The 144,059-nt window shown below is 32.2% G+C and overlaps 2 protein-coding genes and 1 long non-coding RNA gene across 3 annotated transcripts; 2 read left to right on the top strand and 1 right to left on the bottom strand.

Annotated features, from left to right (window-relative positions):
- Nucleotides 1–28,480: 28,480 nt before the first annotated feature.
- On the bottom strand, nt 28,481–31,151 carry LOC134698954 (uncharacterized). Its single transcript, XR_010103509.1, has 4 exons — nt 31,080–31,151; nt 30,534–30,615; nt 29,733–29,871; nt 28,481–29,064 (listed from the first exon to the last, which is right to left on the bottom strand). It is a non-coding gene; the product is annotated as an uncharacterized LOC134698954 (long non-coding RNA).
- A 6,683-nt stretch (nt 31,152–37,834) lies between these two features.
- LOC134699022 (fibrocystin-L-like) lies at nt 37,835–123,380 on the top strand. Its single transcript, XM_063560714.1, has 56 exons — nt 37,835–37,907; nt 38,458–38,656; nt 42,310–42,418; nt 43,362–43,416; nt 44,856–44,955; nt 45,900–45,950; nt 48,002–48,078; nt 48,911–48,953; nt 49,624–49,796; nt 50,086–50,172; nt 50,676–50,956; nt 51,586–51,665; nt 52,470–52,756; nt 54,850–55,002; nt 56,039–56,211; nt 56,738–56,974; nt 57,659–57,786; nt 58,433–58,614; nt 59,061–59,312; nt 59,784–59,938; nt 60,783–60,905; nt 64,785–64,890; nt 74,154–74,420; nt 77,942–78,066; nt 79,272–79,401; nt 79,974–80,160; nt 80,959–81,206; nt 84,465–84,647; nt 84,961–85,140; nt 86,764–88,251; nt 88,827–88,976; nt 89,384–89,567; nt 90,583–90,742; nt 91,696–91,861; nt 92,745–92,824; nt 93,129–93,258; nt 93,703–94,086; nt 96,691–97,624; nt 98,338–98,908; nt 99,357–99,522; nt 100,379–100,618; nt 103,471–103,746; nt 104,242–104,496; nt 104,870–105,025; nt 106,376–106,609; nt 107,674–108,381; nt 108,856–109,018; nt 110,821–111,050; nt 112,032–112,292; nt 112,849–113,400; nt 114,103–114,407; nt 115,454–115,822; nt 117,441–117,831; nt 119,694–119,875; nt 122,296–122,431; nt 123,109–123,380. The coding sequence occupies exons 1-56, from the start codon at nt 37,835–37,837 to the stop codon at nt 123,279–123,281; spliced, it is 13,488 nt and encodes a 4,495-aa protein (XP_063416784.1). The 3' UTR covers nt 123,282–123,380.
- Nucleotides 123,381–131,060: 7,680 nt separating this feature from the next.
- Nucleotides 131,061–139,216, top strand: LOC134699021 (receptor-type tyrosine-protein phosphatase F-like). The gene is made up of 10 exons (XM_063560712.1): nt 131,061–131,272; nt 131,569–131,637; nt 132,354–132,576; nt 133,932–133,976; nt 134,835–134,908; nt 135,738–135,960; nt 136,486–136,524; nt 137,047–137,120; nt 138,278–138,503; nt 139,152–139,216. Exons 2-10 carry the CDS (start codon nt 131,569–131,571, stop codon nt 139,214–139,216), a joined length of 1,038 nt encoding a protein of 345 aa, XP_063416782.1. The 5' UTR covers nt 131,061–131,272.
- The last annotated feature ends 4,843 nt before the right edge of the window (nt 139,217–144,059 follow it).

Below are 144,059 nucleotides of genomic sequence, written 5' to 3'. Positions count from 1 at the left end.
ATTTATTTGGTTGATATATATTCTTAAACTATATAGTCAAAACAGTATAAAACCGCCAATCCAATATGTTACGTAATGATAATCATGATGGATTTTGTCTTTGAGACGACCCATCCATTTTACCTGTAAACTGTAGGTGTCATTAGTCGGTGTCGAGAGATGTTGAAAAGGTCTATTAGGGAATTGTGATTAAGTACCTACTGGACAAACTTTCTTTCTAGTTTATCCTGCACAATGACAATCACTAAGACGCTTGATGAGCGTTTATAGTGCAGGGATACAGGCGAACCCCTTTATCTGGTAAATGACGTCACAAAGGCGCTTATAATTGACGAGTTTTTTTCCGGGGACGGATGAACTTGAAAGTGGTCTATTGAAGAAACATATATCATTGACTCTATATTTATGATATTTTCACTAGGATTGAAATATTATTTATGAAAAGATAATGATAATAATAGTTGTAAAAGGATGTGCCAAATTTCAAATGTGTTCAAATAGTTAAATGTTCTGTTGTACCTTTTCTTTTAGTTGTTGTTCATTCGTTTGATGTGGTCATTTTATTAAGGACTTTCCGTTTTAAACTTTCCTCGGTGTTCAGTATTTTTGTGATTTTACATTTTACTTTTATTTGTTTTCGATTAGATCACAATGAAAACCTTGGCGAAGCGATATATTTATGATAATTCCATAATACACGCAATTAACTTTTGATCAAGCACATATCATTTTCATCTGAAGCATATCATTTTAATATGTAATTTATCATCGTTAATACAAATACAAATATATGAAGATATGTAGTTTGAGATATAATCAAACTCATCAAAAGTACTGGGTTTATAAGGAATTTTAAACAGTATTTGTTATATATATATTTATGTGTAATAATAATATAAATTGTTTTACAGTAAAGAAAATGGAGTACATATCAAACGCTTTACTTGACATAAAAAAAAATGATCAGTAATTGCTAATGTCATAAATAAGTTCAGAATTGAAACTGCATGTACCAATATTTTACAGTTTACACTTGATTAGAATAATAAATCACTACAGCAAAGTATAATTTTGTTATTTGTTATTTGGATGGAGAGTTGTCTCATTGGCACTCACACCAAATCTTACTATATCTATTCAACACTTTTATGATATTGAATTAGACAATTCGCTTTCAAATAGTGTTTGTGTTCTTTGCACGTGTCCGCATCCACCACTTGCTCATTTTCATCCTGATGTTTTTGAGTTGGCAGCATTTTCATTGGCTAATACACTCCATCGCCTTCATAATTTTTACATTCTCAATCGTCAACCTTATGTTAAATTTGTGTAAATCACCATCTCAATGTGTCCATTAGAATTGAATTAAACACGTCAAAGTAATCTGTAATATCCTGGTACTACCAGTTCACAATCACTTTATTAAGGGCGAATTATGAAAGTAATATAAAATATCCGATATGCAATAGTTATTTTACTTATATATATATATAGATAGATATTTCAGAAAAATCCAGATTGTAACCATTGATATGAAACAAATAATCAATTATTCATAACTGTGGTGTTGAAATCAGTACTTTGGTTTAATATATTTTACTTCAATTATATAAACTAAGGCGCACCTTGTAAAAAATTTCATAACTTTTATGTCCTGTTTTCAAATAATGTTATGTGGAGTTAAATTTAACTGGTCTTTTTTCGTTTTTCTTTTCTTTTAATTATTCTCAAATTTGAAATAATGACAGTTATCCGTACACTGATAATTTTCTATGCCACAACCATGTAATGTTAATGTTGGTATAATCATCAAACATTTTATTCAAACGTAGCACAAATATGCAATTATATCCTTACGTGCGGTTGAATATTAAAACTATGCATGTGCAAACATTAATATAAAGTTTTGCCTTAATTCATTGTTACATAACAAGTGTGAATCGTATCAGTCACTGATTAGTTTTAATCGTAAGAGAAGATGCAACACACATACTACTAATTTATGACAAGATGGTACACATTCTATGGTCGATATGCTCAATACCAATAAATTCCCATTTGGTTTTTTTATAGCGTAGCCGTAGGAATATATTTTTCTGATTTTATAAAAACTTCCATATTTTTGGAGTACAGTTTTTTGCCCTTTATTCATGATTCCACTCTGAATTTCATGTTGGATTAGGAAGCTTCATTGCACAAGACCATTTAAGCAATCGTCTCTTCCGAACCCCTACAAGGACTCGCACTATGAAATGTACAAAAGTTATTTTAAACATATTCAAAGACAAAAAGGTCAGAAGTTTACTGAAGAAGATGAGTGATCAGTGCCAATGAGACAACTCTCCGTCCAAGTCACAATTCGTAAAAGTTAACCATAATAGGTCAAAGTACGGTCTTCAGCACGGAGTAATGGCGCACAGCTAACATCCAGCTAATGAGGGTACCAAAAATGACTGGTGTTAAACCATTTTAACAGGAAACCAACTGTCAAATCTATATAAAAAACGGGAAACGAGGAAAACTTATGAACCACATCAACAAACGCTGTCAATGTTTCCTTGCAATACATTATTTCTATACGTTTTTGTCGTATTGTCATAGAAATTACAAATAAAAATAAAATCTGAAATTTGGTAACCAGTATATGTAATTATTTTAAATATATTTTGTGCACTAATTTCTAATTTTCTTAAGGTTTTCGTTATCAAATAAAAATTTATCTAAACCATTAAAAGTTTTTCTTATATTATTCCTCCATATTAGTCAAGTAGTTCAAATCCTTATTTTTTCAAATTTTTAATCTTGATTTATTTTAGCATTTTATACAGTGTGATGCGTTTCAAATTAATAGCTCATTTACGTTCAGGTTGTTTTTTTTGGCGCATTGGTGGAGGATGTTGACATGAAATGTTCACAACGAGGCATCGTTCATTATACAATACAATCGAATTGACAAAAAATAGACACAAACAATAACAGGAGACAGAAAATTACTATGCAATATTAATATACCCAATATCCTCAGCTCGGTAATGTGGTAAATCGCCTCTCTAGAAAGGCAACCCTCTAACAAAATCCACCAAACATCTCAAACATCAAAGACTGAAATTAAAACAATGTAAATAGTTCGATCATTAAATATGTAAACATTTTCACTTTTTCACAAAGACTCAGTTCATTTAATTGCCTTTGCTTTCTGACTTTATACAAATCAGTAAACTGAGTTTAACTGTGCATATTGTTGTGTGTATGTTTTATTCTGCATTGGTTAGAGGTGTAGGGTGAGGGTTGAGATCTCAGGAAAAAATTAACCGCGCCGTATTTTTGCTCCGTCCTAAGTCAGAAGTATCTAGCCTTTTTAAGTTTTGCATGATTTTTAATTTTAGTTTCTTGTGTATAATTCGGAGTATAGTATAACGTCCATTATTACTGTACTAGTATACATATTTGTTTAGGGAGTAGCTGAAGAACTCTCCCGCAACGGTCATTCTCGCTGCATCGAAGACCCATTTGTGTCCTTTGGCGCTGCTTGTGGAGATTTATTTCCCCGAGAGTATTAAAAGCCCAGTAGTCTGCACTTTTTGTGCTGACATGAATTGTAATTGATATGGTTATATTGATAAATTTATTGTTTACAAATTTTTGAATTTTGAAATTTAAGTCTTTTCTACCTCAGGCATAGATTACCTTAGCTGTATTTGGCAAAACTTTAGGAATTTTGGTTCTCAATGCTCTTCAACTTCGTACTTTATTTGGCCTTTTTAACTTTTTTGGATTCGAGCGTCACTGATGAATCTTTTGTAGACGAAACGCGCGTCTGGCGTATATACTAAATTTAGTCCTGGTATCTATGATGAGTTTATTTGGCTGTTGTCTGCTCTACGGTCTGGTTGTTGTCTGTTTGACACATTCCCCATTTCCCTTCTTAATTTTATGCATAACTTCGACCATAAATGTATTTAATGAAGTGAAATTGCACAAACGTCTAATGAAAGAGTTAATTTTACAGAACTTTACTAAATAAGCGATAATAATAGTTATGTCAGACCGTGAAACATATAAGATAAAAAAAATTAACTTCAATTAATGAGCAATGAAACAAAAACATATGTTGCGTGTTTCAAAGCACTATTCTTTTTTATTTGATGTTCCTTTAAATATTTTTGAAACTTCTAAATATTCTTACGATAAACTTTTTATTTTTAAAGCGGATTTGGCAAGGATTTAAGTTCAACGTTTTAGCGAAAGAGAAATATACTTTTATTCTTTCTATGCATTTTGTAAACAAAATAATTGAATCGACCAATCAGAGACTGTCATATTGCTATTGATAGTGATATTGAATTTCATATTGTCAGGAAATGACAATTTTTTGGATTGTTACTAGAACTAAAGATAAAGGATATTATAGATACAGCTAAGTCTGCCTCCTATCTTGACTTACATCTAGAAATTGACAATGAGGGTCGATTGAAAACAAAACTTTAAGTTGCCCATTGTAAACTTTTCTATGTAGCAACATTCCAGCAGCGCCTTCATCCGGAGTATATATCTCCCAATTGATACGATATTCCTGGACTTGTATTTCTTATCATGATTTGCTTGATAGAGGATTGCTACTGACAAGGAAGCCATTACACCTAGAGTTCCGAAAGGTGAAGTTCAAACCATCTATTCGTAAACTTTACGGACGCCATCACGAGCTGGTTGCCTGTTATGAAATAACCGTTTTACAGATGATATCGGATATGCTCCTTATGTTGTTACTTCAATACTCTTCTCTTTTCACGAATGTGACCTAAAGAATTATACTATTTACTTGACTTGTATCAATATAAGCAATACGACGGGTGTCACATGTGCAGCAGGATCTGCTGTACTATTATTTGTCTGTTTGTCTATTCATTTTTAGCCATGGTGTTGTCAGTTTATTTTTTATCTATGAGTTTGACTCTCCCTCTGGTATCTATCGCCCCTCATTTTGGATACTTTTCAAACAGCATTTTCAGACAAATTACATTATCTAACCAACGCATTAAAAACAAAATATATGTTGGTCAATCAGCTCCTTGATCTACAAATAGGCATGGTAATATTTCGTTCAGGGGTTATGCAATCAAATCATAGTACGTCACTTCCGTGTTTATAAAAAAAGTTCGAAAACAAAGATTCTCTCGAATTTGTCGGCTGTGTGAATGTTATGCAATATTTCATTACGTAAAAAATTTCGGAGTCAGAAACATATGTCTTGGGTGTTTCAAAGCATTTTCATTTTTTATTTGGTGTTTCCATAGAATATTTTGAAAACTTGAGGTTCCATGCTAAGCTTGCACACAGGGAAAAGGGCATGTAATTGTATACAACTTCAATCTAAAGTTATTTTCGTATAACCAACGCAATGGTGTGTGACGTTTTGTGTATTGAACTGGCAAAGATAAAGAATAAAACTTATACATGCTAAGTATTTCTATATTTTCATCAAAGATCACAAAGGCTGATAGTAGAAACTCAAATGGTGGAATTGCACGTTCACAAATCTTTTGTTGAAATAATAAACTTCATCAGTTACACTATGGGCCTACATTGAACAACTGAGCCTGTCTCCGGTATTCGATGCTTTAAGGAGTTGCAGTTTTTGGTCCAGTACACCTGCATATTTGAATGAACTGAAAATTTAAAGACCAAAAGTTTCATTAGAATTATGCATTTATCAAAGCACTGTTTAGTGCATACGGGAGGCGGTACGTCTTGTTTGTGAAACCTCGAGTGGTGTGCTAAATAAGTTTCGTACTTGGTTGTTAATCGTTTGGTACTTGTTCTATATCCATGCATATTCTTACTTGAATAAGTATAACCCTGCTTTGTTTTATACTTCTCATTGAAGACGATTTTGTCGTATGATAACATCATGCATTAGAACATGTACATCAACCGGCTTAAATTTGTGTGCTTAGCCTTAAGTTTTATATGTTGTGTCGTGTGTGGTATTATGTGTCTGTTTGCTTTTGCTATTTAAGCCATAGCGTTGTCAGTTTATTTTCGATCAATGCGTTTGAATGTTCCTCTGACATCTTTCAGTGTTTCATAGTATTAAAATAAAGGTAACTGTAGTAAACCGCTGTTCGAAAATAATAAACGATTGAGAGAAAACAAATTCGGGTTACAAACTAAAACTGAGGTTAACATATATCCTTCTAGAATGAAATAAGTACTTCACAAAATTGCACACTTTCTATTTCAAGAACTATATCATGAGAATGACAAGGCGGGATTTTAAATTATGTTTTATTTCATTGCATAAGTCTTGATATAAAGAAATTTCTTTTTCAAAATTATTTTAATAGCAATTGAGATAGATAATTTCACGATATCATTATTAAACTTGTTTTAAATAGAAGGCATCAAGCGTTAACCTAGCTCTAATAAACAAAATACTGTACTATTATCAAAAACGGGTACATTATTGAATCGTAATAAATGTTTAATAAAATATGACAAATGTTTCGTTCAAAAAAGAAAGAAAGATATTAATAGACACTTATATAAAATAAGCATTTACGAAATGTTCAAATTACAGCTATTTAGATATTTAATGTTTAATATCTAGTATATTTAGTTATTTATGATGCCAGCATATTTGAATATGAAACATAGCAGGCTACCAAAGAACAAAATAAGCGCTTAGAAAACAAATTAGAACTATGTTAGAAATCTGTGTGTTTGATTAAGAATGCACTTCTGAATGCATGATCAAAAAATTATATATGCTGATAGAGTATTCAGTTTTGGTTCAAGTGGATTTCTTTTGCCCATATTATGACAATGTACTTCGTCAGATAGTTATTCTTTCAGGTAATGGACTGGGGAATTCGCATAAGGTAACAAGTCTTTAAACAACATTAAGACGATCCAAGTTTATCTTGTTCCATCAAAGAATAAAATGGTTCAAGCTGTTTTTGCGAATTTGATTTTGAGATTACATTTAGTGAAGTTGAGAATTAAAATCGGGAATATGTCAAAGAAACAGCAACCCTACCGAAGTACAAATAAAAACCGATAGCCACCAAACGGTCTTCAACACCGTTAAAAGATCTAACATATGGAGATCGTCTTCAGCTGGCTCCTAAATATAAATGTGTACTAGTTCAGTAAAACCGGACGTCATACTAATCTCAAAATGAACTTAAATTAAAAAAACCATGCAAGACGAACAAAGGCATGGGACTCTGATTTGGACAATGTAGAATACACAGCAATATGCACAGTAAAACGCAGTTTTAAAGAAGTGTTAGTAAATGGGCTGATAATATCTTCGGGGTCTAGCAATATGATGTAATTTGACTGTTTTTCACTTTATTTTTCCCCCTTTTTATCTTTCTATTTTTTAGTAAATGTACATAACTACATAACTAACGAGTTTTATGTTGTTTTTGTGTAGATTGTTTATTTAAAATAAAATGAGGAATTATTTCGAATTTGATTTCCAATTTTACATCAGCTAGCTATTTAATGTATTTAAGACTATACCTAATATAACAATTGTCTTCCATTCCTTTGTTGTGTTTAAGCTTTTGATTTTGCCATTTGATAAATTTATGGAGATTCAGTTTAGAATTTTCCATGGCGTACGATTCTTTTGTTATTTTATTTTTGCAGTCAAAATTGAGTTGTTTCGCTTTTTTTTTTCTTTTCGATTAACAGGAGAACAAAATGTTTTCCTGAAATATTTCATTTTCTTATGAAGATAGTTGTTCACCTGGTGAAGTGTTCTTTCGTCTTTTTATGTTGTTTGATGGTTTTTTTCTATATTCAAAATCAATATGCTATTGAGAAGTTAAGGAATTGATATATTTTTTTAGCATTTTACAAATAAAAAAATTAAACACAAAAATAAAAATATAGCGGCACAAATAATATAACACCTTATGCAAAACTATTTATTCTTTCTTCATTCATACTGAGTTGAGAAATTCATATACTGTGGTGTCAGATGTCGCTTTTCTAAATATTTCATTTTATCGTAAAGTATACTAGTCAGGAAAAGCATAAATATTTAATTCATCTTTATATGTATAAGGTTAAGATAGATACAGTGTCCACTTTGGTATTTTAAAGACGAATATGTTGTATATTGCTAAAATAAATATCCATTATTTACGCCTTGTATCATGCTAACATTTAGATTGTTTTAATAACCCCTTTTCCTGGTATATAAGTTTTCAGAACACACACATTGAGATCTTGAATAAGAGAAGTAATCTAATAGCTCAGTATTCAGTGCTGGCATGTTATAACAAACGATCTAGCGTTTTTAAATTTTGAAATTATAAAGACACAAAGGTTTTAACTCTATCAGGTAAAGTCGGCCTTATATTGAGTTGGCTTTTTTTTAAGTCCTTTTGGTTTCTAACTCTTCAACGTTTTTTCCTTGACACCATTTGCGAGCATAGTTTGAGGAAACGATGAAAGTCCGACGGAAGGGGACGATAAATGGCTGACCCGTGTTAAGAGGGAGCCACATTGCTTCCACGTTAAAGACACCATTGTAGATTTCGAAAAAGAGCAGGATAATGCCGCTACAAGGCAGCACTCGCACTCGCAAAGTAGAAAGGGGTTAATATAAGTTACAAAGCTTGTTTCCTCAATCCACTATAAATATATGTTTTAACTAAACTAACGTTTGTGGTGCTTTTGCATCCTCGCCTTAAAGATAATTTGTATAAATAATTTGTTTATGTAGATGTATACAAGCTTCAGAAAAATTCGTTACGAAACGTTTACTTATATATTTCAGAACTACCTACCCCCTGTTTCCCTTAAAACTATTCCATCTAATACTCACTATATGTTTTTCAAACACAGTTAATAAGATATATTTTTTTTATTATTTTTTGCCGTTAAAAGGTGTAATACATACTTATATTTTTTAACGAGTAAACAATGAAGTGTAACAGATCAATATTTGACTTCCTATTCGTTATCGAGGTTTAAATTTCTGTTGATGACGCAGGTGTTTATATAAGTATATAAGTAACAATTAGTTAAATTTTCTTTCCAGGTGAACAAGGTTTTAAAAGATGGGGAAAAGACGGAAAACAATGAAGAATGTTTTTCTTAGCTGTTTTATTTATTTTTTGACGATATCTTCAGCAGAATCAGGTAGGATAATTCACTAAATTAGTTTTAAATTTTGTAGCAAAATAGAAAAAAAGAAACCGTCTTCTTATGTTGTACTGTTACAGGGGTGTTCGTATCCCGCTAACACATTTAACGTCTCCACATTCTGTATGACCCAAGTCAGGAGACTGTAATTCAGTTGTTGTCGTTTGTTTTTGTTTTACACATTTGTTTTTGTTAAATTTTTGTACATAAATTAGGCCATTAGTTTTCTCGTTTGAAAAGTTTTACATTGTCATTTCGGGGCCTTTTATATCTGACTATGCCGTATGGGCTTTACTCATTGTTGAAGGCCGCCGTACGGTGACCTGCAATTTCTGAGGCATTTGGTCTCTTATGGAGAGTTGTCTCATTGGCAAACATACCACATCTTCTTTTTTATATTCATATATGTGTTTTTCTATATTCAAATTTGTGATATCGGCGTATAAAAAGATAAATCAAACTGTTATAAATGAGCAGTTTTATCTCATAGGAACTCTCGGTGTCAGAGCAGAAATATATCGACGACATAAACTAAAACTATTACTTTATGAAACAACTTTTGATGGATTTTCAGGACTTTTTTTTAAAATAAATTATGTAACAATTATTTAATATACATTTTACTTTCCTATTATTTGTACGGATCAGATATGATTCAGTTAACGAGGCATGTTTGTGGTAGTTAGTTTCATTACATTCAGCATGTTTAAATATCAAATTATCTTTGTGGATTTTTGGTTTCCAAAACTCATTTCCAGATTTGCGTTCTATTAATTCGAGCTTAAATTGAAATAGTTATAAATTACATGCGTATATATTTTATAATACCAGCAATAAAATAAAAGAAAACAATTTTATGTTATATTACAAATCCAGGTAGAAAAGACTTTATATGAAGAAATCATTTTTGGTTGGGTTCGTTTTACTCAGTCTCATGTTTTTTTATCGTGTGTTTTGTCTGCTTCTGTCTGTCTGCTGGTCTCTTTCTGTTTAAACCATGGCGTTGTCCGTTTTTTTCTACCAATGATTTTAAATGTCCGTCTAGTATCTTTCGACTCTCTTATAAAATTGTACATGTAAATAGATTTAGACTGATTTCATACTTCGTTTACCGTGAAGGCAAATCAGTGTCAATTTCTAAAACTGTAAAAATGTACGATTGTTTATAGACTATCTCTAATTTATTTTTAAAGACATTAGCGATAATATTAGTGTTACCCATTTTATTCCTTTGGAAACTAACGTTTCTAATTTCGTCTCTTTGTCAAAAAGAATATGGTAGTTTTGTAATAATTTAGAATGAGTAACTCAATTCGACTACAGACGGTTTAGTCACTTGTTTTATAGAGCGTATGGCATTTGCGCCGATTATGAAAATTTTCATTTTTTCATTTACGCCGATTTTATTTTTTCTCCTAATTGGATTTTCAGGTAAGTTAATACTTGTACATGGGCTGAGCACAGAGTATAAAGACAAATTAAGCAACATTGGTTAATGACTGTCCCGTTTTTTCGGGTAACCATTCCTTCCCCCAAATGAAATCAATGACTGCTTTACGATTGATTATATGTCTAACGCTCCTTCTGATGACAAGTCTTACATTCTTAGCCTCCAGAGTAAGTACATATATATGCACAATATAACGCTATCTTCCTCATTTCTGAGCAGCTGCACCCCAACTTATATGGGTTTTTTTATAGATGTTATCATGAAAATCCAGGCCGTTACGTATGTTAAAATGCGAATTCACTCTAGAAATGCCCGTACCAGTACGTAAGACAAAGAAAAGATGGACCTCGTTATCGACAATTTTTGTCAAATATAGAACAGGGAAAATATAAAAAAAAAGGAATATATTAGATGCGTTGCCTATGCACATTCGACAAGGACAGATTTATGATTTGAATGTTGTAAATAGATTTTCGATTCTTTTTCCTTTAGCATTAACAGAGTGCTTTATTTTTTGTTTTTTTTTACTTCTAAAATTTTAAAGTATAAAAATATATAGATTTTATATTGATTTATTCTGCTCGAAACTCTTCTTTCACCTCCCCCTGGTAGATGATAAATGAAAAATAACAAGACTGGGATAGAGAGTTGTCTAATTGGCACTCATCGACATCTTTTTATATGTTTTCACCTGTAACTTACCTAAAAAAAAAATCGGCGCATATGAAAGAAAAAATCGGCGCAAATGCGAAACGCCGGTTTTATATCCATGCTATCTTATATAAGACTCTTGGTACTATAAAATGATAACGCCATTGCTCAAAATGGAAAAAAAGCAGATACACAATAGTACACATGACACAACATAGAACACTAAAGAATAAGCAAAACGAACCCCACCAAAAATTAGGTTTGATTGCAGGTGCTCCGGAAGGGTAAGCAGATCCTGCTCCACATGTGGAACCTGTCGTGTTGCTCATGTTATAAAAAATCCGGTAAATAGTATAATTGGGTAGGTCACATTCATGAAAGGTAAGGGGATTGTAGTTATTCGATGTCATCTGTTAAACGGTTATTCCCTCAGGCAAAGTTGGCTTTTGACGAATTTGGCTATTAATTTTAGGTATTTTTGACATATAGCTCTTCAACGATTTTCGGTACTTATACATCTTCGGATTTCAAATGTTTGGCTTTGAGCGTTCCTGATGAAGGTAAATCCAGAAAAGCGCTTCGGACGCAATAAATTATAAAACGTGTTGTTTTCCATTTTTTATTCCATAACGGTCAACCAACTTGTGATGGCGAGTGGCACTCTTGGTTTAATAGCTTCCTTGTGAGTAGCAACACTCTATCAAGAAAATCATGACAGGGAATACAAGCACGGGAAAACATGTTTCGAAACTAATATCAACTCTTTCTGATTATTATGTTATTTTGATAATTTAGGGTTGAAGTCCTCAAGATACTACTAATCTTGACTGACACTATTTATATGTCCAATGAGCTTATGGAAAGACATCAGCTATTTTTCTTAAATGAGACTTTTTAAAGAATTATCCTTTTTATGGGGTTTGCATCGTCTGGTCTTTAGTTTTCTATGCAGTATTTTGTGGCCTGACTTTCGGTGTTTTTTTATTGCGTTGACAGTTTCTTTTTTTTATGAATCTTTGATATGTTTTAGTTTTTTAGTGTCTAAAACCTGAAATGTTTTGAAAGTAATCATTTTATTAACATGGGTTTTTATACGCTGAAAAAATGATCTCATTTTAATTATTTAATTTTTAGGTTAACTGTAATGATCGTTCACATTAACTTTTATTCCAAATAATCTATACGTTGAGGAAAATGTTTTTGTCTTTTTTGGTGCTTAAAAGTCATCCACGTGTATCCATACACACCTTACTTAAGAGGGACCTTTATTTACCCACACTTGAAATTGGTTCAAATATTTCTTTATTCAATTCTAGGCCAAAAAGTCAATTTTCTAACAAAAGAATATTTGAATATTTGTAATTAATTATTCCTATTTTATACTGTGGAAATGTGTTTAATTTCATATTAAGTCATTAGTATATAGTTTAATTTGAATAAGATAATCAGATATATGTACTTGGTACTGAGTTCTCATGCACAGATTTCTTCATTTAAGTGTCTTCCTGAGAAAAATATTGAAACATGTACTTCTGATATATGATTTTTTTGTTGGTCAATACGATTAAAGATATTTACATAACATAAAAAAAGAGACCGTTAACATATGATTCCGTCGAAATATTTTAATTGTTTTTACATACAGTCACATTTAACTTATTCTATATTGTATTGAATATGTGAATCTATATAAAATTTGGATTCTCAATGCTCTTTAACTCCTTATAATGAGTCTTTGATGACCGAAACGCGCTTTTTGTGTAAAATTGAAATCCTGAAAGGAGTAGGTCCAGTAAGACCACCTTTTTGGCCCAAAAATATAGCAGTTTTACAAAGTTGTTAAAATGTAAACTTTAAGTTATTCATTGGACAGTAGAATGCTTCTGCTACATAAATATGAGCTGTTTTTGACACAACAATGCACATATATCGGGTTATTACATCATTAAGTCATGCTAGATTACCGAAATATTCACAATTCTATCATTTTAGTTAAATTTTAGACGGTTTTCGTGTAAAACGAAAGTGGCCGCATTCGTGTTCATCCTTAATATTGAAATGTTAGTTGTAGTTTATGATTATACATAATAGTTATCAAAAGTACCAGGATTATAATTTTATACGCCAGACGCGCGTTTCGTCTACATAAGACTCATCAGTGACGCTCAGATCAAAATAGTTAAAAAGCCAAATAAATACAAAGTTGAAGAGCATTGAGGACCCAAAATTCCGAAACGTTGTGCCAAATACGGCTAAAGTAATCTACTCCTGTGGTAAGAAAATCCTTATTTTTTCGAAAAATTCAAAGTTTTGTAAACAGAAAATTTATAAAAATGACCATATAATTGATATTCATGTCAACACCGAAGTGCTGACTACTGGGCTGGTGATACCCTCGGGGACTACATATATAAAGGTTGAGGATGAACACGGATGCGGCCACATTCATTTTTGACAAAACCATCGGAAAAGTGATATTTTTCGGCATATTTGGTAGATTTTTCATATTTGAGGCTGAATCGGATCGTTTTTAATGACTAAATCAGCGAAAATGTTTCACATAGACTAATTGATTCAAACGAAGTAGACACTTAAGTGTTTAAAACGTGGTCAAAATCTTTCGTCAGATGAACCTGAAATTAGAGGCCAATATCGGTCCTTACCTGACCTACTCCTTTATGATGAGCTAATATACGTCCAGCAAAATTGATAATATACTCAAAAGAATATGAAACTTGTATCCAGTATATATACAAAGTGTCACGAACAAACCTACACACACACTGAACCGTAATTTAAAAGAGGGGCAAAAGATACCAAAAGCACAGTCAAACTCACAGATCGGGAACAAACTGACAACGTTGCTCTTGAAAAAGAGAAACTATTCAATAGAGTTAAATCATCATTGAGACAAAGACTTTTACCTTCGTTGGTCTCATCATTGTTTTCAATGCTTCTGTCGTTTTACTGCATTTCTGATTTAGATGGGGAACATTTATAAAAAATGTAAGGAAAAAAAACCAATGCTTTGCAATAAAATATAAACTACTTTTCAACATGATAAGGAACATGTAAGGCACTTGGACGACCAAACTAAACTGAATTAAAACTCTAATACGTATTAACTGTCAAACAATATCTATTAAAATGATTTTTGTAATTTTTAGTGACTACGGAATGGCAAAAACTTTTTTTTAAAAAAGCTAAAGATCAACACAACATAAAAAACTATAAACTGAACAAGACTCATCCCACCACAAAATTGGGGTGATATCAAATGATCCGGAAGGATAAGCAATTCCTTCTCCATATAAGTTGGCCTTTGAAAATTAAAAATTAAGTATTTGAGTTCTCAAATCAAGTTATCACTATTTTAAATTTGGTTGAGGATTTGCTGAAATCTAAGTGTAATAATGGCGTTTTCAACTTTTTAGCTGAATATTTCAAACTTAGTTGCATTGTATTTCTTTGTATTGTTGAAAATGAAATGTGATTTCTTAACTAATCTTATGTAGGAAACTATTTCCTTTTTTTTAATTTGGTTTGTTAAAACAATGTACAACATGGATGTTTTATATGTTTTGCTTAACATATAACAAAGTCGACTTCTCAAACCCTAAGAGAAACTTGCAATATTTAAAAATAACATTAATTTCAGAGTTTATAGATATAAAGCATTCTTAAACTTCAGAAAAAGGTTGCTCACCATATATTTTGTATTATTAGTACTTTCTATATACATACTCACGATAACCTGACGTAAACTTTAACTTGCGTAAGGGTACCCCGAGTGATCATTTAAAAAAAAACCAGTTTATTGCAAAACGGTTGGTGTTTTATTAGTAAAATTACAGTATTACATTTACAAATGGATAAATAATTAACATTTCTAAACCTATTTGAATATTAAGACGTAAAAAATTAATTAACCATGATTTGCTAACGGGTCATACATTAGATTTCAGAAAAACAAAATGTGAAATGTTTTTAGTAATTTAATTATCATACCCAATTCATATTTTCCCTAAACGGAAAAAAAATGGAATGTGTATTTTAAATAGACTATAAAATTAATGACAAGGTGATCTTTCAAAAGTAAATCGCATTTTTTTTAGTTTTTTATGTGCTTTTGCTTTCAATTGTTGTGACTAAATGCAACTGGTGGTTATATATGTAACGCGGTTCCTGGTTACCAAATCACGACGCTGGCATCTGATATGAAATATTTTATAGAAAAATGAAACAAATACTGCAGCAAACAGTAACAGTACTGTGTTGAACAGGATTCAACACGTCTGAACATAATTAATGAAAATAAAAAGTATGAGAAAAAATCTACTAAGTATCAAATAAAAAAGGAAATTACAAAAATACCGAACTCTGAGGAACGTCAAAAACAGAGTCCCTAATCAAATGGCATAATCAAAATCTCGAAAATCAAACGAATGGATAGCAACTGTCCTATTCCTACTTGTAACTGGCATTTTCTAAAGTAGATCATTGTGGATTAAACCTTGTTTTACAGCTAGTAAAAAGTGAAAACACAAAAATACTGAACTCCGAGGAAAATTCAAAAAGGAAAATCAAAAATCAAAAGGCAAAATCAAAAGTCCAAACACATCAAACGAATGGATAACAACTGTCATATTCCTGACTTTGTACAGGCATTTTCTAATGTCGAAAATGGTGGAGTGAAGAATGGTAAACCTCTCACTTAAGTGTATCATATCTTTGAAATTATATTTATGATAAGATTTCAGTGAAGGGACATTTTTTTCAAATTCTAAGTCTTAACTTATTCCCCTTAAATAAAAGAATTATTAGTAATTAAATACATTTTCACTACTTTTCATTTGTATATTGATTTAAAAATTATTTAAATGTTTGGGTTATGGACAATTTCCATTTCGTGTGTGTGAATAATAACATTATAAAGATATTATCTTTAGCATTACTTTTAATAAATTGCATTTGAAGTATCATTCACAAAAGTAAAGACAAATATTAAATACAGTATGAATATAGAACTTCATTTATTTGCATCGTTTTGCAAAAAATTATAAAACAAAAAGTAATCGGTGCCTACATGAAACTTAATAGCGGATTAGAATATACGAATATACATCGCTATACAAATGTACAAAATATAGTTTATAGTGATGTCTTTAACGGACATTTGATTCTTACAAGTCATGATAGTCTTTTGAAGAAATGTTTTAACGGTTTGAGTTCTCAAAACACTCATAATGAATAACTTCAACGAACGTTTAATCCAATGTCTTTCTTTCTTTTTGAGAACGCTATTTGGTGTGTGTTGTATTCTTTGAAATCTTCTTTTTAACTCACATTACTTATACTCAAAATACTTCCATATTGTAATGTTTTATAACGTTTGAACAATTAGAAAAAGATCTAAAATCTTTTGAATTGATACCGGTAACTTAATTTACCGAAAATATAGATTTAATAGTATGGTCAAGTTTTGATCTGAGCGTCATTGGTGAGTCTTGTGTAGATTAAATGCACGTCTTGTGTTTTAAATGATAAGCCTGGTACCTTTCATAACTATCAGAATGTCGAAACGTCTTATTGTAATGTTTATTTGTGTATTTATTGTCCTGAATGTTCTTGAATTTATTTGTACTGTAGTCCTATCTTTAAATGTTGTTATTTTAATGTTATATTTATCATTGTCAATAAAGCGCGAGGTTTGGTTAGCCGCAAAACCAGGTTCAACCCACTATTTGTTGTTTAATTGTCCTGTACCAAGTCAGAAAAATGGCATTTGTTATAGTTCGTTTCTGTGTGTGTTGCATTTTAGCACTTCTGTTGTGTCGTTGCTCTCCTCTAATGTTTTATGTGTTTCGTTCAGTTTTATTTTGTAATCCGGTTTTGTTTTCTCTTTATAGATTTATGAATTTTGAACAGCGATATACTGCTGATGCATTTATTAAAAGGGACACTAGTTACGAGATATAAAAAAATCTATCGTAAGATTTTTATTTTTTTTTTGTTAAATCATTAGTAAAAATTTGACTAAGTGAAAGGACAAGTGAAAGGACAATTTGCTTTTAGCCGCCAATATGGTTCAATTTTGTGAAATTAAGCTAAGAAACATTGAATCCGTATTCATGTGAACTTCAATTTCACCCCTTAGCTAGAGATGGATAACGCATGATTGTGTGTGTTCTGTTATTTAAAGGAACATAATGCCAACATTTAAAGTGAAACAAATGTCAATCATTTACTTGACTGATTCGATTCACAAAAAAGGCATTCTTATACAGGTAAAAACGATAATTAACATATATTTTTAATTTATAATATGAAATTAAACAGACTTTAAAAAATGAAATTGCACGACTTCTCTTTCTATTTATATAGATATATATATATTTATTTATGGTGATATCGTTTATATGATCATCAGAGGTTTTCGGATGTCAACTCGAAAGTTAATTAGATGGTGACTGAAATACACTAGAAACAAAATTAAGTATTATCAATTCCATGTCCTGTAAATTGTTCATTTTAGACTTTTTTGATTTTGGATAAATGTTAAACAGTATTATAAATGAAATAGGATAATTGGAGTCTAATCGGTGAACATCATTTGGGAATTTAGTGCCCCTTTAAAAGGGTGTCGTATAATTATATTATACTTGTTATCCCTCGACTAATACATTTTAGCAGTAAATCGGTGGAGCTACAATATAACCAAACTTCTATCTGCCTAGAGCTTGTTGTGGAAAGAAACACTTGTTAGATAGTGCATAACAACCATTCTTTTATATTACTTTTTTTACAAATCTAAGTTTTGAACGGACTTTTGAAAATTCTAGAATTAGGTTTGACGTCACAAATATTCATACCAGTTTTGTGTTACCTTTGTTTATTATGCAAATTACACCCCTCAAGATTCATTTTTGTAAATTCATGAATTACTGATAATTAACAAATTCGTGACCCCCCCCCCCCCCCCCCCACCCCATCCCCCTGGAAGTCTTCTAAAGAACAATGTAAGTTTGAATCATCGAAATAATTTATAAATGTAATTTCCTTTCAACATATTTTCTTAAACAAAGAGTGAATTTGCTGCATTTAATTTGTAAATATACGTTTTACTTGTACTTCATACCCGCACTTGAGTGAGTAATTCTCTAGAAAGATGATAAAACAAAACGTTTACAATAAAAACTTTAATCTCATATTCTAAATGATAAAAACAAAATCGTCAAACAAAGAATTCATTCATTTTGTCACAAATAAAATCATTTAAAATTAAATTCATGACCTTACGAGTCGTTAACTTTGCACACAGTTTTAAGTATTAAGGAGGTTAAAATCCTTCACAGGTGTGCGTGTACTTCAATTTGCATATATAATGACGTTACATTATTTTATATCCGGGTATATGGACTGATTTTAATAGAAACTTCAAAGATGAAATACAAGACCAAAAAACGATATTATTTTTAAGTGAAAAAAGAGACGTTTATCCAAGTGTCATATTTGCGTCTTCAAAAGATAAAACATGTGTTTAGTACATTGTCGTTTAAAAGCAACAAATATAATTAAATGGAGTTATATTTGAAGTTAGTTATATTTGAAGTTTAAACACTTGCAATATTAAGGTTTAACTTAAGTTGTGAATTGTTTTTTGAAACGTGTTTACTCAGAAGATGGTTTTTTTTCTTTCTTTTTTATGAAATACAGAAATAAGGAACAATATGTAGTGCATAAAAAACTGTTCTTGTAAATAGTTATCAAAGGTACCAGTATTATAATTTAGAACGCCAGACGCGCGTTTCGTCTAAATAAGACTCATCAGTGACGCTCATATCAAAATATTTATAAAGTCAAACAAGTACAAAGTTGAAGAGCACTGACAAATATTAGTGACTCCTTTTGTATATGTTATTTTATTGGATTAAACTATACTCAGTACACATAGAGGACTTCACAGTTTTTCAATCAGCAATTTTGTTAAAATTGCAAAATAGATATTTGTCCAGCGTTCTTTTTAAATCAAATTTCCCACGTCTTATTTTTATTCTAAATGTGCTTACTTTACCAAAGAAATAAATTTTTCTTTAATGTATAAAAAGATCTCATATAAAATTTTGTAAATGTAAGATTTAATATATTTTTAAGTCTTCGTCAATTTTTACATTATGCAGTAAAAAAAAAATCGTTTTTTTTTTCATCATTTAAATCAACTTTGAAGTTTTATTTGTATAATCCATGGCTCACTGAATGGAAACATGAGGGTTTTTTAATTACTCCAATTACAATGAGACAAATGTAATATATGTATATATTTTAACTATTAATAACAAATAAAAAAAATAATGTTTAAAAAAAGGAAAAAAAATAATCTATAAAGTATCATGCATAATTAAGTCTAAAATAATAGTAAAATGAGTTGCATTCTTAACAACCTATGCTTTCAATTGATAACAAATAAAACATGACATCATTATAACGTTCCGAAAGTAATAAACTGTTATTTTGTTTTGGTTAAATCGCTTATAAAAAGTGTTATGATTAACTTTCTTTCTTTAAAGTTGAAAGATGGCCAACTATTCACTTAATGATTATCCTGTTTCACCAAAAACTTAACAGTAAAATTACAACCAAAGCCTTACAATGCTATTTAAACCAATAACTTCTTTCCAGCAAACTTCTATGATACTATTTCAACCTAAATCTTACATGGTCTTTTTAACCAAACTACTTTTGTGATGTCTCTGAAATACTAAGGTTGTTCTACTTCAGGAATAGTTTTTCTTAGATATAAGAAGATGTGGTGTGAGTGCCAATGAGACAACTCTCCATTCAAATAACAATTTAAAAAGTAAACCATTATAGGTTAAAGTACATCTTAACTGTTTTTGGCAAAACTTGTAGGAATTTCTGGTGCTCAATGCTCTTTAACTTTTAACTTTATTTGGCATTTTCAACTTTTTTATTCGAGCGTCTCTAATGAGTCTTTTTTAGTTCTGTTTCTTGTGTTCAAGCTGTCCAACCCTTTTTAATCAAATCTGTACTGCTCTGTAACAATCAAACATTTACAGTTTTATTGAAATCGAGTCAATCCTGTACAGCCCTTTTTCAGGTTATAATAAAGATATTATGAAATCATGAAACAGCTGGCGTCATCACTTTATGCATATTGTTGATATTGTTTGCAACATGCCATATATGTATACACTTTTGGAATACATCTTTACAGTTCAATTTCTAATAAATCTATTTAAGTCTATTTTATTTAAATCTGTACAGCTCTACTTCTATCAAATCTGTTAAATCCATTGCAATCAAATCTGAACAGTCCAATTTCAGTTAAATCTGTAAAACTCTATTTCAATCAAATCTGTACATCTCTATTCTCATCACATCTGTACATTTCTATTTCAATAACACATGTACAGCCCTACTTTAATCTGATCTAAACAGTTATATTTCAATCAAATCTGTACAGCTCTTATACTATTTCAATAAAATCTGTACAGCTCTTAGACTATTTCAATAAAATCTGTACAGGTCTTAGACTAGTTCAATAAAATCTGTACAGCTCTTAGACTATTTCAATCAAATCTTTACAACTTGTTTCTATCAAATCTGCACAGTCATATTTTAAACAGATCTTTACAGCTATGTTTCAATCAAATATGTACAGCTCTGTTTTAATTAAATTTTACAGTCCTATTTCAATTCAATCTCTACCGTTCTATTCAAATCAAATCTTTATATATTTGTTTTAATTTCAAGCAAATCTCTATAGCTTTGTTTTAATTGGATCATTAAACCTCCATATTACAATCTTATCTGTAAACATTTATAAAAAAAAAAAAAAGAAAGACAAAATATCATTAATACAGAATGACAATTGCACAACACATTCTTCAACTCCAACTGATCCTATAAGCAGTAAATTAACAGACAATGTACATGTTCCATTTTGCGTTGCCTCCAGGACTGGTAATATAAATAGCAAGTGTGTTGACCCTGTGGAAATTAACCAAAAGTTTCTTATACAATGTACGTACTGACAGATAAAATTGAGAATGGAAATGGGGAATGTATCAAAGAGACAACAACCCGAAAAGTCATTTGAATGGGAGATCGTCAGGGTCATTTCCTCAACAGGAAACATTTACTGAATAAAGGTAGTTGGGTGTTTAAAATTTCGAAAATACATTGCAATTTAATTTACGAATTCACAGTTAGTTTTAGTCTTATAGTAAACGATGTAATTGGTTTAATTTCATGAAATATTTGAGTTTCGTAAATACTTTCGAAATATCAAATCAAATTAAAATAAACTATGATTCATAGCATTCAATAAGCAGTAAATTTAGAGGAAATGTACATGTTCCATGTTGCGTTGCTTCCTGGACTGGTAATATCAACAGTATAGCTTTAATGAACACGTAATAATTTACAAAAGGTTAATAGTTATTGCTTTCCTTGGTAACGCACGTTGTTCACAGCTTAAACTCTAATGACCTGTTATACATTTGATACTAATTGCTTAAAATGTTAATGGAAACTTGTGGAGTGTTAATTCAATTTTTGACAATTTGCCGAATTGTTCCGGATGTCACTTTCAGTGTAATGTGGTTTCGACTGTTGTATGTGTATTCAATAACTCAGTTAATTCTGATATAAAAAGAAATGAAAAGTCCCAGGTTATGGGAGGTGTGGCGTCTTCATTCATGGTTAACACGGCCATATCATGTATGTGCCTGTTTCACGCCATGCATCTGTAGTGCAGAGGTTGTCGTCGGTTCATCTCTGTCATGTTCGTTTCTTTTAGATTGTTTTTTTATAAGCTTCTTATATATCATGTCGTTTGTTTTCTCGATTGAATTGTTTCTATTTTTATTTTTATTTTATTCAATTTCACATTTGAATATTGCCGTGGATATTTGTCTCATTGGAAATCTCATTGTATCTCCTTGTTTTATATCCATATTAAGTTAACAGATATATGTTTGTTCACTATAAGTGTGTATGCTGTTTGTATGTTTGTTTTTCTGGGTAAGAAAAACTTACCGATTATGTCTGTTAGTTTTGTTCACACATCGTTGTCAATATGATGGAATTTTATACGACTGTCATACAAGTGAGATATTTAGCTATCTATAAAACCAGGTGTAATCTATCATTTTCTACATAAGAAAATGCCTGTACCATGTCAGGAATATCTCATGTCTATTTCAACCAAATATGTAAAACTCTATATTAATTTGTTCTTTACAAGTTTGTCTTTCAATCAAATATGTACAGCTTTATTCAATCAAATAACTTCTTATGACATCTTATGATTTTTATAATACACATTAGTTACAAGTTATAAAACCACCACCCTTTAGTATTAGATTAACAGGGATCTATGCAAAAATTAATGTCAAAACTAGAATCAAAGCAAAATGACAACCAATATGTGCACAAGTGTCCTTTACTTTAACGGTCGTACCCTTATACTTAAAGCTAGTTGACAGTTTTATTCGACAGAAGATCTTAACATTGTTCAATAAGATCATAACCGTTTCCACACAATCTCAACCTGGCATACTTAATAACATATTCACCTTCATGAAATTATATTTGTAAAGAAAAAGGAGGAAAAAAAACTGTTATTATATAAAAAAAAATCTATATTGATTGAGAAGAATAACAATATACTTATATGTATACGTAAGCCTTATTAATTAACTCGCTGTCATTTTGTCAAAACTGACTGTGCTGGCCGCATTTACCAGCGGGAGAAAAAGTATTCCGATGTCAAAAAGTTATGATGATGTCATTTTTGGGATTCGAGCGTCACTGATGAGTCTTTTGTAGACGAAACGCGCGTCTGCCGTATATACTAAATTTAGTCCTGGTATCTATGATGATTTTATTTTCAACCATATTGGTCCGACTTATAAACGCGTCAATTCTCATCTATATAGAGTTATGTCATGACATTCTCATATTTAACCAAAAAGAATCACAGAATGACATTTAATTGATGAAAAGTCGATCTGTCATATCTATATTTTTGGCATGTCATGACTGGCCAAAACAATGTAAAAAGAGTCCCAGTATTTGTTATCTCGTTTTTAACAATTCGGTTGTGATTTGATGGTTTACCAGAAGTGTAAACAAGGGAATCATCCTAAAAACAGGTGAATAAAAAAGTTACAAAATTTCATTTAAATAGAATGACGATTACACAAAATATTCTTCACCACCAACTGAGGAAATTAATAGTTTTCGCTGTTAAAACTTATTAAACATGGCAGGCTTATAAATTGAAATTTGGTATTATCAACTGCACTTGTATCAATCTAGTGGTAAATAACTAAAATTAAAAATTAAAAAAAGTTCTAGGTTAGGGTGTGTTGGCACCTTCAGACACGTTTAATCCCGCTTCTTTCTGCATGTGTATGGGGCTGCCGTGCAGCGGTTGTCGTTGTTTCACGTTTGTCAGTTTTGTTTCTCGTAGATTGTTAATATCTATTATGTCGTTAGTTTTCTCAATTGAAGTGTTTCATATGCCGGGGCTTTTTATAGCCGACTTTACGGTAAAGGTTTTTCTAATATCCCATTTGAATATTGATGGATAAAAGTCTCACTGGTAATCATATCAGATCTCCTTGTTTTATATTCATATTAAGTTAACGTTTGAAAGTCCTTCTGGCATCGTTCTCCCCTCTCTATTTATGCATTTTTGTTTATACTCAATTTATTAAAATTGTATGCTGTTTGTATGTGTGTTTTGTTATAAGAATAATATGTTGTATGTGTGTGTATATAAAGTGTGTTTGGCAGAGCCAATTGGCTGATACAAATTTCTGCATATCAGCTGTTATTAAAGTCTTAAGAATTTAAAACTCTTTATTCTAGATACCAGTCAGTGTTCTGGTATTGTTTTAAAGTTCAAAACGTTTTTGTGCCATTTACTGATACGAATTTCATTACCCTACTTACATGAGTATGTCTACAGACCTCGAAATGTTTGACCGTATAAATTAGCAATTTGGACTTTTGATATGATTTTTTTTTTTTTGGGGGGGGCATCTTTAAAGATTGTGCCTTATTTCTCCTTTTTAACTTTAATCTAGTGTCACTAGCGATACTTGTGTCCGTCGTATGAATACAATGTTAAGCCTGGTATCTATGATGAGTTAATGTTTAAAGTTAATTTTATCTGTATAATTCTCAATGAAAGTTTAAAAGGCAATCACACATGATTTTATCATATTAAACAGATATCACGGGTGTCATTCGGTTTATCGAGAGAAATGGGCGTGAAAGAATATCTAACGGCGGTCAAGTATTGAGAGACGATCGTGAAAGTTCTGGTAACGGATCGTGAAAGACATTTAATCGAGAAGACATATGAAAGATCAGTAAATATTCTTATTTAATTAATTACACAGACACATTTACGACAGAATAAAACTGTCTGTCAAAATGGTTCAACATTATGATCAGTATGTCAGAATATCCAGTTTCAAAAGTACACAGTTTTTACAAAACGACAAAAGGCAGATTGCTTCTCGACATTTCAATGACATAAAAAATGTAAACAAACACGATTTTTTCACAAATTCTACTAAATAAACTACGTTTATCAAAATAAGGGCATTGTATTTGAATTAATTAAACGGTTCTCATAGTTATTTTGTATAAATATAATCTGAAACTTGGTAAATAAAGAACGATTTTTTGGATCGTGAAAGATCACGTACCGCATTTTTGAAGATCGTGAAAAGGATCGTGAAAGATCTGATGCTACGAAGACGTTCATGTTGCTGACAGTGCGTGTTTCAGAATGAAGCGCGAAATATAAATCAAACGTTTAATATTTTTTTATGGCTAGCATTATTCCATACAATAGTTTATTTTCTTATCTAAAGACCATCAGAATTGGCTCAATTTTATATTTTGAAATGATATAGTTAATGTAATGTTGATTTGGTGCCACGCAACTTCCGATGTCAATGTTGGACTTAATGCAGTCGCCAAAAAAGTAAATTTTATATTATCCACCAATGTATGTTAGTGTATACTCTAAGTTGTTACACCCGGCACTTGAAACTTTTGTTTAGATCTCAAAGAGGAGCTAAAATGAACTGCTGCACATAAAAACAATCCATATCATCGCTTTCTCGGGATATAAGCGGGGTAACAGGAAATTTTAATTTGTATAAGTACAAATAGTTAGCAAAGGTACCAGGATTATAATTCAGTACGCCAGACGTACGTTTCATCTACACAAGACTCATCAGTGACGCTCATATCAAAATATTTATTAAGACAAACAAGTAAAAAGTTGAAGAGCATGGAGGATCCAAAATTCCTAAAAGTTGTACCAAATACGACTTTGGTAATCCTTTAGTTTTTCGAAAAATTCAAAGTTTTGTAATCAAGAAATTTGTATCACATTATTGATATTCATGTCATCACCGAAGTGTTGAATACGGGGCTGGTGATGCCCTCGGGGACGAAACGTCCACCAGCAATGGCATCGACCTAGTTGCGTAAATAGTTATTAAAGGTACTAGAATTATAATTTAGTACGCAAGACGCGCAAATACATTAAAATTATTATTTGGGCATTCGTGAACATGTTGTTTGTAAAATAGTTGGATGATTGTAGGATGAAGTTTGTTTTATCGTCATGTGAAGTACTCACTTATCATGTGTTATAGGATACCCATATTTTGTATATTGAATCCTTTTAACTAAATGTCCGTCAAACAGGATTCGCCTGACTCGGAATTTGCCTCATTTCATGGATGAAGATTCATTTTAGTGGTCAAGTCCGTATCGAGGATTCGTTAAGCTTTAGGATAACTGTCTGTTGTTATGATTGTAAGGTGTATATTTTCGACTTGTGCAAGGTTTCAACTTACATTGAACCCATTATCATGCATCATTCGGCAATGTTTGTTTTATGTTGTTTGGCCTATTGAATATATACATGTATGCAATAGCGACAAGGTGTTTCGTGTATGGTGTACATGTCTGTCTGCATGTTTCTTATATGACCATGATGATTCAATTGTGTTTGATTTATTAAATGATAGAAAGATGTCTATGTCTGGCTGTCGGTCAGGGTTCATATACTTTTGAACTTATGTTTCGAATTAATTGGCCAAGCATAACTTTTACATTTGTCAGTTTCTAAGGCACTGCAAGGATCGGAACACATTTATTTGGTGTACGGGATATTTGTAGAGATCTGTATGGCATGGATCATCTAACCATGGCCTTTTTTTTTTATGAACCATTGATAATCTCAAGCGCATTTGACACTTCTAGTAAAATCCTTGATATTTTAGACGTTCAACACATATACTATCATAAGTAAAGAAAACAAGACATTACAGCATTTGCGCTTTGGTATTCTATAATATGTAAGTATATAGTTAAATAAATCCTTATCTGCGTTGTCTATAAAGAACCTAAAAAGTTCTGTTGCACACAATGTTGGTTATCGTTCAATCCAAAACTACACATGAAATGTGCTGTTTTTGCTATGATTTTTTGTTTGATGGATAACATTTTGGTTTAAGGTATCCGGCCCATAATAGGCCAATATACAACAAGCAAAATAATTTACATTTTTATCAAGGATTGTAAGTAGGGGGGTCTAAGAGTTCTTACTATGAAAAAAAAATCCGCAAAATATTTCCGGTTAACAGCAGAGCTGGGTTACAGTGCCCCCCCTTTTTTGTCCTAAAATGCCAAATAAGGGGTTTAAAGAGTATGTCATTTAAAAAAATCTATATAGTATAATTTACTAATCTATCTTTTAAAAGGAACCTTACATATAACCTTGTAAAATTGAACATAAAAAATAATTATTTTTTTTGCTATTCTATTTTTAGAACTGTGTTATTGTTACTAATAATAGAAAAAGGAGAAAAGTCGAAAAATTGTCAATTGTATATCTTCACTAGTTCAAAAGTTAATATTTTAGCAGAGCATTAAAAAATGACATTTAAATTAATTTTACATATTGTTCCATCCTAAAAAAAAAATTTGGAAACTTTTACCGTACCATTTTCGAGAAATTTTGATTTAGAATGTCAAGGTCACAGTTCGTAAATGGAGACTTGGTATCCCTGTTCTGATGTTTTTTGGTATAATTTGTGAAAATCTTTAGCAAAACTAACCATACTTCATATATAATCTTATAATAAGAATAAACTATGATATTTATGACATATAAAGTTCTAAAGGTCAAAGGTCAAGGTCATTTCTTGGAGCTAAAATGAACAAAAATCTTCTTTTTTGCTAAATTTTCAAAAGTGTATCTACCTATTGGTCCCATAATCTTCACAACCTTTATTAATAAAGACCATTTGATGATATTCAAAAGATCATGGTTTGGTTTCAACATTAAGGGGTCAACAGGTCAAAAGGTCAAGTAATTTTAGGAGCTAAAATTAGACAATGACCTCTTTTCTTGCTCAATTTTCTATAGTAAACTTACCTTTATGTACTATAATCTTTCATTTCATTTGTAAATTATGATAACTTTATGATATGCATTAGATAAAAGATTAACTTCAACCTTGAGGTGAAAAGGTCAAAGGTCAAGGTAATTTTAGGACATGAAATATGAAAATTCTCTCCTTTTTGATCATATTTCAAAAGTATATAATAAAAAGAAGATGTGGTATGATTACCAATGAGGCAACTCTCTACAAGAGACCAATATGACACAGAAATTAACAGTTATAGGTTACTGTACCGCCTTCAACAATGAGCAAAACCTACACCGCATAGTCAGCTATAAAAGGCCCAAGATGACAATGTAAAACAATTCAAATGAGAAAACTCACGTCCTTATTTAAATATTTTTTTTTCTTTCAAAAAACAAATATTTTACACACAAACAAACCACAACCACTGAATAACAGGCTCCTGACTTGGGACAGACAAATACATACATAATGTAGAGGGTTTAAAAATGATGGACAATATTTATAGTTTTGCTACATGTTTTCGATTTTGTCCAATGTGCAACACCAGACATCACATGACAGAATTAGGGCTCAGACTGAGGATGCATTGTCTTATATTTCACACCAGCATTTTAAAAAAATACTAGAGCTTATTAAAAAAAACCAATCATTCCTGTCCAACATTGATCTTGGTTAATAGAAATAATCTTCTTCAATGATATAAATAAACTCTATACATGTTACATTTCAATATTTATTTGTACATTATCATGAAAGTATAACATGGTCATGATGGTTCAAAAGATACAAATAAGTATTATCATATCTATATATACAATGTATAATCAATATTAAATCTTTTGAATACATGTATTAACATTAATTAATAAACCATGACAATGAGATCAGGATCAATCATAAGTATATAAAATTAAGCAGACCTATTGCTATTTGAATCTGATACATGGACTTGACCATGGGTACATAACTTTTTTTTACAGATCCATGAAATGTGGTCAATGTCAAGGGAAAACAGTTTTACAGACATGAGGAACTCTCAATTCATGCTCATTGCAACAATAAATATAATATTATTCACAAGGGAGATAATTAACATTAAAAACATTAATAAAAAAATGCTGAGTTCAAAATATTTGTAATGCAGCAACACTTTTCTCTTTAGTCTAAGGTTGGTCAAATCCCACACAATTCCTGTTATGTCTTCAATCCCTCATGGCATTGGAGCTTTTAGTACCACAATATATCAATACTGGCTGCCAATTTCATATTCTATCTCTTTGTTATGAGAGATAACCTCTTGCTGAACTGGAAGTAAAAAAGAAAATTCATCACAAATTAATTAAAACTTTCAAATTTAGCATTTTGAAGAAGAAAATTATCACTATAGTATATGGTTGAAAGCAATCTACTACTAAATTTTTTTATGTGTTACAACACTGAGGGATGTTCCAGAAATAAATGAAGGGGGAGAGGAGGTCAGAATACACTTTTTATTTCACCACCACCATGCATATTCTTTCATTTGCCATTTCAGAGCCTTTTATAGCTGAATATGCGGTATGGGCTTTGCTCATTGTTGAACCTTTGGCAATCATATGACATCTTCTTTTGTATATAAATAGGGGTATTAAAAACAAGATTGTAAAGTTTTTTTTTTAATAGAAGTCATTGACTTTCAAATATATACACTACAGCTCAGGTGGATTTTGCTTTGTCCACCTGTCCCCAGTGGGAGTGGGCAAACTTTCTAGCTTGTCAACTCTGCCCACCCATAGGAGTGGGCATGCAATATCTTTTGTCTAATCAAAAGACTTGAAAGTACAATCAATTGAAAAAAGCAGAAAAGTGTAAGATATTAATATTATAACAAAAAAGAGATTATAGCTGGAGTGGGCCGGTGAAAAAAGCAAAATCCACCCAGGCTGTAGTGTAGCACTGTTCAAACATAATTGATTAAATATTAGCTAACATACTCAATTAGTTGTTTCAAAGTCCATTACAATGAAGGATGTAGATGTATTCATAGGTCCCTCAACATTTGAAAATGTCTGCTTTGGTGTGGTATTTGGTATCTGGTGAATATATCTGCATCTTGATCTCACAGGCTAATTTCTACAAGAAGCAGATTATAGTTTAACAAATATGTAAACAGCAGAGTAATCTGAGTTCACTTAGTAATAGGCATTTTTAGTTTGATAATGGGTAAATTTTTAATAAAGTTCAATCTAGTTTATCCCTGCCACATTCTGTATGTGCCTGTCCCAAGTCAGGAACTAGTAATTCAGTTGTTGTATTTACTTTAGTCCTCTCCTTTGAATTGTTTAAATTTATAGCTGATTATGTAGTATGGGTTTGTCTTTTTGTGTAAGGTTGTATGGAGACTTAAAGTGGCTCCTTTATATGTCATGTCAAGTACATGAATTGGGGAGAGTTTTCATATTGGCAATCATACCCCATCTTCTTATTTTCAAAATGGCTTTGTACCAATGCAAGCATTAGGAATATTTTATATAACTTTATAGATTTAATTTTCAACTCTATCCATTATAAGATAAATCATGGACAAATAGAGAAACAAATAGACTAAAATTCTGATAGTTCTAAGTAGTTATCAGATTTTAAACAGGTTAGATAACTCTCTAATACATGTAAACATGGAACATGAACATAATGTGTTCATGTTTCATATCTAATTTTTTTAAAGACAAGGCATAATATACATGATATAACAATTAACATGAACATGTATCTTAGAAAACTGCTCTATTTATTACCTTTGCCCATCTGTGTTTGTCTGTGTATTAGGTAAGTGTAGCATAAGTTCTCCACAGTCATTAACAAGGTTAACTAGCATCTCTGAAATTTATAAAGTTCCTTGTCACCATTGATACATTGATCATGATCATGTACATGTATATAGATATACAAATGTAAATAAATTAAAGTTAAGTTCAGACATGTTTCAAATAATTTTAGGTACAACCATTTATTTCATTCATTTTTCAATGACACTACAACAATTGACAACAAAATTGCTATCAATCTGAACACAAAAAAAAACCTGTGTATTAGTTAATGAAAATACACATGATTAGTCTTTATACATGTATCATGTTTTGATTAATTACATACCCATAATGTACATTTAAATTAACAGTGACAGATGGCAGAAATACATATACATGATATATACAACTGTACAAATTACAAGGTGCATGCATATGTATCTTCATGATCATATAAATGAAAGAAGAGTAATACATGTATGCTACATTTCTTGGGATGATAATCAAAAATATCTCAGATAATCTGCAACTTACCTAATCAATTGTGTTTTGTAGGTTTGGGGGATTAATGTCACATCTTTAACAAGGAAGGTTTCTCTAAAAAATAAAATATAAATTATTGCAAACTATCCATATTAGTAACTAACTAGTGTCGGTGTGCCTGAAGTGCACTAGACTGATTCACAGAGCTGAATCTTTCACACTTATTTAGACACGTTATTAGTTGGTTTTTTTTTTAACTTTTGAGGTAAAGTGTTGAATAGAAAAAAAAGGTAATAGCTTTAATGTTCATCCTTATCATGCTTATCAAACTAGTTACAGGCTTCAACCACTTGCAGATTTATCAAATGGTAATAGAAAAACTGATTTCTGATTACTAGTATTAAGTCTGGTCACGCATTTTCTTTCACGATCGAAAAAAATACGTTGCCTCATCTTTCACGATCAAGTTTGATGGAAATTCAACAAATTCGAGGTTTTCATAAACAAATTAACGCTTTTAATGGAAGCACATACTTTAATTTTACTGTACTATCAGAGACACCAAAAATTAAATTTCAAATATATCATGATATTCTGAAATATGACCATTATAGGTACACAAAGCGTGTTATTTTTAATTAATTTCATAGACACGCATTGCGCCTTTTGTGCTTTTTCAAAAAGTACTTCATATTTTCTTTATCTTCTTTCACAGTTATGTTGAGGAAGTTAACCATTTTGACAGACATGTTTTTTTGTTCGGATTTGTTCCGCGTTTTGAAAATTAAGCGATTTTTTCAAAGATTCTGAACTAGAATGTACATTAAATGCCTTTCACGATCCGTTACCAGAACTTTCACGATCGTCTCTCAATACTTGACCGCCGTTAGATATTCTTTCACGCCCATTTCTCTCGATAAACCGAATGACACCCGTGGATATAGGCAGAATTTATTTGCATGGAAAATCGTCAGGGTTTTTTCCTCAACACGAGATATCTTTCTTAATTAAGGTATTTGGGCGTAAAAAAAATTCGAAGATATATTTTCTTAGACTTCTTTTAAAGACTCTGGGTCAATATACTTTCAAATTTCAATATAAAGATTAGGGGTAACCTGACTTTGTTGTTTTCGCCGTTAAAATACATTGAAATTTATAATCTTATACAGGGTAAGCGTTTTTCTTTTATTGAGGAAACATTAAACGATAGAATTGGTTTAATTTATGAAATATTTGGTTTTCGTAAGTACTTTCGAAATATCAAATAAAAATAGAGAGATTTGATATTATTTTGGTTCAAAAATATTTTCTTAGAAAATGAATTAAAACCAGGTAAATATCTCTGATAAAACAATGTATTTTTTTGTGTTCTTGAATTACTAAAAGGTTTTTAATTTTTTTATGTGTTAAATACACTTACTGACATTTAATTTTTTAATAATTTAATGTTTAATGTTCATCTTTAGATGTTTCTACTGTTACATTATATTTGGTTCAATACTTTAAATCCACAAAAGCAGACTGTTGTGTAGCATGCGCAGTAGAGATGTATAAGAAAAGACACCCAATCTACTAACATAAAAATAGGAATTAGAAAATTGATAAATTTATACATTGATTTGATTAGAAAGTCGTTTATATTTAATTATCACGCTCAAAGCATGTCGTGACCTTGCGCAATAACAAAGCTACCTTTATTATGTTGAAACTCAGTGCGGGAAATTAATACCTACTTTGATAAAAAAAAAAAAAAAAAAAAAAAAAATTGTATGGCCATCTTTGTGACAAAACAATATAGTGTTAGAGTTTTTATACGACCGCAAAATTTGAAAAAATTTTCGTCGTATATTGCTATCATACTGGCGTCGTCGTCGTCGTCGTCGTCGTCGTCCGAATACTTTTATTTTTCGCACTCTAACTTTAGTAAAAGTGAATAGAAATCTATGAAATTTTAACACAAGGTTTATGACCACAAAAGGAAGGTTGGTATTGATTTTGGGAGTTTTGGTCCCAACATTTTAGGAATTAGGGGCCAAAAAGGGCCCAAATAAGCATTTTCTTGGTTTTCGCACTATAACTTTAGTTTAAGCTAATAGAAATCTATGAAATTTTGACACAAGGTTTATGACCACAAAAGAAAGGTTGGGATTGATTTTGGGAGTTTTGGTTTCAACAGTTTAGGAATTAGGGGCCAAAAAAGGGCCCAAATAAGCATTTTTCTTGGTTTTTGCACCATAACGTTAGTATAAGTAAATAGAAATCTATGAAATTTGAACACAAGGTTTATGACCATAAAAGGAAGGTTGGTATTGATTTTGGAAGATTTGGTCCCAACAGTTTAGAAATAAGGGGCCCAAAGGGTCCAAAATTAAACTTTGTTTGATTTCATCAAAATTGAATAATTGGGGTTCTTTGATATGCTGAATCTAACTGTGTATGTAAATTCTTTACTTTTGGTCCCGTTTTCAAATTGGTTTACATTTAGGTCCAAAGGGTCCAAAATTAAACTTAGTTTGATTTTGACAAAAAATGAATCGGTTGGGTTCTTTGATATGCTGAATCTAAAAATGTACTTAGATTCTTGATTATTGGCCCCGTTTTCAAGTTGGTCCAAATCGGGGTCCAAAATTAAACTTTGTTTGATTTCATCAAAAATTGAATATATGGGGTTCTTTGATATGCCAAATCTAACTGTGTATGTAGATTCTTCATTTTTGGTCCTGTTTTCAAATTGGTTTACATTAAAGTCCAAAGGGTCCAAAATTAAACTTAGTTTGATTTTAACAAAAATTGAAATCTTGGGGTTCTTTGATATGCTGAATCCAAACATGTTCTTAGATTTTTGATTATGGGCCCAGTTTTCAAGTTGGTCCAAATCAGGATCTAAAATTATTATATTAAGTATTGTGCAATAGCAAGTCTTTTCAATTGCACAGTATTGCGCAACGGCAAGAAATATCTAATTGCACAATATTGTGAAATAGCAATTTTTTTTTAATTAGAGTTATCTTTCTTTGTCCAAAAGTTTGCAAGAAATATCTAATTTCACAATATTGTGCAATAGCAAGAATTTTTTTTAATTGGAGTTATCTTTCTTTGTCCAGAATCAACAAGAAATATCTAATTTCACAATATTGTGCAATAGCAAGAATTTTTTTTAATTGGAGTTATCTTTCTTTGTCCAGAATCAACAAGAAATATCTAATTTCACAATATTGTGCAATAGCAAGAATGTTTTTTAATTGGAGTTATCTTTCTTTGTCCAGAATCAACTTGTGTCTTTGTTATATACAATATACAATATATATTCACTTTTTACTACCAACTGATAAATTAAAATAATCTTTACCATTCAGTGATAACAAGCAGTTTTTTTTACATCTTAATATATTATGATGTATTTAAATGAGTAGTTATTGTTGCAAACTCCATTAGAAATTTTAATTGAGATAAGTTTTGGAATAAGGGAAAGGGGGATGTGATTAAAAAAATTGGGTTCAATTTTTCTCATTTGAAATTTCATAAATAAAAAGAAAATTTCTTCAAACATTTTTTTGAGAGGATTAATATTCAACAGCATAGTGAATTGCTCTAAGAGAAAACAAAAATTTTAAGTTCATTAGAACACATTCATTCTTTGTCAGAAACCTATGCTGTGTCAACTATTTAATCACAATCCAAATTTAGAGCTGAATCCAGCTTGAATGTTGTGTCCATACTTGCCCCAACCGTTCAGGGTTCAACCTCTGCGGTCGTATAAAGCTACGCCCTGCGGAGCATCTGGTTAAATATTATATTGTTTGAATTTTTCAGATTGTGTCACCTTTCATTTGACAGTATGAATCAATGTTCACTATTGATGTTATTAGCCTATATAATTCATTGTTGGCCCTCTAAAATGTGTATCACTTCAGCACTTTAAAAGGCAATAACACATGATAATATCATGAGTCTATCATATTACACAGTTTATAGGCAGATTTCATTTGCATGAAAAATCGACAGGGTCATTTCCTCAACACGAGATATCTTTCTAAATTAAGGTATTTGGGCGTCTTAACTTTCGAAAATATATTTTCTTATACTTCTTTTAAAGACTCTGGGTCAGTATACTTTCAAATTTCAATATAAAGATTTGGGGTTACCTAGCTGGCCTTGTTGTTTTCACCGTTAAAATTAAACGATAGAATTGGTTAAATTTGATGAAATATTTGGTTTTCGTAAGTACTTTCGAAATATTAAATTAAAATAGGGAGATTTGATCTTATTTTGGTTGAAAAATATTTTCTTAGAAATGAATTAAAACCAGGGAAATGTCTCTGGTAAAACAATGTATTTTTTTGTGTCCTTATATTACTAAAAAGATTTAATTTTATGTGTTAAATACACTTACTGACATTTAATTTGTTAATAGTTTAATGTTTAAGATTCATCTTTAGACGTTTCTACTGTTACATTATATGAATGATATCTGTTTCAATACTTTAAATCCATAGAAGCTGTTAAACTGTTGTGTAGCATGCGCAGTAGAGATGCTCAGAAAAAGACACCCAATCTACTAACATAAAAATAGGAATTAGAAAATTGATAAATTTATACATTGATTTGATTAGAAAGTCGTTTATATTTATTTATCACGCTCAAAGCATGTCGTGACCTTGCGCAATAACAAAGCTACCTTTAAGTTATGTGGGAACTCAGTGCGGGAAATTAATACCTACTTTGAAAAAAAAAACACCTTTGTATGGCCATCTTTGTGATAAAACAATATTGTTTGAGTTTTTAAATATCATATTGTTTAAAATTACATTTAATTTTTCAGATTGTATCACCTTTCATTTGACAGTATGTAGCAATGTTAACTATTGATGTTATTAGCCTATATATAATTCATTGTTGGCCCTCCAAAATGTGTATCACTTTGGAGAAGGTAGCCGAGCTACGGTTTACTCCTTTTTATCAGTAGAAAAATGATATATAAGGAAATGTTTGTACATTGCCAGGAATATGACAGTTGTTCTACATTCGTTTGGTGTGCTTACTCTTTTGAATTTGCAATCTGATATTAAAAATTTCTTCATTTTTTTTAATTTTCCTTAGACTGCGGTAGTTTTGTTCTTTTACTTTTTTCTATACACTTTACTTCGCAAGATGATTTTTAGAAAAATGAATAAAGTTTATCGAAAGGCTGTGGATACTCCTATGGGAACCAATTGCACCCTGTTTAGAGAATACGATACAGTTTTGCATGTTTGATCCCAGATCCCATGATGATTTTTTTTTACATTTGTATTCTTTTTGATAGACATACTTAACCTCTTTGTCTCATAAGATGCTCACAAGCGGATTTTTGAAAATACATTTGGATAATCTTCTTTAAATAAGTATGCTCTACGTTTGTTAAAAAATTCTTTGGAAACAATATTTTTTCCCCAAGTTTTAGGATTTTAGAAAAAAGCGTAATTTTTGCAAAAAAATGTTCAAAAGTAAAAACACAAAAAGACTGAACTCCGAGGAAAATTCAAAAAGGAAAGTCCAAAATCAAAAGGCAAAATCGTATTTTAGCGTATTTTAATTTTTCAATCTAACTGAAACAAAGATTATCAATTTAACATAAGATATTGGAATATCGGTACTTACATTATTTTAATAAGTTAAAAATAACGAGATTGTACGTATTCAAAGTACACCGTTATGAACCGGTTATGTCCACATCCTATCAATACTTATACTTTTGGATTGCATGCAGTGTCAAGTTTTATAGACTGTTACTGATGGCTTTACACTAAATCTATTGGATATGTACTGATTGGTATTTCAATATGTAGCCTGTGTAAAAATGATTTGTTTTACTACCTTTCTGTACCTCCGAGTACTAAAGGGGGAGGACTTTTTTCGGGACGTCGGGATTAGGTGTTTTTTTAAACTCGGGATTTCGGGATTAACCCTTTCGGGGTCAAGGAATTCTTTTTTTCGAATTTTGAAATGTCGGGATATAATTTGTTATAAATTCGGGACCTCGGGATTTTTGTTTTCAAGCCCGGAATTTCGGGATCAGGATTCCTCCGACCCCCTTAAGTACTCTTAGCTCTGTACTGTTTGTCTTTGGTCCTTTGGTCCTTTGGTTATTTGTTTTTGGTATTTTTCGATTTGATGAGTCAAGCCTCTTCAAACAGATTTGTACAATTTGTGTTTATGTTATGCTATTACATCACTGTTTTGTTAAGGGAGGGTCTAGCATTAGCAAACATGTTCAACCTGGCCAGATTCTATATACATGTATGGCTGTCCCATATCAGTCGTATGAGATTCATGGGTTGAAGTCGATTATATTTGTTTACATTTTAGCATGCCGGTACCATCTATAGCTGACTACACATATAAAAAAGAAAATGTGTTATGATTGCCAATGAGAGGTCTCTCCACAAGAGACCAACTGACACACAAAGCCCAACTATAGGTCAACGTACGCGGCCTTCAATAATGAGCAAATCCCATACCGCATAATCAGCTATAAAAGAACCCGAAATGACAATGTAAAACAATTCAAACAAGAAAACTAACGGCTTAATTTATGTATACAAAAAAACAAAACTAAAAACGAATATGTAACCCATAAACAACTGACATCCACTGATTTACAGGCTCCTGACTTGGAACAGGCACATGACATAAAGAATGTGGCGGGTTTAAACATGTTAGCGGGCTCCAACTCTCCACTAACCTGGGACAGTGGATCACAGTGGCGTAACAGTACAACATAAGAACGAACTATAAAAATCAGTTGAAAAGACTTAACTCATCAGATGGATAAAAATACAAATATTACAAGTACAAGTAGACGTGGCTGGGTACATCCTAACAACAAAAAGACACTAAGTACAGATCTGAGAGTACTCGCAGTTATAGACCGCTAGTTCAAAGCCACTAACAACTAATAAAAAAAATCATGTATCTTAGATAAAATTTATTTGTCGTTGTAGGCGGCACGGTGAACTAGAATAGTTCCTTTCATTAACGTCGTGGGTAGTTGTCTTAATGACAAGCATATCACATCTTATTTTTGTATTAATTATTTATTTCCATGAAAAATTGACTTTTTGTTCTCCAAAATTCTTTCCAGTATCATTTACATTAATTTCAATTATATGCATTACATTGAGTAATTTATACTGAACCCAAAATTTATCCACATAGCGCTAGTTACTGCATTTAGTCATAAAGAATAACTAATTGTATAAGTTGTCTAAACTTGAATACCTGACTTCTCTATTAACATAGCTATTTTCCAACTATTGTACAAACTAAGATGGAAACATATATTCCATGTCTTCATAAATGAAAGGAAAGTAACAACGGTATAGGATACTTCGGCAATGTTTAGGTTAGATTAATGCTAAATATATTTAAACTGAGTTTTATTTTTCAGCCGTTCGGTCAGTATTAAAAGTAAATACTATAGCAGGAAGTTTAAATGGAGGAACAAAGATTACAATTGACGGAACTGGATTTGCCACAAACCAATACGATGGTGGCAACACAGTATTCTTGACATCAGATACAGAGGTAGTGGAATGTAAAGTACAGAAGGATGGAACAACAGAAGTACAAATTTTATGTGTAACAGAGTAAGTTACATGGATAGAGAGAAAAGAGGGAAAAAAGGGGGGGGGGCCAAAACCAATGATTATTTTCTAGTATTTTAAAATTGCATAAAAAGTCACTGAAATGCAGTAATTAAGGTGTATTGAGATCCCTTAATAATTTTTCAGAAATGAGTGTTGATTATGAATTATTGAGATGTATATTACCTGAGACTAATGTTATAGTATAGTAGTCCATAGATATTACCAGAGATGTCTATGATATTACAATATAATTTTACTATGTGTATTTGCTGTGTAAACGGTTAAACTAGACTATTTGAGAGATTTGAACTTAGAGTGGATTTTTTTTTATTTGGAAAAACTCCGAGGCTCTCACAGCGTAAGAAGCTTAACTTTTAGTTAGGCTAGCGATGAATAGTAACAATACATGATACGCCGGGGACAAATGTCGATTGTTGTTTTGTCAGTTTTAATTAAAAACAACATGTAATTTGTAACGTAACGCACAAAGTTCTACTCAAAGCCTTACATTCATCAGTAAACTTGAAAAATAGTTAAACATATTGTACTTTGACATAGATATAACCTGAGAGTCAGACTACTATAACACAGAGCAAACGAAATACTTAACGATTGTTATGTCCGGATTTGTTAATACCGACTTTGATGTGAATTTTAGAATCGTGCATATTTGGCTGCACGTGCATCAATGGAGCAGGATCCGAATTAGTCCAAATAATTATGACGTCTGGCAAGGCTATTTTAATTTTTTTCTGGGACGCCTTCCTACGACGTTGTAGGAAGGCGTCCCAGAAAAAAAATAAAAATAGCCTTGCCAAACGTCATAATTATTTGGACTAGATCCGAATAGGCGCTTCCATCCTTAGTTGGAAGGGTTGGCATAGCTGATATTAGTCACTACTTTACCCTTTTTACATATTTAGTATAACAGAAATATATACCATATCACATATTTTTGTAAACAAAGTTATGTATGCCAGTATGGACTTAAATTAGTTTTACTTCCAGTGTCTTCCAGTTAAAATTTATCATAACGATAGTTTTCAAATATTTATGAGATCCGTAAAGTAAGTGAGACACTTGGTTACTTGGAACCCTTTTATTATTGAGCTTAAAGATCCATCAGCAAGGCCGTAGGGCATGTTCATTTAAAGTGAGGCAATTCGGGTGGTTCGGGTACCTCTAACGGTAGAAGCTTTTTCCAGCATTACCATCTATAATAAAAAAATAAAAAATATAACAGAAATGCGGTTTTTATTATTAACTAGCCTAGTAAGTAACAAATCAAGTTTCAATATTAAAGTTAATCTCTGTTGGTCAACTTAAATTTTCCGATTCTCTTGTGACCTGTACTATCGAAAAGCTTCAACACACGTTCTTATGTATATATATATATATATGTATGTCCAACAGCAAGTTATAAGCTTTTAAAAGATAAGCATCAATAAGAATATATTTATTATACATAATCATTAACCATAAGAATAGGTACAGAGAAAAATAGACCAACATTGTTACTTAACCCTTTCCTCCATAGAAATATTTTTTTTGCATACTTTATTCGCATAGGATTTTTTTAATAAAATGCTGAACATATGCTTTCAAGTATTAATGCATTGTGAAAAACAACTATTTCATCAAATAAATCTAAGTTGGATATTCCTATGATATTCCTTTTCATATTGGATACAAATTTCATTTAGTCTACTGCAGACACTTTGTAGTCAAAGTGTTTCAACTAAGGTACTACACAGGCGGCAAAAGGCGTCATTATGGAGTAAGGGGGGTGGCGTCAAAAGCGTCATTATGGAGGAAAGGGTTAACCGGATTTTTGACGTTCGTATGTCACAAGTGATCACAAGTTATCTTTCACATTATTCTTTCAATTTTCAAGTCATTGGTATGACCTACGGGGGTTCGAACCCACAACCTACTGCACTAGAATCAATGGAACACGCTTGCAAACAACCAGACAATGCTGATCATTAACAGAAAAAGAACACGAAAAAAATATTTTCAAACAATACCAAAAATGTATTTCATACTTTATCAAAGATAAATAAAAATCAAGAATTGCCTTATACATTAAACTGAGACTTCCATAGAAAAGGCGGTTCGTGATTTTGTTTAAATTAATTATGAATAATTATTATATTTTTGGCCAATGAATTATTTTAGTGTAAAGATTAATAACTATAGCGTTATCGATTTAAAAATAAACCAAGGAAAGTAATAAGCCAGCATACTTATAGGGGGTCTTTATACTCATGAGTTACCTTTTTCATATTTTTTCTCTTTAAAGAACCCATCTTCAATCAGTTTTGTAATGACATTAAGATTTGTATCATTTTTTTATTTTGATTTGTATTCGGAACACTTATTTTTTTACTGTCATCGCTATGGTAAAAGCTGCAATCGCTGCTGCAGATTGGTCATATTGTATGTAGTAGTGTGCTTGTAGATAATGTGAATCGTGAAACTCGCATATTGATAATGTAAAATATATAATTAAACAAAAATGACACTTTAAAAGTTCGGTCGTCGTTTCAAAAGTGAGGCATTTGCCTCATTTGCCTCCATTACGCTACGGCCCTGATCAGTAATGTCATTGTAAAAATCATGTAAATCATCTCATGTTTCAGTGGTGGATCCAGGAATTTTCATAAGTGGGGGCCCACTGACTGACCTAAGAGGGGGCCCACTTAAGTCACGCTTCAGTGATTCCCTATATAAGCAACCAAATTTTTTCCCAAAAAGGGGGGGGGGCTAGCCCCCCCCCCCCTAAATCTGCCTCTGTGTTTTTACAAAAAGTTGTTTCACGTAGTGAGGGGGGATAGGACCTTTATACGGACTCCAGGATCGGGTGTATTTAATTAAGCTGGGGGTTTTGTGATTGACCCTTTTGAGATCAAGAAATTCTTTTTTTCGAATCTCAGGACCTCGTGATTTCTTGTTTTTCAAAGCCCAAGATTTAGGGATTTCGTATTTTTAAGCACAGGATTTCCGGATCAGGACCCCTCCTACCCTCCCTCTTAAGTGTAAGTGAATAAAAATCTATATAATTTAAACACAGGGTTTATACCACGAAAGGTATGTTGTGATTGATTTTGGGGGTTATGGTCAGACAGGTCCTTACAGGAATTAAGGGCCAAAAAAAGGCACAAAAACTCAATTTTCTAGTTTCGATACAGAAACTTGTGGAACGGTGTATGAATGTCTCCACAAGATTCCATACAACAAAGAGATAATGTTAAGGATTTGCTTTGAGGGGTAAAGGCTCACACAGTTTGGGAATTGGAGGCAAGAAAGGCAGGGAAAATAAGAAATTCCTGATTAATGGACAATTTAAACGCATTGTAAGGGAGATAATCTTATTTCAAATCATATAACCAATTCTAAGTTCTTTGACTGCAGTTATTCTGTGTCAGAAACCTATTATGTGTCAAATATTTAATTACAATTCAGAGTCAGACCTGTATCAAGTGTGTGAATATTGTGTCCATTTTTGCCCTGACTGTTCAGGGTTTTATCCAGTCTTATCCAACTGCGCTCAAAGAAACATTTTATTTTGAAAGTGTTTTATAACCAAAAAAATGAAAGCAGTAGTTTCTACAATAAATGACAAATAATTATGATATATTTTTATTTTACAGACCAGCAAAAGAAGGATATTATTTTGTAAAAGTTAATGTGGATGGTGAGGACATTCCACCAGAATTCCTCTGTAAGGGTAATCCAAAACACTCAAGCTGCAGATTTAGAGTAAGTATTTAAAATCTAATACTGAAAACCAACTATATTTTTGCGACCTATTTGCCTTTGCTCATCACAAGTAGAAAAATAATGTGAATAAAAATCATAGTGAAAATTTGAAACTCAGGATCTTTCCTTTTCTAACATGTCTAACACAGGCACTTGTCTCAGAATTTTTTGTCTATATATACCTTTATATATAACACTTTCTCTTAAGGTATAGAAAAACAATTCTGATAGAACTATGTACATGATGTATGAAGTGATTTTGAAAATCGCAAAATGAAATTGCCGTGATATGGGCTAGTAAGGGTTAAATGTGAAATAAAGTATCTGCAAAAAAAAGTTGGCTTACAGTAGTCCTTTGGTTTTGGCCTCTTTGTATTGCTGCTTTATAGGCCTATATATAAGTAATGCCTGTGTTCCTGCTAGCATGCTGAAAAAAAGGGTAGGTAGGCAAATGATTTTTTTTTAATTCAACTAGTTGAAACAGTTTATTAATAATTAAAAATGCTTGTTAAAAATTAAAAATAACAAATAGAAAAAAAGGGTAACCAATAAAAGTCACACTTTATGATCAAAATGTATTTGTATTGAATCTACATAAGATCTAGCAAACTGTCGCTGTGAATTCATTATTTTACCATTATTTGTGAATATTTGATAAAGCATTTATTCTATTTGGATACTAACTCAAAACTCATTCTACTATATTTAAAATCACACCCAGCAGTTCCAGCATTATAAGCCTAATGGTGGCACTATTTCTATATTTGTTCTAAGACCCCAACTACCTATTTTATTTTAATTTTATTTTTGTTTGTTTGAAGAAAATGTTTATTTATAGTAATCATAGCTATCATATTTACAGTTAAAAAAGTACTTAAAAAGTTTGTAAAACCTTAAAGAAGATTTGATTTTTTCTTACTCTTTTTAAACTTTTAATTTTAAGTATACCATTAACAACACTCCAACAATAACAGAGATGCAGCAGTCAGCACCACCTGGTGAGTATACAATAACTGGCATGCAAATGCACATGCACACATGTGGGTTAAATAATGTCTTTACCATAGAGATATGTTTGATTTTTCCAATTATTTAATTTACCACGACCATTATCCAATATCTTTGAGAATGGAAATGGGGAATGTATCAAAGAGACAACAACCAACAACAGCAGAAGGTCACCAACAGATTTTCAATGTAACGAGAAATTCCCGCACCTGGAGGCGTCCTTAAGTTTAATAACTGATAACATTGAAAATGGAAACAGAGAATGTCAAAGAGACAACATACAGACCAAAGATCAGAAAAGAGCATAAGGCCACCACTGGGTATTATACACTGTGAGTGAGAAAATCCTGACCCCAGAAGCATGCTTGGCCCCTAAACAAAAATGTGAACTCATTTTAAATAACAATAATATGCAGCCATGTGTCTCTTTAAAATTTATTTATTAATAAGTAGTTTTTATTACTTTTGCTCACATGACCATGATAATGTCATCATCAAAGTTATAGCCCCAACTGCTAACTGTGCCTTACCTTTCTCATATCAGTTGTATATTCAGGTTCAAATTTTTTTCTATATAAAAAACAGTCTGTTGGAGAATTTTGAAATTAACAAATCTTAAACATTTGTTAAATTCATTAGGGTTGGGAACAGGAATTTTGACAGGAAAAATAATTCATTAAAGGTTATAATTTGGGACTATTTTATGCCAAAAAATCATATGAGATATATAGTTTTTTGGGGGCAATCAAAGAGGGGCCACCCTGGTTTCGTTACTGATGAAGCATGGTAATTACTTTAAGAATGGAAATAGGGAATGTGTTAAAGCTACAACAACCCAACCAAAGAGCAGAATCCAGACCAAAGCGCACTAACAGGTCTTCCAACACTGCAAGGAAATTAATCCTGAAGGCTGGCTGTAGCTGTTCATTCAACAATAAGTGTAAAAGTTTAACATGTTTAAGGAAAATGATCGTCACACTTAACTAAGAAACATATAAATTAACCAGATTTAAAAAAAAACATACAAAGCTAAACAAAAACCAGGCCTTGTGGTCATAAAACTTTTGAGCACGATTTTTGTACTGACTCAAGAATCAACCAATCAAAATACTGGATTTTATGTTTCGAGCACTTATTTTGTACTTGGAGTACTGAGTAAAGTTTTATGACCCAGTGCCCAGGGCATTTTGACTTGAAAATGTGGCAAGTTTTAACATGTTTTGTGAGATTTTAAACCTCCCCTATACCTCTAGACATTACATACCTTATTCACTTGTTCACAATTCAGAGTTCAGTATTTTTGTGATTTTACTTTTTACTGAAATTCAGAATAGTCTGCATAAAGTACACACAAGTCAAGTTTTGTTCATTTTATTAACAAAAAACATAACTTTTGGTACAACTTTTAGGGATTATAATGTGATTTCAGGTGAAGTTATTGAAATGAAAGGTAAAATCATGTCAGCAGTATATGGCAGTAACATAATCAGTACAGCAATAACAAATAGTATCAGTGATCCTATACTAAGGTAAATACACCAACATTATTTATATTTAAACTGAGTTTTAACAAACAATGAAAATTAAATTAATTTACTTGTGGGCTGTTTCATATAGAGCATCTATGTAGTACATTGGACCCTGGGGAAGCCTAGTCATGTACTAGGTAAGCTTTTCGTTTGGCAAATAAGGGAGGGTTAAGATTCAAGAGCTACGAATAGGGCAATTAAAAAAATATTTATAAATCAAAAGAATAAGAAACAATACCATACAATATTTGAAAATTTTGTTAAAACTGATACCTTTCAGGAAAGCTGGGAAACAGAAAAAGTATTATTACGACCAAAGCAAAAAAGAATCTAATTTAGGCATAAGACATGTAAGACAGGAAAATATTGAAATGACATTGTTATAAAACAGTCATGTAAAGTTCATTTTTACATTGTTATAAAACAGTCATGTAAAGTTCATTTTTACATTGTTATAAAACTGTCATGTAAAGTTCATTTTTACATTGTTATAAAACTGTCATGTAAAGTTCATTTTTACATAGTTATAAAACTGTCATGTAAAGTTCATTTTTACATTGTTATAAAACAGTCATGTAAAGTGCATTTTTGCATTGTTATAAAACTGTCATGTAAAGTTCATTTTTACATTGCTATAAAACTGTCATGTAAAGTTCATTTTTACATTGTTATAAAACTGTCATGTAAAGTTCATTTTTACATTGTTATAAAACAGTCATGTAAAGTTCATTTTTACATTGTCATAAAACTGTCATGTAAAGTTCATTTTTACATTGTTATAAAACTGTCATGTAAAGTTCATTTTTACATTGCTATAAAACTGTCATGTAAAGTTCATTTTTACATTGCTATAAAACTGTCATGTAAAGTTCATTTTTATAAAAAAAAAAAAGTTTTTTTTTTTTTACATTAATTGAGTTTTAAGATCTGTATTTTTTTTTTAGAGTTTATGCTGCCTTCCAGTTGTGTGAATTAAAGATGCCAAATGATGTGTTGTAAGTAACCATGCAAACAGTTGTGCAGGATTTATTATTAAGATATAATACTTGGCTCTTTTGAAATATTAGAAATTTATTGAAATGATCTGACAGCTGATGATTGATAAAAAGTGAGAGTAAGAGGGGAAACAATGTAGTTTCTGAGCAACCTAGGCAATTGGAATCTTTTGTCCATTTTGTAATCTAAGAGAAGGAATTAAAAATTGTCTTTTTGAAGGATTTAATATTCTTATATCATGTTAATATTTTTCATTCTGTAAATCAAACAAAATATTCAGAAAAAGGTCAAACACAATATATGTCATTGAATTTTTAACACAATTAGAAATTCATGCTAAATATTATACAACCAAAGTATGAAACCAATTTGAATTGTACTATATTAAAAATAGAGCAGGCTTTTTGTAGTTTAAAATTTGACTTTAAATGATTTAAGTGTGATAATGTAATTAAAGTGTCCTAATGGTAACCTAAACCAAAATTAGTAAGCTCACCTGGCCCAAGGTCCATGTGCACTTTTGACTTCACTTTGAGTCTGTTTATCCTAAACTAACTTTGCTATAAATGTATTCTACTTGGAAACTGCTCAATGGATAGAAACCATAGTTAGCTAATTTTCATCAATTGTTCATGATTTTCTATACAGGTTGATATACCAACATGGTGGCTGTAGGTGAAACTCAGCCGAAGTTCATAACAATTACATGTCAATCTAGAGTATTAGCATATATTTAAAACTATAAAAAATAAAGAAAAATTGACAGTGAAATTGTCACAGTTTATGACTTATCTTTAAAACTTCAAGAGCAAGGTCAAGAGAATATATTTCTAAAGTGATCAAAAAGCACAACAGTATTCACCTTGAAAAAGCAGAAAGAAATATATTACTGATTTGAAGTTGTTGCTCCTCAAATCTGACCCTTAAATTGGCCATACTCTGTCATTCTACAGTGGTAGGACCGTAATAATGTATTGGTCGTTTATTAATGCTATAATGTTGTTGTCGTCTGCGTCGTGCGAAGACACATTTAGTTTCCAGACAATAACTTTAATTTAAGTTAATGGATCTCTATAAATTTTTACCAGAAAGCTCAATACCACTAAAGGAAGGTTGGAATTGTTTTTGTGGGTTATGGTCCCAATAGTTTAGGAATTAGGGGCCATAAACGGGGGCTCAAATAAGCATTTTTGTAGTTTTCATACAATAATTTGTGTTTAAGTGTTTGAATATCTTTGAAATTATACCACAAGTTTCCATACTATGGAGGGATGGTTAATATTGACTTTGATGGGTAATGGCTAAATATTTTGTGGAATAAGAGCAAAAAAAGGGGGAAACTAGGTTTTTCTGGTCTATGGACAAGTAAGACAATTTAAAAGTAGTCTAAGGGAGGTAATTCAAAAACATTTAAAATACAATGTTTAGTTTGTTCAAATGTTCATCCTTTTCACTTCTTGTAAAGTATGTATAAAGAAATTTCGGGTTTTGGACCAATCCCATAAAAAAGGGGGTGGTAGTAATTTTCATTTTTTTTCCTCTAAATTTCTAAAATTCCAAATTTTTGAAAAACCTAAAGAAGAAGTCTTTAATTGCACAATATTGTGCATTAGATTTGTAAGATCTTGACATTTGTTTTGTGTCAGAAACTTATTTAATGTCAAAAATTTGATCACAATCCAAAACCAGACCGGTATCAAGCTTGAATGTTGTGTCCATTCTTGCCCCGATTGATTAGGGTTCTACTTCTGCAGTCGTATAAATCTGTGCCCTGCGGAGCACCTGTTTTTTTACACTGAAATATCATTTTTGTGCATTTTTTCTGTTATTTTGAAATCTACAAGTTATTAAAGAAAAAGTAGTCCGTATGACAAGATCTTTTTACTTACTAATTTACTATGAAAATTAGTTTGTGCCTAACAGTCCATGGTACAATTTTTTTCACCAGATGGGAGATACAGGCACAGGTATCATTAATGCATTGCACAGCTTATAGAAAAAGTTTTATTGAAAAAAATCATACATATCATTAACGCTTTACTATTTACAGTTATGGTATAACATTAGATGATGACGGACTAGCCAAAACAGGCACCTTGAAATGTAAAATGACTGGAACCTTCATAGGTAAGTAGTATAGATATATAGGACATCATAGGGGAGCTTGCACTGTTAGGGTCAAATACTTAGTTAGATAATGATAAACAAGTTCTAATAGGATACAGCATCACAGGGGAGCTGGGACAGGGTCATATCATACATATGAACTTAATAGTCAACTTTCAAGTTTGATGCATTTCCTTCAAAAACTCTGGTTTTAGTGAACATCATTTGTGCGTTTTGGGGCATCTTCACTTCCATTTTAATATTGAGCCTGCAGTGGTTGGAAAACTGTAAATCTATATTGTACAAATTATCATGCATGATTATACGGCAAATTGAATTCTCAAAATTGACAATCAGCACTGCTGTCATTAAGGAATTGTCATTAAGTACCTACAGAACAACCATTATTTCTAGTTTACCCTGCACAATGATGATCCCTTAGACGCTTGACGAACGTAAATAATGTAGGGATACAGGCGATCCTCTCTATCTGGTAAATAACGTCATAAAGGCAAACATAATTGAAGGAAAAACTCGAAAGTGGTCTATTGGACAATTTTGTGCTCACAGTGCTGCTGTAGGTAATCTTCACCAAAAATGCACAAAGCATTTTACCAATTAGAAAAAAGGTATAACAAAAATCATGTTTTAAAAAGGTTATGTAATGGCTTTTAAATAGACTGTTATCCAATTGTGTGGGTACACCAAGTCTCTGATAGAAGTATACTAAAGTTTATCAGTTGTACTGTTAAGATGATGGTTGCTATAATTATTCACCATTGATATCAATTTATATTTCTTGGTTTTCTTGACAGCTTTCTCAATAACATACATTGTGTGTTTTATATTTTAGGTAACAGTAATGCCAGTATTATAGTTGATGGTCCATATGGAAGGCAAGTTCCTTTTGGTTTATATATCATAGTCCTTTAGTCTCCTCTGGAAAGTTGTCTCCTGGCAAACATGCCCCATCTCCTTATATATATATGTACTAATAAAATTGAGAAAGGAAATGGGGAATGTGTCAAAGCGACAATAACCTGACCATAAAGCAGCCAAAGTCCACAATGGGTTGCTTTGAGATTTTTAAGAAAATCAACCAAAAGATTTCCTTTTTAAACTACGTCCTGACACACGGTCTCAAGAGGACATCATCAAATTTTAAAAACTACTTTTTTTCTTCTTTAAAAACTATGTTCCAAGGATATATATTTATTTGACCAGTTTTTGTTAGATTTTTCTATTTTCTATATATACAGGAAATAAAATTTGTTAGCAACACTATTATTTAAAAAAATAATGATTTTAAACCAGTTTCAAAATCAAGCCCAAATGGAACTTATTAATTGAGGTGTAACGAACTGCTCCTCTTAATCAATATTATGAATCTGAGAGATAAGATGTCTTGTATTTGCTGTTTTTATTTAATTTACAGCTTAATTTAAGATCATACAATTTATTTACAAAATATTCTACAAATACAAATAATGTTATAAAGTCAGCATTGTTTGTATGATGTTTCCAGACCAGATTTTCTATGTTATACTCCAATGTATATTATTACAGAACGTTACCAGACCTTGATCTGCTTCGTGTATCAGGTAATGGTGAGATCTACATGATCCAGACGTACGCTGAGGTAACTGGTATATCTCCACCATTAGGGAGTACGGAAGGAGGACTCAGGTTAACTGTTACAGGGAACAATTTCGATACAAATGTTAAAGTTACAATTGGAGGTAGGTTTGTGCTGATTATTTAAACTTTTAAATTGATACATTAGATATTTATTTTTAAAATTGCTGAAAATTTTCAAAGTGTTATCTTGTTAAATGCAAATGAAAATGTACAGAATTATTTCTATTTTATTTTGTCTCATTCAAGCACAAAATACCTAGACGGACATTTATTAACATCCGCCTTTCATAATAGCTGTATGAACATATATGTTACTTGTTTCAGTCTAATTTGTAAAATAAGACCCTTGTCAGTCATTTTAGTCTTCGACAATTTTGTTTATATTTGTAGATACAATGTGTGAAATAGAAGGGAAGGTTACTCCTTCCAGCTTTGTGTGTGTAACAGCCAAACAATCTTCATCCTCAGCTTATCCTGGTAAGAACCTATAACATGATATATTTTTGTTTTGAAATGTTTAGTTTTATTTTATTCACTCTATCATTACCATGATTTGATAGGTGGAATTTTCTACATTAAATTTTGATCGCTTTTTAACATTTTATGAGGTCAAATCAATAAAGGCTTAAGTTTTATAAATTTTGAATCTAATTCAATGATTTCCACGGAAAAAATATCTTACGGCAATCAAATGATTATAAAGAAAAACCGAAAAAATATATTGAAAAAAATAAAAATAGATTAAATAACTTTCTTCCGGAGACCTACATATATATTTTTATCTTTGTCCTTCTTTGGTTATAATGAATAGTTGGCAATCATACCACAACTCCTTACTTTTATATATATACAAAAATGAAATTGATGCATACATGTATGAATGAATATGATTTCTGACATTTCCTCACGTTCAGTATTTGAGAACAAAAGTGACATAACAGTATCTCTGGAGCCTCAAATTTATTAATATTTTTTTAAAGGTAATCGAGGACTCATTTGGGAAAGATGGAATGAAACAACCTCCTCATTTGCTAATTTGGTAACCACTATAGCAGGATTATCTGGAGCAGAGCTTGATTATAGTACTAGTCATATTGATGATTTCTTTTTTGAGGATCAGGGCAATGGTTTTGTATCCAGAGTGAAGGGATTTTTTGTACCTCCTTCAAGTGGAAAGTACACATTTCATATCCTTGGAAACGGTGGAGCCAGACTTTATTTGACTACAAATGCTGCAGACACACAAAATCCTGCATCAAAGGTTAATAGATGTAAGAAGATGTGGTATGAGTGCCAATGACACAATCTCCATCCAAGTCACAATGTGAAAAAAGTGAGAGGTCGAAGTAATGCCTCAAAAGAGCAAGGAGCCTTGGCATACACTGTACAAAAGGTCCCAAAATGACTAGTGTAAAATAATTTAAAGGGAAAACCAACAGTCTATCTATGTAAGAAGGTAGTAATGCCCTTTACTGTCTGGCATCAATTGGTTATTTTCTGCTACCGTTAGCGTCAAATTGGTTCAAATTTTACCTCAATTTGTCAAAATCTCCTTATCCTGTTTTGTCAGAGGTTCCAACTATTTATCATTACCAAAACAATTTAACATGATTCATCAAAATCAATTAATTTTTTTTATCGTCTAAAAGAAAGTGTATATTTTATCATCATCCACCAAAAATTAACATTAACATCATTTGGCAAGAATATTTACAGTTATTAGTTGTGAAGCTAACCCCATTCTGACAATCATCATAGCATAAATGAGAAACTCTTCAAAACTACATCAATAAACGTCAAACACTGAACAACAGGTTTCCTGACTTAGAACAGGTGCAAATAAATGCAGCAGATTTAAACATTTTAACAAGCACATTGTTTGTTTTCCAGGTTGAGGTAGTAATCAGTTCCAGCAGTACTACAAGTTATAGAAACTCAGCTAACAGCTATCAATTGACTAAAGGAATGCTGTAAGATACACTTTTAAGCTCACCTGGCCTGAAGGGCCAAGTGAGCTTTTCCCATCACTTTGCATCCGGCGTCCTTCGTCGTCCGTCGTCGTTAACTATTACAAAAATCTTCTCCTCTGAAACTACTGGGCCAAATTAAACCAAACTTGGCCACAATCATCATTGGGGTATTTAGTTTAAAAAATGTGTGGTGTGACTCGGCCAACCAACCAAGATGGCTGCCACAGCTTAAAATAGAACATAGGGGTAAAATGCAGTTTTTGGCTTATAACTCAAAAACCAAAGCATTAAGAGGAAATCTGACAAGATGTAAAATTGATTATCAGGTCAAGATCTATCTGCCCAGAAATTTTCAGATGAATCAGACAACCTGTTGTTGGGTTGCTGGGTTAACTTGAAAAACACGAAAAATTGGTATTTAACCAATTATTAGGAATCCACAGTAGTTGTGAATGCCTTTCTTTTTTTGGTCAATTGTACAAACATTAGGGATGTACCATGAAAACATAAATGGGACGCATAGATGGCATGATGTACGGAATTGATTTATTGTAATATATTATATTTATGCATTATCATTATATAAGATCAAGCAGATTTAATAAATTGGTCCATACCATCAATGCTTTTGTTTAAAATTTGGAATTGTTTAACCAAAAGATTATCTATCAAATTGAATGTCTTTTTTTGGTTAATTCACACACATTGGTACCAATAAACAAATAATTTTGTGATTTCCACTAAATGTTGTGATTTTGTACTCAATTAATAATAAACTGAAAGCTATTGTTTACTTTTTTTCAGTTATTATATAGAAGCAATTCACCAAGTAACTTCAGGATCAGCCAAATTACAGGTTGCAGCTCGGTTTTTAAACACAGAGTTATTAAACACCCAAACTGGTTTTGCAAAACAGGAAAGAGTTAGATTGAACTTTGGATCAACTGTAGTAAAAGCAGTTCAGACCATGACCATAACTGGATTCTCTTCCATGAACCAAACTAATGCTGCCTACCAAGTACAGGTGACAGAACAAAGTGGTGGCTTTACTGATGCTACATACCAGCTCTGTATATATAGCTCATGTACAGGTGAGTTATGCTACATATCAACTGTATTTATGGCTCATGTACAGGTGAGTGATGCTACATACCAGCTCTGTATATATGGCTCATGTACAGGTGAGTAATGCTACACACCAGCTCTGTATATATGGCTCATGTACAGGTGAGTGATGCTACATACCTACTCTGTATATATGGCTCATGTACAGGTGAGTAATGCTACATACCAGCTCTGTATTTATGGCTCATGTACAGGTGAGTGATGCTACATACCTACTCTGTATATATGGCTCATGTACAGGTTAGTAATGCTACATACCTACTCTGTATATATGGCTCATGTACAGGTGAGTAATGCTACATACCAGCTCTGTATATATGGCTCATGTACACAGTGATTTTGCTAGCGCTCGTCACTTTCGTATTTTACGAAAAGGTTTTCGAAATGACGAAAAATTTTCATATCAATTTCGTCACTTAAATTTGGAAAGTGTAAAAATATTTACACATCAAATTACTTGAATTCTACCTGTCTTTATGTTTCTGACAAGTTTATGACCCTCAGGTAATTAACGTTTACCAAAGGTGTTAAAAGTTGTGATGACAAGTAATCCGCCTATCGCCAATCAGATGGGTCACTTATCCCTTAATTATTATTATAAAACCTCATAAATGACCATCATAATAATCTATTAAAGTTGAATCAGTCAGTCAGCATTTCATTTTAATCATTTCTCACAATTCTGTCGTATTTTCGTCATTTAAACAAAATTGATAAATATCTTCACTCAACTTTATTTTAATTTCAAAATTTCCCTTACGATCATAATTTGCAGTTTGCTTGTAGTAGTTTCGTCATTTTAATGTTTTTCATCATACTTTACATAAATATTCATCAAAAACTTTCGACAACTTCGATTAAAAAGAATGAACTTTATTCAAAACCTAAATATTTTCACTTGCAAACAGGTGCTTCCTGTTCTATGTATTGCGCATGCGTAAAAGTTTGTAGATGAATCCGGTTTTATTCTGAAATTATTATTCAATTGTCACTTCCCGTTTTCATTTCATTTTGTTTAAAAATCGAAAGTAAATGTGATCTACAGTCATTAGAATCGTCACATTAAGTATAGATGCAGATCCTTCAATCCAATATTAAAGAAATTGATTCCAAATAGATATTTAAACGTATTTTCAAGGATATAAATGATTGTGAAGTGAAAAAGTCGTTACAAGTACATTTGTGCAGTGGTTTAAAATATAGACTGAGGCACCCAACTTTTGTTGATCAGGGGTGTGCTCTGAAAATAACTGAAGTGAAGTTTTGACCATATTACCAGATCCCTGTTCTTAGCATCACATTAGTCAATTCATTTAATATTGTCAATAACTGACTACATTAGCAATCCTAAAGTCTTCAAAGATCCTAAACTAGTCCTTGAAGGACTTGGACATATATGTATAGCTAGTTTGATAAACATCATAGACCCCTTGCTATTATAAAAAATAAGGCTGATTTTTATCACGCGCAAAAGTGACTAAAGCCCTCAAAATCCTAGCTGAAACCCTGTGTACAGGTGAGCAATGCTACATACATACTCTGTATATATGGCTCATGTACAGGTGAGTTAATATATTGACTAATGGGTATTAAATGCCACTTTCAGCAGGGCTGGCTATTTTGTAGGGACTAGTTTTTATTTTTATTGAAGTCAGAGAAAACTATAAACCTTTTGTAGGAATAATTATCAAAGGTACAAGGATTATAATTTAGTTTGCCAAATGCGAGTTTTGTCTACATAAGACTCATCAGTGAGGCTCATATCAATATTTATAAAACTGACAATCATTGTCAATATAATCATTGGAGTCAAATACACAAAAAATAATTCACTTTTTATGGATTTTTTTTATAATTTTGATTCATAATTATTTCATTTCAAAATTCTTGAAGACAACAATTAGTTTACACCTTTCAAATCAAGATTGTTAATTTGTAAAAACTTTTTGCATTGATCATATTTTCTTCAATTTAACATGATCACAGAATACAAATTGAGCCAGAAATTTTCACATTTATGGAACATAGAAATTCAATTTAGTATATATTTTGTTTTCAGAACCCTTGACGACTTCAGCTGATAATACAGAAGTTGAGGCTTCTATGAATGATCTTGCTTTCTTAGAGACATCTGAGTCCTTCACAGTAGCAGCTGCACCCACCACTCCACAACCAGGGACTCTACTAACAATTACCTTCAACTCAGAACGAGGTATACTCAGTTATAAATGTTCATTATAATGATAATCTTAAAATGAACAACAAAAGTGTTTGTGTCATAATTTAACAGGGAACAGGGTAATCCAATTTATCATTACACTTGATTAGATATACTTTTGCAAGTTTATATGTCTATTTGTAATAACACTGATTAGTTGATTGTTGAATTCTTTACGCCACATCAGTGCAAAAAGGCTGTATACAAGCTGTAATTGTATTGACCACAAGGTTATACTTGTTTTTACCGCAAAAAAGTACATAGCTAAGCTAACTTTTCTTACTGACTCTTTGTGCTATTACAGTAATTTTTATGCTAGTCTGTCAACCTGTTGTCATTAACATTTTAAAAATTCTTCTCCTCTGAAACTACTGGGATTAATTATACTAAAATAGTCTTTAACAAGTCTTAGGGAATCAAGTTATAAAATTAGATCCAGATATTTGATTCATCAAGAAACTGTTGACTTGTTGAAAATAGAACTTAGGGGTAAAAATGCATTTTTGTTTTGTATCTAAAAATCTACAGCAGTTTCAGTATATGACAACACCTGGTTAAAGGACGTTCACCAACCGTGCAGGGACTGTATAACCAGTTAAGGTTGTTAAAAACTTCCATTTGTTTCTACTCTGTTTGATAAAAACAAGCTTATGAAAGATCGTTATTAATTATTCTATAGCATATAAATGAAGGAACTAAAAAAAAAACAGAAAAAAAATGAAGGGACAATGTGCTTGTTTTTGCTTACAAGTCATTGAAAATAAGGGGGGATTTTTCTCTCTAGATTTGCCTTACATTTAATATTTTTTTTCTTTCAAAAACTATGAAAAAAATTACAAGAATTTTCAAAGATGGCATTCTAAAATATATGAAATCAAATAATGGAAAGAAAAGTTGGGGTTACCGGACAAAATTGCCACATGGATGAAACCAGAGAATACTGATTATCTGTAAAAAAAAGAATTAAAAACAAGAAGAGCCAACATCTTTAAAGCACTAATTGTTTTGTACAAAATACATTTTTTTGTAGGAGGACTTGGTGGAATTCAAATCATGACAACACCAGGCAGTAGTGGGGAAACCCTGGCAGCAACTGGTAGCCAGACCACTTTAGGAAGCCCTAGTGGTGATTTCCTGGCTGTATTACATACTGGTTTAACTGTTCCCTCTCCTCTATTTAGTCCAACTGCTTCAGCTCAACAGGTGAGTATTCTATCAATCTATGACTGAAATAAACCATTCATAGTTTTTGTAGATTGTTTGGATTATTTAAAACTTAAACAGAGATACATCAGCTTCTATTAAAGGTGGGACCTATTAATGAGCAGCTTCAGATAAATACCTGAACTTGCATGTTAGCTCTCATTTGGTTTTGGATGTTTGTCCTAATGTGTAGTAAAATAAACTATTTTTCAGGTACATATCAACTTCAAAAGACTCATCAGTAACTCCTGAATTGAAAATGTTTTAAAAAAGGCTTAGTTGGAGAGCATTGATGACCCATACTTTCAAAAGGTTTTGTCAAATATGAGCCTTATGAACAATAAGTGGACAACTGAATATCATGACTCATCCTAATCATGGCTTTTAATCAGTTTTTTTAACAAAAATTTTGCTGGTCATATTTTTTGACTATTGTGGAATAAAAAAGTAATGAAAAATATGGAAATATAAATTAACCCTTTTTTTTTTTTTAATTATCAATATTTATGAAAAGTATATATTTTAGGTGGAAACTGCATTGAGTATTATGTATGGTACCAGATGCTCCAAAAAGCTGAAAAATCCAGTAGGTAAAAGTCGACATTATACTTTTGAAACATCCATTCCTACTGGTTTTGGTGGAATGTTGACCAATAAAGTGGAACCATTTTGTGGACAAAAGGTTGTAAGGAACCCAAGCTATCTATTTAGAGATATGGTGGCGACTAGCAAAGGACTATTTTTAACAACTAGTGTATTTTTGGTAGGTTTTCTTCAGCCTTAAAACATTTTTTATAAAACCTGTTTTTGGTTTGTTTTTTATAACTACCCTTATTTTTTTTTCGAATTTTTCTCATGATAATTTATTCAAAGATTTTGAATTTTATCAAGATTAAAATAAAAAGCATAAAATAATTGTATCAGAGGAAATGTGTTTTAGCAATGTCTTTCAGATAATCACAAGAAAATAATGAAATACTTCAGAAATGCTTGCAATGTATTCATAATTGTGAAAATAACGAAGACATATGTGTTGCATAAAATAAAAATTTGCATTTTTGTTATCATTTTTTGTATGAAGCATTTATTGAAATCAAAATAATTAAACACACATTTGTGCAGATTGTCAAAAAATTGCAATAATAAATGTACACAATAACTTCTGAATTTACCGTAGTTTTTTTAGACATTGGTAAGATGACAACATCAATGTCACATATTTTTTAGAATTTCAGTAGATTTTACTAAAGTTGCATGCATATTATTAAAATTTCAAAAGTGTCTGTAAGTGCAAAAATTATCTTCTATAATGTTTTAATAAATATGTAGTATGATATATTCTGTCTTTAAATAAACATTGAAATCCTCACCAGAGTTAAACAATCTAGGGGTATCAGTGTTGTAATATGATATTTAAATCTATGCACTTTAAAATTACTAATTTCAGGTCTGCTTTGCTTATCGTGGAAATGAAATTCAGAGCAGAATTCGTCTATCCTACACTTACCAGAATGATATGTTAGAGTACACATACACCTATTATGATGTACCTGTTACGTTAAATACAGACGAAGGGTAGGTTACATAAGGCATTAGTTAGGCCAATATTAGGGTAAGGTAGTTGGCCAATTGAGTTTCTTCACTAACTTAAGTTGTTTCTCCATAAAAACCTGAATTTTCTTAACTGCAATAAAGATGTGAAAAGTATTTAAGAAAATACATGTATGTTAAAATTAAAAATTGTTTCAGTTATAAAATATTTTTGACCAATGATGTCATTAGTGTGTCATAAATGTAGGTGAATTTGTGAATGCCTGACTTTTTGCATAATTTGTGTAAGTTTTCTGAAAAATTGAAATTGGTTCCACCTCTTATGATTAAATTCCCTACTCTGACCAGTCCGGCAGGCGGACCTGACCTGACAATTGGTTGCAGGGTTGACCTGACCTGACAAATGGTTGCAGGCTAATCATGTATAAAACTACATTGTAAACTTAATAATTTCAACTACTCTAAAAATGTTGAGGAAAAAAGATAGAAGTGTAACAAAGTTGTTTTACATACATTGTTCATAGTGTGCTTTTCTACTGGTAAATTATTGATTGAAATCATTGAATTTATAACTTTGATATTAACCAATTGTTTTCATGATGCAATTGCTTAATCAGAATATAACAATTGTGCAATAAGATTGATTTTATATTCCATATTTATTTAACAGATGGCACCTTCACTGCTTAGACATGAAAGCTGCACTAAGTCAACGACATGCCATGCCAAATCAACCAGCTGCTCTTAAATTCTACGTTAAAGAAATTAGAGTGTTTAAACAGGGTATTGTCCAGGAATTCTTTATTGATGATGTGTACATTGGAAGGAAAGCTCCTGTTGATGATTTAGATAGTAAGTTGGAATCATTTCTCAGTTAGCTAATAATAAGTTTGATTGTATTCAATCATTTAATAATAACTATAAAGGTTTTGCTTTCATTGAGGATGTGAATTGTTTGACACTAATGGTGGATAGTTACCTCATTGGCAAACTCCTGATTTTTATATGAAAAAATTATACAATTTTAAAATTTTTAAGTTTATTATATTATATGTATTAGCCATGAAGTTGTTCTTTATTACAGTTTTACTTTAGTTTGCTATGCACATTTTGTCATGCTTTTGTAAAACAATATTTGTATATAAAAGCCACACCTTCCATTTAATAAGTATCTAATTTTCAGGGATCCTGTCCCAACCACCACTTCCAATTAGTTCACATGTATGATATAGATATATATAAGTAACAAAATTTAAATCACACTTTCACTATTGCATACTTTTCTTTCTATTTTTCAGAAGTAAATGAGTATAGAATTTTACCATCAAAACCAAACAATGCCTTGATGGAATCAGTATCTGTTGTTTCACCTTCAATTGGTGTTTATGAAATAACTTTTACACCTCATGATTGTGGCTACAATTTCCCTGCACTAACACCAGTTATTCCCCTTGTTACTGGCGGCCAGGTGGCAGTATCCCGGACAACCGAGGCATCACCACCATTGACAGGAACATACGATGTTGAATTTAATGGTGAAACTGTAACAGGTAACTCTAACTAACAAAAGTAGCATGAGAAATAAAGTAAAAGATCTATGACACAATAAAGTATCTAAATCTTTTTAACCAGTCTATTATTTTCCATCTTTTAACTATTGTATTAATTTAGTATTTTAAATTTATATCTGTAAGACATAAAAAGAACTTAACCTTATAAAGTAATGCCAGTAAAAATCTTGAATGCATAACTGTAAGTTCAGATATTATTACGTAAAATGGGACACGGTTATAATCCAACAATTTTTTTCTCAATATCGCAACAATTAAAAAAAAAAAACACATTTTAGTCCAAAATGAGAAATGTTTGCATTAATTTCTAAATTTGCAGTATTTTTTGTTTTTTCACCAAATCTCATACTGGTAAAAATGACAGGTCACAAGTTTATCTGAAACCTATGTTGTTGTCAATTTTGTTTTGAAAGCATTATTGACTTATTAATAATATTGACCATTTTTCAGGTATTGACTACAGTCTAGAAAATGAATTGTTAGCAGATGAACTGGAAACCATACCAGGAATTGGTAATCTAGGTGTTAAACGGTCAGGAGACTGTGCTAACTTTAAATATGACATCACATTTCTGTCTCGTCCTGGAGATGTCCCACCTTTGAATGTAAGTTGTAATTCAAGATGTCAGTTAAATCAGGAAATCAGGACATTCAAAGCTCAGGGAACTGTGCTAACTTTCATTTAGTTATCACATTTCTGTCACATCCTTGGGGCATCCCTGTACTATGGACACATTCTTGTATAGTCTGTTATTGTCAAACAGGATACTTAGATACTTAATGCCCTCAGAATTCCAATAGTATGGAAACTTTTGCTTAAAACATCAAGAAAATGTTCTGTTTCAAAATTGTAACTGACGATGTAATCTTTCCTATGCTAATGTGACACTACACGTTTCCAAATATTATCAGACCTTTGATTGGTCTTGAATAGGGGAATGTTTTTCATTTATTTAACTGGACAAACAAAAGGAGAGTTATATTTGAATGCTCTCTAAATATCTGCATAAATGAGAGGCAAAATATACAAAAAGCATATCCAAAGTCTAAAATAAACTGACATAGCCATTGCAAAAAAAGACAGAAATGAAGAAAAGGCAAACAACAGTACACAAGCCACCACGTAGAAAACTTAAAACTGAGCAACATTAACCCCAACAAAACATCCTAATTGGTTGATTTGAATATTTCTTGTGTATTTCTAATATTAAAGACACCAATGATAACTTTTTGAGTCTCCTCATGATATTTTTGATTACATGATAATTTAGCCATGATTATATTGATCATTTGATTACCAGAAACTAAATATTTCATGAATATTTGATAACCTGAAACTATTTTTGATTATTTGATTATCTAGTTTAAAATATAATTAATGATTATGTGATACTGTGATTACTTGGACCCCCCATGTGGGGCCTCATTTCTATTCTGTTATAACTTCAGATTGATGGTAGTGGTATAAATGGAGTTGGTGTTGTAGTAACCTCACAGAAAATAGAAGATGGTGGATTGTGGTTTGGTCCAATTTTTGGAGAGTTTTTAAGAACATTCCATTTAAAACCTCAGGTTTGTATGATTGTGTTATAAAATTTTGTCTGTGTGTATGTCCTCCCATTGGTCATGTGAATGTAAGATGGTAATGTTAACAGCATAATTTAATTGGTGTATAACAGTTATGTGACTGAAGCCTGTCTGTCTGTCTGTCAGTGCGCACTCCAATTATTATTTTCACATGTAATCAGCATAGAAATACCATTCTTGAATATTCATTATGCTGTTATGTCAGGATTGGGGAAACTATAAGAAATGTCACCAGAATGCCACATCCTGTTTCATGAGGGGGTCGATGGGTACTGATTCCAACATCCTGGGGTTAAACACATGAAATCCTGAGGTCCCAAATTTAAAGAAAAATAAATCCTGACATTCCGAAATTCCATAAAAGAATTCCTGATCCCAAATAATCAATCCCGAAGTTTTTCAAAACACCCAATCCAAGAAAGGTCTCTGATTTTAAACTTTATCATTTAACTTTCATATAGATCATTGATTTGAGTGGGTACTTCAAAGTCGTTTCTGTAACACAGGTGTTTCAAGCATATAGTTTTACTTATTTATGATGGTCTAGAAAAGAAAACTGTCGTTATGAAGAAATCTATTTAAAAGCCCAAGAGAAAATAAATCTGGAATTCCACTGGAATCCCAGCTGGAATTTTGATGGGATTCCAAGTGGGATCCCACCTAATTCCACCGGGATAAAATTTCGGGAATCCCGCCAAAAGTCCGGGATTTCCGATGTAAATCCCGGTTGAAATATACTGGGATCCCACTGGGATATTGTGGGAATTCAATTGGGATCCCACTGGGATAAAATTTCGGGATTCCTGCTAAATAAGCGGGATCCCGATGTAATGTACTGGGATAAAATTTCGGGATTTCCGTTAAAGAAGCGGGATTCCGATGTTAATCCCAGTGGAAATATACTGGGATTCCCGGTAAAAAAAGCGGGATCCCAAAAATAAATACCAGCACGATATACATGCACCAATTCAAATTGCACTGCCACTGGGATTGAGCTGATTCCTGGGTTATTTATGCAAAAGGATACATGTCATGTTTTCCTTTCTGTTAATTAATTTGCTGTCTGTACATCCAACTAAAGTTGCTGAGTAAATTATGGTAACTTGAATATCTGCATGCAATCTGTTTCGTTGGCAGCTCCATTTAAAAAGATCAGTATATATCCCCTAAAAGTGTGAAAAAAATCCACAAAGAATCATTTGTTCAATACGTTTTGAAGCAACAAATTCAATAGAAATATTATTGCATGTTAATATTTATAGAATACAGTAGATTGGAAGCTAGTCCAAATAATTATGAAGTATCGGAAGGTTATTTTAATCTTTTTGCAAATTAATTACCTTCCCCCCTTTTTTTTATCCCCTGACGATAAATAACTAGCGACTTATTATTTTCACCAAATAAACATAAACACAACTGAATTAAATTTTGACATACCTACTATTTATGCCTGTTATGTGACAAGTTAACAAGTTTATTCATTGTATATATGTTAAAAATAAATACGTCTGAGTCAGAATATATTTTCAGTTTATGCTTTCAAGACTTTCTGATGTTGATTTGCTCAGATAAAAACCATACAAATTATAGTTCCTCAATTATTTATTTTTATATTCATTATATGCACATATACACATGTTTAATTAAATTATTAATGCACTTATCTGAAAACATCATCTTCGTCCTCAATGTCCATAATTCAGCGTAAACAAATTTTGATGACGTTTTTACCAGTACACAAACGTCGACGTGACAATCTCGCCCCAAATTATATCGGCCAAGTTGATCTGTCTCCGTAACGGTATTATAAATAAATTAAAGTTATCGCATAAAAGTATTAATTACTGGCCAGTTTTTACTAAATATAAGAAAGGAATACTTTAGTAATCGGCATCTGGTGCATGCGGATAAGATAGTGGCTCCATTATTTAGGACAGTATTTTCTTGGGTCAAACTGTTCAGTACAATTGAAAACAAAGCACGTGGTCATCATTTTTTTTTTTTACTTTTTACATAAGTTAAGAAGCCAACGTTTTACGACGTCAGTCATTATCTTATCATTGATACCGGACGACAACTAATAGAAACGCACTTATGAGAACTTGGGGAACATTAGAAACGCCGAAGTTTGTCTGGCAAAACACCCGTTGACATTTCCTCGGACGACTTGTCATTATATCGCGAAAATCTCGGCATTTTTCTGACTTATAAATATCTGTCAAACTGGATATTATGTGACACTTAAATGTGATTGGCTTCACCTGACAGCTTTGGTGTCATACACATTGTTAATTAACACCAATAACCTATACTTGATGTTTAATATTCGAGACATATGTATACACAAACAAAACACTTGTATATTTTCAACAACATAAATTAATTATGGTTCATACAATTTCCCGTTTTAACTAGACTGGGATCCCAGCATCAGAAAATTTTCCCGATTGGGATCCCGGCTTTAAACAGTTCCTATTGGGATCCCAGTGTCTGATATTTATCCCGTTTCACCTATACTGGAATCCCGGCTTCAGACAGTTATCCCGAATGGGATCCCAGTTTCAGATATTTATCCCGAATGGGATCCCGCTTCCAGATGCTTATCCTGGCTTATCCCGACAATTTCACCGGGAATGCATTGGGATCCCGATCGATCCCGTTTTCGTTTTCTCTTGGGAGGTTGGCATGAGAGTAACCCTTCAATGTAATGACTACACCTTACACGAGGGATCAATTCCAAGGAGGTGCTTGAAAAAAAGAAAATTTTAAAGGAAAAATATATTTGGCGAAAAAAAATAATAAATTGGCGAAAAATATATTGTCTTGGCGAAAGAGGTGGCGAAAAAAATAATTGACCCAGGGGAAACCCTGATTAGAACAGTATATATTCCTTTTCAGACTTCTGTATCTTTTTTATTATAAGAGATATAGAGAAAGTTATTGAATGAAAAATGCTCAATAGAGTATGAACTGTAATGTTAGGCAGTTATTTCAGTAAATTTTTCATCAGGTTACCTGCATTTTCAGGTAATTAACAGGTAAAAGTTGTAATTTATTACATTTGTGTTGAATTTTGAATAAAAACTACTTTTAGTCTATGTTGTTGTTTTATCTGCCATATAATAAAGAAGACACCAATAGCTTGATTCCGTAGCGTATTGCACCATACACAACGTATTATGTAAACGTGGCACAAATCAGTGGCTCCATCCTTAAAATTTTCAGTCAACCTCCGTTTTCCCACCTTATTCTACGTCTCGTAATGATCGATCAAATCATATTTCCCACAGGAATTGAATGTAATAAACACATTGAGATAACAAGAAACTTTTAACTAATCCTCATTGTCAGTTTTGCCATAGAAATGCTGAAATATTTCCATATTTACAGCTTCGTTTCCGATTTCCGCGATTTGCATTTGTCAAAATATTTGTTGTTATTTTCCTTCTACTGCATGATTTTACAATAAAAATTGCCAAGATTTCAAGCACAAATTCATACAAGGAAAAATTAAAGAGGACCCGAATGAAAACCGAATGGTTTAAAAGTCTCTGAAAAATCTGTTGTCATCGCGGCATATGCTGCAAATAGCAGTTGTGGACTGGGTATGTCATCGGGGCATATGCCGTGTATAGCGTTGAAAGGTTTAACATTACATACAGTCTGCTGTTAAAGATTTTTAAGCATTTATAAGATTCATTTCCTGGATTTTTTCCACACTTGAATGAACAGAAGCTTCTAACAATCAAAAGATAGTATCAAGAGGAATATTTATATTTTTTAATTTATTTTAGCCTGCAATTATAAGTAGGCGAGACGCTGGTTCCGTGGAACCCTTACAATTTTTTCTTTCTATCTTTTCAGGTTTCTGTTGTTGTTAACGATATCCCGTCCCTTTGTGACGGTGACTGTACATTTGAGTGGTCATCAACAAGTACACCTTCATTAACTCCAAGTAGTCTTACTTCAGGTAAGGAATTAATTTGATATTTATCTTTCTGTTATTTGAAATTTGATATTTATATCCCAAGAGAAAATAAATCTGGAATTCCACTGGAATCCCGGCTGGAATTCTGATGGGATTCCAAGTGGGATCCCACCTAATTCCACCGGGATAAAATTTCGGGAATCCCGCCAAAAGTCCAGGATTCCCAAAATTTTATCCCGGTGGAATTAGGTGGGATCCCAATGGGATATTGTGGGATTTTGATTGGGATCCCACTGGGTTAAAGTTTCGGGATTCCCGCTAAATAAGCGGGATCCCGATGTAAATGTATTGGGATAAATTTCGGGATTCCCGTAAAAGAAGTGGGATCCCGATGTAAATCCCAGTGGAAATATACTGGGATTCCCAGAAAAAAAAGCTGGATCCCAAAAATAAATACCAGCAGGATATACATGCACCAATTCAAATTGCACTGCCACTGGGATTCCTGGGTTATTTATGCAAAAGGATACATGTCATGTTTTCCTTTCTGTTAATCAATTTGCTGTCTCTGTACTTCCAACTAGAGTTGCTGAGTAAATTATGGTAACTGGAATATCTGCATGCAATCTGTTTCGTTGGAAGCTCCATTTAAAAAGATCAGTATATCCCCTAAAAGTATCAAAAAAATCCACAAAGAATCATTTGTTCAATACGTTTTGAAGCAACAAATTCAATAGAAATATTATTGCATGTTTAATGTTTATAGAATACAGTAGATTGGAAGCTAGTCCAAATAATTATGAAGTCTTGGAAGGTTATTTTGTTTTTTTTGCAAATTAATTACCTTCCCCCTTTTTTATCCCCGGACGATAAATAACTATAGCGACTTATTTTCACCAAATAAACATACACACAACTGAATTAAATTTTGACATACCTACTATTTATGCCTGTTATGTGACAAGTTAACAAGTTTATTCATTGTATATATGTTAAAAATAAATATGGATATTTCAGTTTATGCTTTCAGACTTTCTGATGTTGATTTGCTCAGATAAAAACCATACAAATCATAGTACCTCAATAAATTATTTTTATAATCATTATATGCACCTATACACATGTTAAATTAAATTATTAATGCACTTATCTGAAAACATCTTCATCTTCGTCCTGTCCATAATTCAGCGTAAACAAATTTTGATGACGTTTTTACCTGTACACAAACGTCGACGTGACAATCTCGCCCCAAATTATATCGGCCAAGTTGATCTGTCTCCGTAACGGTATCATAAATAAATTAAGGGTATCGCATAAAAGTATTAATTACTGGACAGTTTTTACTAAATATAAGAAAAGAATACTTTAGTAATCGACACCTGGTGCATGCGTATAAGATAGTGGCCGCATTTATATTTAGGACAGTATTTTCTTGGGTCGAACTGTTCAGTACAATTGAAAACAAAGCACGTGGTCATGATTTTTTTTTAGCTCACCTGGCCCGAAGGGCTAAGTGAGCTTTTCTCATCACTTGGCGTCCGGCGTCCGTCGTCGTCCGTCGTCGTTAACTTTTACAAAAATCTTCTCCTCTGAAACTACTGGGCCAAATCAAACCACACTTGGCCACAATCATCATTGGGGTATCTAGTTTAAAAAATGTGTGGCGTGACCCGGTCATCCAACCAAGATGGCCGCCACGGCTAAAAAATAGAACATAGGGGTAAAATGCAGTTTTTGGCTTATAACTCAAAAACCAAAGCATTTTGAGGAAATTTGACATGGGATAAAAATGTTTATCAGGTCAATATCTATCTGCCCTGAAATTTTTAGATGAATTGGACAATCGGTTGTTGGCTTGCTGCCCTCCAATTGGTAATTTTTAAAGAAATTTTGCCGTTTTTGGTTATTATCTTGAATACTATTATAGATAGAAATAAACTGTAAACAGCAATAATGTTCAGCAAAGTAAGATCTACAAATAAGTCAACATGACCTAAATGGTCAATTGACCCCTTTAGGAGTTATTGCCCTTTATAGTCAATTTTTAACAATTTTCATTAACTCGGTAAATTTATGTAAATTTTTACCAAATATTTTTCTCTGTTACTAATGGGCAAGGTTCATTATAGATATAATTGTAAGAAGCAAGAACGTTCAGTAAAGTAAGAACTTCAAACACATCACCATCACCAAAATACAATTTTGTCATGAATCCATTTGTGTCCTTTGTTTAATATGCACATAGACCAAGGTGAGCGACACAGGCTCTTTAGAGCCTCTAGTTACATTTTACATAAGTTGGGAAACCAACGTTTTACGACGTCAGTCATTATCTTATCATTGATGCCGGACGACAACTAATAGAAACGCACTTATGAGAACTTGGAGAACATTAGAAACGCCCAAGCTTGTCTGGCAAAACACCCATTGACATTTCCTCGGACGCCCTGTCATTTTTATCGCGAAAATCTCTGCATTTTTCTGACTTATATATATCTGTCAAACTGAATATTAAGTGACACTTAAATGTGATTGGCTTCACCTGACAGCTTTGGTGACATACTCATTGTTAATTAACACCAATAACCTATACTTGATATTATTAGAGACCCCAAATTGCACCTATTTAGAAGAGAATAGCAATAAAAATCTAACAAGATTTCCTAGAGACTAAACAAGTTGTATTTTTATGATTTGATACAATGCCCGTCTTTCAACATAGGTAAACATATTTAGTTATACACAAAACGTTCACAGTATTTATCAACAGATGGACAGTTTACTAAAAAAAACCAAAATGTACGAAAACGTCACCATGCAACGTCATCAAAACGTAATCTTTTTAAAATTGGCAAATACAATATATAATAAGTATCCATTTCGTAAAATATGAATAGTAAGCATGGACAAATATCCAATTGTTCAAAATATTGGAAGAAATTAAACAAAAGCTCGGTTATTAGACTTTTGATGATGTAAATTTAAGCATGGATGCAATTTGGGTAGTCCTCAGTACAGAATCATGGATAGTTTGGAGGTTGATTCAAACCCATTTTTTAATGACTCAATATGGACTAAAAATTAAATTTGTGTACCTATATGACAAAGAAGGATAGGGCTACAAAATAAACACAGTATGGACATTTTTTTCCTGATCATAAAAAAACGTAGGTGAAAAAACTGTCAAAATAGGTGCAATTTGGGTACCGTCACGTTATATGTATACACAAACAAAACACTTGCATATTTTCAACAACATTAATTAATTATGGTTCATACAATTTTCCGTTTTAACCAGCATCAGACAGTTTTCCCGATTGGGATCCCGGCTGTAAACAGTTCCGATTGGGATCCCAGTGTCCGATATTTATCCCGTTTCATCTAGACTAGAATCCCGGCTTCAGACAGTTATCCCGAATGGGATCCCAGTTTCAGATATTTATCCTGAATGGGATCCCGCCTCCAGATGCTTATCCTGGCTTATCCCGACAATTTCACCGGGATTGCATTGGGATCCCGATCGATCCCGTTTTCGTTTTCTCATGGGATATTATCAGTTTTTCAAATATTATCACATTAAACATTTCAGACCCATAAGAAATTTTGGCCAGTGAAGTTCAGAAATGAACAATCCATGAGTAGTTTTTAAATGGTATAAAGAATTAACTTTTAATCAGCCAAAGACTTTATGGATGAAACAATTGCACAAAGTACTGTTATTTTAGATTGTTTGCCTTTTAAGAATGTTTTGCTAGAATACCATCAGTATACAGGTCCACTCATACTCAAATAAACAAAAATGGATTTTTTTATTTTTTAGGATTATTTTGTTTTGAGTTTTTAGCTCAACTAGCCCAAAATAACACAAAAACCAAAGCATTTAGAGCAAATCTGACATGGGGCCCTGAAAATTTCAGATGAATAGATTGCTGCCCCTGAATTGGTAGTTTTAAGGAAATTTTGCTGTTTTGGTTATTATCTTAAATAATATTATAGATAGAGATAAACAGTGAACAGCAATAATGTTCAGCAAAATCAGTTGAACCATTTAGGAGTTATTGCCCTTTATAGTAAATTTTTTTACATTTTTCATAAATTTTTGTAGATTTTTAGAAAATATTTTCCACTATAATTACTGGGCCAAGTTCATTATAGATAGAGATAATTGTAGCAACAAGAATGTTCAGTTAAGTAAGATCTACAAACACATCACCATCATCAAAACACAATTTTGTTATGAATTTATCTGTGTCCATTGTTTAATATGCACATAGACCAAGGTGAGCGACACTGAGGTTCTTGAGAGCCTCTAGTTTTTTAAACTCAGTATCTCTCAAAAAATTTCAGAATTTCTTGTAACTAAAATAAAACATAATACTAGGAAACATGATGTACTATGATTTTTCAGAGAGACATGAGTTTTCAGGTAGAGATTTGTGTGTTTTTGTTGTTTGTGTTCTTTCCTGAAGTATATATAATCAGAAAACTAATTTTTACTTGATTAAAATAGAAGATAAGGGGTTTTCAAATATTTATTCATTATATATATATATAGTTCAAGATAATGGGATCAGCCGTCATACATTGTTTGCTAAAAGTACGTCTGCTTAAGCTACTTTGTCAACTTTGGTACCACTTTACTGAACAGTGGTGTTGAATTATTGGAGTTTTGAGCTTTCTGGTTGGTAGCTGTCTTCATATGTTTGGTCAAGTTATTAGGATCACCATAGTCAGCTTTGCATGAAGTGTTGTAAGCATGGTCTTGAAGTGCCTGCACTGGACTGGCACCATTTGAAATCAGATCTCAAGGCAGAGTTGAATTTGGCTCGATACTTGGTCTTCTTTAATTTGCTGGTGGGGTATTTAGTTATAACATACAGTTTGTATTTTGTGAAATTATAACATTTTAGAATTGTTCAAGACAAACATACTTATATAGGTATTTCATTGGCTTGGAAAGAAAACATGCCATTATACAATTATTGACTTTTGATGAGGTTGAAACAATGATTTATCAACCCCAGAGATGTGATATTCACCAAGGCCAACGGCCGAGGTGAATATCACATATCTGGGGTTGATAAATCATTGTATCAACTGATATCAAAAGTCAACAATTGCTTTATTATATGACTCTTTAGTTCTCAGTGTCATTTTAATATTTTTAGATTGTGAAATATATCCTTGGTTAGATGGTATTCAGGTAGATTTTTCTCTCGTAAATAAGATTTAAATGTCCTCCCGCTAGAATCTGTTGATCGGCGAGTATTTGAAGAATCCTTTTCTATCAAAATCTTCTTAATTTCCTTATTATTTAACGATGGAAAGCGTTTTTCAGTAGCGACTTCTTCTGCTCCAGCCATATTTTTTTGCCGGAAACATGTAACTGTCGTATGTGAGATCGAAACGATTTTATGTCGAGAGCGCTGATTGGTTGATATGCATTCGGTCGTCCAATTAAAAACCATTTTATTAATACATCCCTTAAAAAGCTAACAAGAATTCCCCGTTTCTATATTTAGGTACACGGACGCTGTTCCAAATCTTATATTAACCTCTCGTGATTTTTGCCGCGGTGAATATAATGTTTTATCAAAGAGGATTTCCTATGCTTTTAGCCAATGAGAAAACAGAAAATTTATAGTCATATAATAAACATATATATCAAATTTGTGTTTATTTCATTTGTCTTAAAGGTTCAGTTACTGTTCCATGTTTTCAACAGCATCAAATTAAAGTCCATGTTTATTCATACAACTTAATCCATTGTCAATATTTCACTTTTAATCATCCAGGTGTGTCTTAAAGGTAGCTAGTTGATCACCAGGTAATTGCCAATCATCTTTTATTCTTGTATATAGTCTAATCCTAAACACCTTCATTGATTACTAGACACTATAACATATTCACCTTTTGACACAAAATAAATAAAATGGTGACTTCTGTTTTTCTTGGACTTTTCCCATATTTATTTCGAGTTTCTCAGACTTTTTATCTGTCTGTATCAATTTTATGGACAAATTTTTTTCAAGATTGACATTTTCAATGAGCCAAGATTTTAAAGGGAGGGACTGTAGAGGGTCTGAAAAGGGGGGATTAACCATGTTTTTCGATTTCTAAATTTTTGGTCTTGTCTTTCAAATTGGTCTACATTAAGGTCCAAAGGGTCCAAAATTAAACTTAGTTTGAATTTCTTGAACTCTTGGGGTTCTTTGATATGCTGAATCTAAATATGTACTTAGATTTTTGATGTTAGGCCCAGTTTTCAAGTTGGTCCAAATAGGGGTCCAAAATTAAACTTTGTTTGATTTTAAAAAAAATTGAATATATCTGGGTTCTCCAATATGCTGAATCCAACCATGTATTTAGATTTTTAATATTTGGGTTCAGTTGTCAAATTGGTCCACATTGAGGTTTAAAGGGTCTAAATTGAATATTATTTTATTTCATCAAAAATTGGATTCTTGGGGTTCTATGATATGTTGAATCTTACCATGTATTTAGATTTTGGATATTGGACCATAATAGGTAAATGTCCAATTCAAAAATTTTAAGTTTTTAAGTTTAACTTCTTAGACCACATTCATTCTGTGTCAGAAAACTATGTTTTGTCAACTATTTAATAACAATCCAAATTCAGAGCTGTAGCAAGCTTAAATGTTGTGTCCATACTTGCCCCAACTATTCAGGGTTATACCTCTGCCGTCATATAAAGCTGCGCCCAGCAGGGCATCTAGTTGTAATCTGTTTTAAACAAAATAATTAGTTTAAAATATAAAACTTTGAATTCAAAAGGAAACAAAATTGATTTTCTGTTAATTTATAGACAATTTTTGATTGTTAGACTTAGTATGCATGTTTTGAAACTTACAGCAAAACAAAACCCAAGGGGGTGGGGATATTTAACATGGTTACATTTATCATTAGCAACTTTAGTTCTGAATATTTCTCATTCTTTACCAAAAAAGAGTTATTGTGCTACAAAAAAACTGTTTAATGTAAGAATAGAGAATGTTTCACGCTTAAGGGCATACGATACAGTTTTGATCCTATATTTACAAGTTCATGAAAGTTTGTATATAGGCTATTTGTTACCTGATTAAATCAAATATTTAATAAAAAATATACCTTTATGTGCTACTTTTTGAGTAAAATGAGGTCGAAATTTTGTATATTTGCTCGAAATTCAGATTTATGGCCGTAATTTCTTTTTTCGAAAGAAAGACATAACTTTTTTGTTATAAGAGATAAACACAAGTTGTTTTTTGTTAAATAATCGGTAAATTCTGTATTTTATAAATATCTTAATCAAATATGCAATTTTTTATTCAGAAATAACTCATATTTATCAAAATTTCATGATTTGAGGAAAAAACGTCATTTTTTACTGCATGTTTATTAAAATTAAAACAAATCCTCTATTTACAGTTTTATAAAATTTGGGTCATTTAATCTCCATGCAAAATGGAACAAAATGCCGTTTTGAAAAATAGAGGTCCATGAACTCGTTTTCAAATTAAATCAGTTTGAATGATAAAAATCAGTCGAAAAATGCATCTTTTCCCAATATGTCACAGTTTGACGTCGCGAAAATAACAAATTACGTTAGCAACGTCATTACCTTCCCTGTAACTGTACCGTATGCCCTTAAGGTGGTACCCATCACTTTCACTACAAATAATTCGGCTCGTTTAATTTTCATAAAATTTTGTCAAAGTATATACTTTGACACTTTAACAACAAAAATTTTTTTTTTTAAACCAAACCGTTTTGTCAGAAAAATTACACTGGTTATATAGCAGTTTGACAAACACCAATTTTGACAACATAATTAAAATGTTTAGCTGACTTTACGGAGTTTCTCCCTGTAGTGTTAGGTACCACCTTAAAATACTAGTATATTGCCTAGATTATTTTTGGAAAATCAAAAAAAATATTGTTAAAATTTGAAGATAGGGGTTAAAGTACCGTTACTGGAACTAGGGGTTAAAGTATCGTAACTGCAACTTTTTTTTTAACATAAAGATTGAAGTTTGACAGAGAGGTTTACCGTTATAGAAACATGTTGTTGTACTATAGTGTTTGTTATGCTTTATCCTTATCCTTGTGATTGTTGTAACTTTATGTTATGTAAATACCTACTTTACAAACCTAATTACACATGATTAAATCTACATGCTCAGATAATGTTTAATTATAGCCCTGTTCCAAAGAAGAAGAGTCACTGGTCTTTTTGTCTGTTCCATAATATATTTATCACATTTCTCAGAAACTAAAAATATGAGCTAACTGACATTCTGTAGTGTAAACGGAGGAGGTTGGTGACAGCACCTCCAGGGATGTGTAGTGGTCAGTACTTTCTCCCTATTTGACCATCTCAATACCTGATATCAGATTATGGATTAACAACAGACAATTCATCATATGAAACTATATTTTATTCACAAATGTACAATAAAATTATAAATGCATCAAACAAAGTCGGATAAACAGAACTCAGAAAACTTTCCCAAATGAAGTTAAAAAATAGAGTAATTTCAAATGTATAATAAAAATAAAGTGTTGGCAGAGTTAGTCTTAAATAAAGTAAAATAGCTTTGCGTTGCATGTAACCTCAGCTTAACCCTTCTTGTAAAAAATTTGTGATCGCAATCCCCAGGGATCTGTCATCTGAAACATCTATCATCTGATTGTATATGTTATACACATGCTCATTATTAATGCTTCGTTGTGGATTGTTTATTATAAGTTGACAATCAATAAACTACGGCATTAAAACATGACAATTTTAAACACTTTCACTACTGAATTTATTTTTTTAGCAGGATTCCCTGGACGAAATTTATTTGTCATTTGCCTGACCGGGATTAATTTGACATGTGCTTCAGCAAAAACGACCTCGTAGTTTTGGTCATTGAAAACTCGGGAACCGTAGCTAATTGTGCGGTCAAATTTTGATAAAATGTAGATAAATATGATAGGTTGACCATCTGTAACCTTTTCATAGAGTGAGAAGCAGTTTATCATAAAAACACGTCTCGAAAACGTAGATTGATTGAGTCAGAAGATAATTTTTGTCATTGCCTACTGTATATCACTTTCACTTCATATTTTCACACAATAATAGACATAGAGATAACAAAAAAAGTGACGATTTTACAAAATATTTCTGTAAAAAATGATAAAATCGTGCACAGAAGACTAAGTTTATGATATGTACATGCATTGGTTCAAGAATTGGAAAAAAATAATATTCATCAGTCACTCTTTTCATATGACTTTAATATATGTCATCCATTTTACAGGAGTGTCCGGTACAAATATCACTATAACTGGATCAGGATTTGATACTTCACCGGAAAATAACATTGTAATGATTGGAGATGTTGACTGCTACACATTTGAAGCAAAAGCTGATGGGACAGAAATCCAGTGTACTGCAGGCGAGGGTCCTAGAAATTTAGAATTTATAACAGTGAGAGTGATTGGAAAAGGCTATGCTACTGGAAGGAAGATATTTATTTTCACTATGAGTTTGACTGATTTTTCACCATTAACAGTCAGTTTAGGAGGTAAGACTTATATTTTTAGCTCACCTGGCCCAAAGGGCTAAGTGAGCTTTTTCCATCACTTTGCGTCCGCATAGATGCCAACCATTACGATTTTTGCGTAGTTTTTCCGATTTTGCGATAAAAAGTACGCTATTACGGTCAAAGTCGAATAGTTACGGATTACCAATCATCGCCGTTCAATTTTGTAAAACACGGATTTTTATCATTACTTTTCCGTCCTGGTCCGGTATTTAGAAAACGCCAATGTAATGCTTCCGGTTTCTCGGGAGTTATCAACCTATTGTTGAGTAACTAACTGACTTCCGAAGAGGCAAACTTGCATTTATGAAGTAACTTTCCCCCTTTCTCTACTTCTCCTTGACAAAACGAAAATGTACTAGTCAAGAACATCTGAACAATAAATGAATGGAATACATACTACAGACAACATGTTAAACGACAAATTTCGTGCACATCACTTTGCAACCACTTGTCAGTAATTTTTATTGGTAAATGCACGTTTATGAATGATTACGGTTACTTTTTCAAAAATACGGAAAATTTGATAGTTTGTTACTGATTGTGTCAAAGGGGGTTGGCATCTATGCGTCCGGCGTCTGTCGAAGTCGTCGTCCATCGTCATTAACTTTTACAAAAATATTCTCCTCTGAAACCACTGGGCCAAATTAAACCAAACTTGGCCACAATCATCATTAGGGTATCTTGTTTAAAATTGTGTCCGGTGATCCGGCAACCAACCAAGATGGCTGCCATGGCTAAAAATAGAACATAGGGGTAAAATGCAAAGACCAAAGCATTTAGAGCAAATCTGACATGGGGGTCAAATTGTTAACAAGTCAACAACTATATGCCCTGAAATTTTCAGATGAATCGGACAACCTGTTGTTGGGTGGCTTCCCCTGAATTGGTAATTTTAAGGAAATTTTGCTGTTCTTGGTTATTATCTTGAATATTATTATAGATAGAGATAAACTGTAAACAGCAATAATGTTCAGCAAAGAAAGATCTACAAAAAAGTCAACAAGACCGAAATGGTCAGTTGACCTCTTTAGGAGTTATTGCCCTTTATAGTCAATTTTTAACCATTTTTCGTAAATCTTAGTAGTCATTTACAAAAATCTTCTCTGATGAAAGGACTGGGTCAAATTAACCCAAATTTGGTCACAATCATCTTTGGGATATCTAGTTTAAAAAATGTGTCCGGTGACCTGGCCATCAAATCAAGATGGCTGCCACGGCTAAAAATAGAACATAGGGATAAAATGCAGTTTTTGGCTTATAACTCAAAAACCAAAGCATTTAGTGCAAATCTGACTAAGGATAAATGTTAATCAGGTCAAGATTTGAAAAGGACAACATGTTGTTAGGTTGCTGCCCCTGAATTGGTAATTTTAAGGAAATTTTGCTGTTTTTGGTTATTATCTTGAATATAATTATAGGTAGAGATAAACTGTAAACGGCAATACTGTGCAGCAAAGTAAGATTTACAAATAAGTCACCTTGACGGAAATGGTCAATTGACCCCTTTAGGAGTTATTGCCCTTTATAGTCAATTTAACAATTTCCATAAAATTTGTAAATTTTTACTTACATTTTCAACTGAAACTACTGGGCCAAGTTCATTATAGATAGAGATAATTGTAAGCAGCAAGAATGTTTAGTTAAGTAATATTTAAAAGCGCATCACTATCACCAAAACACAATTTTGTCATGAATCCATCTGCTTCCTTTGTTTAATATTCACATACATGACTTAGACCAAGGTGAGTGACACAGGCTCTTTAGAGCCTCTACTTGGTTATTATCTTGAATAATATTATAGATAGAGATAAACAATAAATGTGAGCCAAAATTTGTTCCTGTGAAAAAAGTTCCAGTGGACTTAATTTCACAAGTAATTTGTTCTGGGAGAACTTTTTACACAGACAATTTCTATATAATTTGTTCCTTCTATATGAAATAAGTTCCACACTTTACCTGGTGAAATAAGTTCTGGGTTGGTGAAATTTGTTCCTTACCTAGTGAAATAAGTTCCATGTTTGTGAGATTTGTTCCTTACCTGGTGAAATAAGTTCTGGATTTGTGAGATTTGTTCCTCACCTGGTGAAATAAGTTCCTTGCATATGAAATATGTTCCACTGGTTAAACAAGTTATCTTATATACTGAGCACTTGTCATGAGTCAGTTTAAAGTCATTATAAAAACATGTATTTAGTCTGTATTATATTGATTATGTAATAAATAAAAAGTTTAAACATCCAATTTGGATCATGTGGAGTTCAGCAAAAATTAAATAACATACTCAATTAATAATACTAAAAATGACAATTATGAACCAGGAAAGAGTAGAAGAGAAAGAGAAAGAAATAATAATAAAAGTTACTCCCCCAAAAAAGGTATCATACTTAAAGAGGAACAATTGTACTTTTAAAAAAGGACAAAGTGACTGATCAATTATTTTAAAAGACAAAGAAACAAAAGACACACTCTTGAAAAACTGTGCAATGACCATAGCTAAGTATATGTATGGTTAGAACACCCATGACAGATCATCAGGAAACAAGGAGGTCGAATAACACATAAAGGATAAAACATAGATACACATTATGATACATTATCATCGCTTTTATTTCTTATCTTCATCCTACAGTCATGCATTCAATTGCAAACGTACCCCATGCAAGCACAGTACTTATTTGCTGTGAAATAGGTTCGAGCAGAACATTTTCATTGATTTCTATAAAATACCTTTGTTCAAAACTAATATCACAGGTTCTTATTTCACCTTTTCTTTTAAATTTTAGTATTGGAACAAACAAAACTCATGGTGCTGTAATTTTTGTTCCAGAACTTATTTCACACTTGTTTAAAAAATTAGTTCCGGAACAAATTTTATAGTGCTGGAACATATTTTCTGTGACATGAGTTCCGGTGGAACATATTTCATATGAAATTTGTTCCGGCGGAACAAATGTCACGCCGGAACAAATATTTTGTTACACACCAGATCCGGATTTCGACAATAAATGTCTCTTCAGTGATGTTAGGGATCGAAACAGTATTTGGAAGGCCATATAAAAAGTACCCTCATTTTTAGAAAAAGTACCCTCATCTTTATATAAACTCTTGAATTTTAAGAGTCAATATAGGATTAAAGGATCATATAAACCAGAGGGAAAATATACTACATGCCCATGCAAAAAAAATAAACAAGTCTAAATTGAAAACTACGTTCAAACCTATGATTGCGTTGGATAAAAACTGCAATTTTTATATCTGTGCATGTCAAACAAATTTCGTTGTAGAAGGGTCTAAAAACAGCACAAACAACATTTTCCAAAAGACCAAAAAAGTGAAAAGTATATTTAAACAAAACGCATTTGACTAACAGGTGGAACAACTGATGTTCTCTAACCCTGCTGACTGCCATTGGTGATTGCCAATTAATATATTTATATATATATATAGTAAAAGTATACATACAAATCTTGACTGTATGATTAATTTTCCTGATTTTTCAGGTGGTACACTACTTGATGTAAATGGAGAGGGATTTGCTGAAAATGTTGCAATTTTTGTCAATGAGGTTCCATGTGTAGTGGTTGAAGGGACAACACGATTAGCTAGATGTATTCTTCCAGCACTGGTAGGTAAAGTTGTTCAGACTGTTCTGTTAGGCTACAACATGTTAAACTAGATGTATCCCTCAAGCATTGGTTAATACCTGCTCAGTCTGTACTGTTTGGCAACAACATGTTAAACTAGATGTATCCCTCAAGCATTGGTTAATACCTGCTCAGTCTGTACTGTTTGGCAACAACATGTTAAAGTAGATGTATCCCTCAAGCATTGGTTAATACCTGCTCAGTCTGTACTGTTCTGCAACAACATGTTAAACTAGATGTATCCCTCAAGCATTGGTTAATACCTGCTCAGACTGTTCTGTTTGGCTACAACATGTTAAACTAGATGTATCCCTCAAGCATTGGTTAATACCTGCTCAGTCTGTACTGTTTGGCAACAACATGTTAAACTAGATGTATCCCTCAAGCATTGGTTAATACCTGCTTAGTCTGTACTGTTTGGCAACAACATGTTAAACTAGATGTATCCCTCAAGCATTGGTTAATACCTGCTCAGTCTGTACTGTTTGGCAACAACATGTTAAACTAGATGTATCCCTCAAGCATTGGTTAATACCTGCTCAGTCTGTACTGTTCGGCAACAACATGTTAAACTAGATGTATCCCTCAAGCATTGGTTAGTACCTGCTCAGTCTGTACTGTTTGGCAACAACATGTTAAACTAGATGTATCCCTCAAGCATTGGTTAATACCTGCTCAGTCTGTACTGTTTGGCAACAACATGTTAAACTAGATGTATCCCTCAAGCATTGGTTAATACCTGCTCAGTCTGTACTGTTTGGCAACAACATGTTAAACTAGATGTATCCCTCATGCATTGGTTAGTACCTGCATAGTCTGTACTGTTCGGCAACAACATGTTAAACTAGATGTATCCCTCAAGCATTGGTTAATACCTGCTCAGTCTGTACTGTTCGGCAACAACAAAGTTGTGAAAGGGTGGATGATAGACTAAAGAGCTATGCTCCTCGGAAATATTAGATATATGGAAACTGGCCTACTTAGTGCTCTCATGGGTACAATTCTTATTAGATTTTTATAAAACTTATACTATAAGTTGATATCAGCAATATCTTGGACAAGTTCTATGATGGTGGAAGAGTTATGCCCCTTGTAAATATAAAATAAGTGCAATGCGGGGGACATTGGAACTCAGTTCTTTTTCATTTTTTATTTACAAAATCTTTTTTCTTCTTCTTCAAAATAGCCAGCAGGAGGTTATTTTGTTAAAGTGATAAGTGGAGGACTGACTATCTTATCTGCTGCATCTATACAGTATGATGCTTCTACTACACCCATGATAACCAACGTTAGTCCTACCACAGAGGGAGTAGTAGGTATGTATATTCCAATGTAATTTTATTTAATTTTAGGTTTATTTATATCAAGTGTAATTGATCATATTATACTGCTGTCCCACCATTTTTATAAAGCATTGTTTTCTTGTAATTGTGTGGCCATTGCATTGTCAGATATATAAATCTTGCTTCTGATAAAATACCTTGAATAAGATCCTTGTTTAAGTGGAAACCCAAATGAACAATTTTGTTGCTATTATCTATTTAATTTTTATGACCAAGAAGTTGTTAATGTACGTATGATTTTGTTTTTATTCAAAGAAGGAAATAATTAATTTGATTGAACAATCCTTAGTTGTTATATTTGAAAATGGATGATTGCTTCCACTGAATTAACATATTTGGAAAAATACCCAGGTCATCCACCATTTGGTAGTTGAAGCTATTTAATGTGTTACATTTGTTTCACTTTTCCTGTAAAGTTCATTTTATTTTTTGCATTATAAAACAATGAACAAACTGTTACTGTAAACTAATTTCATTTCTTCTGGGCATTGTACTTCTAAAAAAATGTATTTTGCATGTTTATTTTTTACATTTTTCATTATTAGGTGGTTCTCAACTGACCATTACTGGTTCTGGGTTTTCTAATAGTGGAACTCTTCGTATTGGAGATACAGAACTACCAGATGCTGTATTTACAGACACTACCATCACTGCTACTCTTCCATCCATGTCACAAGGAGTTAAAAAAGTCTGGGTGTTTGCTAGTACCACTAATGGCGCAGCTGTCAACAGGTATACATATTAAGCAATATTAAAATTGATTTTTGTGGATCTCAATGTTTCATGTAATTACTGGTCTGTTAGTCTATTATAGCACAATATACACCAATTTTCAATTGATTTTGGATATATTTCCCCATTTTTGGGGGGTCAGTGGTCTTGATTTTATGACCATGAGCCATAATTGTCAATTTCATTTAAAATTAATTAGAGGTAATTACTTGTGGTTATTTCTCATTTGCAAAAAAAAGTCCATTCAAAGATTAAATTCATTCTAATTCTACATGAAGCTCAATTGCAAAGCTCAGTAATTTACATAGTTTTCTCTATACAAAATCATTCCTATACAAGAAAAAAAATCTAGTTATTAGCACTTTAGCCTGACAAGTGGCTTTTCAGTCTATTGCATAAACAAAAATTGCCATCTATATTTGCTACACTGAAGTCTGACATTTTATTTACTGGAAATTACAATAAGGTTTTAATTGAATTCTTTCAAATCATCCTTCCCCGTGATAATTAGAAGATGTGGTATGATTGCCAATGAGAACTTGCCACCTGGGACAAAATGACATAGATTAAGTAACAACTGTAAGGTACTGTTGGATTTATTTTTAGAGATTTCTTGGTTAATAAAGAGCTGTACTTTTTTAGGGAGAGATTATGATCAGTCATTTGAACAAATGAAAGATCTTTAAAAGTTACAGAGGTTAACTATAATAATACCTCATTTACCATTTTTTGTAATATATATATATATTATATATATGGAAGATACAAGTTAAAAAATGTTTTCATATATGTCTTCAGTTTGAACAAGGTTCCAGAAATAGAATATCTGCTAAAAGTGACTAATGTATTCCCTAAGTCTGGATCCCTGTTTGGTGGTACCAGAGTAACAATAACAGGTGCTGGGTTCAGTACAAATGGATCACTGGCAGAGGTTAAAGTTGGTGACACTGACTGTAATGTTGACTTCACCAGTGAGACACTGATTGAGTGTACCATACAAGATACAGGAGATGTTGTGGAGATCACCAATCAAGGAATACATAAAGGTATTGAAACTTCAAGGATTTAGAAAAAATATACCACAAACTTGTTTATATTGCAATCTCTTAACTTTACACTTTTATCATCATGATATTAGCATAAGTTGTATTACAAAACTTATCAGAGTTATTATGCCCCACCTATGATAGTAGAGGGGTATTATGTTTTCTGGTCTGTGGCTCCGTTCGATAGTCCGTCCATCCATTAGTTCATCCGCAGGTTAAAGTTTTTGGTCAAGGTAGTTTTTGATGAAGCTGAAGTCCCATCAACTTGAAACTTAGTACACTTGTTGCTTATGATATGATCTTTCTAATTTTACAGCCAAATTAGACTTTTGACCCCAATTTTATGGTCCACTGAACATAAAAAATGAAAGTGTGAGTTTCAGGTTAAAGTTTTTGGTCAAGGTTGTTTTTGATGAAGCTGAAGTCCAATCCACTTGAAACTTAGTACACTTGATGCTTATAATTATGACCTTTTTAATTTTAAAACGAAATTAGATTTTTGACCCAGTTTCACGGTCCATGGAACATGGAAAATGATAGTGCCAGTGGGGCATCCGTGTTCTTTGGACACATTCTTGTTTTAAACTATTTGGTCCGAGACCACCATTGTCGTCCCCTGATTTTCGTTGTTCACAAATATAGTCCCTAGTGTTGACAGTGGGTTACTTGCCATTAATTTGTATACCCCTTCCAAATTTATTTCTCCATGTTCAATGCCTCAAATTGCAAGTAGGGGGATGAAATTACACTGTAAAAAAATTTGGGTCCAGAATTTTAAAGGAAAGTAGTGATTTGGTCCAGCTGAAAAAGGTTGAAAATGAGCACTTCAGAAGCTGTCAAAAGATTTCAAGACGCCCTAAACATAAAATTGTCCATATTTTGAGTTAGAGGCGATGAAGTTTTCTATAAATTTGATATGATTTGTCCCAAAAGTAGTACAACACACTGTAAAAGTTTTTTTGAGAAAGCGCAGGTGGGATTTTTTTCATTTTCATTTATGTTCTAAAAGAAATGCACTACGAATTAATTGTGTTCTCGGACCTAAGAGGTGAAATCTGTAAATATAGAAATTGTACTCTGGCAACTTCCCTAAATGATTTGATGGTGTCAACTTGTCAAATAGCATGAAACTAAAGGATTTAAACTTTTATTTTATAGAATTTCTGCAAAAATGACCAATTTTGGCATTTTATGGTCAAAATAGGCATTTTATAACTTTTCCAATATTGATGCATAAATGGCATACTGACTTTCTATCTGACAGGTTTTTATGTGTCAATATTTGTGTTTCTATTCCTTTATCTGCTTCTTTTACTTATTTATGAACTCTGAATCTACAGAAAAGAAGTTTATCTCAGATAAAATGTGCAAAGTGTGTTGTATAAATGACCCTTGTCTAACGCCTTGTTTGGATGAAGTCAATAGTGGGGAGCTTGGTATATAAAATTTGATGTCCATATTAGAGACCTCACTAAATTTGTATCAAATGCACTTTACAATGTCTATTGTACCTGTTCCATTTCACATAATATATTTCTTTTCTTCTGTAGGATAGCAAGTGGTTTAAATATAAGCCTGTTGAGAATGAATTGCATGCAAGTTTTTCCCTAAAAAGGCAAGAATCTTTGTTTCAGCCCCTACTGCTTGTACGAAAAGTTAATTGTAAGAGTCTTTTTGTGCTCAGATTTGTTGTATCATGTCACATGAGTATAGAAATGATAAAAAAGACACAAATTTTTATTTTTTATAGCCTCAATATGCATTTTTTAATGTAAATATGTGGCACGGCCTAAATTGACCCTAAATTTTTTCCAGTCTTACTTGGCCTAAGACCCTTTTAAACTAATATGATATGTTATTTGTAACTTTTCTTTCCATTTAAAGTACTTTAAATACATATGTAAGGATTATTTATAACCAAAAAGCTTCACAAATTTAAAATTGCTGGAAAATATTACATCTTTATGTAAGGCCCCCCTTCATTGAAAAACCTAAATTTTTAGGCGCGGGCTCATATAAATTGTGACTTTTGAATAATTATGCCAAGTCTGATAAATAAAATGAGTACTCTATTGCTTTTAGTACATGATAAGTTATATATGAAGGCATTTAAAAAGATTTTTTTTGCAATATTTTAATTTTTAAAGCCCCAAATGTTGATAGTTGAAATTTTTCAATTTTAACGTCAAAATTTTACACGCAAAGATGAGTATAGAACTTAACTTAATGTCTATAATATACATCCTATTGTCATGAAACTTTGTAAGCAGTGTTATAATACATTAAACTTTGTTCATACCAAGTTTTTTTAAGATTTGTCAACTCTTTCTACCCTATTAGGTCCGAGACCACCATTGTCGTCCCCTGATTTTCGTTGTTCACAAATATAGTCCCTAGTGTTGACAGTGGGTTACTTGCCATTAATTTGTATACCCCTTCCAAATTTATTTCTCCATGTTCAATGCCTCAAATTGCAAGTAGGGGGATGAAATTACACTGTAAAAAAATTTGGGTCCAGAATTTTAAAGGAAAGTAGTGATTTGGTCCAGCTGAAAAAGGTTGAAAATGAGCACTTCAGAAGCTGTCAAAAGATTTCAAGACGCCCTAAACATAAAATTGTCCATATTTTGAGTTAGAGGCGATGAAGTTTTCTATAAATTTGATATGATTTGTCCCAAAAGTAGTACAACACACTGTAAAAGTTTCTTTGAGAAAGCGCAGGTGGGATTTTTTTCATTTTCATTTATGTTCTAAAAGAAATGCACTACGAATTAATTGTGTTCTCGGACCATTTACTTCATTGTTGTCTTCAAATTTTCAGCAACACTGATCGGAGTTGTAATGTATATGTAACTGTTAGTGATAGGTACTTTACAAAACCTGACAGCTCAACATGTTTCTATTTCAAGCCAGTAGAGGTTTGGGAAAGACAAACATAATACTACTACTCTGAGGGCATTTAAGCTCTGATTTATGACAGTTGTTTCTTTATAATTCTTTTTAACTTGTTAAAATAAAAGTCACATTATTTTTTGTCAGTTTTCATAGCTTAATTTCCCTTTTTGAATATACCTTGGAGTTCAGTGTTTATGTTATATATATATTTTTTTATTGATAAATAATACTATTAATGATTTTTTCTTTTTATGTAGCCTCCACAGAAAAATGTATGAAAACCAGCATTCTATTTATGATTGTTTTATGTAAAATCTATTGGTGTATTTCAATTATTTGATGCAATCAATTCTTGTTTTTCAGTACATGGTAAGGGCTATGCATGGATTCCTAAGAATGCCAACGCAAAAGTAGGTGATACGATAAGATGGACATGGACAACTTATCCCTATATAAATAACTTTAAACCTTGTGTAAGACAGACTGTTAACCTGACATCCATGGTTCTACCAGACGACGGATTTATCAGTGCAGCATCACCAAATGGTACACATTTTATTCTAATAATTATGATGTATATGAAAATTGAAACAAAATATACTTAAAGATAATATAAGATTTTCTTTTTAAAATGGAAATAAAACATGCCCATGAGACATTGCTCTACCAGAAAACAAACGATGTAGATAAATCGATCTAGACAGTAAACTTCATAGCTATAAAGTAGATTCTTATAAGACATCTCAAAGTAGACAAAAAAACTTCTCTTTTCTTTTTTCTTTTTTGTTTTACTATATTTCATAAATTGATACTTTATATTCATAATCATAGAGTATTACTTGAATGTAATTTATTTCAGGTGTGTTTGAATACAGAGTATCAGAAGCCAATGTGACCTATTATTATTCCAGTTGTTGGATAGAGGAGTATGAAATCATCCGTTACGTTGGAACATTGATTGTAGAAGACAAACCTCAGTCTGTAGAGGAGGTCATGGTAAAAGTAGGAGGATATGAGGCCACTTACGACGTTAATTCAGGTACTAGGTTTATGTTTTCACCAATTGGTCTTATATATGTGCGGATAGAAATCTACCCTAATGGAAGTTCACATACACATAAACATGTATAAAGCCTTTTGTGGGATTTTGGAACATTAACATGTGAAATTAAAGGTAACTTTGGGCTTATTTTGTAGGGTTCTTATAACAACTAAATTTTCAAATAGTCATAGACTTTGCATAGAGATTTTGTCAACTGTCAACCTGACATAAGTTAACATATGGGACAACATCCCTAATGCGCCTTGAAATGAGGAACTCAAAAGTCATGTGTAAACAAAAATTATCTGTGTAGTGATATTTGACACTTTTCTATGATAAACAAGTGACTGATCTTATAACCATTTGAGTTAATTTAGAAAGTAGGGGAACACAGAATAAATGTGTTAATAAATCTATGGAGCTATTAAATGTGTTCAAAGTATTAAATTTTCAAAGAACTTGAAAAATGTTTGATTATGGGATTATTTACCCTGAGGAGCTGCATCACAAAAGGATACAAAAGGATACTCCGGGTTTGCTAATTTACGGAAAAAGCAATCTCACTTCGTACCTCGAAAATTTAATACATGTATTGAATTTCATTTGCATAAGATTGATTTCTATCTGAAGCAGCTCATATATAGTAGTGCTGTGGTATGATTAGTTTTACCTGTGTTTATACCTTTAATAGTTTGTGTTTTATAAAAGAGGGACCAAAGATACCAAAGGGACAGTCAAACTCGTAAATCTAAAACAAACTGACAACGCCATGGCTAAAAATGAAAAAGACAAACAGAAAAACAATAGTACACATGACACAACATAGAAAACTAAAGAATAAAGAACACGAACCCCACCAAAACCTAGGGGTGATCTCAGGTGCTTGGGAAGGGTAAGCAGATCCTGCTCCACATGCGGCACCCGTCGTGTTGCTTATGTGATTACAAATTCGGTAAAAAGTCTAATTCGGTAGGTCAAATTCATGAAAGGGAAGGGGATTGTAGTTACAACGTAAGGAACATATCCGATATCATTTGTGAAACGGTTATTCCATAACGGTCAACCAACTCGTGATGGCGTCCGTAAAATTTACGAAGGGATGATTTCAACTTCACCATTTGAAACTCTTGGTTTAATAGCTTCCTTGTGAGCAGTAACCCTCTATCAAGAAAATCATGATAGGAAATGCAAGCACGGGAATATCGTATCAATTGGGAGATATATACCCCGTATGCAGGTGCTGCTGGAATGTTGCTACTTAGAAATGGAAAGTTCACAATTGGAAAGCTGAAATCATCTCTTTTGTCGCAAAGTTTTGTCTTCAACCGACCCTATAAATTTACCCAGTAAAGAGTTGCCAAGGTCATGTGCAGAAAAGGGAAGGTGCACTCAACATTTCCTCCTGTTCATACGTAGTTTATGATATATTAGAATAAACTTATTTTCCACCATTTGATTGTTTTTGCTGGGTTGTTGTTTCTTTACTTATACTTGTGATTTAGGATTCTCTAAAAAAAACACTAACACTCCACAAGTAATTTATTCATATTGAACCATCTGCCATTAAAGATTTGATCAGGAACAGCCATTTTTACATCAAAAATATCTTTTGCATTTCAGGTGTTTCCGACCCAAATGCACCATCAGGGTGTAGTGAAATAAGAACACCTAAAACAGGTTGTACCACAGCCCCACCAACAGGGGGAGCTGCTGACAAGTTTAACTTCCTATTACAGACATGCTTCACACCAGTAGTTAATTCCTTCAGTACAAATGATGGGACAACATCTGATAGTATTACAATCTCAGGTGAAGGTTTCTCCTCTACACCCTGCCAAAATGAAGTTTACGTTGGAGAAAACATGTGTTCGGTCCAGTCATCTACTGATAGTCAGATAGTATGTTCACTGGATGCAGCTAGTTCACCATTGGTATGCAAGCCACAAATGTTCAATGTTCGAGTCGCTAATCGAGGAAATGCCAATATAGAGGTCAGTGGTCAGAATGGTAGGCGATTTGTGTTGTATCCAATGATCAGTGATATCTCTCCATCCTCTGTATCCATCAATGGTCAAGGTTTACTGACTATAACAGGATCTGGTTTCCAAGGTGATGAGAACTCCATTGTTGTTACAGTTGGTTCATTGACTTGTGCAATCCAGTCTGTTTCCTACACTGAGATAACTTGTACAATGCCAGCATTTTCAGCAAGTAACCAGTTGGTAGAGGTTAAGGTCGGTGCCTATGGACATGTGTGTGATGCAAGATGTGAAGTTTCTCCATCCTGTGAAATAAACTATGCTCTGGCTAGCACACCAGAAATGACAAGTGTTGCTCCCATAACATTTGATGGTACATCTACTCCAGTAACAATTACAGGTCAAGGATTTGGTACAGATAGTTCAAATGTAATGGTTACAATTGGCGGGGCTGATTGTACTGTTACCGTTGCAGCTGCTCAGACTGTTGCATGTACAATAACCAATGTACCTGTTGGATCTCAACCTGTAGTTGTATTGCTGAAAGACACTGGATTAGCAACAAACACTAACAATATACAGATAACAAGCCAAGCAGTCATTTCTAGCATAACTCCATCAGAAGGGAGTATCCATGGTGGTACTATGATTGATATTGTTGGAAATGGATTCACAGATGATACAGTTGTTACAATAGATGGAGCCACTTGTCAAATAAGTCTTGTGACCTTGTCCTCTGTCAAGTGCATGACACCACCACATGCTGCACAAATGGGAGTAGCTGTCAACGTCATGGCTAACGGTGTAAATTATCCAGCTAAGCCTTTTGATTACAATACTGCAGCAACCCCACAAGTCAATAGCATCACATTCACAACGCCTCATGCAGGAGAAACTGTATTCATCAATGGTGCTGGATTCTCAAGTGACCAGACTAAAAATAAAGTAACCATAAATTCTGTTGATTGTCCAGTGACCTCTTCGACGTCTACAGGAGTTCAATGTACAGCCCCTGCCCTACCTGATGGAACACACAGTGTCGTTGTTCGTGTAGAAGGGAAAGGATTATCAAATGACGATCAAACAGTTACTTATGTCATTACATTATCAGCAATAAATCCAACTCAAGGTAAGATAACTCAGAAACAGTATTAACTGGATGTCAAGCTTAGTTAAAATCTTATTACTAACTTATAATTAAAAACACTAAAAATATCATTCTTTTAAAAACATAGAAAATCATGGCAAAAGGATTGAGAGGGTTTACATTGTATATATAACCAACTTATAATAATTGAAAATTGATAAATTGGTTGTACATGTCAGCACAACTCTCATTTCTCACTAAATTTCAGTGACACGAACGCAGATACTTCTTCATTACCAATAACAATATACATGTATGTATATCAATAAGATTAAGATCTCCTTGGAATTTATAGAGCTTAAGGAAGTATACCCCAGGGTAAGGAAAATTACTCTTTAAATCACAAGTATTTTTGTTTCAATCATTTTCATAAAGATATTCTATGCTTCTATGTTACATAGATTATTTCCAATCAGTTTAAAGTAAATACTTAAAATACTTTGATGAAACTTTACTTTACAAAAACATAAATGATTTAAAGAGTTATCTCCCTGAACCAAGGTCTATCCCCTTGAATGCATCTAATAATACAAATGATTTCTTTTTATTGACAACAGGTAGTGTTGGTGGTGGACAGAAGGTGACCCTAACAGGATCAGGATTCAGGAATACAACAATAGTTGAAATTTGCAATCAAGAATGTGAGAGAGACATGTCTGAGGTGCAGACAGCAGCACAAATAATATGTTTAGTTCCACCAGCTAGTGGTTAGTTCTATTATTTGTTATACCATTGTCATATATTTATATGGGGATACTGTAAATTCAGAAATTATAAGTTGATAAGGATTTCTAGTTGCATTTTCAAAGGTCAATACAAACAAAAATGTATAAACATATTTTTGTTTTGAATTTCTGTTTCTGTTTATGTTAATGTTTATCCAATGTGTTTAAATGTAGAAAATCTCTAAATCCCCCCAAAATTTGCTCTCAAACTCCAGACATAAAAATTGGCTTCAGCTTTATGATGTCATAGGAAGGCATCCCAGAAAAAAATAAAATAGCCTTGTCAGACGTCATAATTATTTGGACTAGTCTGGCATGTGATGCAGATGTTTAGTCAATCTAAGTTAAACCTGACCAATTCGATTTTCTTGTTCTTTATATATTAACAGGTTCAGTTACAAGTACCTTTGGATGTGATGTAGAAGTCCAAAACTCCCAGTCAGGAAGACGTAAAAGGAATCCAATTACCTTTACCTACATGGCAAGCCTGACTCCATCCATCACTAATGTAACACCACGTCGAGGGGGCACAGGTGGAGGGGTAACAATTACCATTGAAGGATCTGGATTTGGGTAAGTATTATAAAAGGGGAAAGGTTGGGATAGCAAAATACCAGTTTTACATCTGCACATATGTATGTGGTGGTGTCGTATATAAAATCACTACTCATTAAATCCTACATCCTGCTTTGTTTTCTATATAAATCAATATAATGCTAAAACAATCATCTTTATCTATGTTTTTTTTATGTACTACACATCTACTTTCGCATAGGTACTATTTCTGTACTAAAAACATGTAGTAATGGAGATTAGCACTATTTTGTTACTCTAAAATTATTGTAATATTAAGGTACCTGTATTTTACAGTACTTTATTTGTACTTGAAATTTAGGTACTACAGGTTTTTGGTTACTACCGTTACATTTTTAGCATTTTGAAAGTTTTTCTATTTCAAATCTCTTAAAGTTATGATTTTCAAACATGGAATATTGTATTATTTTTGTTCCAAAATATTTAGTACAGATCAAGTACTGTAAAATACAAGTATCTGAATATTACAACAGTTTTAAAGTAAAGAATAGTACTAAATATTAAAAGTAAATTTCCAGTACTGCATTTTTTTAGTACAGAAATAGTACCTATGCAAAAGTAGCTGTGTAGTGTTTTGAAACAATGTATGAAATCTTGCTGTTCCAATATACTTATCCGATCAAAGACATCACAACTTTAGATTAGAAATGTATGTATATTCCTATGAACAAGATTGTGGCTGGGAATCTTCATGTTATCAAACAGGAACTTGTCAGACAGAAGCTTGTAGACATATATTAAGGGCAATTTTATATTTTTAAAGTCTGTTGATTGGGTATTTTAATTTGTATTATAAATGAACAGGAACCTATAAGACCAATTCCTTTGATCACTTTGTTGGTGGATTTGTTGATGTTATGGTAGCATGACTCTTTAAAGCCTTTAACCATCTCTCTCTCCTCTTACATTTCTTTATATAACAGAACGGTTGCATTGTTTGTAGATGTCATGGTAGCATAAACCTATCCCTGTTAAATTTTTTTATATTTTACAGAACTGTTGCCAGTGATATTGATGTTAAGATAGCAGGGACACCATGTACAGTAATTAATACCGTGGTGGATACTCAAGTAACATGTATGACAGGGGAGCACTCACCAGCAGAGGTCACTAGTGTCATGGTCCAAGTCGGTGGAAATGGATATTCTATTGAGGTAGTTTTGAAAAAATCTTTTTAATAAGCAGGAAAAAAGAACCTTCACATGTAAAATAGGTCATCAAGGTGTAACTATTTATTGTTTTCTGTTCTCTGTTATATATATTAATTTCATAAATTTGTTAGTCCATAACTCCCCTCAAGTTATTTTGTCCCCTCAACTTATTTTGACAGAGAGCAACCAAACTGGCACTAACTGTTCTACATATATATAAGTTTTTACACATAAATTCAGGATAAAAGACCACTTTCGAGTGTTCCCATCACCAGAAAAAACTTGTCAGTTATGCGCGCCTTTATGACGTCATTTACCAGATAGAGGAGATCACCTGTATCCCTGCACTGTTATCAATCGTCAAGAGGTACTTAATCATGAATCCCTAATGACAGCAGTGCTGATTGTTAATTATGAGAATTCAATTTGCTGAATAATCCGTTCAATATAGCATCATAGTTTTCCAATCACTCATTCAACATGTCAGTAAAACCAAAGTTTTTGACGGAAATGGATTGAACTCGAAATTTGTCTATTGATTTCATTCAGAAAAAGTTGCAGAAAGTTGCAGACACAACGATTATTTAAAAATACCAGTTGATGTACTAGCCTTTATCAAAATAAGCTGTTATGTAAATCTTTTCATACAATGACTTCCAGGCATCATGTTGGAAATAGAATGTCACAGTTCAAAGATTTGTGAACAATGACATGTACATTTGTATATTTGGGAGCTACAATTTGATTTTTAAGGGGGGGGGGGGGGGGGGGGACAGTAGGACAATATTTTTCATCCTAGTCTCTCATAGGAGACAGTGGGACAATATTTTTCATCCTAGCCTCTCATAGGAGACAGTGGGACAATATTTTCCATCCTAGCCTCTCATAAAAATCAAATGGTGGCTCTCTTAGCTTAATATTGAATATGGAAATATACCTTTTTTTACTACTTACAGGCTAGTCCTGGAGATGCCAAGTTCCAGTATGTTGATCTGTGGTCTTCCCCCTGGACCTGGGGTGGAAACCCCCCACCAGGGGATGGCACTTTGGTGGTTATAAAGAAAGGACAAACTGTTGTATTGGATCAGAATACAGCATCTCTGAAAGCTTTGTTAATAAAAGGTGAGTTGATTGTGTCAACAGTTGGCAAATCAAGTCAACAGTTCACAAAGCATTCACAAGACATCAAGACATACATGTATGTAAGGTAGATTTATAGATTCTTTCAGAAGTTATAAGAATATAAAAAATATTAAAGCAGAAATGAAGTATATCTGCAACCTATCAGCACAAAAAACATTTAGACTGGGATGTACTCTTTCCTGTGTAGACAGCATCAAAACTATCAAAAGTTTATTAGTTTGTTGATAAATCTACACAAAACTCAGTGTAGTAAACAATTATTTTAAATAAGCTTGCTATTGCAATACCAATTTTTATTATCTGGATTATTTAAACTTAAATATAAAAAGAACACTTGGTATGATTGCCAATGAGACAACTCTACATAAGAGACCAAATGTCATAGAAATTAACAGCTATAGACCACTATACTGCCTTCAACAATGACCAAAGTTCATAAATAAATATGTTTTTGGTAATTAATCATTAAGTTTTGTATTACAACTCCCAAGATAATGTTATTTTCCTCAATGAAGCTATTAAACAAAGAGTTTCAATATGACCTACCGAATTAGACTATTTACCAGATTTTTTATCACATAAGCAACACGTGACGGGTGCCACATGTGGAGCAGGATCTGCTTTCCCTTCTGGAGCACCTGAGATCACCCCAGTTTTTTTATGGGGTTCATGTTGCTTTTTCTTTAGTTTTCTATGTTGTGTCATGTGTACTATTGTTTGTCTGCTTGTCTTTTTTTCATTTTTAGCCATGGCGTTGTCAGTTTATATTCGATTTATGAGTTTGACTGTCCCTCTGGTATCTTGTGTCTCTCTTTTATCTCACAAGAAAAATATGATGATATATGATATATTTTGGTTTTAGGTGGTGAGCTAATATTTGATGAGGCAGATGTAGAAATAAAGGCAGACAACATTTTAATCCTAGATGGAGGACTATTACAGGTAATTAATTTAGTATTTGAAGAACTATATAGCAATAAGCTAAATTTGCATTTTTTAAATGTCAAAAGTTGGTGTATTTACAAGATCAAAAATGAAAAAGCATTTAAGTTTAGTAAATCTGTGCTGATTCTTATTTCTTCTAACGATTCATTAACTTTTGACTTAACATAATATTCATTAATTTTATCTAGTTTTATAGTTATTTCACAATTTTTGCTGTTGTGACAAAATGAAAAAAAACACCTTTGAACTGTCTTATAAATGATGTTTCAATAGCACTGTATTTATCTTGTTTTTATTAAAGGTTGGTACAGAGGATAAACCTTTTCAACATAGAGCCATTATCACTGGTACTGGACATGTCAGAACTAAAGAACTGCCTATTTATGGAACTAAGTCAGTTGGTGTTAGAGAAGGCAGACTAGATCTTCATGGTTTGTTTAATTTGATACTGTTTTAAATCTGACTAAACTTAACCCAGAGTAAAAAGGAAAACATGTCTTAATGGAACCCTGTGTAATTTTAAACCTGACTCAAGGGCATACCATACAGGAAATAATTCCTTTGTTGTTTTTTTATTTTTTTAGTATTTCGACACTAGGTCAATTTTTATATACACTATGAAAATTCAACTTTCTGCAATTATTGACATTGTATGACAAGCATATATTTGACCCTAACTGCAATATAACTTGTTTTTTTGTTACAATAATGTGATGATCAATATAAATTTATGACCATTTTAGAAATTACTTGAGATAAGCATCAAGGGTAAAGATTTTTAGCAATAAATTTATAAAAATATTCATTAAATTGTGTCTGTAAATGTGTTACTACTCACATATCTTTATTTTAAGAATGTTCAATCTATTTTAAAGGTCAGGTCATAGATTTTACATGGACAAAGTTAGCCATGACTGCAACTGTAGGGAGTAACACAATAAAGGTTAAAGACTCTGTGGGCAGTGGTACAAGACCATGGAGAACTGGAGATCAAATTGCTATAGCATCTACTGGTCACTTCAACTCTCAAGTACAGAATGAGTTACATACTATTGATTCCGTTGAGTTAGACGGGGTAACTATACATCTGACTGATACCCTGAAATATGAACATCTTGGAACGTCTGAAACAATTGGTGGACACACTCTAGAATACAGAGCAGAAGTAGCTATGTTGACACGTAATATTCTCGTAAGAGGGTTTAGCGACCCCCAATGGGAAGAAGAGATTGAAAAATGTGATGCAGGATTTAATACAGGTTTGTAAAACATATTGAGAATGAAGATTAAATTGAGAATAAAAGTTTGGTCAATTTTACCTTGACGTCTACTACAGTGAACTTTTATCTTACTTGTGTTTTGATGCATAACTTTTGTACTGTAGAACTTATATTTACAAAACTTTGTATGTAGAGGTATCATATTGACCTTCACTTTGACCTTTAATTTATATATTTACAGTTTACTAACCTAAGATGTTGTTCCTTAATCAGTATAATTCTGTCAGATCAACCTTTTTGTAATCATGTTAATAACTAACTAACTCAGAGGCAATGATTAGTACAATGAATGACTGAAACCCAAAATAACATTATGCCATTGTCTTAATATCGAATTTCATATAGTTAAAAATACATTTAAGAGGGGAGGGATTATCTGTCTGCTATGTTGAAGAAAAACTCTGGTAACTTTATTCAACTGAGAATTTTATTCTTTTAGTTTCCATGTGATAAATGAGGGTGGTAAAGGGTTATTTTCGTGTAACGTTATCGCCCTTTTTAGCTCACCTGGCCCAAAGGGCCAAGTGAGCTTTTCTCATCACTTGGTGTCCGGCGTAGTCCTGCCTTAACTTTTACAAAAATCTTCTCCTCTGAAAGTACTGGTCCAAAATAAACCAAACTTGGCCACAATCATCATTGGGGTATCTAGTTTAAAACTTGTGTTTTGTGACCGGGCAAACCAACCAAGATGGATGCTAAGGCTAAAAATAGAACATAGGGGTAAAATGCAGTTTTTGGCTTATAACTCAAAAACCAAAGCATTTAGAGCAAATCTGACATGGGGCCAATTTGTTAATCAGGTCACGATCTATCTGCCCTGAAATTTTCAGTAAATTGGACAACCCGTTGTTAGTTTACTGCCCCTGAGTTGGTAATTTTAAGGAAATTTTGCTGTTTTTGGTTATTATCTTGAATATTATTATAGATAGAGATAAACTGTAAACAGCAATAATGTACAGCAAAGTAAGACCTTAAAGTAAGTCAACTTGACCAAAGTAGTCAATTGACCCCCTAAGGAGTTATTGCCCTTCATAGTCAATTTTTAACAATTTTCACAAAATTTGTAGATTTTCACTAGCATTTTCCACAGAAACTACTGTTATCGATAGAGATAATTGTAAGCAGCAAGAATATTTAGTAAAGTATGATCTACAAACACATCACCATCACCAAAACACAATTTTGTCATGAATCCATCTGTGTCCTTTGTTAAATATTCACATAGACCAAGGAGAGCAACACAGGCTCTTTAGAGCCTCTAGTGCGTAAATCTTAGTATTCTTTTACAAAAATCTTCTACTCTGAAACAACTGGGCCAAATTTCCAAACTTGGCCACAGTCATCATTGAGGTATCTAGTTTAAAAAATGTGTCAGGTGACCTGGTCAATCAACCAAGATGGCCACCATGGCTAAAAATAGAACATAGGGGTAAATTGCAATTTTTGGCTTATAACTCAAAAACCAAAGCATTTAGAGCAAATCTTACATGGGGGGTAAAATTGTTCATCAGTTCAAGATCAATCTGCTTTTGAATTTTCAGATGAATTGGACAACCCTTTGTTGGTTTGCTGTCCCTGAATTGGTAATTTTATGGAAATTTTACTGTTTTTAGCTCACCTGGCCTAAAAGGCCAAGTGAACTTTTCCCATCACTTTGCGTCCGGCGTTGTCCTGCATCGTTTACTTTTACAAAAATCTTCTCCTCTGAAACTTAACTGGGCCAAATTAAACCAAACTTGGCCACAATCATCATTAGGGTATCTAGTTAAAAAAATGTGTCCGGTGACCCGGCCAACAAACCAAGATGGCCGCTATGGCTAAAAATAGAACATAGGGGTAAAATGCAGTTTTTGGCTTATAACTCAAAAACCAAAGCATTTAGAGCAAATCTGACATGTGGTAAAATTGTTTATCAGGTCAAGATCTATCTGCCCTGAAAATTTAAGATGAATCAGACAACCTGTTGTTGGGTTGCTGTCCCTAAATTTTAACAAACATTTTCCACTAAAACTACTGGGCCAAGTACATTATAGATAGAGATAATTGTAAGCAGCAAGAATGTTCAGTAAAGTAAGATGTACAAACACATCACCATCACCAAAACACAATTTTTTCAAACACTTGGCAGGGATCGTCAAGAAATATTTTTTTATAAGCCTTAAACCAAGTATACCATAAATGTGTATACTAAATCAGGAATATAGAGTAAAACAAGTAGTTAATTTAATATATACAAGAAGACAGTGACTCACTCAGTCACAAAAGGTTCACATAAAAGTATTTATTTTTCGTGCAACGTTCATTACAGAAATTATTTTACGTTCAACGTGAAATTATGTCTTATTTCACGTTTTTTTTGTGCAAGCACCCCTCCCCTGTACCACCCCCATAAATGGTACCATTTGACAATATCTAATAAAACTTTGAATAAAGTTTATAATTTCAATTTAAAGTTTGGTTATGGCATTCACAGTTTAAGACTTTTTCTATAAACGGGGATTGGTGATCACTAGATCATATAATTATATGTCTAAACAGTGGAATCTTCAATGTTTTATTATGTTATTTGTTGGGTAATTACAGGTGAATTTGCTGTACAAAGCTGCTTTCTTGGAAGATTTGGTGAAGAACTAGGAAATGATCAGTTTGGTGTTCAAATTATAGTTCATCCACCAGAATATGATAAACATCTAGCCCAGGCATATGTTGAATATGTGGAGTTTACTCATGCAGGACAAGCTTTCCGTCTTGGAAGATATCCAATGCATTACCATTTGAATGGAGATATGACAGGATCTTATGTTAGAGGATGTGCCTTCCACCAAACATTTAATAGAGCTGTCAATATCCATGGTACTCACAATGTATTGGTTCAAAATAATGTGGGATTTAATGTAATGGGTGGAGCTTTCTTTTTGGAAGATGGTATTGAAACAGGAAACATTTTTGATGGCAACCTTCTGATATTTGTACGGGAAAGTTCGAGTTTGCAGAATGATGACATAACACCTGCAGCCTTCTGGATCACTCACCCAAATAATACAGTAACGAACAATGCAGCTGCTGGGGGAACTCATTTTGGTTTTTGGTATCGACTTAAAAGCACTCCAACAGGTCCATCACGTACCGACTCTATCAATCCAAAACATGATATAATGGGTAAATTTGAAGATAATTCATGTCATTCATGTGGATGGTTTGGTTTATGGTTATTTGAAGATTATTTGCCACGAGACAATGGATTATCCAGTGGAGCTCCAACAACTGCTGTATTTAAGAATATGTACACATGGAATTGTGACAAAGGGGCGGAGCTTGTTAATGGAGGGGCAGTACAGTTTGAAAATTTCAAAATGGTCAATAATAGGAAAGCTGGATTTGAGATTAAACAAATTAAGGAAGGTGATTTCTATGCAAACACTGGAGCATTGATTAAAGATGGATTTGTTGTCATGTCTTCACCATTGCTAGGATCTGCCAATAGCCCAGGTGGCATAGTTCTTCCACTCACAAATAGGTAAAAAAATAAACACATTAAATAATTTCATAAGCTGGATTTATCTTAATCAAAAATGCTCAAATCCTAATATTTAAAAGCCAAGGTTGTATATGAAATGAAACAGTTCAGAATGAAAGCTTGAAATATTTGATAGACACTTGTCTCTTATTAACAATATTATAGGTGTTTTAACTGGTTCTAATCGAGGGCATGTACTATCATGGCCATGTATCTACTGTTGTTTATCTATCTACCGCCCATTGATCACTCAAAAACAACAAAATACTTTGAGCAAGTTTCATGAATTTTGTACCAAATATATATAATTTAATTTTGGATGTAACACGTCTCCTGATTGGCTTACGTTATTTTGATATGAGCCCATAGACATAATTCAGTCATGTGACTGTGATGTCATCAATGTTTTTTCATGGTTTTCTACGGTTTAAATGGAATTTAGAATTAAATATTAAGAAATGACTGTAATATTTTTTCTGTCTATACGAAATAGCATAAAAAATGTGGTGCATACTGTTAAATAACCTGCTATGGGCATTATTTAGTGTGTACCAATTTTTTAATGTTATTTCTTCATAGACAGAAAAAATATTACAGTCATTGCTTAAATATTAACAACTATAATAAAAAAAAAAATAGATGGGTGACAGTTATTACTAGAAACTTTACATTTTTTTGGAATATTTTTCATTATGATAAATTGTTTTTCACAGGTTGTTAGTGGATGGAGTAGAGTTTCACGAATGCACCCAGTCAAACTGTGCAGCCTTTAAATATGCATCCATAACAGGTAAAAGTAGTACTTATAGTGGAGGTTGTATGGCTCAAACTAAAAGTCTGGTATTCAATAATGTTGGCCCTAACCATAGAGGTATATTTGACTGGGAATTCCATGGACGTATAAAGGATTTAGATGGATCCTTGATTGATGATGTTTCAAAAGCAGATTGGACTATTGCCACAACAACAGGACTATTACCAGACACTTGTGTGGCCTTCCCAGGATTTTCACAACCTGGAAAAAGCCCAGCCAGTATATGTCCTCCAGATGTCAAATTCCACAGATTTTCTTTCAATAATATAAAACCTGAATCATTAGACTTTAAAGATTTTGAGATAGAAAGTAGCAATGGTAAATCTGTTGGCCCATGGGCAAGGAAAAGGATGACACATCCAAAAGGCTGGATGGTTTATCTGGTCAGCCAGACAACGTACACACTTACATGGAAAGATGCAGATCAAACAACAAACATTAGTTTTACTGGTGTTCTAGATTCAATGACGGTATGACTAATGTTTTTTACATGTTTAGTAAAAAGTTCGGTAAATAGCTAAAAAGAACTAATTGCACAAAGGAAATTATTCTGTTGAGAAATTTTATCATGTTGTCATGAATGCTCCTGGTTTATGCTTTTGTATCATAAAGAGGAATCTTTTTTTAGAAAATTAAGAGAACTGATTAAGACCAATGAGACTACTTGAATTTTCCAACAAAATTAAAGGACGAAGATAATAACAACAACAGGCCACTATCCTATAATCAGCAGGTCACTGTAGGGTTTTCAAAAATGGTCAAGTTTTAATTTAAAAGAAAAGAAAATTTTTGCATGCAGAGTTTCCTCAAAAAGTGTCTTCTCAATCATTTCCAATGATAGAAACAAAAATAATTTAACCCTTTCCTATTTATTTAAAGATCTATGAAAATAATACCAACTATATGTTCTTTTCTTAGGATGGGGACTGGGTCATCTTTAAAATGAATGTAGCACAGAAACCTGATTGTGTGGAAACTGATGGAATCTGTGTCAATGAAACAGATGCTGCATTACTAGATGGCAGCACTCATTTCCATGGAGATTGGATTTATTCTCCAAACGATATGACAGTCACTTATTTAGGTCTGTATATACTGAATGATAATAAGTTTAATAGGTGAAAATTGTTTACTCTTTTACAGTACATTACATGATAGATAAAAATAAATCTGTTATTCAATTCTAGAATTGGCCCAAATCAGTCATGTCAACTGTCTACAATGGCCATCCTCCAAAAACCTGTTGAACTAATTATCCCAAACTTTTCAATCAATTTAATATATAACTGAACACATTCTTGATTTTTACATTTGAAAATATTTTTTTTAATTGATAGGTCTCAGTAGGAGCTTAACACTATATTTATCTTCAATTCTTATCCGTACTGTTTTTATATCAGAAATACATTTCTTTAAAACTTCAGTAATTATTTTACGCAAATGATTTAAAATCAGCTTTGTATGACTACAAAATTGCTCATGTTAAAAGAATATCTTAGTTCAGAGATTTCCAGGAGACAGATTTGTAAAAGCAAATTTGCTTGTTTCTGAATCCAAAATATTATTTTAGTTGTATTACATAGTTTTTTGAGGATTTAATCTGAATAAATATCATTTCAGGTGGTACCTTACACCTTCACGAATATTAATTTGGCTCATTTAATTTTCATAAAATTATGACAAAATGTTTACTTTGACCCTTTGACAAAAATATAAAAATTTCAAAATATTTAAACCAACCACTTTATCAGAAAAAATTTCATTGGTTATTAAACATTTTGACAAACACTAATTTTGATCATTGAGAAGCTTAAATTTCCTTTACAATGCAACCTGATTAAAATGTTTAGCTGATTTTTACAGAGTTATCTCCCTGTAGTGTTAGGTACCACCCTAACTAAGAGATTTCTAAAAAATAATGCAAATTAGTATTTTTGTAGTTTCCCTGACAAAACGAGGTGCTGCAAGACGAAAGAGAGCTACAAATGATCTGTACCAACAAATTAATCTGAAATTCCAGTTATTTAAGTGTGCCTATGCAGATTGCAAGGTACCATTAGATCCGTATGATATAGCTCCTGTAGATGTCAGATCAGCTGATGCTGTATTCTGGTCAGCTAATACATCATGGCCGAATGAAACACTTCCTGTAGACGGAGCTTGTCTCACAATTCCTGAAGGTAAGAGTACGAGGAAATCTCCTTAATGATACACAACCAAATGATTTATTGTTGTCTGGTAAAGTTGTGGTAAACCAGTGTGTGCCTTGCACTTATAGAATATATAAAGAGACATGCAAAGAGTGGTCAAAACTATTGGAATTAATAACAGTAACCTGTTATTAATTTGTTTTTGGGAAGTTTGCAATAGCTTGCTATAGCAATACTTTCCTTAGGCGTCGGCCTCAACTTCCGGTGAGACAGACTATCGCAAATCACATTTGCTCCGAACTAATGTAGTACTAGTGTTCGAATACTATTCTAGTAAGATGCTTTTGAAATTTGAGTTTCTATTCTTTTGAAAAGATTATAGCTTGAATAAAAAAGGAATGAATGTTCACCGACAATTCAGATGAATTTTACTTCATTTAAAAAATGAGTATCACAAACACTGCTTCTCGGATCTGTCATGCGCTGAAGAGAAAATCAAAAGAAATCTACGCGAGACAGCATTTCTTTTATAAATATTTCATGAATGAACATTTTCCTGCGCTTTTATTTACTATGTACGAAGTGATATTGGTTTGATTGATTAATACACAGGTGACAGGGAATATTTAATACCAGATAATCGTATGGCTTTAATTATGTTTCACGCCAAGGATGAGTATAGGCTTTGATATGAAAGTACATTGTTTTTGTCAAAACATTGATTGCCGGATTGGAATGTTTTGATGCAAAAAAAACAACATTGGAAATCTTATAATTCCGTTATTTAAAAACTAGCTGTTTAACATTCCAATTTGGATATCAGGATCTTCACTCGTTCAGCATGCTTAATTGGATCAGGCAAAAATACATTGACTCAACGACAATTTATATCCATATATTATCAACAATGAAATTGCAATACCATTGCAAGATATACTTATAAAAAGCCAGTCTAAAACAAGATTTACCCATCAACAAACAGACAACTTCATTGTAACAAAAACGACTTTCTTAGTGCTTAACAATGCAGTGGTGGATCAAGAACTTTTTATCCTCACAATTTGATTCTGGGGCAGTATGGACAATGTGTCATCCTAACACATAGGCAATGATTACTAGTTTATCAGATGAAGACTAAAAACCAAAAATCTCAAATGTTATGGTCTCAATACTAAATTTCACAGCTGCAATTAAAATGTGTTACAGGGTTGTAAGCACCTCTATGAATTTAGTATATAAACTTTTTATTCCTGCTATTGTTATGCCCAAACAATATTAAGTTTTACCCTTGTTTTTCTACAGGTATGTACGTCCCTTACTTGTACGTGCGTTAGTAGATCCCAAAATTGGTTTCTGTTATGATCTTACTTTAATTTACCTGAACCAAATTGTATGAAACTCATACGCAATGCTATTACCACAAAACACAGGTCTAGTTTGAATTTTGTTGATGTCACTTTTACCATTCTCCTTTACAATTTTTTGGAAAAGTTGTTGGAATTTTTAGTTTCAGTTCTTTAACTTTAGTATGTCTTAAGGAAATGTTGTGAAACTTAAACTCAATGCTCAGGACCTCAAAACACGGATCAAAATTGAATTTGGTGGCATCAGCTATACTGTTTTAGGGTTATGCCCCTTTACAAATGTAAAAATTGCTGATTTTTTTCCTTTCCTTTATTTTACTTTAGTTTGCTCTACCAAATGTTATGAAACTTATACACAATACTTTTAACCATAAAACCAAGATCAAGTTTGAATTTTGGTGGAGTCATTTATTATACTGCTCTAGGGTTATGCTCTGTTACAAATGGAAAAATGGCTGATTTTTTTGTTTCTATTCTTTAACTTAAGTTTGCCTCAACTTAATGTGTAGGAATGTATAATCAATGCTTTTTATTCCAAAACTTGGATCAAGTTCAAATTTTGGTAGCTTAATTCACTTTTGCAGTTCTTGAGTTGCGACCCTTTATTAAGTTAAATGCTAGCATGGACACATTCCCTATTTATTGATCAAAGCCTTTAATATAAATTCACTTTCATAAACAGTTGCACTAATTTAAGTTAACTGTCATTATTTAAAAACAAAAAAGATGTGGTATTTTTGGCAAATGAACCAATGCTATCCAAAAGAGTTCAAAGGAGTAATATATATTAACAACTATAGGCCACCATGCATATGGTCATCAACAATGGGAAAACTCATACCATATAGTAAGCCATAAAAAGGCCCTGATATGAAACATGTGGAATAATTCAAACAAGAAAACTAAACGGGTTAATCAGTAACAAAACAATTTACTAAAAACAAATATAAAGGACCTAAATCAATAAAAAAAAAAAAAAAATCACAGGTCCTTCACATGGCGTGGGCACAGAAAGAAATTAACAGCACTCTCTGTGTATTTGATTTTTTTAGATCTACAGTTAAAGGTAGCAATAGAAGATATCAAAATTTTATATGACAAACATATGAAAAAAGTGATTTTTGAAAATTGCTGAGGAGACAATGGTTTAATAAAAGACATCAAAGCTGTGATATTTGAATTAATACACGTCCATAATCTATTTGAAATAATACACATCTTCAGTTGTAAACTTCCCTGAGATGCTATCTAGCACTTTGATTAATTTTCCAATTTTTTGTTCCAGAGTTAAGGGACTTGGACCATTTGAAATAAACAAATTTTTCACATTATGGCTCAGTTACTCCAGTATTCCTGGATTAAATTCCTCCAAACCTTACAATATCGTAAGGATTGATAATAAAAAAAAATGTGGTAGAATTTTAAGTTATACTTTTTTGAAAATAATAGTAATTTTGTATCTTTATATACAATGTAGACATAGGTTGAGTAATATTAACTATCAATATTATTATTTAGGTGTATGGATGGTAGCTGACACTACAATCCCTCCCTTGTGTGAACTGATTCTATATGGAACATTGGAACTAGAGGCTGACGATGGACAGGGAGGAAAGCGTAGTTTTGAAATCAAGACACCACGTATAGTTATCATGGGCAAAGGTCGACTGATTGCAGGATTCAACATCAATCAACCATTCTTAGGAAATCTACATATTATTCTTCAGGGAAGCCATAGCTCTCCTAATTATATCCTTGAACCTGATGGCAGAGACATCGGAAAGAAGGTCATAGGTTAGTCGTCATACGTTGTGTATATCTGAAGGACAAATTTGGTTTGATTTTTTTAACAGGAAAATTTACTCTAATTGTTTAATTATACCAACTGTTTAAGTGAAGCTCATAGTTTGTTGGAATACATGGGGTTTTAATCTGATATTTTCATATGCCAAAATTTATACATATATTCATGTTAAGGTACTTGTTGATTCGAGTGTTAAGATACATAATGTGAGTTTCACTGTTCAATATATTTAAAAAGAAGATGTGGTTTGATTGTCAATAAGACAACTCTACACAAGTGACCAAATAATACAGACATTGACAACTATAGATCACTATATGTATGCTTTCCTTTAAGAATAAAAGTTAAAATATGACAAATTTAAATTGATTTGTAAAAAAATTATTGTAATTGAATTGAGAGTGGTTGATGGTATGTGAAAACAGATGACAAATTATAATTTTAATAAGTCATAAACTAATCTACTTACTCTGATTATTTTACAGGTGTTTTTGGTGGTCTTGATTTGAATGGTAAACTAATAACAACATCCTGGACAACATTAGCAGAGATGGCAAACATTGGTGACCAGAGTATAAATATAACTGGGGATGTCGGCTGGGTAGCTGGAAATGAAATTGTTATAGCACCAACAGGATACAGTGCCTGGGAAACAGAAACGTTCAAAATTAATGCAGTATCTGTTTTCAATGGAAATACAATTCTCACGCTTAATGATACCGTCAAGTATAAACATTTAGGTGAGGTTTTTTTTGGTGTATGTTTATATTCACTATGTTTGAGGTTTATTATGTGATGTTAATTTGAAACTATGAATGCATTTAGAAGTATACTTTTACTTTATTATTTTATCCTTCAAATAGATTGTGCGACCTCCATTGCATGGTTGATAAATGAGAGGAAATGTGTTAATGAAGGTTTGAAATAATAAGATTTGTTATGTTTCCATATCCTTCAGTAAAAATATCATGATCGAAACAATTTTAAAAATTGTCTTTTATCTAATGTTATTTCATTTGTTAAAGCTTTGGTCAAAAATCATCCTAGCATGTCAATCTTTTTCATATTGAAAAATAGAAAAATTGATTTAGTAAATTAATCTTTTTTTTTTAGCTCATGAGGAGACAATAAATGGTAAAACTCTATCAGTGAGAGCTGAGGTTGGATTGTTTAGTCGGAATATTAAAGTAGAAGGGGAAGATTACAGTGATCTTTACCCAGAATCCTTTGGTGGTTACATCCTTGTTAGTGCTTCATCTATTGGAACAGGTCAGTATATTATATACCTTTGATGCCAGGTTAAAAATTCAAGAATGCAGAATTTTAATTTTTGAAACTTTATAGTTCCTTTGAAACATTTATAGTTCCATTGATAAAAAGAATTTTCAGTTTCCTGAGTTGAAGTACAATCCATACCTGTCAACTCACCCGTTTTTTGCGGGTGACACCCGTTATTTTCACCTCTCACCCGGGAGTTTTTCTTTACCCGGTGGGTCCCGGGAATTTCCAACATTACCCTTTTCACCTGGATTTCTGACCAGAATTGTTTCCGGTATTTAGAAGTAATACGACCTTCGGTTTTATCGGTCTTTTTCAATGTAACCAAAAGTCAAAATGTAGGACTTGTTTACCTGAGCTACGTAACGATATTTTCAACAAGCTACAAGATGAGTTCAGTGACTATCAGTTGACTCCATTAGATGAACTTCCACTTTGCACTTCCCCTGAAACTGACATTGGTACATTTTGGGGAGAAATGTCCAAGTTGCATGACATTTTTCTTAACAAGCCAAGATTTTTTGTTTTGTCAAAACTTGCTAAAACATTACTGGTTTTGCCAAACAGCAATGCAGACAGTGAGAGGGCATTTTCTTTAGTAAAGAAAATAGCTACAGAGTTTAGGGCTGATCTTAATAAGGATACACTGTGTGCTCTTCTTTCTGGTAAAATGAATACACATTTGCATTGCTATGAACTGAAACCAAGTGCAGTTCTTTTAAAGAATGCCAAGTCTGCTACTATGGAATATAACAATAGTCTGAAATAAACTTGTATACATGTTCTAACTGTTTTATATACATATTGACTATATAAATTATATGTAAACATATTTTTGTTCTTCAATTGAGCCCGCAAAATGTCATACGCGTTATGACCTGAGATTTTTTTTCTCAATGCAGGTCATGACCTGACTTTTTATTTTCAGAGGTTGACAGGTATAACAATCAATTATATTATGAAGGGTTTTCCCTTTTATCACTCTAAAATGGATTATTTCGATTTCCAGATAAGTGCTGTACTTCTAAATAAAATCTTTTTAACATTCACAAATTTGCATGATCCATAAAGAGAGGATTATTTGATAAAACATTCAAGATTTATGTCCCTTTATGATTGAGAAATTGTCCTCATATTGTATTATGGAGAATACTTTATAAGCATTTGAGTCTAATCCATTTTGCTTAGATTTAGCAAATAAAATATGTAATATTGAAGCTTTTTGGCTTTCTTCATAATAGTTATGCCTCTTGTGATAAAAAATAATTAATAATCCTGCTACTTGTTTAAGAGATAATAATTTGCCAAAATTTTGTTATAATGATATTAACTATGTTTTAGGCCATGCTAGAATATCAAATGTTGAGTTCTACCACATGGGACAAGAAGGCTATACTGAAGATTACGATCCACGATATGCCATTGCCTACGTTGACCACGGTCCCGTCAGTAATAATAAACCATCCTATGTGAAGTCCAATGCCTTCCATCATGGTTTCTCACCTGCGATAGGAGTATACAACACACAGAGTCTACCTGTGGAAGATAATGTAATCCATTTTACTATAAAATATGGTGAGTAACTACAGTATACTGTAACGTTGCAACATATAATCTGTATAGTTTTTCAGTCACACCAACCATAATACAGATTGATTTTTGTGCCCCATTTATTGGCATTATGTTTTGTTGTCTGTGCATCCATTAATTCGTTCGTTTGTTTGTCCTGCTTCAGGTTTAAGTTTATGGTCAAGGTAGTTTTTATACACAATGAATGTTGATATATCCAATAAAAGTTATATGTCTAGTGTCATGTTCCCTATGATATGATCCTTTTAATTTTAATGCCAAATAAGAGTTTTGACCCTAATTTCATGTTCCACTGAACATAGAAAATGATAGTGCTAGTGGTGCATCTGTGTACTATGGACACATTCTTGTTTTGGTTACAGCAACTGTTAACCATGAAGTTTTGGTCACATCAATTTAAGACTTTTTTAAGTATCAGACAAATTATAATATTGACTCAGATTTCCAAGTTTTCTGAACATGGACATAGGATAGTGCAAGGGGGACAAATTGGGGTCCTATTGATTTATATTTTTGATTTTTATTGTTATGGTTGGTTTTGATAAATTTTACCCAGTTATTTACAGGCTCATACATGTATATCAAATTTGATGGAAACATTTTATAGTAAATTCATAATGATATATTTTCCTATATTTAGTGAAAACTTGCATATGAAAAAAAAATTAAATGTTACTGCATGAATATAATAACACACCCCTTGTGATGAATTTTAGGACAATAGTGTATGTACAAGGTGTTTATGTTACTTTGTTATACTATTATGAGTCTTAATATTATCTGACAATGACAGTTACCTCATTGATCAATGACATTTCGGGACTGAAAGTGTTTGAAGTACAAGAACCTCTAAGCCTTACAATAAAAAATCAAGGGTTAAAAAATCTATATGTGTATGCAATATGGGTTTGAATTAACTATTAAATGATATTAAGCAACAACAGCTTGAATAAGCATAACAAGCAGAGAAAAAAGGATAAACATTAAAGATACACAAAGTCATTGATAATTTGTAAAGGTTTGTAAGGTGTATATTTTTATCTTTGCAGCAATAAAGTCTAATTCTATGAACACACAGCTTAGAAGAAATTTGTTAGTCCTGAATGTGTGGGAGGGTACTTATCTAAACAGACACGAAATCAGTAACTACGATCACGATGGGTCCATGTCATTGATGGAGGCATCAAATGTAGTACTAGAAAACAATGCCGTGTCCGGTGGTGAGAGGTCTTGTTACCACGTTCCTCCCCAGTCATGTGACTCAACCACAGGTTTATACTCTGGAAACATTGCAAGAACATGTCTCCTTGGTGTTATGGTACTTCCAACTGATTCTGTGCCAGGAACTTGTGCCAAATTCACTGGATTTGCTATGTCTAAGTGTGCATACTTTGGAATATATTATAACAATAGACCAAGTCTTGTAGTTGATGATGTTTGTATTTCTGACAGTGCCGTAGGTATATTCCCTATGATCATTGGACCATCTGCTACTTCACACCAGTATGATGATAAAGCGGCCCTTATTTCTAATTCCTTGATTGTTGGTAAATCATCAGCCTATGATTGCTCCACTGATGTTCTTGACTTAAGTGACGCCAATATACAAATAGCTGTCCAAAGCAGACCTACAGAGCTCAATAGAAGAATTGGTGTTGTCTTTACAAGTTTTACAAGTGGATCCAATAAATGTCCAGAGAAACCATGTTTCAACATTATGGCCTACCAAGCAATCAAAGGATTAACCCGAATTGAAGGTTAGTATATAGTACAGAGACAAAGCCATTTTCAACACAAGTTGGTTTAGTTTTCAAAACTTTCTTCTTTTTGAAATGACTTTCATTTTATTTTCAGTACTTTTGTCTATTATTGTTGAGTCTATTTCATACAAAATTTTTATTGAAAACAAGTTGTCACTTCGAAACTTAATGCTGGAGAAAATTTGACCAATCCCAATTTTTATCTGAATGGATTTTGTTAAATAACTATAATTTTCTGTGAAACCCCAGGTATATAAGATTATAAATTATTAAAGATAATCCATGGGTTTTCAGACAAGAGGGCTTTTCTGAATTGTAATCTCATCAAGTGCAACAGTCCTAAGTTGAGATGATGAGATGTGAAAAGGAAACATCTCAGAATTTCACAAATATATACTGTTTATCTTTATTATGACTCTGACGTTGTTTCTTGCAATAATTTCTGTATCAATATAAGAAAATATTTTTCAGGTGTAACATTTTCTGGATTCAATAATGAGTGTTCAACCAACGGTGCTGCCATAGCAACCAACACCAATAACGATGATGGCCAACATCCAGTAGAGGTACAAGGATTGACATTTGATAATGTTGACATGGCTCATCGTGCCTTTTATCATCGTCCTAGACTTTCGTAAGTTAATTTGAATATTTAGGAAGATGAGCTGTTTTCACTTTCCATGATCCCTAGTTTTGTCACGGAATAGAAGTTCCTTCATAATATAAGTTCCAAATGGAAAAACTATTCTGGAATATTATTTCCACAGGAATAAATATTACAGTAGATGTTCCTAACGGAATAAATAGTATAGAATATTTGTTCCAACAGGTACAGGTATTATGACATTGTTTATAATAAAGTTTCCACTGGAACTTCTGTTAGGTTGAACAAATATACGTTGACAGTTTGAGTTGAATATGCATATAACATGTACAAGTTGTTGTAAAGGAAAGATTATGTTCTGAAACAAAGATCAAAAAGACTATTAAATGTTATTATAATCTTCACATAGTATTGTTTAGTTAAAATGCACAAGGTTAATAATCACATTGAACTTTTCTGGCCCTTATTGAAGGGAATCATTTTATATTTGACTGTAGTTTCAAAGTGTTGAGTTATATCATTAATCAATCTTTATTTCTACTGTTTAGCTACCTCATAATTTCTGATAGTTTGAAATCACAACATAAATTGTACATAGAAAATTCCAGAACAGGTATTGATCTTCTTCACCTGAACTCTAATTCATAAGGTTAAAGAAGCTTCATGTACTTTACGACAAAATGTCTTTCCTTTGTATTGAACAGTTTCTCAAAAATTGTTAAGGTGGTAATCAACAACTTGACCAAAATTAAATTGTCTTGTTTTTTTAATTTATCTTAAAATTTTTGACAAAATATATACTTTGACCATTTGAAAAAAGAAAAAAAAATATCAAAATTCTTGAACCACTTACTTTCTCAGAATAAAATGGTTGGGATATTAGCAGTTTGACAAACACAAACTTTGATCATTGAGAAGCTTAATAATTCATTAACAATACAACGAGATTAAAACATTTAGCTATTTTACAGAGTTATCTCCCTGTTAGGGTCCACCTTAAATGAAGGAAACCCTCAATAACTTTGTTTGTAACGAAATCTATGGTTAGACCTTGACATTTTTAATAGGTTGAAAAAGCCTTAGTATTGGAATGCAACTGTTCACTCCCCTCCCCCTAACCCCCCATCCCAATTTTTTTTTTACATGTATGACAATATTTAACAAATTTTATGAGATTGCCTACATGACTAGGAATTCTCTCATACACTGTGGGTCCAGTTCATGACCAAGATTATAGGAGTCAGAAATGATAGGAAATATTACCCTAGCAGGTTTCATTCTTATAGCCTTTTGCTGGTGTTTTATTATAAACCACCTGTTGAGCAATTCAATTTCCTGGAATTCCTTTGTGAAGTAAAACCATGTTTTTAAGTATTCAATGAATATAATTTTTCCATGGGTTTGTATGCAGACTTTTGCATGTCAACAAAATCAAATATCCACTATAATAAAAAAGATTATTCTCAATCCTCAATAATTCACAGTATCACATGAAGGAATTTGTCAATTCTAATGCTGAGTTCACACGTAATTCAAATTAGTTTGATTGGCATTTGAAACGTTTAACGTACTAACGTCAATTCTAATTTGAATTGGAATGCGCGTCAAATTTGCTTTACTGTCCTAACGATGTTAACTTTTAATTTGGATCAACAAAAACATATTTCTAATGCAAATTAGTTAATTCGAATTAAAAAAGAAGAGTGTGTGAACGCAATTAGCGAATTTGATTCACATTCGATTGGACGTGTGAAAGAGGCAATAGAAACCACAAGATAGTTTACCAGAGTGAGAAAAGATAGGTTTTACAATATATACTCCTTTTTTTACAGAACAATTAATGGTGCTGACTGTGTAGACATGGACTGTGATGGGTTAAAGAAGGCTTTAATCAAAGATAAAGACAACAGTCTACTAGGTGCTGTAGGAGCTGTGGTTCCTCAGTCTGAATTCATGTGGAGTGATGACGTTCAAAATCAACGTGGTCTTGGAGATTACAGACTTCCAAAATCTATGTTGACTACTGTCAGTGGAATCAGGATTGATGCTGCAGAATATAAAGGTATGTTATGTCTATTCTCTTTATAAAGTTTTGGTGTAATAACTGTCTGCTGGACTGGTATATACTGATAAAAAGGAGTATGGTTAATATAAAAAAGAAGATGTGGTATGATTGCTAATGAAACAACTATCCACTATTAAGGTGGTCTTGTTCTGTGACCTTCATAGAAGACATTTTAACAGTAGCTACTTGCAAATAGTTTTCAGTTTATGGCACTTAAGTAAGGTTAAATCAAATGTTAATTCACCTGACTCCAAAGGTCTAATCGGCTGAATGAAAGGTCAAGTCAATCGAAAGAAAGGTCTCGTCACCTGAATCAAAAGTCAAGTCATTGAATCAAAGGTTAAATCACCTGAATCCAAGGTTAAATCACCTAAATCAAAGGTCAATACACCTGAATCCAAAGGTTAAATCACCTAAATCAAAGGTCAATACATCTGAATCCAAGGTTAAATCACCTAAATCAAAGGTCAATACACCTGAATCCAAGGTTAAATCACCTAAATCAAAGGTCAATACACCTAAATCCAAAGGTTAAGACACCTAAATGAAAGGTCAAGTCACCTTAATCCCTGAATCAAAGGTTAAGTCACCTAAATGAAATGTCAAGTCACCTGAATCAAAAGTTGTGTGATCTGAATCAAATGTCAAGTCATCTGAATCAAAGTTCAAGTTACCTAAATCAGTGGCTAAGACATCTGAATTAAAGGTTAAGAAAAACATATCTAAGGCTTAGACACCTTGATCTAAGGTTAAATTTTCTGTATCAAAAAATAAGTTACTTGAATCCAAAGATTTTTAGACACTGAATCAAAGGTTAAAAGTCACATGAAATCAGATTATTTCTAATATTGTATAGTTCTTGATATGAGTTGCAATTACAAAAAAGTGTTGTTACCTACAGTATATGCATGTATGTCAATTGAGTGAGATTAATATTTGTTAATAGCATGTTAACCAATAATGATTTGTTTTAACTAGGTGTTATAAGAAACCAGTCCTGTACATACCATACTGAATGGCAAGCTTATGAATGCATTGGAATGAATTATGAAATGTTAGTCATAGAAAGCATGGATGAGGATACAGAAACAAGGAGGATTTCACCAGTGGGTATCATGTCCTATGATCAGAATGGGTATGGATATGTGGACCTTATTAATGGACCCCAAGATCATGGATGGTGTAGTGGTTACACATGTAGAAAACGTTTATCCACATTCCAGGCATTAGTCATAACAGGTAATTACAAGTTTTAAAGAAAATAAGAATGAAATTCTGTATACACTTCAGCACTTGAATGTATTAATGATAGAAAAAATTGAAGTGAGTTAACCGACATGTTAATTATAGAGCTATATAAAATTCTATTTGTATCGCTCCTTATTAAAAAAAAAAAATATTGTGAAGACTGGGCACACTGCACTGGGGTCTTTGCTCATTTACTTTGGTACATATAGGAATATTTTTTACTAATTTGAAAAATAAACTTTATTTTATACTTACACCAACTAATTTAAAAGAATTAGACAGGAACAATGATCAATTGAAGTACTCCATATCCCAAAAGGTTTATTGCATGATTGAAATTGTAAAAATAGGCCTCAGTTTGTTCAAGTGTATAACAGTTAGTCCAAATGACTTACATGTTTCTCAATTAAATTTATATAGGTATGTCAGGTTTGATAAAGGACCAATATATTACAGAATTTGATGACTTTCCTGGCCAATAACTTTAATTTTTTAAAAGTGAAGTACTTTTTTGGCTAGCTAATTAAGATTATTGTTTTATTTTCAGAAAAATCTTACGTCATACATTTCACTGGAACCACTCCACAAGGCATGAGGTATTTCTTACTTAATACAGATGACACACAAGCCATAGTCCTGGGAGTATGGTACTCCAAACCTTTCAGACTGGATGTATATTATAAAGATGTACATGTTATGCCACAAAATGGTGAATATAAATCCATCGGCGGTCAAGACGTCTACAACCTCAAACCAGAAAATTTTATAAATGAGTACGTTCCTCTCCCAGAGGATCCTGCAGGCACCAATTGGTATGATAGGGACGAAGGAATGTTATACTTTGTTGTCCGTGGACCATCAGAGATTGAAATAAAGACAGTTCAGGCAGTTATTATCAGCTTCAAATATCCGCCAGCCACAGTTGATGTTTTCTATGGAGCACAAGTTGTACAATATATTGCGGATTTCTTTGATATTGACCCAGAGAAGGTGCGTTTGGTTAACATTATCAGTGCTAATTCTGGAGGCGGAAGGAGACGTAAAAGAGCTGCTGATTCCGATGTATTAGTTATTGAAATTGGAGATGAACCCTCTTATAGTAAGCATTCATTATTCTGTGATATTTTTTTTTAATTCAAATTTTAATTTTACAACATAGATATGATAGAGGAAGTTTATCAGATGATAGAGGAGTATATACTAAATTTAGTCCTGGTATCTATGATGAGTTTATTTATATATTTTCAGAAATGAGAAGGAAAGAAATTGATATTCTGCAAATTCTGAATTTATGCCATTAGCATTTTGATTGATTACCTTTACTAATTAAATTTATTGAAAAATTATAACTGATAGTTTAAATTTGAAAGTCATATGAAACTTCAAATTTTTTTTATAATTTAAAACAATTAACTAGCTGCCATATTTTAACATCATAATAGTCCAGGAGAATATTTTTTTAACGATTATATGATTTGGATGAGCAAAAAATTATAAAATTGTGCGCAGAAGACTAAGTTTATGATATATATACATTCATTGGTTCAAGAATTGGATAAACATTATTTTTCACCAGTCACTCGTTTCAAATGACTTTAAATACAAAATACTATAATTTTAACCAGCTCTTCAAATAATAGTTAACCCTTATTCATGAAATTGGTTCAGATAAAGACTTATCTCTAAAAGGAGTTCCTGTGTTAACAAATATTCTTTAACCTGTATCCTATTAACAGAACATATACTTAATATTTGTACAAGTGGGAAAAATATTCCAGACTATTTTTTTATTTTTTTTTAGATTATAATGGAACTGTTCCAAACCCGTTGACATGGGAACAACTACAGCAGGTTTTGTCTATGTTTGTGGATCAAGGTCAGCTGGGTAATTTTAGCGCCATTCTGAATGGTAAAGTTATTGGTGTGTCAGTAGTTCCACCACAGTCCCGTAATGATTCTACGTGGGCCACAATTAATGATGGGACTCTTCAAGGATACAGGATCCTTGTGGTAGTAGATAGATTAGCCATTCATCAGAATATAGTACCTACCTATGAAGGATTACCATTCACTAAACAGCCTAAGATCAAAGTCTTAGATACATATGTAAGTATATGTCTATACAAATAGAAACGAATCAGTTTTCAATTCCCCCATTGTTATGATTCAGTTACTGTTGTTATAAAAAGAATTGCAGGAAATATTGTGTTTGGTTTGCCTCCTTATTGGGTTTGTGATTATGTGATTACCTTGCTGTTTTTATGCCCCACCTACAATAGTAGAGGGGCATTATATTTTCTGGTCTGTCTGTCCGTCCGTCCGTCCGTCTGTCCCGCTCCAGCCGTCCAGGTTAAAGTTTTTGGTCAAGGTAGTTTTTGATGAAGTTGAAGTCCAATCGACTTCAAACTTAGTACACATGTTCCCTATGATATGATCTTTCTAATTTTAATGCCAAATAAGAGTTTTTACCCCAATTTCACGGTCCACTAAACATGGAAAATGATAGTGCAAGTGGGGCATTCGTGTACTGAGGACACATTCTTGTTATAGTGATTATTTGATTTGTTTTACTAGACCAAATATTTCATGGTTATTGAATATTTGATAATCTAGGAGTGTATTTTTTATGCCCCACCTATGATAGTAGAGGGGCATTATGTTTTCTGGTCTGTGCGTCCGTTCGTTCGTCCGTCCATCCATCCGTCTGTTACACTTCAGGTTAAAGTTTTTGGTCAAGGTAGTTTTTGATGAAGTTGAAGTCCAATCAACTTGAAACTTAATATACATGTTCCCTTTGATAAGATCATTCTAATTTTAAAGCCAAATTAGAGAATTTATTCCAATTTCACAGTCCAGTAAACATAGAAAATGATTGTGTGAGTGGGGCATCTGTGTACTGTGGACACATTCTTGTTATTTTCTTGTTTATTTGGATACCCCATGAGGGGTCTCTTTGGTTGTATCAGGAGGGTTTCATTTGGCATTGAGAGGCACAACTTTAAGATCAGACATATATTTAGGGGAACTGGGTACATGTCATGTGATTACATATTGGTATAATGTGATCATGCATCTAAAGAATTCTTTATGTTAGATATTATTTTATTCCAATTCACTTAAATAAAACAAAAATTCAATATTCTCATTTACAGGGAAACAGAATATCAGAACTTGGTACAGAAGAGTACCCCTGGTTTGTCACGGCAACCTTAAGGGGAGGTAACCCCTCTGGTGAATTGATGGGAAACACAACAGTACAGTTTGTTGATGGCTGGGCTAACTTTACCAATCTAGGAATCAACTGGTTTGGTTCTGATTACATCGTAGACTTTAACATATCATCGCCACAAGAAGGAGAGAATTACACTGTATCATCTGATCCCATTACTATACCAGCTCGACAAATACATGCTGTTATCCTTGATGGAAGCATACAAGTAGTAGAACAAAGCTCTATGTCTGTAACCATAGAACTGAGGGATTCTATATCAGGGATGGTTGTAGAGGATATAGCATGGAGGGTATGTGTTATTATGTATACAGAAGTGGTAAAATATCTGAGGTATTGTTATACAACATAAGCTAAATGTTACCAGCCAAGAATTAATAATCTGATTATTGTCAATAACTGGTTTGAAATAGTGATTCATTTAAAAAAGCAGATGTGGTATGATTGTCAATGAGACAACTCTCCACAAGAGACAAAATAACCCAGAAATTAACAGCTATACTTCACAGTACTGCTTTCAACAATGAGCAAACCATATGATATAGTTTTTGCTCTTTGTTGAAGGCCAAACAGTAGCAAATAATTGCTTACTTCAATATCATATTAACTCTAAGACTTATGAATACATGTCTCATTGGCAATCATACCACATCTACTTTTTAGCTCACCTGGCACAAAGGGCCAAGTGAGCTTTTCTCATCACTTGGCGTCCGTCGTCGTCCTGCGTCCGGCGTTAACTTTTACAAAAATCTTCTCCTCTGAAACTACTAGGCCAAATTTAACCAAACTTGGCCACAATCATCATTGGCTAACCAAGATGGCCGCCATGGCTATAAATAGAACATAGGGGTAAAATGCAGTTTTTGGCTTATAACTCAAAAACCAAAGCATTTAGAGCAAATCTGACAAAGGGTAATATTGTTAATCAGGTTGAGATCTATCTGCCCTGAAATTTTCAGATGAATCTGACATTCCGTTGTTAGGTTGCTGCCCCTGAATTGGTAATTTTAAGGAAATTCTGTTGTTTTTGGTTATTATCTTGAATATTATTTTAGATAGAGATAAACTGTAAACAGCAATAATGTTCAACAAAGTAAGATCTACAAATAAGTCACAATGACCAAAATGGTCAGTTGACCACTTTAGGAGTTATTGCCCTTTATAGTCAATTTTTAACCATTTTTTCGTAAATCTTAGTAATCTTTTAGAAAAATCTTCTCCTCTGAAACTGCTGGGCCAAATTATTTGAAACTTGGCCACAATCATCATTGGGGTATCTAGTTTAAAAAATTGTGTCCAGTGACCCAGCACACCAACCAAGATGGCTACCATGTCTAAAAACACAACATAGGGGTAAAATGCAGTTTTTGGCTTATAACTCAAAAACCAAAGCATTTAGAGCAAATCTGACAGGGTGTAAAATTGTTTATCAGGTGAAGATCTATCTGCCCTGAAATTTTCAGATGAATTGGACAACCTGTTTTTGGGTTGCTGCCCCTGAATTGGTAATTTTAAGGAAATTTTGCTGATTTTGGTTATTATATTGAATATTATTATAGATATAGGTAAACTGTAAACAGCAATAATGTTCAGCAAAGTAAGATCTACAAATAAGTCAACATGACTGAAATGGTCAATTGACCCCTGTAGGAGTTATTGACCTTTGTAGTCAATTTTCAATCTGCTTCCTTTGTTTATTATTCACATAGACCAAGGTGAGCGACACAGGCTCTTTAGAGCCTCTAGTTTATTATAATTAATTCAAGTATATAATATGGTAATTTCAAATTTGATAGTAGTACGGACCACCATACATAAACTCATTAGTTAAAATTATGTGAATTCATGTATGAATCCCCATAAAAAAAATGAATTTATTTATGTATAGCCATGTCTTACTTTTTTTACAGAACCATGTATGGAATGTAGAAGCCACGTTAAGTAAACCTGAATTATACAAGGGTACATTATCTGGATCAAGACAGATTGGATTTGAGACATCTAACTCTAGAGCCTCATTTTCTTCTATACAAGTATCATCATATGGGATGTATATTGTCAAATATCATGTAGCATCTGTTCCTGCAGACTACGACTTCTATGTAGAACATTTGGTTACAGCTAGAGGACAGCACCATGTAACCATGCCAATGGATCAAACAGTGGAACTAAAATTGAAGTTTAGTGAGAATTATCAAACTGTTATAGGAGGTGAAGGGAATTACGCTGCAGCCTACTTAGGAAGCTGGTTTGCTCATGAAAACCAAAACATTGAAGTTCTCAAATCAACAGTTTCTTCTGGTAGGTGTTTTATTTCTATCAGGGAGAAGATAGAGGCCAGATTGGACACCACAATGAACAACAACACAGGGGATAGGGACTTTTTTATCTGTAAAACTGACAAAATTTGTTCTAGTCACATTTTAGATGTTTGCCATTAATGTTGAATAATATAAATTAAATCCAAATTTCACAAATATAGACAATTTTTGCATACTAATTCTAAATCTACTGTTGTAAAATCTTTAGATATTTGCTTATGTTTTACAAAATGTTCCCTTAAACAAACCTCGAAAGAAATTGAAATATAAAAGTAGAAAATCAATATCTCACAATAAAGTAAATTAAGAATACTTTCAACCAAAATATTACATAATGCTTTTACATAATATGAGTTTTTTTATCTTTCCTATTCATAGCAGGGAATGACTTTGTTTTATATCAAACCATATTAAATGTTTATACAAAAAAAACATTAATTGAGGATTTAGTGTCATTTTAAATCAAAGTACAAGCTAGCTTTCAATATAGAAAAATTAGACAAAAATATTGTAGATATATTTGTAGCTATTAGAACCAAATAAACTGGAATATCTCTGTTCAACAAATTAACAATTCAGTGCCATAACTTTTTATCAATGATTGTCAATCTAGACTACCATTCCAATGCAACATTGTTTGTAATTGTATCATTTTAATTTGATAATGCACCAATTTTTTTAGCTTCAACTAGTGATTTGATGGTCGCAAATACCTGTGTACTGGCAACACTTTAGCAGATTTAGAGCCAGTAAACTTAATTTGCAACCATCAAATCACAAATTGATGCAGTCGGACCTTAACATTCAAAACATTTATCTTCTAAGTACAGGACATTAAGCAACCAACAATCAGTCTAAGTACAAGACACTTGGTCTTTTCTTGGAATCTAGAAAGTATTTTTAAAACACTTTTTTGCTTTTGAACCAATTTCAATAATATACTGACCGACTTTAGAAACGCAACACTAGATTATTTTTGTGTTAATTTTCAATAAATGTGTCCCCGTCAAAAGCGATGACTGCATGTTACAAACGCCAAAATAACTGTCAGAAAGGTCAACAAATTCTGTCTGACATGTTTTGGGTTCTGTTTTACGCCTTCTGGTTTGCATTTGTTCAACCCATTAATTGGTTTTGGCAATTATGCGGTTGGAACTTAGTGGCTTTTAAGGTTTTCCTCCAGTCGATTCTTTGGCAATTCGGTTGATGGGAAACATGTATGGCATGCATCTGTACTCAATGGCACTCGGCAATTTGATTAGCAGTTGACGTTGCAGCCGTAAACATGCCTGGCAAATGACGTTGCGTAATCAAATTTTGTTGACGTTTCATTTTCTCTAAACGTTTATCTGTTCATTGATGGTCAGCAACACATCTTGTCTACTTGTATCGTTGTCGGAAAGACAGTAAGACGAGTTTCTGAAGTCATACAGTATGGTTGCAGCATGTTTATGTTTTAACGTTTGCAGTATTCTTAAGGGGTAATTCAGTTTTTTGTTTCTCAGTCTTGGCAAAATGGAGATGCAACATTTTTAAACTGGTTTAAGTGAGGCAAAGGATTGAAAGAACTGTTTCACAAAGCAAAACAACTGAAACAATCTTTCATGGGTCCAAAATTTCGCTTTAAGAAATTCGTGCGACTTCAAAAATTCGGTATGTTCAATAACCACAGGTAAGTCAGATTTTGATTTTTTGTACGGAGAAAGAAGTATGATAAGCATGCAAAGTAGTTGTAAGAAAATCAAACAAGATTTGGTAAAAAAAATCAACAAAATGAGTGTTGCGTTTCTAAAGCCGTTCAGTATATATGGATATACATTTTACTCATGTCTTTATTCACAGGAAGTATAATTTGGATCTTGACAATAAATGGTACAACTACCAGCATCAACAACACCTTGTACTCTACATGTAATGTTATTGGCAATGGAGTAACAGGGCTGTCTTACAATGGTTACAATATGACAATGGCCAAGTTTTTGACCCATGATGGCAAAACATTCACTGAAGACCAATGTTATGAGGTTTGTGAGACCTGAAATGTTTTTGACAGAATTCTTGAATCTATATAGTGTTGTTCATGTACCAGACACAAGTTGGTTCCTTTTTCCTTTTTCCTTTTTCGATATTCAAATTTTAAAAAATATTATACAAGTCCAAACTAAAAAAAAATTTTCAATGTTCATTTCCTTTTTCGGTTTCTATTTCCTTATTCGGTTTCTATTTCCTTATTGGATTTTCATTTCCTTATTCTATTTCCATTTCCTTATTCAATTTCCATTTCCTTATTCGGTTTCTTTTTCCTTTTTCAATGTTCATTTCCTTTTTCGGTTTCTATTTCCTTATTGGGTTTCTATTTCCTGATTGGGTTTCTATTTCCTTATTGGGTTTCTATTTCCTTATTGGATTTTCGTTTCCTTATTCGATTTCCATTTCCTTATTCGATTTCCATTTCCTAATTCAGTTTCTTTTTCCTTTTTCAATATTCATTTCCTTTTTTGGGGTTCTATTTCCTTATTCGGTTTCTATTTCCTTATTCAGTTTCCATTTCCTTATTGGATTTTCATTTCCTTATTGGATTTTCATTTCCTTATTCGGCTACTTTTTCCTTATTCGGTTTCTATTTCCTTATTCAGTTTCAATTTCCTTATTGGATTTTCATTTCCTTATTGGATTTTCATATATATTCAAGCCCACATGAATTATTTCGATTCTAATAGGACAAATACTGTAATTCTTTTGGATCGAATGGCTCTAGGTGGAAGCAAATATTTGCCGTTCCCATAAATAAACACACTTTTAAAATGGCGTAAAAGAACGGAGCGAACGAATAAGTGACATGCTAAAACTATTTACAATAATGTATTTAGATAGTTTTGGATGAATTTAAATGATAATTTACTTTTATGTTTTATTTGTATAAAAAATTGGCTTATACAACATTTTAGCATTTTGTTTACGTTTTCAATGTTGTGATGATTTTCGGTTTCACAAGCGTGTATTTTCCCGTAAAATGCTTATATTCTGACGTCATCGTATTATGACGTCGGGTATCTCATTTATAAACAAACATATATCGTGGGAGTGCAATCGGAACAGCCTAATCAATATATTCATATTTTACCACGGGTGTGTTCTCAAAGCGTTTGAAGGACGTCATGTTAGAATAAGGAAATAGAAACCGAATAAGGAAATGGAAATCGAATAAGGAAATGGAAATCAATAAGGAAATGAAAATCCAATTAAGAAATAGAAACCGAATAAGGAAATAGAAACTGAAAAAGGAAATAAACATTGAAAAAGGAAAAAGAAACCGAATAAGGAAATGAAAATCGAATAAGGAAATGGATATCGAATAAGGAAATAGAAACTGTATAAGGAAATGAAAACCGAATAAGGAAAAAGAAACCGAATAAGGAAACGAAAAAAAAATTTGAAAACTTTTTGAGAAAAAAAATTTTGAGGAAAAAAAAATTTAGAAAAAAAAAAATTTGAGGAAAAAAAATTTTGAGGAAAAAAAATTTTGAGGAAAAAAAAATTTGAGGAAAAAAAAAAATTTGAGGAAAAAAAAATTCTGAGGAAAAAAAATTTTGAAGGAAAAAATTTTTTTAGTTTGGACTTGTAATATTTTTCAAAATTTGAATATCGAAAAAGGAAAAAGGAAAAAGGAACCAACTTGTGTCTGGTCATGTTCATGTAGCACATTTTAATATATATACATATGGTACATAAAACACCTGACTGAATGCTTAATTTTCATGAATAAAAGAACATGATTAAAAATGTTCAGCTGATTTTTACAGAGCTATCTCCCTGTAGTGTTTTGTTCTACCTTAAATTGAATTTTATGAAGGAAAACATAATATTCAACACACAATGATTGATAATCTGGCTTTTTCAAACATTCAGAATACAATATAAACAAATTAGAACATTGATTATATGATTGGTTGATTGTTGGTGTTTTATCACAGAACTCTGGACTATATCTTGGCAAACAGCTTGTTTTGTGAAGATACTGTAATAAAACACATCTTGTTTCATAACCCTTCTTCAATCTAGTTATCTAACTCTAAAAAATCATGTTTTGACAGAAACTGCTTAGATAAATACAAGATGCTCTTTAAAAACAACTTTTAGCTTACCAATATTACAAATTTCTCATGCTGATTACAAATTATTTGCAACTCTAATAAACACCCTAAGCATTATTTGTTAATACACTTGTGTATCTTAGTCCTAAACAGTTGCACTATTGATTAATATATTAGTGTTCCTTACTGTTAGCATGTATCATATTTGTAAAGTAATGTGCAAATGATTTGATTTGGTATGAAACAGAAGGGGGAGGGGCAGATATGAAACGGTTACTGTGGTTAAATAAGAAAAAATCATTCTGTAATGATAGCAGTTTATGTAATAGTCATATTCTTCTGTTTTGCAGGAATCTGATGATGAGAAGAAAAATTTTATGCTTGCAATAATTATAGCCTGTGCTATGATTGGTGTAGCTTTGCTTGCTTTGATTATCTTCTGTTGCCTGTGGAAATGTAAAGTCGTTCCAAAGACTAAAACTGCAGGTATGTAATCTCAATTTGTAAAAAACCCAGCCCCAAAAAAAATTTGAATCTAGCTTATAAACATGAAGATTAGATGTAAGATCAGATTACAAAACAATACATGGGCTGAGAGTCCTCATTATTTGGTCTAAAACTTGCACAATTAGGTTTCTCAAATTTTTTGTGTAAATATAATTCATGTATATGTGCTATGTTTAAACCTTTAAAAAAATGTATGTTCACTGATATTATGAGGTTGAAAATTGATTTAAAGCCACTTTCATCAATAATGAGCTATTTTTTGGGGGTTAGTTTTTAATTGTGGAGGAATCAAGAGTGCCAAAAAAGAACTACAAACTTTGGTTGAGAAACTGACAATCATATACAAATCTAGTCAATTAGGGATAGAAAGATACATCAGATTTGATTTTTGTCCCCATATATTGGCATTATGTTCTTCGGTCTGTGGGTCAGTTTGTCTGTCCATCTGTCCCACTTCAGGTTAAAGTTTTGGTCAAGGTATTTTTTGATGAAGTTGAAATGATACTATGGACACATTCTTGTTTAAAAATATAATCAAATGATTTTTATGTATTTTTTAAAGACAATTACCTTCGAGAATGTTCACAGTCATGCCTGATGTATATTCATTAAATGAAGTGTGGGTTTTTTTAACAATAATTGTATTTTCTTTTTAGATTTGAAGCATGATTATTATAGTAGAGATGTAGACAGCATACTGTTCAGGGAGAAATCATTTATGAGTATAACATCCAATGATAAATCAGCTGCTCCCAAGTCTACTAATCTGGATTTTGGTTATTACCATGGAAAGAAGTCCCCAGTAGCTCCTCTTCCTCTCGACTTCTAAAGACTTGCTAGATTTTCTTTTTATAACATATAAAGACTGAAAATTGTTATAACACATTACGACTGAAAAGGGCAAACATGAAATTGTTAACTTAATAAATTTTTTTGGGGAGGGGGATGAAATTAATAATGTGGTAATAACTGTCACCCACAGAGAACATACTGTGTTTACAAAATATGCTGATAAATTCATTTTTGAATAGATAAATTGAAAACATCGTTTTGGAATATTTCATTATTTTTTTTAAGACACATGAGTATTTATTTAAAGATAAAATTTATTGATATAATCTGATGATCCGTCCAGTTATAATATATATTTTTATATTTCTTTACATTGACTTATTACTGATTGTATTTTATTTACTCCTAGATTTATTATTTTGCAATTAGGAAATGTTGTGCCATCACTGATGTTATTTTTTTTTTAAATATTTTTGATATATTTTTTTAAAGTTTTCTAATTAAAAAAGAATTTTGTGTATTGTTTTTAGCTCACCTGACCTGAAAGGTCAAGTGAGCTTTTCTCATCACTTGGCGTCCGTCGTCTGTCGTCCGTCATCCGTCGTCCGTAAACTTTTACAAAAATCTTCTCCTCTGAAACTACTGGGCCAAATTTAACCAAACTTGGCCACAATCATCCTTTGGGTATCTAGTTTTAAAAATGTGTCCGGTGACCTGGCCATCCAATCAAGATGGCCGCCATGGCTAAAAATAGAACACAGGGGTAAAATGTATATTTTGGCTTATATCTTTGAAACCAAAACATTTAGAGCAAATCTGAAATGGGGTAAAATTGTTGATCAGGTCAAGATCTATCTGCCCTGAAATTTTCAGACGAATGGGAGAACTTGTTGTTGGGTTGCTGCCCCTGAATTGGTTATTTTAAGGAAATTTTGCAGTTTTTGGCTATTATCTTGAATACTATTATAGATAGAGATAAACTGTAAACATCAATAATGTTCAGCAAAGTAAGACCTACAAATAAGTTAACATGACCAAAATTGTCAGTCAACCCCTTAAGGAGTTATTGCCCTTTATAGTCAATTTTTAACAACTTTCGTCATTTTTTGTAACTTGTACAAAAATCTTCTTCTCTGAAACTACATTGCCAAATTTAACCAAACTTGGCCACAATTATCATTGTGGTATATAGTTTAAAAAATGTGTCCGATGACCCTGCCTACCAAACAAAATGGCCGACATGGCTAAAATTAGAACATAGCGGTAAAATACAGTTTTTAAATTATATCTTTGAAACTAAGACATTAAGGGCAAATCTTTCAAGATTTAAATGTCCATCAGAATAAGATCTTTCCCCTCACTAATTTTCAGATGAATCCAACAACTCGTTGTTGGGTTGCTGCCCTAAAATTGGAAATTTTGCAGTTTTTGGTTATTATCTTGAATACTATTATAGATAGAATTAAACTGTAAACAGCAATACTGTTCAGCAAAGTAAGATCTACAAATAAGTCAACATGATCAAAATTGTTAGAGGACCCCTTTAGGAGTTATTGCCCTTTATAGTCAATATTGAACAACTTTCGTCATTTTTGTAACTTGTACAAAAATCTTCTTTTCTGAAACTATGGGCCAAATTTAAACAAACATGGCCACAATCATTACTAGGGTATCTATTTAAAAAAAGTGTCTAATGACCCCACCTACCAACCAAGATGACCGACATCAGTAAATACAGTAACAGGTGAGCGACACAGGCTCTTGAGAGCCTCTAGTTTATATTGTTAGTTATAGTTAATGTATATAAGCTTTTGTATTTATTATTTATCTTGTATTTATTTCTTTGTTTGCTGTTTTGTTGACAAAAGTTTTTGACTTACATTTTTGCTTCAGAATCTTTCTACTTGACCTTGCTGGCAAGGACAAACTATTTAATTTTATTTTGTATTTAACTGTGACAATAAATATTACTATGACGTTGAAAGATGTAAAAAAAAACAGTTTAAAGGTATATTCTATGTTATAGTTCTAATTACAACATAAAGATAAATGGTAGGGTGTTAAATACAATCTAGTATTACTATATTACGAGAGACAATTATTATACCCCACGCAACGAGTTGCGGAGGGTACAATGTTTTTGACCCGTCTGTCAGTCCGTCCATCCGTCAGTCCTGTTTCTTGTCATCGCAACTCCTCTCAAACCACTCAACAGAATTTCACGAAACCTTTTCAGATAATAAGGACATACTACGTAGTTGTGCATATCGACGGGAATTTGCGATTCAATTTTTTTTCTAGGAGTTACGCCCCTTTGAACTTATTTACTTTAATGTACTACTGCAACAGTTTGTCATCGCAACTCCTCTCAAACCACACATCAGAATTTCACGAAATTTTTTCAGATAATTAGGACATACTATGTAGTTGTGCATATCGACGGGAAATTGCGATTCAATTTTTTTTCTAGGAGTTACGTCCCTTTGAACTTATTTACTTTAATGTTCTACTGCAACAGTTTGTCATCTCAACTTCTCTGAAACCACACAACAGAATTTCATGAAATTTTGTAGATAATAAGGACATACTATTTAGATGTGCATATTGGCAGGAAATTAATTTTTATTATATATTTTTTTTTCTTACACTTATTTAATTTCTCCAATGACAATGTGGGTACGTGGGGTATGTGAGCGTGCTTACTAAGGTTCTTTAATTTAAAATTAAGATGCTGAAAAGGATTGAAAATTGGAAGTATTCTAAAGTCTGTGATATCTGTAACTTTGTTAAAACACCATTTGTGACTGTACAAGGGTAGGCAAAATAAAGTCAGCTGTGCTGGAACATATTCTAGCAAACTATAAGTTGTGAAATGTACACACCAAAGGACGTCCAATAGAGATACATCTTCATCTAGGGTAGTTTGTTATTACAAATTTAAAATTGTCCCAGTTGTGGTATATCAAAGTTAGGATTTAGTCCCTGCCAAGAATCCAGTACCCACTGTGCCTAGTTGTAAAATCTACAATCACAAATTGATTTACAGACGTAAAAGTTTTTAGTATGCTATTTCTTACTACACCAAAATCTATTCTTATGTCTTGAGAATATTTTAATAATTAGACATATTAACTTAATTAATGATCTTATGTCCTTTATTTTTCTCAGATGAAACTAAAATTTATTTTACAATATTTGAGACAATTTTTGAAAAACAAATTTATTATATATTTAAGAATAAAGAAATAGTCTTGTTTCTATAAATTGCATGTATTTAATTTCAGTATACTGTTAAAAATTATAAACCTTACTGTGATATATACCTACTGTTGTGATAAATTTATGTATTGTTTAAAATATTTTGTTTTGATATATATTTCTTTAATAAAATCTCTATTTTTCAATTAGATTTTAAACATGTGTTTGTTAGTAATTTCAAGAAAGAGGTCTTTAAGACCAGTGTTTCACAGTGTTAAAAAAGGACAGACAATACCAAGGGGAAATATAAAAAAAAAAGCTATAAATAGAAGAAAAACATGCAACATCATGACAAAAAAAAGATTAGACATAAATCACAAACACTAAAATAGAAAACTGAAAATTAAATAATGTTAACACCATAGAAACCAGGTGTGAACTCAGGTAATATAAACTCTTGTGTAAGCAGTTCCTGCTCCACATGTGTAATATCATGTTTCTTGTGGCAAGTAAAAATTTTGAAGTCCTATTCCATGATGTGAAAAGAGAGAAGAAGATGAGATTGTGGACTATATACATGACCATGTGTGAAACAAAAAAATCAGATATAATTTTCCAAACCATTAAAACGTCGAAAATTTAGGAGGGATGAATAAACCTTCTGCAGTGATTAAGAGGATAATTCATTATAATACAATCTTGACTGCTGTACCCTAATTTTTCACATTATCCGTTATGTCTTTGTTTTGCTCACACATTGTTGTCAATACAATGGAATTCTATGTGACTGTCATACAATTGAGAGGTTTAGCTAGCGATATACCCAGGTTTAATCCACTGTATTTTAGTTTAGGAAATGCCAGTACCGAATAAGCAATATGAGTTGTTTTCCTTTCGTTTGATGTGTTGAGCGATTGATTTTGCCATTTTATAAATTAAGGTACTTTCCATTTTGAATTTCATTTGAGTTTCGGATTTTTTGTTATTTTACTTCTTTTAAAGGACAAGAGAGCCCTAATATATTGTATGGAGATATCCTTAGGGAGGAGTTCCTGGAATGTGGCTGAACAAAATAATCACTTTTAACATGGCATCTTTTTGATTTTGTTAGATATAAGACACTATTTCAACCATTACAAAATAAGTGTATTGGGCTTTTTTTTCTTTAGTTAGACAATTATCAAAAGAATAACGAAGTCATATTGTTTTATGAATTTGTGGGAATTTATTTTCATTCATCCAATGATTTCACAACAAAGAGACCAGTAGCATTTACGTCGGGCCAGTAGATTTTGTTAGCTGGTGGTCCGACGGACCAGTAGAAGTTGTTGATAAAAATCACTGATTGCAACACAATCTCAGTTTATTAACAAACAAAAAATACCTGTGAAACAAATTCCATTGTACAGGGACGTTTTTATTTATATTGGTCTTATTCGAATGAATGTCATTATTCAGGACCAGTAGATTTGGTGCCGGACCAGTAGATTTACGGTTCACTGGTCCGGCTGGCCATTGCACAAAAAAGCTTAAATTCGACCCTGGATAATTCCAATTATTACAAAATAAGTGTATTGGGCTTTTTTCTTAAGTTGGACAATTATCAATAGAATAACGAAGACATATTGTTTTGTGAATTTGTGTGAATTTATTTTCATTCATCCAATGATTGCGCAATAAAGATGTAAGATAACACAGAAACATCATAAAAAGAAGATGAAAATGAAATGCCTTCTGAATTTCATATTGACACTGAATTGGGGGAAGAAAAAAAACTCTTTGAAATATTGACATAAAAGAAGTTTATAAAACCCTTAACATCATTGTGTGAGCCTTATGATTTCTTTTCTGTGTGTATGCTGGCCATTATTTCATTATAAACCAGTTTACCATTAAGTTCAGTTGACATCAATTGAAAACATATTTCATATGTTCATTATAATGTAAACTTTTTTAAATGTTATGCCAGAATAGGGTTTGACCCCGATTGCAGTTTCAACGATTCTAGAAATGTGATCGTGTAAAACCTGTACAAAAGTCATTTCTCAGGTTTAAGCATTAGTTTAAGAAAGTTTATGATGAAGTCACGTAGTTAACGTTGCATCAATTCAAAACTTAATACACATTTCATTATGGTGTGTGCTATTTATATTATGTGTCATAAAAAAGTTTTGATTTCACTGAAAATATAATATGATAGTATGAGTAGGGTATTGTAAACTATGAATAATCATTGATGTGATCATTTATAGATTTACTATTGAGTTTTTTTTAATTGTATGAAATATTAAGGATTTTTCACCACCTCCCCCCTCCCCCTTTTCCCCCAAGACTACATTACCCTAGCTATATTTGGCCAAACCTTTCGCAATCTTTGTTCCTCAATGCTCTTTAACTTAAAACTATTCGAGCGACAATAATGAGTCTCATAGACTGAAAGCGTATCTGGCGTACACATTTATTAGACTGGTGTCTTTGATAAGCTTATATCTGTTTGTGTTTACGTAGCGAGACAGGTACTCCATCATAACTCAATGCAATATATACATTTATATCCGTTTCTTATAAAAAGCATTTTTAGAATTTAAGGAAATGTTTTTATATAAACAATATAACGTAATCTTGCACCTATTGGGGTTTTTATTAAATTTTTTCCAAGTTTTCTTTGTTTTTATTTGGGACTGGGAAATGATTCTGTGCGCTGAATACCTGACTAGTTGTTTGACTTGAATTATCCTTCAATTTAAACTTTACCATACTTTTATTGGTTTGTACTTTTATTATAACTTGTTTCCTTTGAAGGGTGATTTAATAATATAAAACAAATAGATAATAGATAAATCTGTCACTAGCATGCAATGAAATTGAATAGTTAATCATACTCTTGATGGTGGAACAAGAATAAGTTTTGCAGAAATTGTTAAGAAATATGAATAGGTGCCAATTTATACAAACACACTTTTTCTAGTGTTTCTGCAGTACACATTTCATAATTCAGCCATCAACATAACATTTGATCTCGGGTTCTCTAAAAGGTTAAGATATTGGAGGTGTCTTCAAGATTATAACTGTTTTAAAATATCAAAACTTGCATGTCTGTTCTCATATGTTATTCTGATCAATTAATGTTTTGTTTTCAGTATTATTTATACCTGACACTTTCCTTGCTTGTAAAATCCCGACTTGCGTCTTATATATGGTTTGTTGTTAACAATTCTAATTAGTAACGTTTTTATCTTCAGATGTTTGTTTCCTACCAAGCAATTCGCATATAAGTAGAAATGAGTTGGTTGTTGGGAAATGCTGGTTTGTTAGTTAAGAAGCCTTTAGATGATTTTTTAGTTTGTGGGTTGTATACTCCAGGACCAATGAAGGATAATGCTCTACAAACTTGTTTGGCGAATTCAAATAAAAATATATGTAATGCTATTTAAATGTAATGCAATAAGACTGGTTGCGGTTGCTAAAGTTTCGTTTTCTTTTTATGGAGAGTTGAATTTATCAGAATTATTTACCATTGTTTAGCCTGTCTTTTAAGTTAAAGTCTTTTTCTGAATGTGTCTTTTAAATCTTGGTTCGAACTAAATCCATTATCTGCTACCAAGGAGAGATGTTATATCTTTAGACTGTTTATTCTATTTTTCTTTGTTTTTTATTTTATATATTTTTTTAGGGTGTTGAGAGTTGAAAAAAACTCATCAAACATTCCAAGTTTTAGCAAACGACCAAAAGGTCTACAAAAGTCTCGATTGGATGTATGTGACCAATATGTTTAAAACTAACAACGATGTATTCCTTTCAGCAGCAGTCAAACTGAAAAACGACAGAATAAAAAAAAATACTTCTTTGGAATATCTGCTATGTATTACTTTCGTCATATTTGTTTGGCCCACACCAATTCCAACCTTTGTTTTTCAATAACATTGATTTAACCGTGAGATTATTGTCTGTCGTATATAAATGATGAGTTATTTTATAACCGTTAGTGTATGGAAATGACTTGGGCATTGATAAGACTGAAGATGGGTAATACAATTTAGCTTGTAGGATTTGTAGTATACAGGTGGATGAGGTGCATTAGTCCTGTCTTGGATTACATGTCACCAATATCTAGTCGTCAAATTTGAAGAAATATTTATCAAATGTACCAGGATTATAATTTAGTACGCCAGACGCGCGTTTCGTCTACATAAGACTCATCGGTGACGCTCATATCAAAATATTTATAAAGCCAAACAAGTTCAAAGTTGAAGAGCATTGAAGGTCCAGAATTCCAAAAAAGTTGTGCCAAATACGGCTAAAGTAACATATGCCCGGGATAATAGAAATAAATATCCGTTGCAGGACAAATGATAAGACAACACACTACTGCAATATCATAATAAACGAAGTAAAACACTATTCAAGTAATGTTCGTCAATCAAACTAATCAATCCTTTCAACATTATTCAATTATTACAACAAACTTCCTTCAACGTGTTATAACGAAACAAAAGATCCCAATAATTGTGGTCAATTGATTTATACGATATACAATCATTTGATATTTAAATAGTGATCGAATTAAAGTATTATATTGCAGTCCGGTCCAATAGACTTGATGTTTATTGTTATTAGATATAATCCTATGAAAAGATTCAGTAATGACTACAGAATTTTAAAATGGATTACAGTAAATATATTGACTTTGACCAAGTCACACATATATTAGTACAATGCATACCGGAATATTTAAATGCTAAATGGTGTATTTAGGTAGAACATTAATTGATGATTGTGTAACCTTGTGAATATTGCAACATGGATTAAATCACAAAACTTCGTGTCAAGGTAAGACAATGTTTCTTTCGGCCGAATATATATGACTAAAAAATCTAATTCTAAATTAACAAATTAACCTATTTGTTTCTATTTTTGAAATACAACATGAAGAAGAATTTTCAAATATTCCAATGATACCAGATATATTGCTCTTATTTGTGATAATTTTGTTATTGAATGCTGAACGGTGACATATAGTTGCTATCATTTAGTCAGTGGTGAATTGAAATCTCATTGGCAATACTACCAAATATTATATTGTATTCATAATAGAAAAAAACCTATTTAAATATTATAATTTGTAGATGTTTGTTCCTAGTATTCTAAAGATTTGCCCAACAGATGAAGGAACCGGTATTTACTTAGAATGGACTGTAAGAGTTACCATATGTTAAATTTTGTATATCAAAACGTATAAAGTATGTGATATATATATTGTCAATGTTATTCTTGCTCAGAACCCACATACAAGTCCTTGATAATAGGTGATACATTAAAAGGTGAATGTCAATGCCAATGCGACATCAACATTTTATTCTATGGCCAGTTCTGCATCGTGAATGCATGAGTGAACAAAAGATATTGAAATTTATTGCTAAACGCATTTAGATTCTTTTATATTAACTAATGTTCGTTTCCCTACAAAATGATATCCAGTTCTCAACTTCTTGGTTTTCTTTATGAATGCCATAAAACATATGTTCTTATCTGTTACTAGTAACCTATATTCGCGAACCAGAATCAAAGAAAGTCTCCCGTTTCATTTGTTAAAGAACGAGCAAATTGGTCGTTTGTCGTTGGAAGTGCTTTCTTATCGTTCACAGAACGTTTGTTAAGTTTATTGTGATCTATGCAAAATCGTCGTACTTTGTATTTCGAAGACAACAGGTCTTACATTACTTCTGATAATAAAAGAGTAAGAGTGATCAGTTCCTATGTCATCCGAATAACACGATACATTTCAAATCCAAAAAGTATTTTCCAGCGAATTTTTAGAAAATTCACTTTTAGTTAGATATATTCTAGTGCGTCATAATTATGCATTGCTTATACAATTTATTTTAAATAAAGATAGTTTCATATATTTTAGATTCCAGAAAAGGATTGCAAGCCGCCAGTCCATGGGTATATTGTTGCATACAAAAGACATGAATTAGATATCAACTATAGCTGTAGAAGTCTTAAAGGCGGTCGCACCTGCAGTCATGTGATATCATTATCACGCGTTAGCAGTAAATATAATATTATGGTTTCTGCATATGGATACAAAGAACATGGAGATTTCTGCCCGCCTGTTATTCTCTGTATGTCTGGTAGGTAATGTAGTTCATCACAGCTATACATGGCATAAACCAATAATACTCAGTCACTATTTATTAATTGATATGTCTTAAGTCTGTTGTGGTGGAATGGTGTGGTTTGTTTTATTTGATACTAACATTGAAGTTCTATTATACTGGAAAAAAAATTCAACTGTTATTCAACCATCTTTGAAATTCTCTCTTTCTTTCTATTAGTATCAGTCTAATTTTGAATTCATTGTTTTAATTTACTTGATGACTTCATAAAAAGAGTACACACATAACAAAATTTAGATGAAAAATAATAACTTGATCAGTATGTTATACAATACTTAAATGCCCTTATAATTAAATCGACAATTATATAATAGTATTGGAATATGCATTATGCATGAATGATTGAATGTTTGTAAACAATATAAAGTAATTATACAACAAATATGACCTGACAGTGTTTGTTTATCCCATCGTTTAAAATATACTTTAAGCATTTATGTTTTGTTTAATTAGTTATTTTTGTTTAAATGCATTTGTTTTATTTGCCGTAGTCTTTACTCGTCTCGTTTCATTTGCTTCTCAGTTATTATGCATGCAAGGTATACTTTTCGTCCCCGAGGGTATCACCAGTCAAGTAGTCAGCACTTCGGTGTTGACATGAATATCAATTATATTGTCATTTCATAAATTTCCTGTTTACAAAAGTATGATTTTTTTCAAAATGCTAAGGATTTCCTTATCCGTAAAATTTATTCCTGGAATCTGTGATAAGTTTATTTATATCCAAGGCAAAGATTACCTTAGTTGTATTCGGCACAACTTTATGGAATTTTAGGTCCTCAATGCTCTTCAGCTTTGTACTTGTTTAGCTTTTTTACTATTTGTATCTGAGCGTCACTAATGAGTCTGATGTATTAAGTTTTAAGCCTGATACCTTTGATAAATATTTCATTCGACATGCAAGAATCATGTTTTGAAGCCAAGAATCACTACAGACAGAAACGTTGTTTATAGAGAACAAATATTGTGGAAATAATAAAGGATTTGTTTCAATTATATTTAATGACGGCTTTCTTTCTGTTTAGATTTCAGATAAAGTCATGTGCAAGTCTTTTAAACATGTTTTAACTGTGCATATCAAGACCACAACTCAAAAAACCAAGACTATACTTCTATTAAATGACGGGCTGCAAAATGTTTGATACTGCAGAGAATTATCTCTCATCGAACTTATCATTAGATTATATATAATAATCTGTAGAATGGTGTGTGAGTGTTGATGTATATAATTTATTAATAACCTCTTGTATAATATATCCCATTACAATACTAAAGGTTTCAACTTTAATCTGCATTTTCTTTATTTCCAGATTATTTAGATGTAAATAGGAGTCAAGGATGTGGTGATATTAGAGGTTCGTAATTTACTAATTGCTAAACGGAAATACGATAATAAGCATACTTTTTGCTAAACTCAGTGTTTATAATTTGAAAATTTATATTTCTTGCAGTATTGGCGCACTTAATCCATATGTAGTTCATCATCTTTTGAGTATAGTTATCAAAGGTACCAGGACTGTAATTTAGTACGTAAGACGCGCGTTTCGTCTACATAAGACTCATCAGTGACGCTCAAATCAAAATATTTATAAAGCCAATCAAGTACAAAGTTGAAAAACATTGTGGATCCAAAATCCCAAAAAGTTGTGCCAAATACGGCTTAGGGCGGCTAAGGAGTGAGTTATATACTAAAATGACCCGTCTTGGTAAGGTTTCTAGAACAAACAAACGTTGGAAGACTACCTTCTTTCAAAAGATAATTTCGAAATGTTTTAGTTCGATAACTCACAATAGTTGTTTGGCATTGAATTCGGGTCACAATTAAAATTCGTTAAAAATGAAAGGGGACGAAGATGTCAAATGATTAAGGTTCGCAGTGATCAAACACATACACACATAATGCATTGGTATTAGGCAATGGGATATGTTTTATACTTGATTCATCTTATGTTTGTCAGGAAAAGACTTAATACTAAAAACACCGTTTTTTCAGATCAGAAATAATTGCATTGATATACTTAATTGCGCTTTTTGAAGAAGGGGCAACAAAAAAAGGTTAAATATTTCGATTTCAGGACAAATCTGCAAATCAATAATACAAAATTATTGATACAAGTTCAAACATAGTCTAAGTTGTGTCGCTTCTTCGGAAAAAACGTATTACGCCTTCAGTAGCGTTATTCGTACTATATTGTCAATATGATGTTTTCCAGAACTGCTACCAAAACCTAAGATAACCAAGACAAAGTCATTGCATGAAGGCAAAGGGCTACATTTGAAATGGAGAGTAGGTACAACTTATATTCGGTAATATGAGACACACTAAAAAATGGTCAATTTGTAAAAATGGGTTGTAGTGTTTTTTACTTTCGATTTACAAATGCAGTTATACTTGATTATAAAAAACATACTCATCAAAGAGATCAGGGTGATACGGTTTTACGTCAGCCGTTCGTTTTATCATCAAAATTTTAAAAAAATTTAACGATGGAGTTTTGGATTTTCGAATATTTTGGCCCCTAGCATAACAAAGGAGATGTTCATTTTCAAAATGCACTACTGGTGCAGTACGAATGTAACCGTTTATATTGTCATCAGTGACGTCAAAACAAGATAAAAATACCAAATTCTAGTACAAGGAGTATAATTCGAAATTAACAAATGTTTTAGAGCTTCAAAAACAAAAGACATCGAACTAACTAGTTAGAAACATCTTAGGTCATTATTCCTGAGACAATTTTAGTTTCATGTTTTTTTATGACCCACGTACGATAGTAGAGGGGCATTATGTTTTCTGGTCTGTGCCTCCGTTCGTCCGTTCGCTCGTCCGTCCGTTTGTTTGTTTGTCCGTTCGTTCGTTCGTCCCACTCCAGGTTAAAGTTTTTGGTCAAGGTTTATTATAGTTTTGACCCCAATTTCACGGTCCACCGAACATATAAAATTATAGTGCGAGTGGGGCATCCGTGTACTATGGACACATTCTTGTTTAGAAACAAACGAAGATTTTTTTTGTGTTGACTTCATAGGTTCTGTTGAGGTTAATTAAGAGCCAGTACTGAAACCAACATGTTAATAAAAGATTTGATCTTTTATTTTTGTTTTATTATATTGCTTAGGTTCCTTTAGATGTGTCTAATGTTATAATAGAAGGATACATTATTGCTTATAAAAGATGCGGATTGGATACTCAGTACAAGGAAAAAATGGTTCCGGGTATGGATACTAAGTGTCATGCAATTACTGGAACTAAGCCATGTACATTGTATGAAGTAAAAGTTGCAGCTTGTGCTAATGAGGGCACTGGTTTATTTTCTGTACCTGTTATTGTACGAACAGGAGGTAAGAACTTTCCGGATAGATTTTAATGAGAAAGATCTTATATATTATATATAATTCAGTCTATAGCTTTATTATCTGAAATATCGATACGCGTACATATGTATTTTAAAAACTTAACACTTCACTGTAAAATGTCCGTATATATTTAGATAGAGTTAAACCTTAGCTGGTTTTTTTTACATAAATTCTAAAAGACAAAAGTGGAGGGGAAAACTCGTAGAGGTAATCTCAAATACAATAAAAAAAGTATATAAAAGGTCAAATTTTCCCGAGGGAAAGGGTAAACTGATTGCGTAGATGATGTAGGTGTAATGCTTTCGAGAAGTCTTTCTCCATCAACAATTTAACCGAGGTAGTTATAGCATAAGTTTTAAGAAATTTAACAACAAGACTACTTTCTCCTTTAGTTTAACATCTTAAATATTTATATATTGATGGCATTGCAATTATTGGAATATTGATCTATACTTTACTTTGATGTAACTATTTGAATTTCCTTTTTGTATTTCATTTATCTCTCTGCAGTTGAAAGTCAACAGCCTCAGAAAATATCAGAAAGAGGAGGTAAGTTAGTTATACCCATACTAAGACAATGAATAGATAGTACCAGTGTTAAAATATTATAACCACACCTTAATTGGGAAACAACAATACATATTCGATCCCTGATTTTGCTACAGTACAGATTATTTTCAAACAGTGTTTCAAAAAAGATTTAAGGATTATCTCCTGGAGCAGATTCCCTATGCTGTGTTGTTTCTTCAAGTGAGAAGAAATCCGTTTCTATGGCAAAATTAGCAAAATACGTTTATATACAAGGAATATATATGACAGTTTCGACCCCAATAAGATTGTATTGGATAATTGAATACATTATAAGAGTAAATTTTAAATGATGCCCAAAAGATTGACAACCTTTCCAAAGCAGACAAAAAAGACTTGATATTGAAAAAATGCAATATACATAAGATTAAATGCTGTATTGTAGAGCTAGTAAATGCATGGTTTTACAGGGAAAAAATATATGTCGTACCAACAAATTTAGATAAATTAAAACGAACATAAAATTCACTTTTATCTTTACAGAGCCGACATTTACCCCAGCAATAACTGGAATATGTAATGTAATGGGTCATCCGGGAGTTTTTGTCAGATGGAAGGTTCGTTATTACAGTATTTGAATAACAATTTACTTGTCATGTATATTATTTCCACAAATTCAAGTTATCTCATTTTGATTTATTAGTACTTTAATTGAACCTAATGGTGAAACTTGTCAAAAAAACCCACCTCAAATAGAAAAAAGCCATATGGAAACAAACACACGAAACCGGATCTGATTTGTGGTTGATAAAGATGTAAATAAAGGCAACAGTAGTATACCGCTGTTCAAAACTCATAAATCCATGGACAAAAAACAAAATCGGGGTAACAAACTAAAACCGAGGGAAACGCATTAAATATAAGAGGAGAACAACGACACAACACCGAAACGCAACACACACAGAAACGGACCAAGCATCAGACAAAATCCCACGAGAATAACACATATAACATCTAAACCAAATACATGAATTTGTGATAAACAAGTAGAGTGCTACGTCTTATCTTAATATCTCAAAAATAAGAGAGAAAACAAACGACACAACATTAAAATGCAACACACACAGAAACGAACAATTATATAACGATGGCCATCTTCCTGACTTGGTACAGGACATTTTTAAAGGTGAATAAAAATGGTGGGTTGAACCTGGTTTTGTGGCATGCCAAACCTCGCACTTTAATGGCAAAGTTAAATATAACATTGACAACATAATATTACAGGACTACAATACACATAAATAGGAGAACATATTAGACAAAGAAACACATGATTAATAGATAACAAAAAGAATCAGGTTTAAAATTCGATACGTAATTGTGCTTCCAGATATCAAATATATAATACATATCTCTTAGTGCTACATATTGTATAAGGGTAACTGGTACATATTGTACAACATAAAGCAAAGAAAGTAACCAGTTGCAATTCTTGCAAGAGCTAATGACAACAAAAATGAGTTTGAAATGGTTGAAATGCTCGTCATGAAACTCTAAGAAAATAACATTATGCTTGATGCATTACGAATAAAGAGAGGCGAACGATACGAAAGGTACATTCAAACTCATGAGTCGAAAATAAACTGCCAACGCCATGGCTAAAAGAGAGACACATGGAAAACAAATGACATAGTCATGACTGGGTACAGGCATTGTCCAATAGCTAATATAACATCATCAGAATTAACTACAATTAAAATATTTCTTTGTTCAGATACCTGATAATGCTGACATGAAGAATACCGATGGATATATTGTCGCTTTCCGTAAAACTGTTCCAAGCACATCAGAATACCACAGATGTGTTATCCATGACAAGTCTGCGACATCCCACTACAAAGAGGGGCTCCAGTTTGGAATGACCTATCAAGTGAAAATTGCAGCTTACAACTCTCTCGGATGTGGACAATTTACACTGCCCAAGTTGTTTGTGTTTCATGGTTTGTATTTTTCACATACACATGTTTTTCAATAATAAATGTAATGTTTAAGAACAACACATAACAGGGAATGTTTAGAAAAACAGGGTTGAAAACATTGAGGTAGCCAATTCCTGTATTTACGAACAGTTATATTTTGTCGATGTTATTGTTACAAAGTAGTGACTATTGGTCGAATCGTATACACAGAACAGTAATGATTTGAGTTCTGTCCAATTGCCAACATAGCTGTAAAAAAGATCTTTATAAACATATATATTATTCCTAGTGGGATTTATTTACAATCGCTATATATGTGGTACTAGAATTACTGTTCATACATAAAGACATACATTTATTGGATCAAATACTTTGTTAACATAACCAGGAAACCAGCTGCTGTACATGCCACAAACGTTTCAAATAAAGGCACAGATAGACAGAGTTAAAATCGAAGTATAAAACTTATAAACTCTAAACGGGATCACACCAATAGTTATGATCGTAGGCTACTTCTGTTTTACATGCATCTTACTTTAAAAACAAAGAAATGTACACGAAAGGATGTCAATTATGTCAAGTTTAATAATATTGAATAAGAACAAAGTGTTCAAATTATGTTAAATTGACTTTACAAGAGTTTGAAGTTTTTTATTTAATTTTCAACAGGAAAGGATGCATTGAAAAGGCGAAAACTGAAGAGGAACCTCAAATTCAAGAATAAAATATCATGAGAATTTTCAGAATAAATATTTTTTAACATGTTATATTACTGTACTTCCTATGTTATTGAATAATATATGTGTGTATCTATTGCATGTCTGTTTATACACATTTTGAAATATTATGATATTTTTTATTTAACCGGGGTAATAACAACTACAGTAGAGCGGCAGAAGATACCAGAGGGACAACCAAACTCATAGATCGAAAAAAAACTTACAACGCCATGACCAAAAAATAAAGACAAACAGACAAATAATAGTACACAAGACACAACATAAAAAACTAAAAACTTAGCAACACGAACCTTACCAAAAGATTGGGGTGATCTCAGGTGCTCCGGATGGGTAAGTAGATCCGGTTTACATACAACACATAAACCACACATTGTATACATAGATAGCAGAAGGTAGTTTGAAGCATATAACAACATGTTAGATCTACGTTTTTGTGTTCCAAATATAGATATACCCAAATAACAAAATTATTTGAACTTTTTTTATTGTCAATATTTGTACAAAGAACGATTTCTCAAATAACATGGTTGGATAAAAAAAACAAATGCAATATTTAGTTACAAGATTGAACAGGTATTTTTGAATGTTTATTTTGATTGTTTAATAATTATTTAGAACAGACATGTCAAACAAGACGTCCAGAGTCTTTCATATATATAGACCTACCTTTGTTGTAATGTATTCTTTTCACGTAGTGGTGTGCATTTCAGTGATATTTTTAAACATTGCCATTTAAATAGAAGGTATGGCTAGCCACAAAACCAGTTTCAACCTATCATTATTTTCATCAAATGTCCTGTACAAAGTCAACAATATGACAGTTGTTATCCAGAAGTCCGTGTCTATTTATAATGGCATTTGTTTTTGTTTCACGTGGTTTTTTTTACCTGGTTTGGCCCATTTCCATCAGTATTTGAAATGTCTTTCCATGCGATAGGTTTAGCGCTCAGAAAAATACTAGGCTTTTATATAACAAATTTCGCAGAGAAGTGTTATTGACGCTCGGTGTTCAGGCCACCAGTAATAACAGGAGACTTTTCTTTCTAGAGATCATTTCTGATTTTATAACCATTGAGATCCCAAGTGCATTGTTAAAGCCTAGCTGTTTAATTTAAGTTGAGAATATTCGTGGTGTCTAACAATGAAACATGTTGCATGTTTGGACTATAATATACATTTTAAGAAAGAAAAAAAAACTTTAAAATTTATGAAAATTGAAATATACATTGAGGTTTGGAAAGCCTTAATATTTTATAGAACTAGTCATTATTTATGGTAAGTGATCACTAGCATGATTGTGAGATTGTTCATTGTCCTATGGTCTAAACAAAGCAAAGTTATGCGTCTTGACAAGATGATATTGTCACACCATGGTCAGCAGATTTCACCCAAAGGATGACAGGTGGAATGGTCTCTTAGATCTTAGTCCGAAAAGAAGTAAAATCATTGTCAAAGTGGTGTGCCTGTTGTCTGTTCGAGGCAGTCAGATCAATGGATGATAAGCAACCAACAATAAATCATTAAAATATGAACCTATCCAGAAATTTACAGAAGTACAAAATAGTTATTCTTAATCTTTAGTGGAATATTCATAGCCGTATTTGGCACAATTTTTGGTCCTCAATGCTCAACTTTGTACTTGTTTGGCTTTATAACAATTTTGATCTGAGCAACACTGATGAGTCTTATGTAGAAGCATGGAAGTATTATATTAACAGGAACTCCAACAAGCGGACTTCAAACGTTTATAGTGCGATGCCGCAAAATCGTTAAGTATCTGTTAATTAACTCAACATGATTTATGGATGCATGGGTTCCGATCAAATTTTTGGAACCTCGTGAATGATCGTAATTATGAAACATACCGAAATAACCGGATGTGTACTTAATTGTCATGGAAATGACATTTACCGACCATGTCACGAGATGACAAATATGTCAGTTTACGGGTGTTGCTGCTTGAAAACAAATAAAAAGAAACGAAACGAAATCCCCGCGACTGTTTTCATCAAATAAAAAAACAAAAAAAACTGAAGAGTAAGAATACTCACAAGCCATAAACATTTCAGTTTAAGTTTCAATCAATTTTAAAATAGTAAGATTTTTATTCATGAGAGGGCAGTTGGCTAAATACGCCTAACTGTTATACACATGTTAGGCTTTAAGGTGGCACGGTAGTATTTCCTGGCCATAAGGGATAATGATAGCCTTTTTAGAATTTTCACCACTTTCTAACACTGCAAAAAATTCTACATTCACAGTTAACTGAAGTACTTTCATTTTACCATTCAGAAATGAATTTGGATATGTACCATGACCGTTTACTTTTTTTGCTATTTTTAAAATCCTAAGGCCACTAGTACTTTTAGGTCTTTTATGGTGCAGTGAATGCAAAATTTAAAAAAAATCTCAAAAATTCATTTTCATCTGTATATAAAATTATTTCATATTTTTCTACACCTGATTCATCACTCAGTTTGGGAAAGTATGTTCAGTTGATACTGTATTTTTTGTCCAATCACACTGTTTAGATACATTTACCTAAGTAGGGTACACAAAAGAGCAACCTAAATTCTGGAAAGCAAATACTACCGTGCCACCTTAACCAAGATATAACAAACTTGAAACCAGTCATGACACCTATGATGCATAGACTTCTTATTTTGGAACATATTACAATAAAGAATACTAGTCTGCACTCATTTCTTACCCAAAAAAAATTAAACATTACATCCCTACCCCATCTGGCAGATTTTCACTTTTTTTTCATCTTACCATTTTTACTTAAGGAGTGAACAAAACCCAAATATATGATGTTTCAAATCAACACAGAAGTCAAACATGATGATTCAGGAGGAATTAGTGGATTGCCAACTCTGTTTATGGTTAATCTGACTGAAAGAAACAGTTTTAGCACCAAATCATGAAAACTGGTATTAAAGTCCATTCCACATTTTACAGCATGCCTTATATTACTTCCAACATTTTCAGATTATGAGAATAATACAACAAGAGTCTTTAGATTGCAGTTAACTATTATTCCAAAATCTGTTTGACAATACATGTACTAGAACACATCTCTAAGTTGACTGTTTGTCTATTTCTCATGTATGCATTAAGTTAAATTATGTCCCCTTACATAATCAATTTGCCTTTATTGTGCTTTTCACTGTCAGAAAATCTTAACAACTAATGGTATTTGCATGGAAAATGAATAAACCATTTAATCTTGCTGATATAACATCATAAATACATTCTTTGTCAAAAATAAGGTATATTCAATGTAAAGAAACCCCTATTTCTATCTCTATTTCAGACCAGTATGAGAGCTTAATGAATAAGTAAGGACCCCTTAACCTCTTACTAGTTCCCCTAAAGCTCCAACTGGTGTCATGTTACATCAGAACTACAAATTAAACCTCAAGAAAACTAGTATAGCTGTACTTGTGTTGAAAAAAATAAGAAATTATGCAATTTATTTATTTCGGTGAAAATAATAGGATGTACATGCAACCGAAGAATGTCGCGTCTCAAATTCCAGTGGTTGCACATGTGTCAGACACTGCGAAAAGTCAAAGCGACCATTTATAATTAAAAATGTAGTGCAAGTTACATAAAAATAATGAATTTCTACTTTCTAGGTAAATTTTTACATTATTACCTACAGATCAGGCAAAATTTGCTGAATCAGCAATTTTTACTCTCAGGGGTGGAATTTAAGGCTTGTTTTTATCATAGTTGCCCTTAATCAACTTTGTATTGATAAACTTACAAATTGCATAGGTAAAAAAAGTTCCTTTATTGATTTAGTGTAAAAATATATATCCCCCTTAAGGTGGCACGGTAGTATTTCCTGGCCATAAGGGATAATGATAGCCTTTTTAGAATTTTCACCACTTTCTAACACTGCAAAAAATTCTACATTCACAGTTAACTGAAGTACTTTCATTTTACCATTCAGAAATGAATTTGGATATGTACCATGACCGTTTACTTTTTTTGCTATTTTTAAAATCCTAAGGCCACTAGTACTTTTAGGTCTTTTATGGTGCAGTGAATGCAAAATTTAAAAAAAATCTCAAAAATTCATTTTCATCTGTATATAAAATTATTTCATATTTTTCTACACCTGATTCATCACTCAGTTTGGGAAAGTATGTTCAGTTGATACTGTATTTTTTGTCCAATCACACTGTTTAGATACATTTACCTAAGTAGGGTACACAAAAGAGCAACCTAAATTCTGGAAAGCAAATACTACCGTGCCACCTACAAATCATAAAATTCTCATGTAAAGTAAACGGAAAAGTTTTTATCAGTAATTATTATCGCGTTTTACTGCTAACTTCGACAAATATTTTAATGAAGTGTATAATGAAAGAATTTCCAACAAAAATTTAATCCAAAAGTTGGCCGGGGGTACGGGGTTAAAGAGCTTTGATCCTAAAAATATCAAATATTTTGATTTATTGTTTACTGAAAGTCCAATGGCAAATATTTCATGCAATTAAACAAGAAACAGAAACATAAATTGCTTAGCATACGGTGTAAGATGTTTCAGAACTGTTAAGCTTTTTAACACATAAATAAATTCTAATTTGGTTTCCATGATAAAAAAATAAAAACTGCCTAGGGTCAATCATGGTGATTGTTCTTTAAATGCATCGAGAAATATTTAAAGTCATCCGTAAAAATAAATCTGTCAGACGTCAGAGTAATCTCGGACTAGGTTGAATGTTAAGGTTTGTTTACAACTTTGAAATTATCATAAAAGGTGTAACAATTAATTTGCATGTCTCGTAACCTGACATTACTATGTAGAGGTCATCACATGCGT

Source organism: Mytilus trossulus, unplaced genomic scaffold (genome assembly GCF_036588685.1).
Source record: "Mytilus trossulus isolate FHL-02 unplaced genomic scaffold, PNRI_Mtr1.1.1.hap1 h1tg000024l__unscaffolded, whole genome shotgun sequence".
Classification (NCBI taxonomy): domain Eukaryota; kingdom Metazoa; phylum Mollusca; class Bivalvia; order Mytilida; family Mytilidae; genus Mytilus; species Mytilus trossulus.
The sequence above is the reverse complement of the archived record's forward strand: the minus strand, read 5'-3'. Positions and strand labels throughout refer to the sequence as shown.

Excerpts from the sequence above, each read along its gene's own strand:
- LOC134699022 (XM_063560714.1), top strand. The coding sequence starts at position 37,835 with ATGGATAAAAATACAAATATTACAAGTACAAGTAGACGTGGCTGGGTA. Across the intron at positions 56,975-57,658 it reads TAACAACTAGTGTATTTTTG|GTCTGCTTTGCTTATCGTGG; the intron begins GTAGGTTTTCTT and ends TACTAATTTCAG. Across the intron at positions 97,625-98,337 it reads GTTCTTCCACTCACAAATAG|GTTGTTAGTGGATGGAGTAG; the intron begins GTAAAAAAATAA and ends TGTTTTTCACAG.
- LOC134699021 (XM_063560712.1), top strand. The coding sequence starts at position 131,569 with ATGTTTGTTCCTAGTATTCTAAAGATTTGCCCAACAGATGAAGGAACC. Across the intron at positions 132,577-133,931 it reads TGTTATTCTCTGTATGTCTG|ATTATTTAGATGTAAATAGG; the intron begins GTAGGTAATGTA and ends CTTTATTTCCAG. Across the intron at positions 133,977-134,834 it reads AGGATGTGGTGATATTAGAG|AACTGCTACCAAAACCTAAG; the intron begins GTTCGTAATTTA and ends GATGTTTTCCAG.